This window comes from Mauremys mutica, chromosome 17 (assembly GCF_020497125.1).
Source record: "Mauremys mutica isolate MM-2020 ecotype Southern chromosome 17, ASM2049712v1, whole genome shotgun sequence".
NCBI lineage: Eukaryota > Metazoa > Chordata > Testudines > Geoemydidae > Mauremys > Mauremys mutica.
Genome location: NC_059088.1, coordinates 16,364,945 through 16,476,797, shown reverse-complemented (window position 1 = coordinate 16,476,797; position 111,853 = coordinate 16,364,945). Strand labels below are relative to the sequence as shown.

General features: G+C 48.8%; 2 protein-coding genes across 2 annotated transcripts; both read left to right on the top strand.

The window, feature by feature from the left end:
• The first annotated feature begins 558 nt into the window (after positions 1–558).
• Positions 559–30,575, top strand: LOC123351482 (IgGFc-binding protein-like). The gene is made up of 4 exons (XM_044990868.1): positions 559–574; positions 20,294–20,350; positions 29,900–30,499; positions 30,562–30,575. Exons 2-4 carry the CDS (start codon positions 20,296–20,298, stop codon positions 30,573–30,575), a joined length of 669 nt encoding a protein of 222 aa, XP_044846803.1. The 5' UTR covers positions 559–574; positions 20,294–20,295.
• Positions 30,576–30,629: 54 nt separating this feature from the next.
• Positions 30,630–109,648, top strand: LOC123351481 (IgGFc-binding protein-like). Its single transcript, XM_044990867.1, has 30 exons — positions 30,630–31,165; positions 37,036–38,307; positions 40,529–40,869; positions 47,084–47,657; positions 48,336–48,913; positions 49,483–50,053; positions 50,729–51,324; positions 56,653–57,226; positions 57,483–57,676; positions 59,335–59,476; positions 60,204–60,544; positions 62,301–62,874; positions 65,401–65,978; positions 66,447–67,017; positions 67,651–68,246; positions 73,558–74,128; positions 74,382–74,575; positions 75,174–75,315; positions 76,996–77,330; positions 82,316–82,889; positions 83,355–83,932; positions 88,079–88,649; positions 90,281–90,876; positions 94,127–94,700; positions 94,954–95,147; positions 95,710–95,851; positions 97,499–97,833; positions 106,430–107,003; positions 107,480–108,057; positions 109,619–109,648. The coding sequence occupies exons 1-30, from the start codon at positions 30,871–30,873 to the stop codon at positions 109,646–109,648; spliced, it is 13,785 nt and encodes a 4,594-aa protein (XP_044846802.1). The 5' UTR covers positions 30,630–30,870.
• Positions 109,649–111,853: the final 2,205 nt, after the last annotated feature.

The following is a 111,853-nucleotide window of genomic DNA, read 5'->3' as shown; positions in this document are numbered from 1 at the left end:
GATAAAAGCACAAATTCTCTTGGTGGAAGGTTGCAACATATCACACCTTTCTCTCTTAGAATTCAGAATGAAGCAGAGGCGATATCAGAGAGAGAAAAAACAGGCTGTTACCTAAAGCAGTGAGGCCCAGTTCCCCACATCTTCCTATAAGCTGTCTGTGCGGAGACTGATTGCTGCTCCCAGCCACTTCAGAGCCCCATACCCTGCAAGTGGTACCAGAATGGGAGTTTGCAGTCCCAGCACTGTCCTCCACCCGCACACTGACGAATGGATGTTGCCCAATAGGACCTTTCCCACAACCTTCGAGATAAGAGTTGATACCAGTGATAACACTGCGGAGTTTTGAGATATTGATTCTACCTGTCACATTGTTTGGATCTTGGATGTTAGGAGCTCAAACTTTGGTCAGTGGGAGTTTTGCCAGTGAGTTCTGTGGAACTGGGGCTTGCCAGTTGCTTGCTGTATAAAGAGAAGAGGTAGAGACAGTGAAAGACAGAGAGAGGGAGATGCAGCGGACATATCTCTCTCTTGCTGCTTCTCAGAGATAAGGCAGCAGCACTGAGGGGGGCTGAAGGTAAGAGATTTTGGGCTGTTCTCTATGTTTCAATAGCTGCTGCTTATTTAAAGGCCAGAGGAATGTAGGAATTGCTGCACTGGATCAGAATCATGGTCCATCTTCTGCCCCAATGAACAAATGCACCTCTACCCCGATATAACGCTGTCCTCGGGAGCCAAAAAATCTTACCACGTTATAGGTGAAACTGAATTATATTGAACTTGCTTTGATTCACCAGAGTGCACAGCCCCCCCCGCCCTGAGCTCTGCTTTACCGTGTTATATCCTAATTCATGTCATATGGGGTGGCGTTATATCGGGGTAGAGGTGTATGCCATAACTGGCCTGTGGGGGAAATTTCATCCTAGCCCCAGTTAGAGAGTAGCTCCCCAATGCTCTGACCAATAAGGTGCTGATATCCTTTATTTAATTTTGATCCTAACTAGTCTGACTGTGGAAGATCTTGTTGCTATCCAGTACTACTCAATACTTTCCCTTTGTGATCTTTCTGTCTTAGGTATGTATGTAGCCCCTGTTACTACAGTATTGGAGCACCTCACAATGTAGTTATTCTCACGACACACCTGGGAGGTGGGAAACTGGTATTAGCCCCATTTTACAGACACCAAACTGCAAGCCAGAGAGATTAAGCAGCTGGGCGGTGTGATTCCCAGCTTGGGGTGACACACCCGCCCTCACTGTGCTCAGTATGCTAAAAGTAGCGTTGTGGTGGTGGCCTAGCTGCCCATGTCCAATCCTGCCCAACTCCCTGGGTCAGTACTCTGGCAGCTAGCCCGTTCCAGTGGCCACCGTGGCCACGCTGCTATTTTAGCAGAGCTAGCATGTGTACATCTGTCAGCTGCTGTGTGGACATATCCTAAGTGACTTGCCCCAGGTCATAGAGGAAGACTGTGGCAGGGCAGGTACATGAGTCTATTAAAACCCAGGCTAATACCCTAAGCACTGGAGCATCCTTCCTCTCAATAAACATGAAAAAAATGTATTTATTTGTATCACTTGTCAGTCTGTTGCTTTTTGATTTCAAGGGTGTCCCCTTGTTATACTGGAAGGGGGAATAAATGGGAGCTGCCAACAGATCCAGGCATTATTTTATAGTTTTGCTGAAAGCTAAGGGTCTCCCAGCATTTCCCCAAGTTTTCCTAGATGCATTGGCTGACACTCAGCTAGACAGAGGCAAGGTGGGTGAGGTGACATCTTTTATTGGACCAGCTTCTGTTCCTGGAAGGAACAAGCTTCACAGGAAAGGTAACCAGAGTATCCAAGCTAAATACAAGGAGGGAGAGACTGGTAAGCGTAAGGAGTTAACACATGTTGCAAGAAACCACTTGAAATCAAGTAGACAATTACCACCTGGCAGGCATTGGACAAAGGAGGGTTAGTAAGTTACAAATTATTGTAATGAGCCATAAAACCAGTGTCTCTGCTGAGTGCCTAGCTCAGTTATGGATTTAAATTCCCAGGCTCATTTTTTTGAAGACTTTGTGTAGGTTTGCTTTGAGGACAAGGTCTGAGAGCTCAGTTTGGAGAATTTTTTCTTGAACGGCCTCTTCTGGCCTTCAGACAACTTCCCAGCCTTGTCAAGCTCATCATCAGAAGCAAACTTCCCACGGAGCTGCACACGCCAAGGGTGGCCAGTCCATATAGGAGAACTAGGCGGTCACCTAGGGTGCCAAGTTAAACCGGGTGGCCAATTCAAGGAAAAAAATCAAATTAAAAAGAAAACAAAATGGAAAAAAAATGAAAAAGATTAAAAAAACCCAAATAAAATAACAAAGATGTCATTATTTCAATTCCTGTGTGACTACAGAGGGAATATGAATTATAATTAATTTCTCTACATTTCTGAGAATTTATTAATATGCCAAATCTTTTATTTACTGCAAAAATAAATAATATTTTGGCGGGTTTTCCCCCAATTTGCGACGTAGGGTCAAGATGACCCACTCCGCAATTTTGATAAGCAATAACTCAGCCACAATAAAACACATCCGCCAGCAGCAAAAGCTGCAATGCTAGTGACACCTAATGTACATCAAGGTTGCATAGCTGGAAATTCATGTAGAGCGGAAATATTATGAGTTGATACAAGTCAAATGGTCATTTTAACACAAGTCACGGGTAGATAGTTAAGAATCGAGAGAATACTGTGGAAAATTCTGGTGCCAAAGAATAAAGAATAATGTCTTTCAGCGTTATAAATCCAAAATGTGAGTATCTTTAAGCATTATTAAACCTTAGCGTTATTATCAGGCTGCATAATTATGAACTTTTAAACTGGTTCACGTGTAATAAATAAGGTCCATAAAAGAAAAGTAACAGCATTAACGCTTAATAGACTATGAAAGTGATGACATCATACTCTAAGCAGGTACTTTTCAAACAACCGGTGTCGGGTTATAACATAGAAAAAGATGATTTTGTTTCCGTGTAAACGCTGTAACTAACTGTTTTAATAGGTAAGTGACTGTATGTTACCAATCACTGAACCTTTAAGCAGTGAAAAGACGTGTTGGGATGGCTGCAATGTGGTTTAAATCGCCAACCATGGGGTGTGTCAGCCATCCTTAACGCTATAATGCTTGCAGTTGGGAGCACAGTACATAACAATATTAAAATGCCCCATGTCAGAAAGAGGAAAAAGAAAACCCTCAGGAGCTGAGTATTGTAAACAAAAGGCTGAGAAGGAAAAGGACCAAGCAAAACAGTAGGGATCCTTCCTGAAATATCTTCTCTTTAATCCAAATAAAGATGGAAGCAGTTCACAGCATCCAGATGAAGGAATTTTACTTGGAGAGGAGGTTACCTCACATCTGCATGGAAGCAGTTTGGAACATCTAGATAAAGGTATGTTACTTCAAGATGAGGGTAGCTCACATCCGCAAAAAATCAGTTTGGGAACACAAGATGATGGAAACTTACTTCTAGATGAAGGCAGCTCACAGCATCAGACTGATATGGAAGTGGAGAAAATTTATTCACCTTCAGAGAGACATGCAGAAATTGAAGTAAATGAAGTAACAGGAAGAAAGGATGAGGAAGTTACAAACAAGTAACAGTATGGGGACCCTGCTTCATGGCCCAGATGTGATGACAGTGTGCGGCAAATTCTCGTGGAACATGGACCCAAACAAGTTCAAGAATTTCCCTTCCCTGAGGATGGAAATAAAAGAAAATTCTCTGCTCAGCATTACAAGAGGAAACTCATTAATGGGGAAGAAATGTATCGAAACTGGTTACAATATTCAGTGTCGAAGGACTCTGTATTTTGCTTTTGCTACAAGTTGTTTAGAAATCAAGCAGTTGGTACATCACTTACTGAAAATGGTTTGAAGGACTGGAAAACATCTCTTCAATTCTCTCTTCACGTGAAAGAAATACAGAACATTTGGAATGTTTTCAAAATTGGAAAGAACTTGAATTACAGTTGAAAAAAGGAAAAACTATCCATCAAGAAAAGTGACGTGTGATCAAAGAAAAAGAAGAATATTGGCAACAAATATTAGCGCATCTGATTGCTTTAGTCAGAGTTCTCGGTGAGCAAAATTCGGCCACAGTAGAAATGAAATATTATACACTCCAGGTAATGGAAACTTTTTAAAAATTTTGAATACCTAGCTTTGTTTGATCCAGTCATGAAGGAGCATCTACAGAAAATAACTAATCATGAAACACAGGTTCATTACTTAGAAAAAATATGCAGAATGAACTGATTCAAATCCTAGCAAATGACATTAAAAAGAAAATTGTAGACACTGCCCATTCTGCAAAATACTTTTCAATAATACTGGACTGTACACCAGATGTGAATCATGTTGAACAAATGATGATGATCATTTGTTTTGTGGATAAGGAAAAGTCTGCAGATGAAGATAATGTCGAAGTGCTCATAAAGGAACATTTTTTGGGTTTTGTACCACTGAAGGAGACGACTGGAGCATTTATGACTGAAACTATTCTACAAGAGCTTGAAACAATGTCATTATCTGTTGAAAACTTAAGTGGCCAAGGCTATGATAATGGGAATAATATGAAGGGTAAAGACAATGGTGTGCAAAGAAGAATGATGGAAATCAATTCTAGGGCCTTTTTCATTCCTTGGAGTGCGCATTCACTGAATTTGGTTGTCAATGATGCTGCTAGATGCTGTTTGGAGGCAAGCAGTTTCTTTGACCTGGTGCAACGCGTTTATGTGTTTTTCTCAAGCTCAACATGCCGTTGGGAGATTCTGACTCACCATGTGAATTCTCTAACTGTGAAACCACTTAATCAGAGAAGATGGGAGAGTCGCACTGATGCTTTGAAGCCTCTTTGCTATGAACTTGGAAACATTTATGATGCCCTAATTGAAATTTCTGATGGTACTGGATCATCTGGCAATACGGCATGTTCAGATGCAGAAGCTCTTGCAAATGGCCTTTCCAAGTTCAAAATTGTGACTTCACTCATTTTGTGGTATAATATCTTTTTTGAGATTAACATCACTAGTAAGCAGCTTCAGGAAAAGAACTTGAACATACATTCTGCTAGTCAAAAACTGCAGCAAACTAAAAATATTCTGGAGGAATTCAGGAGTGATAAAGAGTTTGAAAGAACACTGGTAGATTCTCTCAAGTTCGCTGAAGAAATAGACTTTCCAACAGAACTTGAACCAGAGCCAGTTCACATTTGGCAAAAGAAACAGCAGTTTTCGTATGAAGGATGAAACACACCCATTCAGAACCCAAAACGAAGGTTCAAAGTGAATTGATACTGCTATTCACTCCGTTGATGAAAGATTTCAACAGATGCAGCAACTAGAGTCAATATTTAGCTTTCTATATGATATCCACAGCTAGCAAAAGAAAACAGCAAAACAGATAAGAGAATTTGTATGAAACTGGAGTCGACATTGACTCATGAAAATTCAAAAGACATCCATGCTACAGATTTGTGTAGTGAGTTTCAGGCTTTTTCAAGATGACTTAAGAAACATTCCACTCCTCAAGAAGTACTGAAGTTTGTTTGTGAAAATAAACTCACAGACAGTTTCCAAACATTTTTATAGCTCTACACATTCTTTTAACTTTGCCAGTTTCCATAGCTAGTGGGGAACGTAGCTTCTCAAAGTTAAAATTGATAAAAACATATCTGCATTCAACAATGGTGCAAGAGAGACTTGTTGGACTTTCCACAATGTCAATAGAGCATGAAATAGCTGGAAAACTGGATCTAAAAAAACTAGTGAGTGAACTTTCAAAACTTAAAGCAAGAAAAGTCATGTTTTGTAAATACAGGTTAAAGTTCATTGAAGAGTTTTCTTATTTCTTTCTATATTGGATGTGGTGGTAATGTCAGTTAAAGCAGGATACCGTAATGGATGATTTTGGATTTGTAATAATAAAAATTATAATTAACATTTTTAATGCATTTTTATTTGAAATCGGACTGATATATCATCTATCTGTCATGTACAAATCTATTCTGAAAATTTTGTGTCTCTATTTTATCTGATCTCAGAAACATTGGTTGGACAGACGGACGGATGGACAAACTGAATAATTAAGCCTCTGTTTAAAAAGAAAAAAAAACGCTTAAACATTAAAAGGAAAAAAGGGGCAAAATGTTTCCCAGTTTACCAGAAACCTCAGCCTAGACCTGCCCTTGGGGTTTGGGGGGCGCCGATTGCATGGTTCACCTAGGGCGCCAGTTGCTGGCAGCTAGTCTAGGGCCACCCCTGGGACACGCCAACTCAACGTGGCACCAAACCCTGCCAGAATAACAGATGCAAAACCTGCAGACCTATCTCCACTACTATAATGATCAATAGATCCCTGAAAATCCATGGATATCATAGAAGACTAAGTCATCCACTCCACCCCCTTGCTCAAAGCAGGACCAACACCAACTAAATCATCCCAGCCAGGGCTTTGTCAAGCCAGGCCTTAAAAACCTCTAAGGAAGGAGATTCCACCACCTCCCTAGGTAACCACCCTCCTAGTGAAATAATGTTTCCTAATAGACCTCTCCCACTGCAACTTGAGATCATTGTTGTTCTATCATCTGCCACCATTGAGAACAGCCGAGCTCCATCCTCTTTGGAACCCCCTTTCAGGTGGTTGAAAGCAGCTATCAAACCCCCCAGCCCCCCATTCTTCTCTTCTGCAGACTAAATAATCCCAGTTCCCTCAGCCTCTCCTCGTAAATCATGTGCTCCAGACCTCTAATCATGTTTGCTGCCCTCCGCTGGACTCTCCAATTTTCCACATCCTTCTTGTAGTGTGGAGCCCAAAACTGGACACAGTACTCCAGATGAGGCCTCACCAATGCAGAATAGAAGGAAATGCTCACGTCCCTCAATCTGCTGGCAATGCCCCTACTTATACAACCCAATATGCCATTGGCCTTACTGGCAACAAGGGCACACTGATGATTCATATCTAACTTTTCATCCACTGTAATCCCCAGGTCCTTTTCTGCACAACTGCTGCTTAGCCAGTCGGTCCCCAGTCTGTAGCGGTGCATGGGATTCTTCCATCCAAAGTGCAGGACTCTGCACTTGTCCTTCTTGAACCTCATCAGATTTCTTTTGGTCCAATCCTCTAATTTGTCTAGGTCACTCTGGAACTATCCCTACCCTCTGGCATATCTACCTTTCCCCCAAACTTAGTGTCATCTGTGAACTTGTTGAGGGTGCAATTCATCCCATCTTCCAGATCATTGATAAAAATGTTGAACAAAACCGGACCCAGGACCAACCCTTTGGGCACTCCGCTTGATACTGGCTGCCAACTAGCCATCGAGCCATTGATCACTACCCGTTGAGCCCGACAATCTAGCCAGCTTTCTATCCACCTTATAGTCCATTCTTCCAATCCCTATGTTTTTAACTTGCTGGCAAGAGTACTGTGGGAGACCATATCAAAAGCTTTGCTAAAGTCAAGATATATAACATCCATCACTTTCCCCATATCAACAGAAGCAGTTATCTCATCATAGAAGGCAATTAGGTTGGTCAGGCATGACTTGCCCTTGGTGAATCCATGTTGACTGTTCCTGATCATCTTCCTCTCCTCCAAGTGCTTCAAAATGAATTCCTTGAGGACCTGTTCCATAATTTTGCCAGGGACTGAAGTGAAGCTGATCGGTATGTAGTTCCCTAGGTTCTCTTTTTTCCCTTTTTAAAATATGGGCACTATATTTACCTTTTTCAGTAGTCCGGGACCTATGAATTTTCAAAGATAATGGCCAATGGCTCTGCATTCACATTAGCCAACTCCCTCAGCATCCTTGGATGCATTAGATCTGGACCCATGGACTTGTGCATGTCCAGCTTTTCTAAATGGTCCTTAATCTGTTTTTTCACCACTGAGGGCTGCTCACCTCCTCCCCATATTGTTATGCCCAGTGCAGCAGTCTGGGAACTGACCTTGTTTGTGAAGACCGAGGCAAAAAAAGCATTGAGTACATTAGCTTTTTCCACAACCTCTTTCACTAGGTTGCCTCCCCCATTCAGTAAGGGACTGACACTTTCCATGACCACCTTCTTGTTGCTATTCTCAACCACTTAAAGGAGGGGAAAGTGATCAGGAACAGTCAGCATGGATTCACCAAGGGCAAGTCATGCCTGACTAACCTAATTGCCTTCTATGATGAGATAACCGGCTCTGTGGATGAGGGGAAAGCAGTGGATGTGCTATTTCTGGACTTTAGCAAAGCTTTTGATAGTCTCCCACAGTATTCTTGCCAGCAAGTTAAAGAAGTCTGGGCTGGATGAATGGAGGGTAAGGTGGATAGAAAACTGGCTAGATGGTCAGGATCAACGGGTAGTGATCAATGGTTCCATGTCTAGTTGGCAGCCGGTATCAAGTGGAGTGCCCCAAGGATCGGTGCTGGGGCCGGTTTTGTTCAATATCTTCATTATCGATCTGGAGGATGGTGTGGACTGCACCCTTAGCAAGTTTGCAGATGACACTAAACTGGGAGGAGTGGTTGATACACTGGAGGGTAGGGATAGGATACAGAGGGACTTAGACAAATTAGAGGATTGGGCCAAAAGAAATATGATGAGGTTCAACAAGGACAAGTGCAGAGTCCTGCACTTAGGATGGAAGAATCCCATGCACTGCTACAGACTAGGGACCAAATGGCTTGGCAGCAGTTCTGCAGAAAAGGACCTAGGGGTTACAGTGGACAAAAAGCTGAATATGAGTCAACAGTGTGCCCTTGTTGCCAAGAAGGCTAATGGCATTTTGGGTTGTATAAGTAGGGGCATTTCCAGCAGATCGAGGGATGTGATCATTCCCCTCTATTCAGCACTGGTGAGGCCTCATTTGGAGTACTGTGTCCAGTTTTGGGCCCCACACTACAAGAAGGATGTGGATAAATTGGAAAGAGTCCAGCGGAGGGCAACAAAAATGATTAGGGGGCTGGAGCACATGACTTATGAGGAGAGGCTGAGGGAACTGGGATTGTTTAGTCTGCAGAAGAGAAGAATGAGGGGGGATTTGATAGCTGCTTTCAACTACCTGAAAGGGGGTTCCAAAGAGGATGGATCTAGACTGTTCTGAGTGGTAGAAGATGACAGAACAAGGAGTAATGGTCTCAAGTTGCAGAGGGGGAGGTTTAGTTTGGACATTAGGAAAAACTTTTTCACTAGTAGGGTGGTGAAGAACTGGAATGAGTTACCTAGGGAGGTGGTGGAATCTCCTTCCTTAGAGGTTTTTAAGGTTACGCTTGACAAAGCCCTGGCTGGGATGATTTAGTTGGGTTTGGTCTTGGTTTGAGCAGGGAGTTGGACTAGATGACCTCGTGAGGTCCCTTCCAACCCTGAGATTCTATGATTCTAACATACCTGTAGAAAAAGACGTTTACTCACCTTTGTAACTGTTGTTCTTCGAGATGTGTTGCTCATATCCATTCCAATAGGTGTGCTCGCACCGCATGCACGTTCGTCGGAAGATTTTTACCCTAGCAACACTCGGTGGGTCGGCTGGGCGCCCCCTGGAGTGGCGCCGCTATGGCGCCAAATATATACCCCTGCCGACCCATCCAACCCTCAGTTCCTTCTTGCCGGCTACTCCGACAGTGGGGAAGAAGGCGGGTTTGGAATGGATATGAGCAACACATCTCGAAGAACAGTTACAAAGGTGAGTAACTGTCTTTTCTTCTTTGAGTGCTTGCTCATATCGATTCCAATAGGTGATTTCCAAGCCTTACGTAGGCGGTGGGGTCGGAGTGAGATGTTGCAGAATGCAAAACTGCTGAGCCAAAGGCTGCATCATCTCTGGACTGTTGGATCAGTGCATAATGTGAGGCAAAGGTGTGGACCGAGGACCAGGTAGCTGCACGACATATCTCCTGGAAGGGTACATGAGCCAGCAAGGTAGCAGAAGAAGCCTGAGCCCTGGTGGACTGTGCAGTGAGGTGGCTCGATGGAACATGGGCCAAGTCACAGGAGGTGCGGATGCACGACGTCACCCAAGATGAAATCCTCTGGGAGGAGACAGGTAGGCCCTTCGTTCGGTCTGCCAGTACGATGAAGAGTTGGGGCATTACGAAAGGGCTTTGTCCACTCGATATAAAATGCGAGCGCCCTACGTACGTCTAGGGAGGGCAATTGTTGCTCCCTTCGCGATAAGTGTGGCTTCGGAAAGACGACCGGAAGGACGATATCCTGGTTGATATGAAAGGCCGACACCACCTTAGGGAGAAAGGCCGGATGTGGTCACAACTGCACCTTGTCCTTGTGAAACACAGTATACGGTGGGTCCACTGTGAGAGCCTGAAGCTCGGAGACTCGTCTGGCCGATGCAATGGCTACAAGGAAAACTGTCTTCCAGGACAGGTATAGCAGCGAGCAGGTTGCCAGTGGCTCGAATGGGGCAGTCATAAGTCTGGTTAGAACCAGGTTGAAGACCCAGGTTTGGGAAGGGGCGGCGAACTTGGGGGTATAAGCGCTCCAAGCCCTTGAGGAACCTAGAAACCATAGGATGCGAGAATACGGAGCGGCCACTCTCCCCTGGGTGAAAGGTAGAGATGGCTGCCAAGTGTACCCTCAATGATGACACCGCCAGGCCCTGCTGTTTGAGAGACCAGAGGTCGTCCAAGATGGAATGGATCGGGACCTCGGTGGCAGTAACATTGTGCGTTTCGCACCAGCAGGAGAAACGCTTCCACTTGGCCAGATATGTTAACCGAGTGGAAGGTTTCCTGCCACCTAGGAGAACCTGTAGTACCGAGGCAGAGCAACGTAACTCGGATCGGTTTAGCCACGCAGCAGCCATGCTGTGAGGTGCAGGGATTGCAGGTCTGGGTGGTGAAGTCTGCTGTGATCCTGTGTTATGAGGTCTGGGCAAAGAGGCAGGGGAATCGGGTTGGCTATCGACAGGTCTAGCAACATGGTGTACCAGTGCTGCCTGGGCCATGCTGGAGTGATCATGATCAGGTGCGCTCTGTCCCTGCGGAGTTTTAGCAGGACCCTGTGAACCAGCGGGGACGGTGGAAAAGCGTACAGCAGATGGCTCATCCACAGCATCAGAAAAGCATCCAAGATTGAGCCCGGGGAGAGGCCTTGGAATGAGCAGAACGTCTGGCACTTCCTGTTCTCGTGAGAAGCGAAGAGTTCTATGCGGGGAAAGCCCCACTTCCAGAAAACGGAATGGATAATGTCCAGACGAATCGACCACTCGTGAGACAGGAAGGATCTGCTGAGGCGATCTGCCAGAGTGTTCTGGACCCCTGGGAGAAAGGACGGTACCAGGTCTATCAATTGGACCATGCAGAAGTCCCAGAGCTGGATAGCTTCCTGCAAAGAGGGGAGGACCGTGCTTCTCCCTGCTTGTTTATGTAATACATGGCCGTTGTGTTGTCTGTGAACACTGAGACACAACAGCCTTGTAGGTGCTGCTGAAACACCTGGCACACAAGGCAGACTGCTCTCAGCTCTCGGACATTGATGTGCAAGGCCAGCTCTTGAGCTGACCAAAGGCCCTGAATGCAAAACTGACCAAGGTGAGCACCCCAGCCGAGAGATGAGGCGTCTGTCGTGAGGGACACCGAGGGGTGAGGTGGATGGAACAGCATCCCTGCACACACCAGGGAGGGCGTCGACCACCCGTCGAGGGAGCCTAGGATGCTCGGGGGGATCGAGACGATCATGTCTATGCTCTCTCTGCCCGGGTGGTACACCGAGGTGAGCCACGATTGGAGTGGACGGAGGCGAAGCCTGGCATGTTTGGTTACGAACGTGCAGACAGCCATGTGACCCAGGAGACCTAGGCAAGTGCGAGCCAAAGTTGTCGGGAAGGTCCATAGACCTTGTATAATTGTTACCATCACCTGAAACCGAGGCTGAGGTAAGCAGGCTCTGGCGAGATTGGAGTCCAGGGTGGCCTCAATGAATTCTATTCTCTGTGTGGGAATCAGAGTGGATTTCTCTATATTGATCATCAGGCCTAGATGCAGGAATAGGTCCTTGATGATGACCACATGACTGGTAACTTGGGCCTTGGAGGTCCCTCGAATGAGCCAATCGTCTAGATATGGAAAAACGTGTATCCGACGGCGGCGGAGGGAGGCGGCGACTACAGCCATGCACTTTGAATGCTCTTGGGGCTCTAGAGAGGCTAAACGGAAGGACCATAAACTGGAAATGATGACGGTTGGCCACAAACCGGAGGTACCTTCTGTGTGGAGGATAAATGGCGACGTGAAAATACGCGCCCTTCATATCGAGGGCGGCATACCAGTCTCCGGGATCCAAGGATGGGATGACGGTCCCCATGGATACCATGCGGAACTTCAGCTTTATCATGAACTTGTTGAGTTCCCGCAGGTCTAGGATAGGTCTGAGACCTCCCTTCGCCTTGGGGATTAGGAAATAGTGGGAGTAGAACCACTTGCCCCTTTCGTCCTTTGGTACCTCCTCTATAGCTCCGATGGTGAGGAGCGTCCGCACCTCTTGCAAGAGGAATTGCTCGTGAGAGGGGTCCCTAAAGAGGGACAAGGATGGAGGGTGGGAGGTGGGGGACGAAATAAACTGTAGGCGGTACCCAAGTTCCACTGTGCGTAGGACCCAATGATCTGATGTTAGATGGGACCACGCAGGGAGGAAAAAGGAGAGGCGGTTGTAAAAGGGAGGGAACGGATCCTGGGTAATAACTGGTACGCTGTCCTCGGGCGTGCTTTCAAAAGTTAGGCTTTGGCCCCATTGGTAGTTTAGAAGGACCCTGATTTTGGCCCCCTTGGGGTCCTGACTGACGCCTACGACCGCCTCGGCCACGCCTGCTGGCAAAGTCCTGTCTTTGTCTAGGCGCAGGGTAAGGGCGGTGAGGCTGGGGACAGAAAGGTCGGCGCTGAGTCACCGGTGTGTGCATGCCGAGAGAGCGCATAGTGATCCTGCTGTCCTTTAGGCTTTGCAGCCTAGGGTCAGTTTTTTCGGAGAACAGACCATTGCCATCAAAGGGCAAGTCCTGTATAGTATGCTGCAGCTCCGGGGGAAGGCTCGACACCTGGAGCCATGAAATGCGCCTCATGGCAACACCCGAGGCCAGAGTCCTGGCAGCGGAGTCAGCTGCATCCAACGAGGCCTGGAGGGAAGTTCTCGCCACTTTCTTCCCTTCTTCCAGGAGGGCAGCAAACTCTTGATGGGAGTCCTGAGGAACCGACTCCATAAATTTGCCCACCGCCGCCCAGGTGTTGCAATTGTAGCGGCTAAGCAGGGCTTGCTGGTTTCCTACATGGAGTTGCAGGGCCCCTGCCGAGTACACCTTACAGTCCAGTAAGTCCATTCGCCTAGCCTCCTTCGATTTAGGGGCTGGTGCCTGCTGGCCATGGCGTTCCCTCTCATTGACGGACTGGACGACCAGGGAGCAGGGGGGAAGATGTACATATAGGTACTCGAACCCCCTGGAGGGTACCATGTACTTGCGTTCGACTCCCCTGCCCGCGGGTGGGATAGTGGCTGGAGACTGCCAGATGGTATCCACATTGGCCTGGATCGTCCGAATTAATGGTAGGGCCACTCTAGTGGGGGCGTCAGCCGACAGAATGTCTACGACCGGATCCTCTATCTCCGAGACTTCCTCCACTTGGAGGTTCATATTGAGTGCCACCCGTCTCAGGAGGTCCTGATGGGCCCTCAAGTCGATTGGAGGAGGGCCCGAGGAGTACGTTCCTGCCACCGCCTCATCTGGGGAGGAGGAAGAAGAAAGGTCCTGTGTGGGCTCGCGCTCCTGGACGACCTCCTGTTCTGGTGGGATCTAGGAGTCCGGTGGCTGAACCGGGGCTTGCTCCGTACCGGTCGGAGGGGGACGGCTAACTGTCGCCTCTGGCACCCAGTGCTCTGACGGAACAGAGCGAGATGGGATCACAGGTACGCCTTTGGCCTGGTGGTAACCCAAGTTGTCCAGAATGACCACTGATGGGGGCCAGGATCCTGGGCCTGGGGCTCCTGGAAGACTCTGGTGGGCACATCCGAATCACAGTCCTGCGCGTATGAACTGCCCGCACGGGACGACACTGATGCATGTCTGGATGGCCATGGAGGAGCTGAAAAGCCCTGGGCAGAGTCTCCCTCTCTAGCTGACGTCGCTCGACGCGGCACCGGGGATCAGTACCGGGAGGCATACTGGTACCAGGAGCGAGAACGGGACCTGCGACCGGAGTGGTGCCGGGAGGTCGACCAAGATCTCGAGGCTCGACGTCAGGAGTGGCTACGGGAGTCACGGTGCCTGGAGCTGGAGCAGTGCCGAGTGTACCGAGCCGACGAATGGGACGCTGACCAGTGCCGCGAGTACGACCGGTACCGAAATGGAGAACGGTGCCGGGACTGCGAGCAGCGTCGGGACCTGGATTGGCGACGGGACCGAGAACATCTGTGGGACCGCGATCGTGAACAGTGCCACTCTGCGGTGCCGACGGAGGGTGGTCTGATCAAGGCAGGCTTGCCGATCGACTATATAACCCGCACCGGCAGTGCTGGGGGTTGAGGCAGCGCAGACGCTGTCATTGCAATCAACTCCCTCGCCGTGGAAAATGTCTCCGGCATGGAGGGAATAGTGAGCTCAACCATGGCTCCCACCGGGGAGCTTTCAGGCACCGGACTCGACGGCTCTTGCGTGGCCGGAATCGACGGTGCTGATATTGTCGGTGCCATGGCAGGTATCAGACGCAGCAGGAGTCTTGTGCTTCTTCACCCTCGGGGAGAGGGATTGGTGCCGAGCGGCCTTGGCGGTACCGGCGCGATCCGGTGCCGAGGGAGCGCCTCTTGAAGACTGTCCAGCGCTCGGTGCCGAGGGCGGAGGAGTAAGAGCTGCCTCCATCAGGAGCTGCTTGAGATGAAAGTCCTGCTCCTTTTTTGTTCTCGGCTTAAAGGCCTTACAAACACGGCACTTATCTGTTAGGTGAGATTCCCCGAGGCACTTAAGACAGGAGTCGTGGGGAATCTCTTGTTGGCATCGGCTTGTGTCAGGCCGAGCACGGTTTGAAACTAGGTGAACCGGGTGCGGGGAAGGGGATAATCCCCGAACCCCTCTGAACTATATACACTAACTATACTACAAACGAATAAAGTTCACTACAACTATATAAATCTGATCTATATATACAAGAATTAACGAGAGAACGACGAGTAGCTAGGGAAGTGGAGGTCAGCTAAGCTGCGCTCCACTGTTTCAACGACCGACACGGACGGTAAGAAGGAACTGAGGGGCGGATGGGTCGGCAGGGGTATATATCCGCAGCCATAGCAGCGCCATTCCAGGGGGCGCCCAGCCGACCCACCGAGTGTTGCTAGGGTAAAAATCTTCCGACGAACGTGCACGCGGCGCGCGCACACCTATTGGAATCGATATGAGCAAGCACTCGAAGAAGAACCCTTCTTGTTACATAGAATCATAGAATATCAGGGTTGGAAGGGACCTCAGGAGGTCATCTAGCCCAACCTCCTGCTCAAAGCAGGACCAATCCCCAACTAAATCAGCCCAGCCAGGGCTTTATCAAGCCTGACCTTAAAAACTCTAAGGAAGGAGATTCCACCACCTCCCTAGGTAACCCATTCCAGTGCTTCACCACCATCCTAGTGAAATAGTATTTCCTAATATCCAACCTAAACCTCCCTCACTGCAACTTGAGACCATTACTCCTTGTTCTGTCATCTGCTACCACTGAGAACAGTCTAGATCCATCCTCTTTGGAACCCCCTTTCAGGTAGTTGAAAGCAGCTATCAAATCCCGCCGCCCCCGCTTCTTCTCTTCTGCTGACTAAATAATTCCAGTTCCCTCAGCCTCTCCTCATAAATCATGTGCTCCAGACCTCTAATCATTTTTGTTGCCCTCCGCTGGACTCTCCAATTTTCCACATCCTTCTTGTAGTGTGGGGCCCAAAACTGGACACAGTACTCCAGATGAGGCCTCACCAATGCAGAATAGAGAGGAATGATCACATCTCAATCTTCTGGCAATGCCCCTACTTATACAGCCCAAAATGCTGTTAGCCTTCTTGGCAACAAGGGCACACTGTTGACTCATATCCAACTTCTCATCCACCGTAACCCCTAGGTCCTATTCTGCAGAACTGCTGCCTAGCCATTTGGTCCCTAGTCTGTAGCAGTGCATGGGATTCTTCCGTCCTAAGTGCAGGACTCTGCACTTGTCCTTGTTGAACCTCGTCAGATTTCTTTTGGCCCAATCCTCTGTAATTTGTCTAGGTCCCTCTGTATCCTATCCCTACCCTCCAGCGTATCTACCACGCCTCTCAATTTAGTGTCATCTTCAAACTTGCTGAGGGTGCAGTCCATGCCATCCTTCAGATCATTAATGAAGATATTGAACAAAACTGGCACCATAACCGACCCTTGGGGCACTCTGCTTGATACCAACTGCCAACTAGACATGGAACCATTGATCACTACCCGTTGAGCCCGATGATCTAGCCAGCTTTCTACCCACCTTATAGTCCATTCATCCAGCCCATTCTTCTTTAACTTGCTGGCAAGAATACTGTGGGAGACCATATAAAAAACTTTGCTAAAGTCAAGGAATAACATGTCCACTACTTTCCCCTCATCCACAGATCCAGTTATCTCATCGTCTTATCCTTCATTTCCCTTGCTAGCTGCAAGTGGAATTGTGCCTTGGCCTTCCTGATTACACCCCTGCATGTTCTAGCCATATTTTTATACTCCACCCTAGTCATCTGTCCAAATTTCCACTTCTTGTAAGCTTCCTTTTTGAGTTTAAGCTCACCGAAGATTTCACTGTTGAGCCAAGCTGGTCGCCTGCCATATTTGCTATTCTTTCTGCACTTTGGGATGGTTTGTTCCTGTTCCCTCAATAAGGCTTCTTTAAAATACAGCCAGCTCTCCTGGACTCCTTTCCCCCTCATATTAGCTTCCCAGGGGATCCTGCCCATCAGTTCCCTAAGGGAGTCTAAGTCTGCTTTTCTGAAGTCCAGGGTCCATATTTTGCTACTCTCCTTTCTTCCTTTTGTGAGGATCCTGAACTCAACCATCTCATGGTCACTGCTGCCTAGATTGTCACTTACTTCTACTTCCTGTACCAATTCTTCCAAGTTTGTAAGTAGCAGGTCAAGAGGAGCATGGTCCCTAGTCAGTTGCTCCAGCACTTGTACCAGGTAGTTGTCCCCAACACTTTCCAAAACCTTCTTGGATTGTTTGTGCACTGCTGTATTGCTCTCCCTGCAGATGTCAAGGTGATTGAAGTCCCCCATTAGTACCAGGGCCTGTGATCTGGAAACATCAGTTAGTTGTCCAAAGAAAGCCTCGGCTACCACATCCTTCTTATCCAGTGGTCTATAGCACACGCCCACCATGACATCACCCTTGTTGCTCTTGCCTCTAAACTTAACCCAAAGACTCTCAACAGGCTTTTCTCCAGTTTCAAACTGGAGCTCTGAGCAATCATACTGCTCTCTTCTATACAGTGCAACTCCTCCACATTTACTCCCATACTGTCCTTCCTGAACAGTTTATACCCATCCATTACAGTGCTCCAGTGATGTGAACTGCCCCACCAAGTTTCTGTTATTCCAATCACATCATAGTTCTTTGATTGTGCCAGGACTTCCAATTCTTCCTGCTTGTTTCCCAGGCTTCTTGCGTTCATGTACATGCACCTAAGAGATAACTAGCTGATTGCTCTACTTTCTTCGTATGAATCAGGAGGCTTCCCGTCTTGTACCCTCCTCCTTGTGTTTCCTCCTGGTATCCCACTCCCCCTCTTACCTCTGGGTTTAGGTCACCATCCCCCGGTGAACCTAGTTTTAAGCCCTCCTCACTAGGTTAGCCAGCCTGCCTCCGAAGATGCTCTTCCCTCTCTTTGTTACGTGGATGCCTTCTCTTCCTAGCAATCCTTCTCCTGGAACAACATCCCATGGTTGAAGAATCCAAAGCCCTCTCTCTGACACCACCTGCGTAACCATGCATTCACCTGCACAATTTGACGGTCCCTACCTGGGCCTTTTCCTTCAACAGGGAGGATGGACGAGAACACAACTTGCACCTCAAACTCATATATCCTTCTTCCCAGAGCCACGTAGTCTGCAGTGGATGTGGAGAGCCATGGACCATTTTTGTGGATAGTGGATCAGATGCATATACCACCATGCAGGGCTCTACTCACCAGCAGTGCCTGGCCCATGGCATCCAGCTCAAGCAGCCCGGGGGGCGCAGTACGCTCGGGGCCAGCAGCAGCAGCAGCCAGTGGCTGGGGCTGGGCGGTAGGTCGGAGTTGGGGCTGTTCAGCACCCGCTTGCCGCACCGCTTCCTGTCCAGCAGCTCGGGCCCTCAGGCAGCACCAGCATCCCCACCATGGCCCGGCCAGCAGCACTGGCCGCATTCCCAGTCCTGGGTCTGGCCCACCGGCTCCTGGGCAGTAGGGCTCACCCCCAGCCACGGGGACTGCTGCTGCGTATATTATTATTATTATTGCTGTGCGCCGTCACTTGCGAGCCCCTGGGAGCAGCATGTGATGCAACGCCCCTTCCCTCAAGTTCCCCCTCTGCGCCGCCCCTTCTCCTTGAGTCTCTGCCCCTGCAGTGCCCCTTACCCCTAATCCCTACCCTTGCGCTGCCTCTTCCCTGCAAGACCCCCCACTCGCTCCCTTCCCTCCTGAGACGGTTTGCTGTTGCAGGTGACCTTGCGGATACAGGTAAAAGACGGCTAGCAGATCGCGGTCAGATTGTGGATTGAGTCTGGTGGATGGAAATCGGATGTGGATCCTCATTTTTGTATCCGTGCAGGCCTCTAATGATCAATACCCCACACAACACACTTTTCAATTTTCGTGGATCCTACACATGCCTATCACAACCTGTGGTGTACCCAGAGGTGGATTAAAATGTATTGGGGCCCTGGGCACAAAGAACATTTGGGCCCCCCAACCCCACACCATGAGGTCTCACCCCTTGCCCTCCCTTACCCTCCCCCCCCAAAGCCCCACACCCTGCCCTGGCCAGAAGCTGGGCCACTCTGGAGAGTCCTGGACCCTCCATTTTCCCTTGGAGGCACACTCTGGTGGGCAGGGACATGGGCTGGGGGCTACTCCTGGGCACCCGTCCCCCACCCAAGGCAGATGGTGGGTCCAGGGCTCCCCACAGCTGCTGGGCTCCCTGGGTGGCTCTTACTACAGCCTAGAGTGACTATGCATCCGGTTTTGGCTGGGACAGTCCCCTTTTCAAGCCCTTCCCCAGATGTCCTGACTTTTTTTTGGCAAAACTGGGCATTTGTCCCATTTGCTCTTGCCAATTGATCATCAGCTGGCAAGAGCAAATGGGACAAATGCCCAGTTTTGCCAAAAGGGTGCTGGTGGGGTTAGCGGGGTTGGGGGTCCGGGGCTGGGGTGAGCAGGTGGGCCTTGGTCAGTCCCGCGTGGGGGTAGAGGGGGGCTTGGGCCAGCTCTGCATGGGGGAGGGAAGAAGGGCTCAGGCCAGCTCTGCATGGTGGGGGAGAGGGACTCGGGCCAGCTCCATGGGGCAGGGGGAAAGAGGGGCTCAGACCTGCTCTATGGTGGGGAAGAGGGGCTCGGGCCAGCTCCATGGTGGGGAGGGAAGAGGGGCTCGGGCCAGTGGCTTGCCCAGCTCCATGTAGGGGGACGGTGGGGGAAGATAGTCACTGGGCTCCAGCTTTCAGACTGGCCAAGGGGGCAGGGCCTCATGGGAAGAGGATTTGCAGGGCTGCAGGGCCCTGGGGGGAAAGGAAGAGCAGGGGGTGGAGCCCTGGAGGAAGAGGAGGATCAGGGATGCAGGGCCCCAGGGGGAAAGGAGGCGGAAGGGGTGGAGCCCCCTAATCATAGTATGGGATTGTTATAAGCACCTTGACGCTAAAGTACTTGTAGATGTATCTTAATATTCAGTAAAGGTGCAAACAAGTTTGTAATGACCTAATAAAACAGTTATAAGAATTTTATGAATATCTGTTTGTACCTCAATATTGAGGTCTCTCCTCTATACCACTAACCTACACTATTGCTGCTGGTTAAAATTATTTTTAAATTCCAAATGTTTATGTATTTCATGGGTTTTTTCCAACCAATTTCAATTATTAGAATGTTATAGTTATGAACGAGCCGGTGAAAGATTTACTCACTCAGAGAGTCACTATGCTGCACTCTTTGTATACAATGCACAGGCCTGGAAGCTTCTGTTCACATTTTACAAAGGTACACAAAATGTAGCTGTGTTCTTAAATTAATTTCAGATGTATTTTTGTTCTGTTTTTAGCCATGGGGTTCGCAAATATCATCCTGCACCTCTGGGCCTGGATATTCATGCTATGGAGTGAGTATTCAACAATATCACAGACATTTGTATGTCTTTCCATATAAACTATCTCTGCGTGAAGTTCAGCCTTTTCATGTCAGTTATTCCTCCTGAGTTTTGTGATGAAGCAGGTGGAACTAGCAATGAACCCAAAACTTCAAGCAAAGCTCACCCAGAGCCATAGATTTTGCCTTGTCTCTTTCCACATGATATCACAAATTGGCTAAAAACTCATAGAAATTCATCACAGATATGACTAGACATAAGAACAGCCATGCTGGGTTAGATGAATGGTCCCTCTAGCCCAGTATCCTCTCTTTTGACAGTAGCCAGTGCCAGATGCTTCAGAGGGAGTAAACAGAACAGGGCAATTTACTGAGTGATCCATCCCCTGTCCTTCAATCCCAGCTTCTGGCAGTCAGAGGTTTAGGGACACCCAGAGCACAGGGTTGCGTTCCCTGACCATCTTGGCCAGTAGGCATTGAGGGACCTATCCTCCATGAACTTATTGAGTTCTTTATTGAACCCTGTTATACTTTTGGCCTTCACAACATCCCCTGGCAACAAGTTCCACAGGTTGACTGTGCATTGTGTGAAAAAGTACTTCCTTATGTCTGTCTTAAACCCACTGCCTATTCATTTCATTGGGTCGCTTCTGTTTTGTGTATTTTATAAAGGGGTCAATAACACTTCCTCTTTCACCTTCTCCTTCCATTCATGATTTTATAGACCTCTATCATATCACCCTTCTCTGTACTTTTACCAATTCTCATATACCATTTTTGGAATGGGATGACCAGAACTGCACACAGTATGCAAGGTGTGGGCATACCAGGGCTTTATATAGTGGCATTATGTTATTTTTGGTCTTACTATCTATCCCTTTCCTAATGGCTCCTAACCTTCTGTTAGATTTTTTGTCTGCTGCTGCACATTGACTAGATGTTTTCAGAGAATTATTTCCAATGACTCCAGGATCTCTTTCTTGAGTGGTAACAGCTAATTTAGCTAATGTTGAACAGCACAATACAGAGCCTTAGGGAACCCCGCTATTCACCTCTCTCCACTATAAAAACTGTTTTTTCCTACCCTTTGTTTTCTATCTTTTAACCAGTTACTGATCCATGAGAGAACTTTCCCTCTTATCGCATGACTGCTGACTTTGCTTAAGAGCTTTTCATGAGAGAACTTGTCAAAGACTTTCTGAATGTCCAAGTACACTATATCCACTGGATTAGCCTTGTCCACATGTTTGTTGACCCCCTCAAAGAATTTTAATAGATTGATGAGGCATGATTTCCTTTGTAAAAAGCTGTGTCACTCTTCCCCAACATACAATGTTCATCGATGTAGCTGATAATTCTGTTCTTTACTATCGTTTCAACCAATTTTCCCAGTACTGAAGCTAGGCTTACCAAGCTGTAATTGCCAGGGCTGTCTTTGGAGCCTTTTAAAAAAATTGGCATCACATTGGCTATCTGCCAGTAATCTTGTACAGAGGCTGATTTAAGCTATAGGTTACATACAACAGTTAGTAGTTCTGCAGTTTCATATTTAAGTTCTTTCAGAACTCTTAGATGATACCATCTGGTCCTGGTGACTTATTATTCTTTGATTTATCAATTTGTTCCAAAGCCTCTGTAACCCACACACCTCCTGTGTGTGGCGTTATGTCCCATCTACTGGCACTGAGACTACTTAGAGATTAATGAGTCCACTCTACAGCCTGAGCTAAGAGCCGGATGGCTTTTAGCTCATGCAGTAGAGGCTCGTGTCTTTATCTCCAGAGATCCTAGGTTCAATCCCACCCACCGATAACCAGGGTCTGTCAACGTTACACCTTCTCTAGTGACACCTCAATCTTGGAGAGTTCCTCAGATTTGTCACCTAAAAAGAATGGCTCATGTGTGGGAATCTCACCAACCCTCTGCAGTGAAGACTGATGTAAATAATTCATTTAGCTTTTCTACAATAGCCTGGTCTTCCTTGAGTGCTCCTTTAGCACCTTAATCGTTCACTGATTGTTTGGCAGGCTTCATGCTTCTGATGTACTTAAACATTTTTTGCTGCTAGTTTTTGTCGTGTGCTAGCTGTTCTTCAAATTCTTTTTTGGCCTAATTATACTTTTACACTTGACTTGCCAGAGTCTATGCTCTTTTCTATTTTCCTCAGTAGGATTCAACTTCCAATTTTTAAAGGATCTCTTTTTATCTCTAACTACCTCTTTCACTCTGCTGTATAGCCATCGTGGCATTTTTGGTCCTCTTACTGTTTTTTTATTAGGGGTATAAATATAGTTTTTGCCTCTATAATGGCATTTTTAAAAAGTTTTCATGAAGCTTGCAGGCATTTCACTACTGTGATGGTTCCTTTTAATTTCATTTTAACTAACCTCCTCATTTTTATATTGTTCCTCTTTTTGAAGTTAAATGCTAGCGTGGTGGGTTTCTTAGGTATTTTACCCCCCAGAAGGATGTTAATTTAATTTAGTTACTGTTGCTATTAACAAGCAGTTCAGGTACAGTTACCTTTTGGATCAGATCCTATGCACCACTTAGGACTAAATCAAGAATTGCCTCTCCCCTTGTGGAGTGGTCATTAATGGTGTCTAGACATTTTATTTCTACTTCCTGTCCTGAGGTGATATGTACCCAGTCAATATGGGGAGAGTTGAAATCCCCCATTTTTATTTGTTTTTCTGTTTTTGTAGCTTCTCTAATCTCCCTGAGTATTTCACCGTCGCCAGGTGGTTGGTAGTGTATTCTTACTCCTATTATTCAAGCATGGAATTTCTCTCCATAGAGATTCTGTGATACTGTCTGATTTATTTAAGATTTTTACTCTATTTGACTCTGTGCTTTCTTTCACATATAGTGCCACTCCCCCACCAGCTTGACCTACTCTGCCCTGCCTATATATTTTGTACCCTAGTAAAACTGCATCCTCTTGAGTATCATCATTCCATCATGTTTCTGTGATGCTTATTATATCAACATCCTCATTTAATACCACAGACAAAATCACTCATCTTACTATTTAGACTTCTGGCATTTGTATATAAGCACTTGTAAAATTTGTCAATGTTTAGTTGCCTGCCAGTATGTGATGTAATTGAATAGAACTCTTTTGTTTGACTCTCTCTCTTCAGTTCCTGCCTGTCCTTTACCAACATCTATCCTCTCCTCTTTATTAGGATATAGAGAATCCCTGTTAATAGTTCCTCTCCTAAGGGATGTCTCTGTCCAAACTGTGCGCTCTTCAGTACCCATCGGCTTTCCCCCACCCCTTAGTTTAAAAACTCCTCTGATCTTTTTAATTTCGCATGCCAGCAATCTGGTTCCATTTTGGTTTAAACAGTGCCCATCCTTCCTGATTAGGCTCCCTCGTTCCCAATAAACCAAAATCCCTCCTCCCTACACTGTCTCAGCCAAGAATTGAGACCCTGCAGTTCTGCCTGTCTAACTGTCCCTGCATGTGGAACTGGAAACATATCAGAGAATGCTATTATGGAAGTCACGAATTTAAATCTCTTTCATAGAAGCCCAAATTTGGCCTCTAGGATGTCTCTCCTACCTTTCTCTATTGGAGATATTTGCTGCTAGTGTAACACCAACAGACCCCAGTGGTCGGTGGGCAGGATCGAACCAGGGACCTCTGGAGCTTAGTGCTTGAGCCTCTACAGCATGAGCTAAAAATCAACTGGTTGTTAGCTAAGGCTGTAGAGCAAATTCATTCTCTCTCTCTAAGTGGTCTCAGTACCACTAGATGGAACAGAACACCCCACCCTGGAGGTGAGTGGGTTATATATTTCCCCTAGCTGAGGAAGTGAGTCCTGAGCTTCAGAGACTTCCCAGTTGAAATCTTGGATGAGCCCTCACTTGTAATGCTGATAGATCTGGTTGTTGGTGGGTGAGATTAACCTGGGGACATCTAGAGCTTAGTGCATGAGCCTCGACAGCAGGGGCGGGCAAACTACAGCCTGCAGGCCACATCCAGCCCACAAGCCATTTTAAGCCAGACTGTGAGCTCCCGCTGAGAAGCGGGCTCCGGCGCTCCAGCATGGGCACTCCACCACACGGCTCGGGCCCGCTCCGGTGCTCCAGCTGGGGGGCCAGGTTGGGGGCCTCACCACATGGCTCCTGGAAGCAGCCGCATGGCCCCACTCTGGTGCTCTAGCAGGATCGGGGGCTGCTCCACGCGTAGGAGCCAGAGAAGGGACATGCCCCTGCTTCTGGGAGCTGCTTGAGGTAAGCACCGCTCAGAGCCTGCACTCCAAGCCTTTCCCCATGCCCCAACCCCCTGCCCTGATCCCCCTCCTGCTCGCCAAACTGAACCCCAAACTCCTCATCCCCAGCCCCACCCCAGAGCCTGCATCCTCAGCCGGAACCTGCACCCCTGATCTCCCTCCTGCCCTCTGAACCCCTTAGTCCCACTCCAGAGCACCCTCCTACACCCCAAACTCCTCATCCCCAGCCTACCCCAGAGCCTGCACCCCCAACCAGAGCCTTCACTCCCTCCCACACCCCAACTCTAATTGTTAGCATTCATGGCCCACCATACAATTTCTATTCCCCGATGTGGCCCTCAGGCCAAAATGTTTGTCCAGCCCTGCTCTATAGCATGAGCTAAAAGCCAACTGGCTGTTAGCTAAGGTTGTAGAGCAGTGTCTGTCTGTCTGTCTCTCTCTCTCTCTGCCACTAGATGGGATAGAACACCACACCCAGGTGGTGTGTGAGTTACACTAGCAGTCCCAGATCGGCTACATGCCATTATAGGCTCATAGACTTTAAGGTCAGAAGGGACCATTATGATCATCTAGTCTGACCTCCTGCACAATGCAGGCCACACAGTCTCACCCATCCACTTCTATAACAAACCCCTAACCTATGTCTGAGTTATTGAAGTCCTCAAATTGTGGTTTGAAGACCTCAAGCTGCAGAGAATCCTCCAGCATGCTGCAGAGGAAGGCGAAAAACCTCCAGGGCCTCTGTCAATCTGCCCTGAAGGAAAATTCCTTCCCGACCTCAAATATGACGATCAGTTAAACCCTGAGCCTGTGGGCAAGACTCACCAGCCAGCACCCAGGAAAGAATTCTCTGTAGTAACTCAGATCCCATCTCATCTAACATCCCATCACAGACCACTGGGCATACTTACCTGCTGATAATCAAAGATCAATTGCCAAATTAATTGCCAAAATTAGGCTACCCCATCATACCATCCCCTCCATAAACTTATCAAGCTTAGTCTTAAAGCCAGATATGTCTTTTGCCCCCACTACTCCCCTTGGAAGGCTGTTCCAGAACTTCACTTCTCTAATGGTTAGAAACCTTCATCTAATTTCAAGTCTAAACTTCCTAGTGTCCACTTTATATCCATTTGTTCTTGTGTCCACATTGGTACTAAGCTTAAATAATTCCTCTCCCTCCCTGATATTAATCCCTCTGATATATTTATAAAGAGCAATCATATCCCCCCTCAGCCTTCTTTTGGTTAGGCTAAACAAGCCAAGCTCTTTGAGTCTCCTTTCATAAGACAGGTTTTCCATTCCTCGGATCATCCTAGCAGCACGTCTCTGAACCTGTTCCAGTTTGAATTCATCCTTCTTAAACATGGGAGACCAGAACTGCACACAGTATTCCAGATGAGGTCTCACCAGTGCCTTGTATAATGGTACTAATACCTCCTTATCTTTGCTGGAAAGATATCCTGATGCATCCTAAAACTTCATTAGCTTTTTTCACATCACATTGGCGGCTCATAGTCATCCTGTGATCAACCAATACTCCAAGGTCCTTCTCCTCTGTTACTTCCAACTGATGTGTCCCCAGTTTATAACTAAAATTCTTGTCATTAATCCCTAAATGCATGACCTTGCACTTTTCACTATTAAATTTCCTCCTATTACTATTACTCCAGTTTACAAGGTCATCCAGATCTTCCTGTAGGATATCCCGGTCCTTCTCTGTGTTACCAATACCTCCCAGCTTTGTGTCATCCGCAAACTTTATTAGCACATTCCCGCTTTTTGTGCCAAGGTCAGTAATAAAAAGGTTAAATAAGATTGGCCCCAAAACTGATCCCTGAGGAACTCCACTAGTAACCTCCTTCCAGCCTGACAGTTCACCTTTCAGTACAACCCGTTGTAGTCTCCCCTTTAACCAGTTCCTTATCCACCTTTCCATTTTCATATTGATCCCCATTGTAGGCAGACCCATCATACAATCCCCTCCATAAACTTATCAAATTCAGTCTTGAAGCCAGTTAGGTGTTTTGCCCCCACTGCTCCCCTTGGAAGCTCTCAAAACTCCCATTTGCTGCTCCTGCTTACTAATTCTAGTCCACTGACTCTGTGCTTTAGCAATAGTCTGAGAACATCCTGCTTTGAAAGCCCTCTAGTGGTGGTCCTCATTATAATGCTTCTTAGCACAGGAAATCACCAGTTGGACTGCATTGCCCAGAATTCAGAACGGGATGCTGGGTGCATCTGTGTTTGAAGAGATGGGGAGGAGAAGAGGTTGAAAGCAAGAGACCTCTAGGCCTCTGTGCAAAATAATAAGTCTTGATGTGTGCACCACACACCATAAGTCCAGTGTCCTTGCCAATTTCTCTCTCTCTGGATATATAAAGAAACCCCCTTTCTCTGACATAAGAATGGCCATAGTGGGTCAGACCAAAGGTCCATTTAGCCCAGTATGCGGTCTTCTGACAGTGGCCAATGCCAGGTGCTTCCAAGGGAATGAACAGAATAGGTAATCATCAAGTGATCTATCCCCATTTCATCTGCCTGTGCCACTGACCTAGTGGGTGACCTTGGCCAAGGCAATGCCTCAGTTTCCCTCTCCATACAGGGAGATGCTAATACTTCTGTGTGTCACAGGAAGGGGATGGCATCTTGATGAATGAATGTTTGTAAAGTCCTTTGAGATCCTCAGAGAGAAGCTGCTAGAGAAGGAGCAAGTTTATTCTCAGAGCTATGCTGGAACCAGAACAGTCAAAGCTGGATATAAACTGTCTCAAGGCTTTGGGAGTGTATGTGTTGAGGGAAGGGTTGGTTTGGGTCCTTCTGTTATTAAAATTTAATGAATGCTTGAGTGAGTGTGGAATTGCATGAATGTGTTGACAGTGACGGAGGGCAGGGAGGCAGAGTGGGAAGACTGTTAAAGAGTTTGGTTGATGCTCTGTTTCGTTGAAGGAAATGGTGTGAAGTCCATAAGGGGCTGTAGGACACAGACAAGTGTGGGGAGAAGGTGGAAAGTTCAAGGGGGTAGAAATAGACATGAGAGTCATCAACACAGCAGGGACAGGAAAGACCCTGGGAGCAGAGGGTATCACCCAAGGGTGTGCCTGTTTTCTCAGACACCATGGCAGTGCTCTGAGGCCTTGGTGACAGGCATTCATATAGTCACCTTGACCCAGATTTGTAAAGGTATTTAGGTGTCACTGCACTCAGCATTGCAACACCTAACTTTTTTAGGAGTCTAAATCTCATTTTCCAAAGCGATGTAGGCACTGAGGGGGGCCAAAATCCCATTGACAGTTGATGGGTTCCTAAGTCCTTAGATCTCTAGGCAATGCTTAAGTTTCTCCTGTAAAAACCTGGGCCCTAGAGAGCAGAGGGGGGAAATGAAGGTGACCAAAGACACACCTCTGGGGAGCAGCAACAGAGAAGTGGAGGGAAGTGGTAAATAATCCATTGAAGATAGTGCCTGATGGAGTGACCCACAAGGGAGGAAACAAGAAAAGGGCAAAATGAGAATGAGAAGGTCTCAGGAAGAAGTATGTGGGAGAACATGTCCATTGTTGTCAGCTGCTGATTAAAGAACTGCTGTGTACATTTCCTTTTGTTACACATAGAGGGGATTTGACCTAATCCTTTCAAGGCAGACTTAGACTAGCCTTGCTAATGAGAGAAGGAAGAGTGACTGTAGATGATTTGATGGAGGACAAAACTTGTGAAAGAGGCAAAATTGAGAAAACAGGGACAGTGACTCTGCTGGGGGTGGGGGTAAAATGGGACCCAGTTGGGGCCACCACTCCGCACAGCACCCCCTGGACCCAGAACTGTGCAGAAGAGAAACCCCCTCCCATTCTGGGGGCAGTAGATGGTGCCTCCTTTCCCCCTTGCCTGAATTTCCAGAGATTCCAGCTGGTAGAAGCAGCTGCAGAACTAGACAAAGGAAGAACCTTGGGCCAGAAGCTTTGCAGGTGGTCTGGGCTCTGTTCCCAGAGTTGTCACTGACTGTCTGAGTGATCATAGATAGATACTGAGGTCAACATTTCAGGGGCTAATAGAATGGGATACTGGGCCTCTCGCTTCTAGGGTGCTGGTTCTAACTTGGCCCCAGATTGGGTAGTGGGATTGGCTGGCTCAGGGAATGGCATATAGGGACTTTCACCTCGAGGGCAACGTTTTCAGTCTGGCCCCAGGTTCAGGGGATTGGCTGGCGCAGAGACAGGACAAAGGGCCTTTCACCTTGGGCACCATTTCAAATCTAGCCTCTTGTGTGTGTAGGGGGCTGACTGGCTCAGAGGGGGTAGGAAAATGGGACTTTAACAGCAGCCACATATGCAGGTATTTGATGGAGGAGATCAAACCTTAGACCTTCAGCTAGGGTAGCTACTGAGCATCTCCAGAATAACAAACATTCTGGTACTTCCAGGAATGACATGGGCCTGCTGCCATGACCTGTCATGCACAGTGCATGCAAGGTCACGCTGGCAGGGATGGACTGGTGTGCTCTTCAAAATGGCATCCCCAGTCTGTGATACTAGACAAAACCATACCTGGTTTTACCTCAGTACCGGACAGAGGACAAGCCCCAGAAACAGAACTGTCTGGCTTAAAACCAGACAAATGGCCTGCTTACCTTCAGTACCAAGAGCACAGGCCTGTACCACTTGAACTCCTTTAGCTGTGAGACAGTAACAGGTCCTGTAGCCTCTGACACTAGAGAGAGTCATGAGCATGCATGTTAGGTAAGTCTTATTCTACTCAACTTTGTGAGACATTGGAAATTTGTGAACATTCTTATGAATGTGAGGCGGTCGTCTGAATACTCAGGAAAAGGAACAATTTTAATGGACTGAGTAGGGCAGAGAGAATGTGATACTTTTAGTCATGGAAATATCCAAGAGTCAGATTGTTTCATTTTCAATCCACTCTAGCCCCTATCAACATGCCCATGCAGAAGAGTATTTGACAGGTTTCTTAAGACCCAGCTACTGAAATCAATGAATTATAGGAGAATCTCAGCTTCCATTTAAAAAAAAAGTGGTTGTGAATAAAACATTGGAAAAAGTGTGACCTCAAGTTCAGAAAACAGGAGGCAGAGAAACAGAGCACTAAAATTATTTAAAACAAACCAACTAAGGATTTGAAGCCAATCTCATGATTTTTTGGAAGGTGACTCATGATTTCTTCATGTTTGGGGCTGGAATACTGCCGTAATAAAGTCTCCATAATAAAATTAATACTGAATAAGAACAGGGTGTCTCATAAGGTAGGAATGGACAGAATTGGGGCAGGGTTTTATGCCTATCTCCTCTGTCTTTCTGTCTCTACAGGTGTTGCTAATATCTCCATCGCAGTGTCACCTGTAGAAATTCCAGATTCCTCTTGCTCAGGCCCCCAAGGGACAGAATTTATCACAGTCTTCATGCAGAATCACTTACCAAGTTATGGTGGTAAAGACTTCAGGTTGTTCATCACTGGCTACACCCCGGGGACGTTAGTCACCATTTCCGTGAACAAAGCAGGTATTAGGTTCAATGTCAGGGCAAATCTGGGAGAGACAACATGGATACAAATCCCAGAATTCGTGGGGCTGGCAGGAAGCAAAATATTTGACCACACGGTCATCATCCGTGCTGACCATGAGATCTCCATCCTCGCTCTGAACTATAAAACATATACAGCTGATACCACTGTAGTGTACCCTGTGGAGAAGCTCGGGACAGAGTACTATGTGGTGACTCCAGTGGGGAATCCAGATGGTCTTGATAAGCAATTTGCTGTAGTAGCCTGGAAGGATCCCACCATTGTAGAAGTTTACCTCAAAGGGGCTGTAACTTTCCAAGGAGAAACCTACAGAGCAGGAACAAAACTGGTCATCTCACTTGGAGCTTACCAGGCCGTCCAGCTGCAAAGCCGTGATGACTTATCCGGCACCAGGATCGTGTCCCAGAATCCCGTGGCCGTCTATAGCGGACACGTATGTGTTGCAAAGCACACCAAATGTGACCATGTGAGTGAGCAGCTCCTGCCGGTGTCTGTCTGGGGCACCACATTCATTGTACCGCCCTTATCCTTCCAGCCCAATTTTGACCTGGTGTATGTGGCTGCTTCCCAACACACTCGCATTGATTATCAGTCTGGGAAGGTGAGAGCCACAAGGAACCTGGTTGCTGGGCAGGTTGTGACATTAGAAATCAAATTCCCTAATCCCTTGTACATCTCTGCTAGTGCTGGGATCCAAGTCGCCTTCTTCTGCACTGGTGGGAGCAAAGAGAAAATCGTGTACGATCCCTTTTTCCTGATGATCCCAGATGTCTCTGGCTACTGCCAGACCTATAACATCCATGGACAGGACCTGTTTGAGAACTATGCTATGATTGTAGCCAAGACGTCCGAGACTGCTGATGTTACTATTGATGCGGAACCACTACAGTTTACTGGGTGGAGGCCTATTCCAGGCACAGCATATTCTTGGACTACATACAAGTTGGGAAGTGGGTTTAAAAATCACACCATAGAGAACCCCAGCTCCCCATTTGGTGTCCTGAGTGTTGGGATTAAAGAGAAGGCTGGCTATGGATCAACAGCTATTGGTGGTAAGTACAATATATTTGATAGTTTCTCTCACCCTCCCAGCCTGCCTTCCACCATCTTTCCCTGTTCCCTTCCTTCCCAACCCCTCCATTGGGCAACACTCCTCTCAGAGTCAAAGGATAGAACCCAGGATACCTGCCTCTCAGTCATAGAATATTAGGGTTGGAAGAGGCCTCAGGAAGCCATCTAGTCTAATCCCCTGCTCAAAGCAGGACCAATCCCCAACTAAATCATCTCAGCCAGGGCTTTGTCAAGCCTAACCTTAAAACCCCTAAGGAAGGAGATTTCACCACCTCCCTAAGTAACCCATTTCAGTGCTTCACCACCCTCCTAGTGAAATAGTGTTTCCTAATATCCAACCTAGACCTCCCTCACTGCAACTTGAGACCATTGCTTCTTGATCTGTTATCTGCTACCACTGAGAACAGCCAAGCTCCATCCTCTATGGAACCCCCCCTCCAGGTAGTTGAAGGCTTCTATCAAATCCCCCCCCTTCTCTTCTGCAGACTAAATAACCCCAGTTCCCTCAGCCTCTCCTCGTAAATCATGTACCTCAAGCCCCTAATCATTCTCATTGCCCTCCGCTGGATTCTCTCCAAATTGTCCATATTCCTTCTGTAGTGGAGGGACCAAAAATGGACACAATACTCCAGGTGTGGCCTCACCAGTGTCAAATAGAGGGGAATAATCACTTCCCTTGATCTGCTGGCAATGCTCCTACTAATACAGTCAGCTCATGCTCTGAGCACTAGATGACTGAAAAATAGGTAGTTACCAAATATACCAAATATACATTTGGTAACTGAAATATGATTTTTGTCCTCTGCTTCAGGAGTATTTTGAACCTGCAGGGGGTGTCTGGTAAACAAATCCCCTGTGAAGCAGGCAGGAACTGGTCCCCCTTTTCTGCCATAGAGATACATCAATAAGAATCACAAATGAGAATCATTAAAAGGATATGGACCAAACCACACAGACAGTAGCCCCAACCATTCACCTAGATTGCCCAAACTGGTTGTACCACTTCATACTGGTATAGCTAAAGAAACTCAGTCTCCCTAGTGTGGATACAGTTACGTCAGTATCAAGGTGCTTCTCCCAGTTTCTTGTCAGGGAAAGGGAATAAGTGCATAAGCTTGTCTACGGGCTAGTCTACACTTACCTGCCGGGTCGACGCGATGAGTTCGACTTCTCGGAGTTCGAACTATCGCGTCTAATCTGGACGCGATAGTTCGAACTCCGGAAGCGCCGCGGTCGACACCGGCACTCCACCACTGCAAACGGCGGTGGCAGAGTCGACCTTGGAGCCGCGGACTTCGATTCCACGGCGTCTGGACGGGTGAGTAGTTCGAACTAGGGTACTTCGAATTCAGCTACACTATTCACGTAGCTGAATTTGCGTATCCTAGTTCGACCCCACTTCTTAGTGTAGACCAGCCCTTACAGCACCTTGACTAGTATAGTTATGTTGGAAGAGACCACTAGTGGTAAAGCAGAAGAAAGAGATCTGCTTTACATTTTTCTGAACAACATTAGCTATTGTGACAAAGTTCCTCCTCTACCTTAGTGGGTCCTGCACTTATTGGCAGATTTGCTCACCTCAGTGATCTTCCCCACAGTCTGGGTCAACTCTTCCTGTGTCTGATCAGGAGTTGGGAGGTTTGGGGGGAACCCGGGCCCGCCCTCTACTCCAGGTTCCAGCCCAGGGCCCTGTGGATCGCAGCTGTCTAGAGTGCCTCCTGTAACAGCTGCATGACAGCTACAACTCCCGGGGCTACTTCCCCATGGCCTCCTCCAAACACCTTCTTTATCCTCACCACAGGACCTTCCTCCTGGTGTCTGATAACGCTTGTACTCCTTAGTCCTCCAGCAGCATAGCCTCTCCCTCTCCCTCTCCTTCTCACTCTCAGCTCCTTGTGCCTCTTGCTCCCAGCTCCTCACATGCACTTCCTCTCCTCTGGCTCCTCCTTGCCTGACTGGAGTGAGCTCCTTTTTAAACCCAGGTGCCCTGATTAGCCTGCCTTGATTGGCTGCAGGTGTTCTAATCAGCCTGGCTGCCTTAATTGGTTCTAGCAGGTTCCTGATTACTCTAGTGCAGCCCCTGCTCTGGTCACTCAGGGAACAGAAACCTACTCAGCCAGTGACAAGTATATTTGCCCTCTACCAGACTCCTGTACCTCACTGGTTTGGGTCTGTCGCACTATACAAACAGAAGCACTCCTCTGTTGGCATAGTTTTAAGTCTACACTAGGTGTTTTGTTAAAATAGGTCAGCTAAGTGGTGTGATTTTTTTTCACATTTCTAACTGACAGCTATGCTGGCAAAACTTTGTAGTGTAGACGAGGAGTAAGACACCTTCACGTTGAAAGAACTGTGTCCACATTAGGGGTTGGTATTACTAATTTGGCATAACAGCCCTAACCAACAGTTATATCAGTACAAAATCTGTGTGTAGACCAGGGCTTGGATGAAGAGTGGTCAAAACATTCATCATCAAAACATTCAACGAAGGGGGCAGAATTCATAGAATATCAGGGTTGGAAGGGACCTAGTCACCTATTCCAACCCCCTGCTCAAAGCAGGACCAATCCCCAACTAAATCATCCCAGCCAGGGCTTTGACAAGCCTAACCTTAAAAACCCCTAAGGAAGGAGATTTCACCACCTCCCTAGGTAACCAATTTCAGTGCTTCACCACCCTCCTAGTGAAAAAGTTTTTCCTAATATCCAACCTAAACCTCCCCCACTGCAACTTGAGACCATTACTCCTTGTTCTGTCATCTGCTACCACTGAGAACAGTCTAGATCCCTCCTCCTTATAACCCCCTTTCAGGTAGTTGAAAGCAGCTATCAAATCCCCCCTCATTCTTCTCTTCTGCAGACTAAACAATCCCAGTTCCCTCAGCCTCTCCTCATAAATTATGTGCTCCAGCTCCCTATTAATTTTTGTTGCCCTCCGCTGGTCTCTTTCCAATTTTTCCACATCTTTCTGCGGCCCAAAACTGGACACAGTACTCCAGATGAGGCCTCTGCAATGCTGAATGGAGGGGAATGATCACATCCCTTGATCTGCTGGCAATTCCCCTACTTATACAGCCCAAAATGATGTTAGCCTTCTTGGCAACAAGGGCACACCGTTGACTCATATCCAGCTTCTCGTCCACTGTAACCCCTAGGTCCTTTTCTGCAGAACTGCCATTCAGTCCCTACTCTGTAACAGTGCATGGGATTCTTCCATCCTAAGTGCAGGACTGTGCACTTGTCCTTGTTGAACCTCATCAGATTTCTTTTGGCCCAATTCTCTATAATTTGTCTAGGTCCCTCTGTATCCTATCCCTACCCTCTGGCGTATGTACCACTCCTCCCAGTTTAGTGTCATCTGCAAAGGGCATACACACAAACGTATGCAGAAAGGGGAATCTGACTCAGCCACACGATGCAGGAATTATTGGGTGGACATCTCTGGCCTGTTGTATGCAGCTATTTCTATACAGGAAAGGGAATAAGCTATACTGGTTTGAAGCAACTTTTTACAGCTATAACAGTGACACACAAAGGGCTGTACTAGTATAAGTATCTGGCCAAAAATAAGCTTTACTATTATATTATAACCTGAGGTTTGAATACAAACCAACAAAGTTATACCGGTATAACTCCCTGAATAGACACTCTTAGGCAAGATCCACACTAGGAGCACTTTGCTGGTATAGCTGTACCAGTATGCTGTACTAGCGAAGAACTCCTAGGAGGGACCTGGATTATACCAACAAAACAGGGCTTTTGCCAATATAGCTTGTTACAGACTAGCCCTTGGGCTACTGGACAACAAATGCTTTTTCGGTGCAGTTATGCCAGTACAGCCATATTGGCAAACCCCCTAGTAGTGATGCTGCTTATATTGGCAAGAGGAGTTCTTTTGTTGATTTAGTTAAACCACCTTCCTGAGCAACATAAACTATTCAGGCAAAAGGAATCTTGCCAGTACAAAGTGTGTCTACACCGGGGTTTTTGCTGGCATAGCTGGATCAATTAAGTGTGTGATTTTTGTACACTTCGAGCTGATACACTTATGCCAGCAAAACTCTACACTTTAAACTCTGATCTCCACACTACACTCAGCGATGTCTACACTTAAAACACTACAGTGGCACAGTGTAGATCAACAGCAATGGGAGGGGCTCTCCCACTGTTGTCCACCTAGCGCTGTCTACACAGGGACTTAAGTATGTTGCTCAGGGGTGTGGATTTTTCATACCCCTGAGAGACATAACTGGGTCAATCTAATTTTCTAGTGTAGACCAACCATAGTAATATAAATCTGGTCCAAGTGAAATAACCTGTACCAGCAAAAGTGCAGTTTTGTTGGCATAAATTGTATCTACACTAGAGGCTTTTGCTGGCATAGCTATATTCATCAAGTGTGACACCTCTTCCTACTCCTGACTAACAGAGCTACGCAGGCTGAAATCTGTAGTGGCCTTATAGAGCGCCCTTTTTTGGATTAACTAATGTCGCTTGGGAAGGGGTGTAAATGAAACTGAAAGATACTTATTCTGGGATACAGGTGTCCACACTGGCACGTTTTACAATATAGTTACACAGGTATTTTACTGATCCAACTGGTAAAACTTTCTCATGTTGACAGGGCCTTAGGCCCTGACAGGCACTCACCAGCAGCGGCGGGAAGCGGAGCAACGTGGCCCCAGCCTGCTCCACTCCACCAGCTCCCAGCCATGGCGCTCCGCTTCCTGCCGCTGGTGAGTGCGGGGAGGTTGGGGAAAGGATGCCCTCCGCACTCACCTGTGGTGGGAAGCGGAGTGATGCAGCCCCAGCCCACTCCGCTTTCCTTGCCTTGACCAGCTTTGTTGCTGGGGGTGGGGGGGGCTTGGGGAAAAGGTCCCCCACTCACCTGCGGCAGGAAGTGGACTGCCGTGGCTGGGAGCTGGCAGAGTGGAGTGGGCTGGGGCCAGGCTGCTCCACTTCCACCGCTGCCAGTGAGTGCGAGGGGGGGGATCCCTTCCCCAAACCCCCACCCCCAAGCAACATGGCTGGGGCCAGGGCGAGGGAAGCAGACCGGGCTTTTCCCGGCCCCCCACTAATTCCCCAGGCCACTCTGGGACTGCGGGGCCTCCAAAAGTGGCCCCCCCAGCTCCTGCCTCCCAGACTGTGGGGGGGGGAAGCCCCTGACCACCCCCGAGACTCTCTGAGCCTTATCCAACCCCTCAGCCTCGGCCCCAGCCCGGCACCCTTAACACGCTGCTCAGAGCGGCGTGTCAGAGCTTTACCGCATTGTATCCAAACCCGCGTTATATCGGGGTAGAGGTGCATAAGTATAACTGGTTCCATACATATAACTATTTGTATAAAATCACCCCCCTAAGGAAAATAGTTATACTGGGACAACCACTGTGCGTAGACTAGGGTGAAGTTTGGCTGCCCAGGAAGATCAGTTGAGGTTGGGGAAAAGCACTTCTCAGGAGAAATGCAGATGGACCCTGAGACAAAAATGGTCTATGCTAGAGAGTCAGGCCAGTTTAACTATGTGAGTCAGGGAGTGAAAAATCCTCACCCCTGAGTCTGATAGGAAAGCTGACCTAAGTCCCCAGGTAGACAGCGCTAGGTCTCATATTCGTCTGGAGGGTGAATATGAGAGACGAGAGAAAGAGATGAGGTACAGCTGGCCTTGTAAAACGTACCAATGACATTCACTCCCAGAGCCAGGGTTAGAAGCCAGGAGCCCTGATTCCCATTCCCATGTCTGTGCTCCTTGTTATCAGTCCTAGGAAGGCTGGCACCAAACGACAAGAGCAGGCCTCATAAAATGTTGGTGTCCTGGTTTGTGATGCTCTTTTGTATTTGTCTCCTCTATCTAGGCATTTCTGGTGCTGCCCCTACTGTTCAACCTCCAGATCTTCCCAGTACCTCTTGCTCAGGCCCCCAAGGGACAGAATTTATCACAGTCTTCATGCAGAATCACTTACCAAGTTATGGCAGTAAAGACTTCAAGTTGTTCATCACTGGCTACATCCCTGGGACGTTCGTCACCATCTCAGTAAATAAAACAGATTTTTTTACTACGGTCACTGCAAATCCAGAACAGACAGTATCTGTGATGATCCCAGCGTTTGTGGAGCTGGCAGGAAGCAACATATTTGATCACACGGTCATCATCCGTGCTGATCATGAGATTTCCATCCTTGCTCTGAACTACAAGGCCTATACGGCGGACACCACTGTAGTGTATCCTGTGGAGAAGCTCGGGACAGAGTACTATGTGGTGACTCCAGTGGGGAATCCAGATGGTCTCAATAAGCAATTTGCTGTAGTAGCCTGGAAGGATCCCACCATTGTTGACGTTTACCTCAAAGGGGCTGTTACTTTCCAAAGAAAAGCCTACAGAGCAGGGACAAAACTGGTCATCTCACTTGGAGCTTACCAGGCTGTCCAGCTGCAAAGCCATGATGACTTATCCGGCACCAGGATCGTGTCCCAGAATCCTGTGGCCGTCTATAGTGGACATGTATGTGTTGCAAAGCACACCAAATGTGACTACGTGAGTGAGCAGCTCCTGCCGGTGTCTGACTGGGGCACCACATTCATTGTACCTCCTTTATCCTTCCAGCCCAAATTTGACCTGGTGTATGTGGCTGCTTCCCAACACACTCGCATTGATTATCAGTCTGGGAGGGCGAGAGCCACAAGGAACCTGGTTGCTGGGCAGGTTGTGACATTTGAAATCAAATTCCCTAATCCCTTGTACATCTCTGCTAGTGCTGGGATCCAAGTCGTCTTCTTCTGTGCCGGTGGAAGCAAAGGGAAAATAGCATATGATCCCTTCCTGCTGATGATCCCAGATGTCTCTGGCTATTGCCAGATCTATAACATCCATGGACAGGACCAGTATGATAACTACGCAATTATAACAGCCAAAACATCAGAATCTGGTGGCATCACTATTGATAAGGAACCCTTGGGAGTCATTGCATGGAGGCCAATTCCAGGCACAGGGTTCTCTTGGGCTGAATACAACCTTGGCAAAGGGTTTAAGAGAGAAACTATGGAGCACCCCACATCTCCTTTTGGACTTCTGAGCATTGGGATTGCATCCAAATCTGGGTATGGCTCAGCAGCTATCGGTGCAAGCAGTGAGTAAAGTAGTTTTAGTTATGTCTTTCCCACTTCTCACTCTCTCGCCACCTTTATTTAGCCTTGAACTCCGACCCATAATATTACAGAATTTCAGCTTGAAAGATGAAAAAACTTGTTGGGTCAGAGTCTCTGCCCTGTTGAGCTTCAGTTGTGAATAGCAGAACAGGGTGACAGCTTTAAGGGAGCTGATCACACTCCGGGTTCTTCTCCCTGGGTGTAGCCTGGGGGCTGCTCTAAATTGAGCTCACCGACTGTTGTCTCCTATGGGTCATAAGTCAGCTGAGCATTGTCAGAGCCCATCACATCCCAGCCACTCTCCTTGCCTGCTTTGTGCTGCCCATGACATGCTCCTCTCTGCTCCACCCCCTGCACGGAGTGTTGCGGGGACAGAGATTTAGGAACTTGTTCTGCTGGCTGTACACCTGCTATTGTCCCACCCATGTCAGTGATTTCCCAGCAGGGGACTAGTCAGAAGTTTCTGTTTCCTTTGTGCCACCCATGAGGGTGGGTCTAGATAATACTTAGTCCTATCTTGAGTGCAGGGGACTGGACTAGAAGACCTCTCAAGGTCCCTTCCTGTCCTACAAGTCTATGACTGGTGCAAAGGGCATATGTATGGTACTACATAGATGTTTGTGTGTTGATAGATTAATATAGAGGGTGTGGTAGGTGATAAATGGATAGACAGATATAAAGGGAGTTGGTAGATAAATGTTGTGACAAATCTCCAAGCCTGTATTGGTTGATCCAATACTTCCAGGTGGATTCAGTGGCCTCAGAAGCTCGCTAAGGCCCTCAATATGACCTCCCTTTCTCAGTACAGTGGCAAATATCACAGCTTATGGAGCTACTTTCATCACAGGCCAGTATGGGAGGTGGGAAGGTGGAATACCCACGGTCTCCGTTGCTCCTTGGAGCTCAGTAGGTGCAGTTTGTCCTCCTGCCTGGACCAAAGTCTGCTTCCCCTCTCAAGGGGATCTCTGTAGCACATGGGGGAAAGGGGGGAACCTGGGCCCACCCTCTACTCCAGGTTCCAGCCCAGGGACCCTAATGGTAGCAGCTGTTGGTGGCTTTCCCTTCAGTACTGACATTGCTTTGATTCCCTGGGCCACTTCCCTGTAGTCCCCTTTTCCTAGCTTCACCTTTACCTCAGGATTCAGCAATGCTTCCTCTCCTTCAGCTTATTTCACCTGGGCTTCTCTCAAGAGAATAGAAAGGAGAGCTCTTAAGCAGTGTGAGTGGGACCTTAATTGGTTCCAGCTGTCTCCATTAGCCTAATGGCCTTAACTGCCCCTTTGCCAGTTAATTGAGGTCAGGTGCTGACATTAGCCTAAAGACCTTAACTGGTTAAATTGGCATCCCTCCAGTGTCTTGATTGGCCTGGAGTAGCCTTTGTTTGGCTATCCAGGGAACAGCTACCTGCTCATTCTGAGGCTGATATACCTGCCTTCCACTATTCTCTTGTATCCTTCTGGTCTGAGTCCGTCACAAAGGACAGATACAGAGAGGGTGACAGAAAGATATAGTAAGTGATGTTGGGGGGATAGCTGGACAGATAGCTATAGAGGGGATGCTAGATATTTAGATCGATAGTTGTGGGAGGATAGATAGATGTGTGGGTGGGGAATAGATACATAGATGTAGAGGGGGGAAGTGGGGATAGGTAGTATAGAGGTGAGTGTGGGGGATAGATAGATTGCATCTTCACTCCACAACTACCCCTCTTACCCTCTTCATCTCAGCCCTGTTCCCCTCTTCACTTTTCATACAGCTGATCCCTCCTAAGTAAAACCACTCAAATAAAATAATTAATAAAATAATAAAAATTATGGCCCTGACATGCTGACTGTTATCATGTTATTCACTCTGCTTGTACATTACCCCTCATTCCCCACCCAGTGTCTGTCTTGTCTATTTCAATTGTAAGCCCTTTGGGGCAGGGACCATCTGCTGCTCTGGGTTTGTGCAGTATCTAGCACAGTGGGGTCCCATTCTCAGTTGGGCCTTAGGCACTACCCTAATAACCATCATTCATTTAAAAAAAAAAAGGGAAGGTAAGAATGATCAATCATCTTGTCCATTTCACAGACAGGCTGTGGGATTCTGTTGAGACTCAGTTTAATTCATATTTTTTCCACCCTCCCTCAGTCCTTCTCTGCTTTTAAATATAACTGATTAGTATGTTGTTGCTTGTCTTTGAATTGTCTTTCTGGCTAGATATTCCGACGCCATCCTGCAGTGTGGTCCTCTGCAAGGAAGGAACAGTTTGTCAGATGATAGATGGGCAGCCAGAGTGTTTGCCAGTTTCTGCGGCCACGTGCTGGGCTGGGGGTTACTTGCATTACCACACCTTCGACGGCCGACTGTATGACATCCATGGCGCCTGCACCTACACCGTGGCCAAGACCTGTGGGTGTGACTGCGACCCGCACTCCTTTGACATCACGGCTGAGAATGGGAACAGGGGGAACACCCAGATCTCATACATTGGGTCGCTGAGCATCCAGGTGGATGGCGTTACCATCACAGTGGCCAGGGCAGAGGTCGGCTTTGTGAGGGTGAGTGCTGGGCTCCACCCCGCTGCTATGCACAATTGCCCAGTGTGGTGTTAGCGGGTGCTGTGTGGCACAGAGTGACTGGGGGAAGGGGTCAGTCGGGGCGCTGTCCCCTCAGAGTTGCACTGACCCCAATTCCTCAGCATAGTACCACAAGGTGCTGCGCTGAGGGGAGAGGAGTGGGTGACTTGGTGTGGGGAGGTGTCTTCTCTGTCACAAGCACATGGGATCTGCTGTACTACGCCAGATAAACTGTAGACCTGAGGACTTTGGGCATTATGTCTCCCTTGGCGCGTCATGCAGGAGCAGGGCCAGTACCCCAGCAATTGTGGGCAAATCCCAGCTCCGCTGAGTCCATCCTTCCACAAGTTCCCTGGTAATTTCTAATGTAACAGGGATCCCTCTGAGGCCCCACCTGAGGAGCATCCTCACTCCTGGATCCAGGAGGATGTTGCCTCAGCTGTAAGATACGGGGAAACTAAGGCACATCTAGGCAGGTCGGGGCTCTGCTTTACAGATCCTGCTCTAACCGAGGTGCCTCAGGGGCCTCAGAACATTCTAGACATCTCCTTGAGACCTCTTGTCCCTCAAGTGCTGCTCCTAATGGCTCCAAATGACGTGACCCCCTCCCCCACAGGAGCCGTTCCCCAATGGCTTTAACTGACGTGGCCCCCTTCCCCACAGGAGCCACTTCCTAACGGCTCCAACCGACACGGCCCCTCCCCCACAGGAACCGCGCCCCAATAGCTCTAACCAGCGCGGCCCCTCTCCCACAGGAGCTGATCCCTGTGGCTCTAGCTGACACAGGCCCAGCATTGCCAGTCTTGTGGTTTTTTCACAAGTGCCGGGGTTTGGCCGGGGGTTGGGGCTCGTCTGGTGATGGTGTGAGACGCTCCAGCCCCCTGGCGAAGTCCAGCCCCGCTGGGAGCCAGCAAAGTCGCTCCTCACCGCTCACCGCTCTGATTCGGGGGAGCAAAGAGCCCAGCTGCCCAGGGTGGGTCTGCTCCCTCCCTTCCCCTGTCCCATCAGCAACGGGACAGGACAGCTCCTATGCTCCTCCCCAGCATCCCAGGAGGAGCAGAGGAGGGGCTGGGAGGAGGAGGGGGGAGCTGAATTGTGCAGGCAGGAGTCTGGGACTGATGAGGTGCGGGCGGGGGCTGGGCAGGGCCGGCTCTACCATTTTTGCCACCCCAAGCAAAAAATAAAAAAGCCGCTTCGGCTGCTGCCCGAACTGCCAAAGCAAAAAAGCTCAGACTCTGCCGCCCCAAGAATGGCCGGAATGCCTCCCCTTAGCATGTGCTGCCCCAGGCACGTGCTTCCTCCGCTGGTGCTTGGAGTCCGCCGTGGGGCTGGGGCTGAACTGAGGGGGGACTGGTGGGGCTGAACTTGGGTGGGTGGGATAGCTCAGTGGCTTGAGCATTGGCCTGCTAAACCCAGAGTTGTGAGCTCAGTCCTTGAGGGGGCCACTTAGGGATCTGGGGCAAAATCAGTACTTGGTCCTGCTAGTGACGGAAGGGGCCTGGACTCAATGACCTTTCAGGGTCCCTTCCAGTTCTATGCGATGGGTATGTCTCCATATATTTAAACTTAGGGGAGCTGTACTGCTGGGGTGGAGAATGGGGAGCTGAACTGGGGGTGTTGGACTGATGGGGATGTGGGGCAGGGGGGCTGGATCAATGGAGGGTTGGCAATGGGGAGGTTACTGAGGTGGCTGAACTGATGGGATAGGGAATGGGTGCAGAGAGAACAGAAGGGAGGAACTGGGGGACAGGATTAATTACTGCACAGGGGACAGGCAAACATGGGGGTGTCAGATCCTGCAACAGAGACCAAAATCCCCTTCCCCTATAAATGTAGGGAAGTGGGCAACATGAATTGTCACAGACAGGGAGAGTTCTAACATCAAAAGACAGGACAAAAATCACAGTGTAGTCCTTTTAAAAAAAGCTCTTTATTTCTTGGGGCCAATCTCATGAGTTTTAGGGTCTGACTCATGATTTTTGAACTCATAAGAACATAAGAACGGCTGTACCAGGTCAGACCAAAGGTCCATCTAGCTCAGTATCTGTCTACCAACAGTGGCCAATACCAGGTGCCCCAGAGATAGTGAACCTAACAGGCAATGATCAAGTGATCTCTCTCCTGCCATCCATCTCCATCCTCTGACAAACAGAATGCTAGGGACACCATTCCTTACCCATCCTGGCTAATAGCCATTTATGGACTTAACCACCATGAATTTATCCAGTTCTCTTTTAAATGCTGTTATAGTTCTAGCCTTTGCAACCTCCTCAGGTAAGGAGTTCCACAAGTTGACTGTGCGCTGCGTGAAAAACTTTTATTTGCTTTAACCCTGCTGCCCATTAATTTCATTTGATGACCCCTAGTTCTTGTATTATGAGAATAAGTAAATAACTTTTCCTTATCCACTTTCTCCACAACATTCATGATTTTATATACCTCTATCATATCCCCCCTTAGTCTCCTCTTTTCCAAGCTGAAGAGTTCTAGCCTCTTTAATCTTTCCTCATATGGGACTCTCTCCAAACCCCTAATCATTTTAGTTGCCCTTTTCTGAACCTTTTCTAGTGCCAGTATATCTTTTTTGAGGTGAGGAGATCACATCTATACACAGTATTTGAGATGTGGGCGTACCGTGGATTTATATAAGGGCAATAATATATTCTCAGTCTTATTCTCTATCCCCTTTTTAATGATTCCTAACATCCTGTTTGCTTTTTTGACCGCCTCTGCACACTGCGTGGACATCTTCAGAGAACTATCCACGATGACTCCAAGATCTTTTTCTGACTTGTTGTAGCTAAATTAGCCTCCATCATATTGTATGTATAGTTGGGGTTATTTTTTTCCAGTGTGCATTACTTTACATTTATCCACATTAAATTTCATTTGCCATTTTGTTGCCCAGTCATTTAGTTTTGTGAGATCTTTTTGAAGTTCTTCACAGTCTGCTTTGGTCTTAACTATCTTGAGCAGTTTAGTATCATCTGCAAACCTTGCCACCTCACTGTTTACCCCTTTCTCCAGATCATTTATGAATAAATTGAATAGGACTGGTCCTAAGACTGACCCTTGGGGAACACCACTAGTTACCCGTCTCCATTCTGAGAATTTACCATTAATTCCTACCCTTTGTTCTCTGTCTTTTAACCAGTTCTCAATCCATGAAAGGACCTTCCCTTTTATCCCATGACAGCTTAATTTATGTAACAGCCTTTGATGAGGGACCTTGTCAAAAGCTTTCTGGAAATCTAAGTACACTATGTCCACTGGATCCCCCTTGTCCACATGTTTGTTGACCCCTTCAAAGAACTCTAATATATTAGAAAGACACGATTTCCCTTTACAGAAACCATGTTGACTATTGCTCAACAGTTTATGTTTTTCTATGTGTCTGACAATTTTATTCTTAACTATTGTTTCGACTAATTTACCCAGTACTGACGTTAGACTTACCGATCTGTAATTGCCGGGATCACCTCTAGAGCCCTTTTTAAATATTGGTTTTACATTTGCTAACTTCCAGTCATTGGGTACCGAAGCCGATTTAAAGGACAGGTTACAAACCTTAGTTAATAGTTCTGCAACTTCACATTTGAGTTCTTTCAGAACTCTTGGGTGAATGCCATCTGGTCACGGTGACTTGTTACTGTTAAGTTTATCAATTAATTCCAAAACCTCCTCTAGTGACACTTAATCTGTGACAGTTCCTCAGATCTGTCACCTACAAAAGCCAGCTCAGGTTTGGGAATCTCCCTAACATCCTCAGCCGTGAAGACTGAAGCAAAGAATCCATTTAGTTTCTCCGCAATGACTTTATCGTCTTTAAGCGCTTCTTTTGTATCTCGATCGTCAAGGGGCCCCACTGGTTGTTTAGCAGGCTTCCTGCTTCTGATGTACTTAAAAAACATTTTGTTATTACCTTTGGAGTTTTTGGCTAGCCGTTCTTCAAACTCCTCTTTGGCTTTTCTTATTACACTCTTGCACTTAAGTTGGCAATGTTTATGCTCCTTTCTATTTGCCTCACTAGGATTTGACTTCCACTTTTTAAAGGAAGTATTTTTATCTCTCACTGCTTCTTTTACATGGTTGTTAAGCCACGGTGGCTCTTTTTTAGTTCTTTTACTGTGTTTCTTAATGTGTGGTATACATTTAAGTTGGGCCTCTATTATGGTGCCTTTAAAAAGCGCCCATGCAGCTTGCAGGGATTTCACTTTAGTCACTGTACCTTTTAACTTCTGTTTAACTAACCCCTTCATTTTTGCATAGTTCCCCCTTTTGAAATTAAATGCCACAGTGTTGGGCTGTTGAGATGTTCTTCCTACCACAGGGATGTTGAATGCTATTGTATTATGGTCACTATTTCCAAGCGGTCCTGCTATAGTTACCTCTTGGACCAGCTCCTGCGCTCCACTCAGGATTAAATCTAGAGTTGCCTCTCCCCTTGTGGGTTCCCGTACCAGCTGCTCCATGAAGCAGTCATTTAAAGTATCGAGAAATTTTATCTCTGCATGTCGTCCTGAAGTGAAATGTTCCCAGTCAATATGGGGATAATTGAAATCCCCCACTATTATTGGGTTCTTAATCTTGATAGCCTCTCTAATTTCCCTTAGGATTTCATCATCACTATTACTGTCCTGGTCAGGTGGTCAAGAATAGATCCCTAATGTTATATTTTTTTTAGAGCATGAAATTTCTATCCATATAGATTCTATGGAACATATGGATTTGCTTAAGATTTTTACTTCATTTGAATCTACATTTTCTTTCACATATAGTGCCACTCTCCCCCCTGCATGACCTGTTCTGTCCTTCCGGTATATTTTGTACCCCGGAATGATTGTGTCCCATTGATTGCTCTCAGTCCACCAGGTTTCCGTGATGCCTATTATATCAATATCCTCCTTTATCACAAGGCACTCTAGTTCACCCATCTTATTATTTAGACTTCTGGCATTTGTGTACAAGCACTTTAAAAACTTGTCCCTGTTTATTTGTCTGCCCTTTTCTGATGTGTCAGATCCTTTTTTATGTGAATGTTTATCATGTGATCTGGCCCTTACATTATGCTCTTCCATCCTCTGCTCCTGGCTATAACCTGGAGATTCTCTATCATTAGACTCTCCCCTAAGAGAAGTCTATGTCCGATCCACATGCTCCTCTGCAGCAGTCGGCTTTCCCCCATCTCCTAGTTTAAAAACTGCGCTACAACCTTTTTAATGTTTAGTGCCAGCAGTCTGGTTCCACTTTGGTTTAGGTGGAGCCCATCTCTCCTGTATAGGCTCCCCAATCCCAGAAGTTTCCCCAGTTCCTAATGAATGTAAACCTCTCCTCTCTACACCATCGTCTCATCCACGCATTGAGACTCTGAAGCTCTGCCTGCCTACCTGGCCCTGCACGTGGAACTGGGAGCATTTCTGAGAATGCCACCATAGAGGTCCTGGATTTCAGTCTCTTCCCTAGCAGCCTAAATTTGGCTTCCAGGACATCTCTCCTACCCTTCCCTATGTCATTGGTACCTACATGTACCACGACCACCGGCTCCTCCCCAGCACTACACATAAGTCTGTCTAGATGCCTCGAGAGATCCGCAACCTTCGCACCAGGAAGGCAATCTCTTGAGATTGGCAATACCGTAGACCCTTCCCCCACAGGGGTGGCTCCCTAACAGCTCTAACCAGAGCCGTCCTACACCCCCATGGTTGGCCTCACCAATTCCTAGTCTTAGTCCTTTTGAAATCCCAATGAAATAGTTTTTCTTCTGTATTTTCAAGTTTGTCACAGTCAAAAGGCTTTGAAGAGATGGTCCAATTTCAATGATGTTCTGATGGAAACCATGCAGATTCCAAAACCCATCTGATTTTCTCCCAGCTTGCTGACCTGGCTCTTTGGAATCTTGCCAGGACTGCCCCAGAGCTGGGTCTCCATTTACCTTCAGAGAAAATTTTGCAATTGATTAGATTTATTCTAAATTGGGACAGAACCAATTTTCAAAATATTGAAATCCTCCACCATAAAAAATTACTTTTCTCCATGACATGATGCTATAAACTATTTCTGGCTCCGATTTGGGAGCAGATTCACTGAAAAATTTGAGTGGGGACCATTGCTAAACTGAGCAGAGGTCAGAATGAAATGTAAATGACAGACTAGTGCCATCGATTGTGACCTTTGCCCTTTCTTTCTCACCACGAAGGTGAATAACACCAGGGCCCACTTACCCATCTACCTCAACAACGGGGCCCTTCGGATCTATCAGAGCGGCACCTCCCTCGTCCTCCGCACCAACTTCAACCTCAAAGTGTCCTATGACTGGAACAACCACCTGAGGGTCACTGTCCCTAATGACTTCTCCGACAGCCTGTGCGGCCTGTGCGGCAACTATAATGGGGACCATTCTGATGACTTCTGGACCCCAGCCGAGGATCAGGAGCCCAGTATCATTCTGCAGGAGCAAACCTGGGCAGTGGAAGATGAGGATCAGTTTTGCTGGCACGATTGCACTGGAGGTTGCAGACCCTGTGCCGCCAGCATAGCCAGAAAGTACAAGGAGGAAGCCTCGTGCGGCCTGATAACCAAGGTCTCAGTTGGACCCTTCAGCCAGTGCCACAGCAAGGTGGATCCTACAGTCTACTTGGACAACTGCGTATACGATCTGTGCCACAACGACGGCCACCGGAAGGCCCTGTGTGAGGCCCTGAAGGCCTACGCGGATTCCTGCCAGCTGGAGGGGGTCAGGATTGGGGAATGGAGGCAGCTGGCCAGATGTCGTGAGTACAGATTTGAATGCCAACATTATATAAACGGGTCTGGGGATCAGCACTCCTGCATTCTATTCTATTCTCCTTAGGAGGGAGTGTGGCCTAGTGCTTTGAGCAGTGGTTGGGATATGAGGATTCTTGATTGTACTGTACCTACAGTATCTCTGCCTATCTGTCTATGGTATTTCTAAGGTGGCTCTCACTGTGAATATATAATATCTGCCGATGACACATGGGAGTCTGAGATAAGATGATGCCAATTTTTAAGTCAATCATCCCTTCATGGGCCTGATCCTTTAAGGTGCCAGGCACCTCCTGCAGTGTGATGAGCATCATTGACTGTTCTTGAAGTGAGTGGGATTGGAGAGCTCTCTGCAGGGGCGGCTGTAGGTATTTTGCCACCCAAAGCACGGCAGGCAGGCTGCCTTCGGCGGCTTCCCTACAGGAGTTCCCGGTCCCGCGGATTCGGCGGCAGCCTTTGGGAGGTCTGCCAAAGCCGTGGGACAAGCGGACCGGCAGAGCGCCCCCCTGTGGCTTGCTGCCTCAGGCACGCGCTTGGCATGCTGGTGCCTGGAGCTGCCCCTGGCTCTCTGTGCCTCATTAGATACGTCCCTTTCTCTATATTTTAAATACTGCTTTTTCATGGAAAGAACTTGCTGCTAAATCTGTGGGTCCTTCACTCCCCAGCCATGGAGTGCCCCCTGGAGAACAGCCAGTACCAACTCTGTGGAACAGCCTGCCCAGCCACGTGTGTGGACCAGTCAGCCCCCAGCAGCTGCCAAGACCCCTGCGTGGAAAGCTGCCAGTGCAAGGATGGTTTTGTGCTGAGCCAGGGCAAATGCATACCCAAGAGCAGCTGTGGGTGCCTATTTGAGGGGCGCCCCTTTGCCCCCAATGAGAACTTCTGGGTCGACGAGGCATGTGGAACATGGTGCATATGCAACGCAGCCACTAGACAAGTTGAATGTGTGGCTGCTAAATGCAAACATTCAGAGAGGTGTGGGCTAGTGAATGGCATAAGGGGCTGTTACCCCTCCAGCTACGCCACCTGCTCTGTGACAAGGAATCTGCACTATGCCACCTTTAATGGACAGAGATACAACTTCCAAGGCACCTGCCACTACCAGCTAACTGCCCTGTGCAAGAAGGGAGAGGGACTGGTGGACTTTGAAGTCTATTTCCAGGAGAATAGTACTGCTCCTGTACAGATCAAGGTTTATGACACTGACATCAGGGTCAGCTATCAATTCCCTGGCAAAATCATGGTGAGTTTCAGAAACCACATCTAGTCACTAAAACATTTCTGGATAATTTAGTTGGGGATTGGTCCTGCTTTGAGTAGTGGGTTGGACTAGATACCTCCTGAGGTCCCTTCCAACCCTGATATTCTATGAATCTATGATCAGAAGTCGGTTGTAGAAAGAGCATAGAAGGATTTTAAAATACAGGTCAAATATTAACTGGATTCTGATGTGAATGGGCACCCAGTGGAGAAGCTTGAGGGTTGGGGTGATGTGGTTACACGTTGTCTGTGTGAGAAGGTGTCAATAGCATCCAGCATATGTGGGAACCTCGGGAGCTGGGGCTCAGGTAGCACACAGAGAAGGGAACTACAATAGCCAATTCCAGAGGAAATGAAAGTCTGGTTGGAGGATCCTTCCTAGTCTGGAGAGCAGGGATTCAGGCAGGCTGTAGAGGAGAGAGCAGGCCAGATGGGACAAAGATTTCAAGAGGTAGATTATTATTATAACCATGGGCCAGAGCCCTGTGCTGGGGCGAGAAGTTCCACCACAGGCGAGTGATTGTTCATATCCCATGTGTCTTGCTTTTACAGGTGAACCGTTTCCTCCTTACCCTTCCATTCAACCTCAATGATAAGAAAATCACTGTGTATAGAAAGGGCTTGGCCACAGTGATTCAGACAGACTTTGGCCTCAGCATTACCTATACCAGGTGGTCAGGACGCACCACGGTCACTCTGCCAGTCACCTACATAGGAGCCGTGTGTGGTCTGTGTGGCAATTTTAACGTGGACAGGAAAGACGACATGCTTATGAGGGATGGCACGCTGGCACCAAACCCTATCAGCTTTGGCCAGAGCTGGAAGGTGGGCGACCTCTCGGGATGCTCTGCAGTAACGATACCACCTTGTGCAAGTCTAGAAGCTATTGAAAAACAACAACGAGGTAGCAGAGAGCAGTGTGGGCTCATCCTATATAGGAGTGGTCCTTTCAGAGGATGTCACAGCAAAGTTGACCCCCGTGGATACTTCATAGACTGTGTGTACGGCTATTGCGTCCTCAGTGGGAGGGAGAGTAACGTCTGCCAGGCCGTTGCTGGCTATGCTGAGGCATGTCAGGACGCTGGAGCTATGGTGCAACCCTGGAGGACTACGAAATTCTGCTGTGAGTCTTCCGTGTTCACTACTGATTGTCCCATGGGGATTGTTAATTCTTGTTAGCTGGTAAATCTTGATCTAAACACTAGCTTATCCTGTTCTGCAGAACATTTTTCAAGGATGTTCACTCTCCAAAGGATGGGTACAACACAGGTAGTGGCCATTGGAGCTGTCCCCTTTACATGCGCCATCAGTGTGGTGTACCTTGGACCAGAGAAATACTATCTAGCGATGTAGTGTACTTCATGGCCCACCTAGTCCAGGGCTTCCCTGCTGAGACTGGGACATAATCAGAGCCTGGACTGGGTGGCTTGGAATTGTGACGTTTTTCCATTAGGAACTGGGCTGGGAACCCACCAACTCATCCCACACAAGCCATCAGTTGGGAATGAATTTTAACCACTACTGAACCAGATTCAAAACAAAAAAATGAGTAGTGAAACCATGAATCCAAGACCCAAACTGGAACCTTAAGGCTTTGTAGAGAGATTGTCTGTATCCATCATCTGGTCTCTCTGAGGCAGCCAGTCCTTCAGACCTGGTGGCTGGACTACAGATGGTCCTTCAACTATTTAACTACACCAAGGGAATAGAATATTAGGAGTTGGAACAAAATTGCATCTTCTGGTGATGGTTCATTGCGCACATTGCTATGTGAGCTAACTCTTTGTTCTAATTACAGCTCTGTCCTGTCCCACGAACAGTCACTATGAATTCTGCAGCAAGAGCTGCGATTTGACATGCAGCAACCTCTATGCTCCGGTGCAATGCACGACCCGGTGTAAGGAAGGCTGCGTGTGTGACGAAGGCTTTGCTCTCAGTGGTGACCTCTGTGTCCCCTTTTCCCAGTGCGGATGCCTCCACAGAGGACTTTACTACCAGGCCGGGGAGACCTTCCACCCAAGTGGTTCATGCGAGGAACAGTGTGTGTGTCAGGCTGGCGGGGAGGTTGTGTGTAAGGCATTCTCCTGCGGTGCTGGTGAGCAATGCAGGGTGGTGGACGGCATCCAGAAATGTCACCCATTTGGATCTGCGACCTGTTCTGCCTCTGGCCATCCCCACTACCTCTCTTTCGACGGGGTCCCCTTTGACTTCCAAGGCACCTGCACCTACATCCTGGCCAAGACCTGCACCGATGCCAATCACCTTACACCATTCACTATCAGCGTAGAGAAAGAATCCTGGGGCAGCGGGAACGTCTCCATGGCCAATCTGGTGTCCATTCAGGTGTATGGGATCACACTCACCCTGCTGCAGAACAAACAGGGGCTTATCATGGTAAGGCCTTCTCCAGATCCTGCCCTCTGCCTCATGGGGATAAGGCCAAATGGCTAGTGTTGACATAATTGACTTTGCCTCCGGGACAGTATGGTGGTCAGAGTCAATTCAGCTACCCTTGTCTTCAGGACTAGAAGACCTGATGGTAAGGGTCGATACGGATGCCCTCTCTCTCAGGATTGGCCAGCCCAATGGCCAGAGTCAGAAAGGTGCTCTCACTTGCGGGGCAATAAAGCCTTGTGGCCAGAGTCAATAGGATTGTCCTTACCCAAAGGATGGTAAGGCCTTGTGGCCAGAGCCAATGGGGTTGCCCTTATCCACAGCACAGTAAGGACTAGTGGCCAGAGCCTATGGGCAACCATCTGGAGGGGAAGGTGCCAGGGTGCGGGGACTCAGGCCCACCCTGCTCCACCGGATTCTGACACAGGGCCCTAACAGGGCCACTGAGTCAGTGGGACTCCAACTGAAACATGCCAGCTTCCCACAGGACTACAGCTAGTCCCCGCTGGGATACTTCCTTCAATGTCTCTCGGAGCAGTAGTCAGGGCTTCTTAGCACATGCAGTTCCCAGTGAATCCGATCCCTCTTGGGTGTTTGTAGGTATCCAGGCATCTGTCTGGGTCTTGGCACCTCTGGCTTCCATGGTCAGGGGCTCCAGCTGCTCCCAGACTGGAGCCTGAGAGGTGTGTCCTTCCTCCTCGGCAATGAGCCCAGACTGATCTGCTCCCTTTTATACTAGCGCTGCACTTGTAGCATGCCCTGTAGGGACGTGGGGGCATGGTTTCTTTAGCCCACAATGAGGAATTAACCCTTCTCCGTCCAGTGCATGATGAGTGCACCCCATCACACAATGTCATAGAAATGCACTTTGTGCCTTGCACTTTGAGCAGAAGGTTGTGGCATCTGTGATGGTCCTTAATTCCTGTGGGTGTTCATTCTACAGGCTTTGGCTGGCCTCCAGGAAAGCTCTGTTTTGTATAGATAAGCCTTACTCTTAATCATAGAAGTGTTGGACTGGAAGAGACCTCAGTAGGCATGCAGCATAGTTATTACGTAGTCCTGCACTAAGATCGGACTATGTAATAACTAGACCATTCCTGACAAGTGTTTGTCTAACCTGTTCTTAAAAACCTCCAGTGTTGGAGATTTCATTACCTCCCTAGGCAATATATTCCAATGCTTAACCACCCTGAGAGCTAGGGTTTTTCTTAATGTCCAACCTAAACCTCCCTTGCTGCAATTTAAGCCCATTGCTTCTTGTCCTGTCCTCAGACATTAAAGAGAACAATTTTCACCCACCTCCTTGTAACAGCCTTTTATGTACTTGAAAACTATTATCATGTCCCCTCTCAGTCTTCTTTTCTCCAGACTAAACAAACCCAATTTTTTCAATCTTTCCTCATAGATCATGTTTTCTAGACCTTTATTCATTGTTGTTGCTCTCCTCTGGGCTTTATCCAGTTATCCACATCTTTCTTTAAATGTGCCCTCCCCCCAAACTGGACACAATATGCCACTTGAGACCTTATCAGTATGGAATAGAGCGTAAGAATTAATTCTCATGTCTTGCTTACAACACTTCTGCTAACACACCCCAGAATGATGTTCGCTTTTTTTGCAACACTGTTAAATGCATATTTAGCACCATAGTCCCCAGATCCCTTCCCACAGTACTCCTTCCTAGGCAGTCATTTCCCATTTGCAGAAAGTGAAAGTCCAGTTGTGCCAGAGGAGCAAAGCTGTTGATCACAGACGTCATCCTGAGCTTTTATCAATCATTAACATACCCTCTACTTCAAGGATCAGCAACACTTGAGTATGATTTTAGATAATGGTAGGGACTTGACCACCCTGGCTTGTTCCAAATACCCACATCTCCTTGAATTAAAGGCATCTCAGAGGAAATGACTATCTGTATAAGATAAAGGCCAACTGGACCCTGAAAATGCTAACCGTCAACATAAATGACTCTGTCACCAAGAATAAATTTGATAACCTTTATGGCCGCTGAGAGTTTCTATTGATGGCATTAACCTTGTCACAGATGTCATGATTGCTGGGCAGTGTCACAGGGTGCTCTACTCACTGTAGGTGGTGCCTCCTTCTGACTGTCCTGGGGATTAGCTCTCTTCCAGATCTAATGCCTTCCCCTTTGGTCTCTCTCTCTCCCCATTGTCCTCTCTCTCACTCTGGGACCCCTCTCTGGCTCCAGGAGCTGCAACTTCCTCTTTGTGACTCATCCTCTGGCCAGTTCACTATGTGGTTGCCCCTTCCAGGGTATAGGGTCTCTCTGAACCCCCTGTCCAGGCAATGCCACTCTGTCAGTGGCTGGTAGGAGAACCTGGGCCTGCCCACTACTCTGGGTTCTGGACCAGGGACTCTACAACATGCAGCCATAGTCTAATTAGTCCCCAGCCTTGCTGCTGTCTCCCTGGGCTGCTTCCTCCTCTGCCTCCCACAAGCTTTCTTCTCCATCCTTCTCTCTTCTGGGTATGCTCTTCCCTCAGGGCCAGGCTTCCGGGGTCCGACTCCTTCCCTACGTTCCCTCCTTCCCTCTCTAATACACAGACGGTGGCTGCAGACTTTCTCGCTACCACCCTTTCTGTTGCCAGCTTCCTGGCTTTATACTAGCCCAGGTCACACCCACTCAGTTGAACTTCTTCCTCCAATCAGAGGTTGCTCCTCCAGCCTAATCCCCTCACGTGTGGCCTATCACACTAATTGGTTCCTTACTCAGCTTCCTTTGCCCTTTTGAGGCTGGTGTGTTGAGAGCACCCGATCACAGGCAGGCTATGGTGATGTTGGCAAAGGTTATGCTCAAGCCTTGAGGAGCTTTGGAACAAGGGTCTTCATCATGGAAATTGATCCAATCAATTACATAGTATCTCCCCTTGTTGGAAGGCAATTGAGCATATTGACGGTAAGGACTGAAACCTTGAATGGGATTTGATGTTCTGTGGGGGCCAATGTAGGGAGCGGAGGAGAGGTGTGATGTGTTCACAGTGGACAGTGCTTCTGAGGAGATAAACTCCAGCATTCTGCACCAGCTGGAGTAAGAGCTGAAGGCTCTTTTCACAGGTATATCACTTGTTGCAGTCCAGCCAAGCGGCGACAAAGGCATAAATAACTGAAGCCAGGTTATCCTCTGCCAGGATGGGATGGAATTTCACAGCCAGCTGGTACTCCAGGTGAATTCTGCAGTGTAGTGGCTCAGTGTGGGTGTCCTCCTCAGGAGGCTACCCAGCCTCACTACATTAACTGATATGTCGGCTGCTGTGGGGAACGAAGCGGCCTCCGCGCATACCTGGGGCCCAGGCCTGTGCTCAGGCTGGATGAGAAACAGTCAGTCAGTTAGCCCAGGCCCTGGATCAAGGCGGGGCAGAAAAGAGTCTGAGGCTCAGGCTTCTGGTCTGAGGAAGGGGAGACTGCCACCCCCCAGGTTGGGGTGGCGGGTGGGACACAGGCCCACCTGCTCCACTGTGTCCCGGCCCAGGGCCCTGACAGTGACAAAGCGCTTTGTCACTGGGTCAGCAGGGATCCACACCGCAACACGCTGACTCACCCTCTGTCAGCATTGTGGCTAGACAGGGGTCTGCTACCCCTGGGCCGCTTCCATACTCCCTTTCTTGGTATATCCTGTTGCTGTGAGGAGGGGTCATGGTTGACAGCAGCAAGCAAGCATTCTGGGTGGTCCAGGCCAGTTGTCTGCTTCCTCCGGGTCTGAATCAGCTTGCAGCCCTGGTGGCCCAGGCCAGTCTTCTGCTCCCTCAACACCCTCCACTGCTTACCAGCTCGGGAGGCCACAGGAGGCGTCTGATCTCTCTGGTGGTTGCCTCCCTACTAAGCTTTCTGGGCCACCTTTTATACTTCCTGCTCCTCCCACACACTTCCTAGGGGAGGAGCAACTAGGCCCTGGTTCTGCCCACCAGGGCTCAGTGGGGGGTCCTCCCAATCCTGGTCCTTGGGAGGCCAGCCCGCCTCACTACATGTGCCAAAAAATTAAAAATTCTGAACACAATATTTTATAATCCTGCAAAATTCTGCATATTTATTTGTCAAAATAACACTATATAATCATGCCAGATTCAATTATTTTGGAAATTTATTTCAAAATACCTGTCAGCAAGTATGTCTGTAACAATACAGACCTACACAAAAATTCCACCAGGAGTACAGAGTTAAAGAAGCCCCTATGACAATTCAGTATCCTGTTTCTCTGCTCCCTCCCCTCCCCCAGAGCCCAGCCACAGCCCAGATACCCACACCTCTTCCCCCAGACCCCCACTGTGGGGTTCCCCCCAAGCCAGACACCCGCACCTCCTACCCCTCAGAGCCCAGTGATCCAGAGGGAGAAACAGCCTGATGCTGAGTTCCGGACTTGTATGGAGTTTCTGCACACCTCCTTCCTTAAGGCCATGCTGAGAACTGGGAAGCCTCCAGCTCCTTCCCCCTCCTCCTGGTCTTCTGTTTGTGAGCTGGGCTCTGCTGGGTCCAGTGGTGGCCAGCAGCTCTGCAGCCCATTTCGGGGGAAGGAAGGAAATTCTGTGCACACAACATTAATTTCTGCACAAACTCTACATTGCGCATGGCACAGAATTTCCCCAGCAATAAACTGGAGATGGTAGAAAGCATTACTCATGGGTGTTACTATGTGAGAGCTTCTGTTAGGCAAGCTGAGCATCCTGCAGCTCAGATGCATCTTCTCTGCCTCTCTTCTTGATTCATACCCCATCTTTATTAATATTCATTATTTGGGAAACCCCTCTACATACCTTATATTTTGCAAACATGGGATGAAATTCCTTTCTATGGGAACTCAGTTGGCCTCTCTGTTGAAGAATCTGTGCCATGATCAATTCCCCGGAGAAGCCTGTAGTTTACCTTGGAACAAATAGAACTTGACACATAGGGAATTGGTCAGACAGCAGAGGGAGGGAACTGGTCAATGGAGAAGGATTCATGAGAAAAGTGGGGTTTAGGAGAGAGGGGGAGATGGAAAAGAAGTGGGAAACTATTTTGAGTGCAGGGTTGTCATGATAAGGAGGTGTGGGCCAAACATGGGTGGAGGAGATAGGGATGGAAAAGAGAGAGGATCAGGAGGGAGGCAGGTGGGTGGATGGGGAGATGAGAGAAGAGACGTAGGCCAGGGTAACAATGTCAAGAGCTTGGAAGATGAGGATAAGTCATTCCAAAGTGAAATCTGGAGTCATGGGTCATTCTGGGTTTACTCCATGGTGTGAGCGAGAGCAGAATCTGAAAACGTGTTGTCCCCACCCCTGTCCAGTGTCCACTCCCACTTCTCACAGGGGAATGCTCTGTCTTGGACAGGTGGATGGGGTGTTCCACAACCTCCCGGTGATCACGGCCAACAGACGGCTCCAAGCATATCAGCATGATACTAACATCCTGGTGCAAACTGACTTTGGCCTCATTGTGAGTTATGACCTGGTATACCAGGCCAGAGTCACCGTTCCACAGCGATACCAGGGCCACACATGTGGCCTGTGCGGGAACTACAGTGGATGGCAGGACAGCAAGTTCCTGCTCCCCAATGGCAGGACAGCCTTTGATGTGGCAGCATTTGGCTCTGCTTGGGAAGTCCAGGTCCCAGGAGCATTATGTGTAGACAGATGTGCTGGGAACAGCTGTCCAGTTTGTGAGGAGAGGAAGAAGGACGTCTTCAAACAGCGCCACTACTGCGGGTTGCTCACAGCCCCTGACAGCCCCTTCACTGCCTGCCACGGCACGGTCAGCCCCAGCGTGTATTTCAGCAACTGCCTGTATGATCTTTGCCTGGGAAAGGGGGACTTCCAGGCCCTGTGCCAGAGCATCCACAGCTACGTGACGGCCTGCCAAGAGGCCAAGGTCACCATCCTGCCCTGGAGGAGTGCCTCCTTCTGCCGTAAGTCTGTGATACTGATGGAGCTCAGGTAGCCAAGGTGCACTGGGTGTGGGACAAAAGGGGAGAGGGAGACAGCATTTATGGGAACAAAATTCCAGACTTCTGGGATTCTTCATAGATTCTTCTTAGTGTGAACCAACAACCTCAGGTGTCCTTGTCCCCTCCTTCCTGTGCTGTTCTCCTCTCCTTTATGTCTCTCTCCTTCTAGCCCGTGGTATGAGATCTGCCCAGCCAATAATTCTTCTCTCCATTTAAGCTGTGAGCTGCCCTGCCAACAGCCACTATGAGGTCTGTGCTGACCTGTGCACTGTCACCTGCGCTGGAAACATCGTAGACTGCCCGGAGACCTGTGCCGAAGGCTGCCAGTGTGACGAGGGCTTCTTCTTTGACGGCCAGGGCTGTGTGACTCAGGAGAGCTGTGGATGCTTCCAACAGGGGAGATACTACAAGGTACAGCTGCAAGTGGTCTGGGTCTGATTTAATTTTTGCTTTATACACATCTTAAAACCTACACTAGTCAGGGAAAGAGTTTGCTATAATGGATCAGAGCACTGGCCCATCCAACCTGGCATGCCAGCTCTGCTAGTACTCAATGCCCAAAGTTCCAAAAAAGGCAAGAAGATTAAATGCACTTTGCTTGTTATGGAGAAACTGAGGCACAGAGAGGGGTACACAGTGAGTCAGGAGCAGATGGCAGAATAGAATCTAGGGGTTGTTCCTGGTTGTCAGACCAGCACTTAACCCATTAGAATAATAGAATCATAGGGCTGGAAGAGACCCCGAGAGATCATCTAGTCCAGTCCCCTGCACTCATGGCAGGACTAAGTATTATCTAGACCATCCCTGACAGGTGTTTGTCTAACCTGTTCTTAAAAATCTCCAATGATGGAGATTCCACAACTTCCCTAGGCAATTTATTCCAATGCTTAACCACCCTGACAGGAAGTTTTTCTTAATATTCAACCTAAAACTCCATTGCTGCAATTGAAGCCCATTGCTTCTTGTCCTATCCTCAGAGGTTAAGAAGAACACGTTTTCTCCCTCCTGCTTGTAACAACCATTTATGTATTTGAAAACTTTTATCATGTTGCCTCTCAGGCTTCTCTTCTCCAGACTAAACAAACCCATTTTTTCAATCTTTTCTTATAAGTTATGTTTTCTAGACCTTGAATCATTTTTGTTGCCCTTCTCTGGACTTTCTCCAGTTTCACCACATCTTTCCTGAAATGTGGCACCCAGAACTGGACAAAATACTCCAACTGAGTCCTAATCAGTGCAGACTAGAGCAGGAGAATTACTTTTTGTGCCTTGCTTACAAAACTCCTGCTAACGCATCCTAGAATGGTGTTAACTTATTTTGCAACAGGGTTACACTGTTGACTCATATTTAGCTTGTGGTCCACTATGACCCCCAGATCCTTTTCCATAGTACTCCTTCCTAGGCAGTCATTTCCCATTTTGTATGTGTGCAGTTGATTGTTCCTTCTTAAGTGGAGTACTTTGCATTTATCCTTATTGAATTTCATTCGCTTTACCTTAGACCATTTCTCCAGTTTGTCCAGATCATTTTGAATTATAATCCTATCCTCTGAAGCACTTGCAACTCCTTCCAGGTTGGTATCGTCTGCAAACATTACAGGTGTACTCTCTATGCCATTATCTAAATAATTGATGAAGATATTGAACAGGACTGGACCCAGAACTGATCCCTGCGGGACACCACTCATTATGCCTTTCCAGTATGACTGTGAACCATGGGTAACTACGCTCTGGGAATGGTTTTCCAACCAGTTATGCACCCAGCTTATCATAGCTCCATCTAGGTTGTATTTCCCTAGTTTGTCTATTTGAAAGTCATGTGAGACAGTATCAAAAGCCTTACTAAAGTCAAGATATATCACATCTACTGCTTCCCCGCTACCCATGAGGCTTGTACCCTATCAAAGAAAGCTATCAGACAACCTTTAGATAGAGAAATAATGTTATGACACAATATGCACATTCACACACCTCACCACACAGCTTTGGGTTTAGCACTGCCAGAAATATTATAAATAATTGTTTCCAGTTCCATTGCAATATTTCCCCTTTTCCAAACGTCCCCTTAGCCCAGTGAGGTGGTCCTGATGAACAAGTGCCAGCGAAGCTGCTCCTGCATTCCCACCCACGGGGTGACCTGCAAAGCCCACAGCTGCTCCAGAGGAGAAACCTGCCAGATCAGAGACGGCATTATGGCCTGCATCAGCCAAGGTAAAGGACAGTCACTGATTGCAACATGCCTGAGAGGTTATTGCACAAACAGTGAGTAAAGTAGTTGTGATTATGTCTCCTCACCCTTTTCACTTTCTCTTCCCCTTTATTTAGCCATGAACCCTGAGCCATAATATTATAGAATTTCAATTTGAAAGATGAAAAGCCTTGTTGGGTCAGAGTGTCTGCAGCATCCTGCTTCTGGCATGCGCAGCGGAGTAGGGTGGGCAGCTGTCAGGGAGCTTATTAAAACCTGGGGGCTGCTCAAAATGGAACCTATTGGCTGTAGCCCCATACGGGCCATCAGTCAGCTGGGCACTGTCAGAGCCCATCGCATCCCAGCCACTCTCCTTTGCCTGCTCAATGCTGCCCACAACATGCCCCTCTGGGCTGCACCACCTCTGCTGGGTATTGCGGGGAAGGGGACACAGGAGACCACTTTGATGGCTCTATGCCAGGAAAGGTCTCACCCAGGCAGGGATTTCCCCAGCAAGGGACTTGTGAGAGTTTTTTGAAGGGTGCATGGGAGTAGATACATAGAGTGTATGGGGATATATAGATCCATCGATCATTCGGTCCATTTCACAAACAGGCTATATTAAGAAGTAGGATCCCAAGAACACTAAATATCATCCTGGCTTTCACAGCCCCTTCAGCTCCCTTTCTGCTCTAATATATAACTGATTAGTCTGGTGTTTCTTGTCTTTCTATTGTCTTCCCCCACTAGATATTCCAAAGCCATCCTGCAGTGTGGTTCGCTGCAGGGAAGGAACTATTTGCAAGATGATAAATGGGCAGCCAGAGTGTGTGCCAGTCTCTCGGGGCACGTGCTGGGCTGGGGGATACTTGCATTACCACACCTTCGATGGACGGGCATATGATTTCCATGGCACCTGCAACTACATGGTGGCCAAGACCTGCAGGGATGACTCCGTCCTGCCCTCCTTCCATGTCATGGCCAAGAACGAGAACAGTGGGAACACACAGGTTGTCTACATTTGGTCAGTGACTGTCCAGGTGGATGGAGTCACCATCACAGCAACCAGGGCTGAGGTCGCCTTTGTGTGGGTGAGTGCTGGGCGCGCACATCCACCCTGCTCCTATGCCCACCCTGTAGGCTTTGCTAAATAGAGGGCAGGAAACTGCACCCCCGACCTCCACGTAGAATTGCAAGCTAGACAACGTCTGGCATGGTCAGTACCTTGAAAAAAATACCCCAAGGTGTTGCAGTGGGTATTATCATTGATTTAGTAGGTGCTCTGCCACTGTATCTGTGCTGTGCCCCCTGCACCAGCACTTTGATAGGGGGCGCTGTACTATTTAGATGTGTAGGTGTCTCAGTAGCAGGACCTTTCTCCCGAGTTAGTATTAAGCCCAATGCCCAGCAGGACACTGGTGAGAGGTCTGTGGTAGGGAGCGGTCTGGGTACCAAGTACAGAGCACTCTCCCCTTGCAGTTAGTGCTGACCCCAATGCCTATCATGGCGCTAGCGAGTGCTGAGTGGCAGGGAGTGGTGTCGGGGGTGCTGTCCCATCAGAATTGCACTGATCCTAATCTGGCACCAGAGGGTGCTGTGCTGAGGGGAGCAGGTTGTGTGGCTCAGTGTGGGGAGCTGTCAGCTCTGTCACAAGCACATAGGATAAAATGTAGATCGGAGCATTCAGTCATGACATATCCCATAGCATGTCGTGCAGGAGCAGGGGAAATCCCAGCTCCACTGAGTCCATCTTTCTGCAAATTCCCCAGCAGTTTCTAATCATAGAATATCAGGGTTGGAAGGGACCTCAGGTCCAACCCCCTTCTCAAAGCAGGACCAATCCCCAGACAAATCTTTACCCCCAGTTTCCTAAATGGCCCCCTCAAGGATTGAACTCACAACTTTGGGTTTAACAGGCCAATGCTCAAACCACTGAGCTATTCCTCCGCCTAAAGGCATACAATAAGGCACCACTGGGAGATGAACCCAAGATCTCCTGTTTACTAGACAAGTGCTTTAGCCAGCTAAGCCATGGTGCCTTCCCCAAGTAACAAGGATTCCTCTGAGATCCCCCCTGAGGAGAATTCCCACTCTTGGATCCAGGAGGACACTGCCTGAGCTCTAAGATATGGGGAAACTCTGAGGCACATCTAGGCAGCTCAGGGCCTTTGTACTACAGAGCCATCTCCAACCTGAGGTACCTCAGGAGCCCCAGGACATTGTAGTCAGCTCCTTGAGACCTGTCACCCCTCAAGTGATGCTGCTAACAGCTCTCACCAACACAGCCTCCTCTCCCAGTGGAGCCGCTCCCTAACAGCTCTAACCAGTGCAGTCCCTGTCATTTACAGCAGCTCCCAGCAATTCTTATCGCCAGCCCTTTCATCTACAATGGGCAATACGGAAATCACGGGTCCACTATTGGAATTGATTGGAAAAAATCCAGTAAATAGCAATGGAACCAACTCATAATTTTCAATGAATCTGGACCCAAATCTGAACCAATAATAAATTATAGCTTCATACTAGATAGAGCTGACTGGAGAAAGTTAATTCCATTTTGGAGAGGATTTCAATTATTTGAAAATTAATTCATTCCAATATGGAATGAAAACCAAAAATTACTAAATTTTCTGGGAAGGGGAATGGAGTCCTGAGTCCAGGTCCATCTTTGAAATCTGCTTGGTTTCCATCAAAACATCATTGAAAAGGAACCATCTCCTGAAAACTTTTAGATTTTGAAGAATAGGCAAACACTAGTGAAAAATTATATCTGACAAGAGGTCACTTTGTAAATGAAAGACCTATGCACTCACTTGTGACCTTTGCCCTTTCTTTCTCACCATGAAGGTGAATAACACCAGGGCCCACTTACCCATCTCCCTGAACAACGGGGCCCTTCGGCTCTATCAGAGCGGCACCTCCCTCGTCCTCCGCACCAACTTCAACCTCAGGGTGTACTATGACTGGAACAACCACCTGAGGGTCACCGTCCCTAATGACTTCTCCAACAGCCTGTGCGGCCTGTGTGGCAACTATAATGGGGACCCCACCGATGACTTCCAGACCCCAGATGGGGACCAGGCTCCCAGTGTCACCGCCCTGGGGAAAAGCTGGGCAGTGGAAGATGAGGATTATTTTTGCTGGCACGATTGCATTGGAGGTTGCAGGCTCTGTGCCGCCAGCATAGCCAGAAAGTACAAGGAGGAGGCCTCATGCGGCCTGATAACCAAGGTCTCAGATGGGCCCTTCAGACAGTGCCACATCAAGGTGGATCCTACAGTCTACTTGGACAACTGCGTTTATGATCTGTGCCACAACGACGGCTACCGGAAGGCCCTGTGTGAGGCCCTGAAGGCCTACGCGGACGCCTGCCAGCTGGAGGGGGTCAGGGTTGGGGAATGGAGGCAGCTGGCCAGATGCCGTGAGTACAGATTTGTATGCCAAGGTCTACGGTCTGCTCTGCTGGTTAGACCGGGGAGCCTGGGGCTCAGCACTCTTGAGTTCTAGCCCCGGTTTTGGGAGTAGGGTTGCCAACTTTCTAATCACAGAAAACCAAACACCCTTGCCCCACCCCTGCCCAGCCCCTTCTCTGAGTCCCCACCCCTACTCACTCCATTCCCCCCTCCCAACGTCACTCGCTCTCCCCCCCAACCCTTGCTCACTTGCTCGCCATGGGGCAGGGGGTTGGAGTGCAGGAGTGGGAGGGGGTAAGGGCCCTGGGCTGGGGTAAGGATACCGGGCTGGGGCCAGAAATTAAGTTTTCAGGGTGTGGGTGGGGGCTCTGGGCTGGTGAGAGGGTTGTAGTGCAGAAGAGTGTGAGGGCTCCAGCTGGGGGTGCGGGCTCTGGGCTGGAGCCTGAGATGAGGGGTTTGGGGTGCACGAGGGGGCTCTGGGCTGGGACTGAGAGGTTCAGAGTGCAGGAGGGGGCTCTGGGCTTGAGCAAGGAGTGTAGGAGTGGGATGGGGTGCAGGGTGTGGGTTCTGGGAGGGAGTCTGGGTGCTGGAGGGGGCTCAGGACTGGGGCAGGGGGTTGGGACATGGGAGGAGATGAGGGGTGCGGGCTCTGGGTGGTGCTTACCTCAGGCAGCTCCTGGGAAGCAGCGATATGTCCCTCCTGCTTGGAGTTGGGCATGGGGCTTTGTGCCTCTGCTCCTGTCTCTAGGCACCGCCCCCACATCGCTCAATGTCTGTTCCTGGCCAATGGGAACTGTGGAGCCAGCCCTTGGGTTGGGGGCATTGCACGGAGCCCCCGTGGCTGCCCCAGAGCCAGAGGGACATGCTGCTGCTTCCCAGGAGCTGCATGGAGGTGGGTAGAGAGCCTGCCTGCCCTGCTGCACCACCAACCAGAATTTTAATGGCTTGGTCAGTGGTGCTGACCAGAGCGCCAGGGTCCCTTTTTTGACCGGGTGTTCTGGTTGAAAACTGGACACCCAGAAGCCCTATTTAGAAGGGATAGTGATCAAGTGATTTGGGACTGAGCAGTGACTGGGAAATCAGAACTCCTGGATTCTATTGTACATACAGTACTTGTCTGTCCATGGTAATGCTAAGGTGCCCGTGTAGTTTTGTAGTCTAGATTTGCCCTAAGTTATGTGATGTACAGACACAGCAATAATTGAATCGGTTTTACATGTCCACACTCTGCTCCTTGTGTTGGCAGTGCACGTCCTCACCAGGAGGTCTTGCACCAATTTAACTGTGAGTGTGTGTGGGGCATTGTGGGATGGCTTCTGAAAGGCAGAAACAGTCAATATAATCAATGCTCTGTCTACACAGACACTGCATCAACCTAACTACATCGACCTAAGTGCTATGCCTTTCCCGGAGGTGGAGTTATTAAATCAGTGTAGTGGCGAGTTACAGAGGTGGGAGCTATATTTTAGTGTAGACTCCTACAGAATTAGGTTGACATAAGCTGTCCTACATCAATCTAACTCTGTAGTGTAGACCAGATCTCCGTCTGAGCTCTTTGGTCAGACTCCAGGTGAGAGTCCCAACTCCTGCCAGCAGCCAACCCTTATTTGCCCACATCACATTTCCCAGTCCTTTGTTCTCGAGCTGGGAGATTTTTGCTCCATGTCCTTGCTGAGGAAATCCATCCACCTTGGAGTCGTTTATTACTAGGTGTCCATGTCCTTGTGACTGCATTTGTCATTATCTTCTGGATTCTCCACTGATATGGGGTCCCTCTCGGCCAGTCCTTTTTAGTGACCCATCCAGCTGAGACAGCTAGGTGACATTCATACCGATGTTTCTTAGGCCATGTCTACACTAGCAAGCTTAGAGCGGCACAGCTGTATTGATACACCTATGTTGCTGTAAGATCACTCATGTAGCCGCATTATGCCGATGGGAGAGAGCTCTCCCATCGACATAACAAAACCAGCTCAACAAGCAGCGGTAACTTTGTCGGCAGGAGAGCATCATCCGCCCCAACATAGCGTTCTGCACACAAGTGCTTATGTCAGCAAAACTTATGTCGGTCAGGGGTGTGTTTTTTCACACCCGAGTCACAAAAGTGTTGCTGACATAAGTGCTCATGTGGACATGGCCTTAGCTTGCCCTGGGAGCAAACAATCATTTTGGACACACTGGGTAACAAAGGTACAATGGGAAAACTGAGGTACACGTAGAGGTTATAAAAATAGTACGTACATTCCTCCCTTCATCACAGCCTGTCACTTTGAGTATCTAACGTCCACTGATAACACATGGATGGCTGAGGTAAAATGATGCCAGTTTTTAAGTCACTCTTCCAACTGTGGCCCTGATCCTGTAAGGTGCTAAGCACCTTCTGCCACATAATGAGCACCCTTGGCCAATGTTGAGGTCACTGGGATACAAGGGCTCTCAGAGCCCCGCAAGATACGTCCCTTTCTGTCTATTTTAAATACTGCTTTTACTTGGAGAGAACTGGCTGCTAAATCTGTGGATCCTTCACTCCCCAGCCATGGAGTGCCCCCTGGAGAACAGCCAGTACCAGCTCTGTGGAACAGCCTGCCCAGCCACGTGTGTGGACCAGTCAGCCCCCAGCAGCTGCCAAGACCCCTGCGTGGAAAGCTGCCAGTGCAAGGATGGTTTTGTGCTGAGCCAGGGCAAATGCATACCCAAGAGCGGCTGTGGGTGCCAGTTTGAAGGGCGCCCCTATTCCCCCAATGAGAGCTTCTGGGTCGACAAGGCATGTGGGACACGGTGCATGTGCAACGCAGCCACCAGACAAGTCGATTGCATGGCTGCTACATGCAAACACTCAGAGAGGTGCAGGCTAGTGAACGGCGTACAGGGCTGTTACCCCTCCAGCTACACCACCTGCTCTGTGACAAGGAATCTGCACTATGCCACCTTTGATGGACAAAGATATGACTTCCAAGGCACCTGCCGCTACCAGCTCACGGGTCTGTGCAAGAAGGCAGAGGGACTGGCGGACTTTGAGGTGTACTTCCAGGAAAGCAATACCGCTCCTGTGCAAATCAAGGTCTATGAGACCGACATCAGGGTCAGCAATCAATTCCCTGGGAAAATCATGGTGAGTTTCAGAAATCACATCTAGTCTCTAAAATATTTTTGGACAGTCGCCTGTAAAATCAGAAGTTGGTTGCAGAAAGTGCACGGAAGGATTTTAAAAAAACAGGTCAAATATTAATTGGATTCTGATGTGAATGGGGAACCATTGGAGAAACTTAAGGGTTGGAGTGATGTGGTTACACGTTGTCTGTGTGAGAAGGTGTCAATAGTATCCAGCATATGTAGGAACTTGGAGAGCTGGGGCTCAGAGAGGAGGGAACAGCAATAGCCAGTGTCAGAAAAAAGGAAAGTCTGGTTGGAGGATCCTCTCCAGTCTGGGGAGCTGGACTCGGGCAGGCCGTAAAGGAGGGAGCAGGTCAGCCTGGAAGAAGTTTTCAGCAGCAGTAGATGGGCCAGAGCTCTGTGCTGGAGCCAGAGGTTCCACCACGAGTGAGCGATGTTTCATATCCCATGTGTCTTGCTTTTACAGGTGAACAGTTTCCTGATTACTCTTCCCTTCAACCTCGATGATAAGAAAATCACTGTATATAGAAAGGGCTGGGCCACAGTGATCCAGACAGACTTTGGTCTCACCGTTACCTATTCTGGGTGGTCAGGACGCACCACGGTCACTCTGCCAGTCACCTACGCAGGAGCCGTGTGTGGTCTGTGTGGCAATTTTAACAGTGACAGTGAGGATGACATGCTCATGAGGGATGGCACCCTGGCACCAAACCCCATCAGCTTTGGCCAGAGCTGGAAGATGGGCGACCTCCCGGGATGCTCTGCAGTAATGATACCACCATGTGCAAGTGTAGAGGCTATTGAAAAAGAACAACGAGGTAGCAGAGGGCAGTGTGGGCTCATCCTATACAAGAGTGGCCCTTTCAGAGGATGTCACAGCAAAGTGGACCCCGATGGATACTTCGTAGACTGCGTGTACGGGTATTGCGTCCTCAGTGGGCGGGAGAGTTACATCTGCCAGGCCGTTGCTGGCTATGCTGAGGCATGTCAGGAAGCTGGAGCTATGGTGCGTCCCTGGAGGACCACAAAATTCTGCTGTGAGTCCCCTGTGTTCAGCACTGCCTGCCCCTTCGGGATCATTAATTCTTCTTGACTGGTAGATGTGGATCTAAAACACTGCAGAACATTTTTAACAGACAAAGGTCTCTCTCAACAGGCTGGGTTCAGCACTCATAGTGGCCTTGACAGCTGCATCCTGGGCAAGGGAAACACTGCTAGGAATGTAGTTTGCTCTCCATGGCCAGTCCAATCCTTGCCTTCCCTTCTGAGACTGGGACATAATCAGAGCTGAAACTCAGGATGGCTACTAATTGGGATGTTTGTTCATTAGGAACTGGGCTGGGAACCCACCAGCTCATCCCACACAAGCCATCAGTTGGGAATGAATTTTAACTGGTACTGACCAGGATTCAAAACAAAAAGCCAGTAGTGAAACAATAAACCGAATTAGAAGCCATCATAGGAGAGAGATTTCTGTATCCCATCTCCTGGCCTCTGTGAGGCAACCAATTCAACAGACCTGGGACCCCATTACAGATGGTGCCTTTTATTAATTAACTAAACCAGGGAAATAGAAAAGTAGGAGCCTGAATGAAATTGCATGTTCTGTGATGGTTCATTGCACACATTGCTAACACACTATGTGAGCTAACTCTTTATTCTAATTACAGCTCCGTCCTGTCCCCCAAACAGTCACTACGAATTCTGCAGCACCAGCTGCGATCTGACATGCAGCAACCTCTATGCCCCGGTGCAATGCATGACCCGGTGTAAGGAAGGCTGCGTGTGTGACGAGGACTTTGTTCTCAGTGGTGACCACTGCGTCCCCATTTCCCAGTGCGGATGCCTCCACAGGGGAATTTACTACCAGGCTGCAGAGATCTTCCACCCAAGCGGTTCATGCGAGGAGCAGTGCGTGTGTCAGGCTGGTGGGGAAGTTGTGTGTAAGGCATTCTCCTGCGGCGCTGGTGAGCAATGCGGGGTGGTGGACGGCATCCAGAAATGTCACCCATTTGGATCTGCGACCTGTTCTGCCACTGGCCATCCCCACTACCTCTCTTTCGACGGGGTCCCCTTTGACTTCCAAGGCACCTGCACCTACATCCTGGCCAAGACCTGCACCGATGTCCGTGACCTTACACCATTCACTATCAGCGTAGAGAAAGAAGATTGGGGCACCAGGAACATGTCCGTGGCCAAGCTGGTGTCCATTCAGGTGTATGGGATCACACTCACCCTGCTGCAAAACAAACAGGGGCTCGTCATGGTAAGTTCTCCACATTCTCATGGACAGAGATTTTATTCTATTCTACACAGGTTTGTTTGCAGTTTGGCCAACTCCTTAATGTCCGCTCATGGCAAAGGTTGTGCTGCAGGTGGTCTGCCTCAGCTTCCCCTCTTGGACTCCTCAGTAGCTCACAAGACAAATTGAATAACAACTGGCCTCCTTAGGGTCTGGATTATTAAATTAGCAAACATACAAAATAAAATTTTCAAGTCCATCCATTTTTCTCCATACCAGGTCACTCCGAGGTCTTTCCTGTCTGTATTCGTGCTCCCCAAATTTCAAGTTTCCCTGCTGGAGTCTATTCACTCCCATCAGCCTCTTGATTCTCTTCTGTTCTCCCTGAGAACTCTCTCTGCAGGGCCAGCCTCCCATCTTCCTCCTCCCGCTGCTCTTATAGGGGAATCAGGTGATTCCTGCTCAGGTGTGCCTCCTTAGTAATCAGGGTTGGCTGGCCTACTGGCCTTAAAGGACAAGCCACCCTCTTACAAATTCTTATACCATGCACATCCATGTAGTATTTGAGCACCTTCCAACAACACACTAAGTAACTTGACCAACTCTCTCATCCTATCCCCAGGAGGAGATGTGCGTGCAGGGGAGGGTTTTGTATTGGATTTACTTTTAAAAGATATAAATGTGCACACACATTGCCGTGTGTGTGTGTGTGTGTGTGTGTGTTAGAGACAACAGGTCAGAGAAATGCACCTTGTACTTGGGGAGGAAGTGGTGAGGTTTGTCAGGGTCCTTTGTTCCTGAGGGAGTTCATTCCCCAGCCTCGAACTGCTCACCAGTAAAGCTCCATCTCCTGCACAGGCAAACTTTATCCTTATTGTTCCAGAAGAACGAAGTTGTCAGCTACGATCTTCATTCTTGAGGTTTAATTGATCTTTTAAAAGGAGACCGGTGGCACCTTTAAGACTAACAGATTTATTTGGGCATAAGCTTTTGTGGGTAAAAACCCACTTCTTCAGATGCATGGAGTGAAAATTACGGATGCAGGCATTATTATACTGACACATGAAGAGAAGGGAGTTACCTCACAAATGGAGAACCAGTTTTGGCAGGGCCAATACAGTCTGGGTGGCTGTAGTTCACTCCCAATAACTGATGAGGAGGTGTCAATTCCAGGAGAGGTAAAGTTGCTTTTGTAGTGAGCCAGCCACTCCCAGTCCCTATTCAAGCCCAAATTAATGGTGTTAAATTTGCAAATGAATTTTAGGTCTGCAGTTTCTCTTTGAAGTCTGTTTCTGAAGTTTTTTTGTTCAAGTATGGCTACTTTTAAATCTGTTATAGAATGTTCAGGAAGATTGAAGTGTTCTCCTACTGGCTTTTGTATGTTACCATTCCTGATATCCGATTTGTGTCCATTTATTCTTTACGTAGAGAATGTCCGGTTTGGCCAATGTACATGGCAGAGAGGGGCATTGCTGGCACATGATGGCATATATCACATTAGTAGATGTGCAGGTGAATGAGTCCCTGATGGTGTGGCTGATGTGGTTGGGTCCTCTGATGGTGTCGCTAGAGTAGATATGGGGACAGAGTAGGCAGCAAGGTTTGTTACAGGGATTGGTTCCTTGGCTAGTGTTTCTGTGGTGTGGTGTGTAGTTGCTGGTGAGTATTTGCTTCAGGTTGGGGGGCTGTCAGTAAGCGAGGACTGGCCTGCCTCCCAAGGTCTGTGAGAGTGAGGGATCATTTTCCAGGATAGGCTGTAGATCGTTGATGATGTGCTGGAGAGTTTTTAGCTGGGAGCTGTATGTGATGGCCAGTGGTGTTCTGTTATTTTCCTTGTTGGTCCTGTCCTGTAGTAGGTGACTTCTGGGTACCTGTCTCGCTCTTTCAATCTGTTTCCTCACTTCCCCAGGTGAGTATTGTAGTTTTAAGAATGCTTGATAAAGATGTTGTAGGCATTTGTCTCTGTCTGAAGGATTGGAGAAAATTCAGTTGTATCTTAGGGGTTTGCTGTAGACAGTGGATCGTGTGATGCGTCCTGGATGGAAGCTGGAGGCATGTAGCAGTCAGTCGGTTTCCGGTATAGGGTGGTGTTTATGTGACCATCACTTATTTGCACTGTAGTGTCCAGGAAGTGGATCTCTTGTGTGGACTGGTCCAGGCTGAGGTTGATGGGGTGGAAATTGTTGAAATCCAGGTGGAATTCTTCAAGGTCCTCCTTCCCGTGGGTCTATATGATGAAGATGTCATTGTAGCGCAAGTGGAGGAGGGGCACTAGAGGACGAGAGCTGAGGAAGCGTTATTCTAAGTGAGCCATAAAAATGTTGGCATACTGTGGGGCCATGCGGATACCCATACCAGTGCTGCTGACTTGAAGGTATAAGTTTTCCCCAAATCTGAAATGGTTGTGGGTGAGGACAGAGTCACAAAACTCAACCACTTGGGGTATGTCTACACTATGGGATTATTCCGATTTTACAGAAACTGATTTTTGGAAACAGATTGTATAAAGTCGAGTGCACGCGGCCACACTAAGCACAGTAATTCGGCGGTGTGCATCCATGTACCGAGGCTAGCGTCGATTCCCAGAGCATTGCACTGTCGGTAGCTATCCCATAGCTATCCCATAGTTCCTGCAGTCTCCCTCGCCCATTGCAATTCTGGATTGAGATACCAGCACATGATGGGGCAAAAACAGTGTCGCGGGTGATTCTGAGTAAATGTCATCAGACAATCCTCCCTCCGTGAAAGCAACGGCAGACAATCATTTCGCGCCCTTTTCCCTTGATTGCCTGGGCAGACGCCATAGCATGGCAACTATGGAGCCTGTTCAGCCTTTTTTCACTGTCACCCTATGTCTACTGGATGTTGCTAACAGACATGGTACTGCAGTGCTACACAGCAGCATCTCCTTGCCTTTTGCAAGTTAGCAAAGACGGTTACCAGCTCTACTGTACCATCTGTTGCCTTGCAAGTTGACAATGATGGTTACCAGTCATACTGTACCATCTGCTGCTGTCATGGGTGCTCCTGGCTGGACTCAGTGAGGTCAGCCGGGGGCTCATGGACAAAAATGGGAATGACTCCCCAGGTCATTCTCTTCTTTAAGTTTTGTCTAAAGGGAGAGTCAGTCCTGCCTAGACTATCAGGCAAGCCTACTAAAGAACCAGAGAGGCAAACAGCTGCTCTGAGTCGGAGCCCCAAACATCCCGCAGAAATGATGAGCTGCATGCCATTCTAGGGGGTGCCCCTGCAACAACCCCACCCATTGCTTCCTTCTTCCCACACCCTTCCTGGGCTACCGTGGCAGTTATCCCCCCATTTGTGTGATGAAATAATAAAGAATGCATGAATAAGAAACAACACTGACTTTATTGCCTCTGCAAGCAGAGATTAAAGGGGGGAGGGCAGCCTCCAGCTGCTATGATATTCCAGGCAGGAGTGAATCCCCAGGAGACAAAACTTAAAGAAGAGAATGACCAGGAGCTATTCCCGTTTTTGCCCAGGCACCCCCGGCCGACCTCACCGAGGCCAGCCAGGAGCACTCCCGGGACGACGATGATGGATATCAGTCATACTGCACCGTCTGCCGTCCACAAGACAAGGGAAGGGAAGGGAAGGGGATGCTGCTGTGTAGCGCTACAGCACTGTGTCTGCCAGCAGCATCCAGTAGACATACGGTGACATTGAAAAAAGGCGAGAAACTATTTTTTTCCCTTTGATTTCATAGAGGAAGGGGGCGGGGGGCTGACGACATATAACCTGAACCACCCGCGACAATGTTTTTGACCCTTCAGGCTTTGGGAGCTCAGCCAAGAATTCAAATGGTTTTCAGAGAGTGCGGAAACTGTAGGATAGCTACAGTCATCAGTCGCCCCTCCCTCCATGAGCATCCGTTTCATTCTTTGGCTTTCTGGTACGCTTGTCTCAGCTCCTTAAGTTTCACGCAGCACTGTGTCGAGTCCCTGTTGTGGCCTCTGTCCATCATAGCCTTGGAGATTTTTTTCAAATGTTTTGCCATTTTGTCTATTGGAACAGAGTTCTGATAGAACAGATTCATCTCCCCATATAGAGATCAGATTCAGTACCTACCGTACGGTCCATGCTGGAGCTCTTTTTTGATTTTGGGACTGCATGGTCACCTGTGCTGATCAGTGCTCCATGCCAGGAAAACAGGAAATGAAATTCAAAAGTTTGCGTGGCTTTTCCTGTCTACCTGGCCAGTGCATCTGAGTTCAGATTGCTGTCCAGAACAGTCACAATGGTGCACTGTGGGATAGCTGCTGGAGGCCAATACCGTCGAATTGCGGCCACACTAACCCTAATACGAAATGGCAATATCGATTTCACCGCTACTCCCCTTGTCGGGGAGTACAGATATGGATATTAAGAGCCCTTTATATCGAAATAAAGGGCTTCGTTGTGTGGATGGGTGCAGCATTAATTCGGTTTAACGCTGCTAAATTCGAAATAAACGCGTAGTGTAGACCAGGCGTTGGTGTGCTGTGGCCTCATCAGGGATACTGTTCTTGACAGCTTCTAGTCCATTCTCATGTGGAATATTGGTGTAAAGAGCATCTATGTCCATGGTGGCCAGGATGTTTTCAGGAAGATCACCAGCGCATGATAATTTCCTCAGGAAGTCGGTGGTGTCTCGAAGATAGCTAGGAGTGATGGCAGCGTAGGCTCTGAGGAGAGAGTCCAAATAGCCAGACAATCCTGCTGTAAGAGTGCCAATGCCTGAGATGATGGGGCGTCCAGGGTTTCCAGGTGTATGGATCTTGTGTAGCAGATAGCATACCCCTGGTTGGGGCTCTGAGGGTGTGTCCAAGTAGATTTGTTTCTGAGCTATAGCAGGGAGTTTCTTGGGCGGATGGTGTAGTTTCTTTTGGCACTCTTCAGTGGGATCAGAGGATAGTGGCCTGTAGAATGTGGGACAAATACAAGATGTGGTAAATTGGTCGAGGTAGGAGAAGGCGGCACGGGGTGAAGGAATGAGGTGTCACCAGGGAAGTGGGTGTTTAGGAGAGTAGGGGAGATAGACAAGAAGTAGGAGAGTGTTCTGTGACAGGAGCTCGCATGAAAATGAGGTGCAAGCCAACCATAGTTGGAAAAAATAGGGATGGTAAAGAGAGAACCGGGAGGGAGATGTGGTGAAGGGGGGAGGAGAGAAGAGATGTGGACTAGGGCGACAATGTGAAGACCTTGGAAAGTGAGGACAAGTCATCCCAAAGTGAAATCTGGAGTTAAACTGATTTAGGCTGTGTGTCAGTGAGAGCAGAATCTTGTCTGTGTCCCTGCTCCCCCATGCTCACAGGGAATGTTCTCTCTCTTCCAGGTGAATGGGGTGTCCCACAACCTCCCAGTGATCGTGGCTGATGGGCGACTTAGAGCGTATCAACATGGCACAAACATTCTTGTGCAAACCAGCTTCGGCCTCACTGTGAGCTACGACCTGGTTTACCAGGCCAGGGTCACTATCCCAGAGAGCTACGAGGGCCAGACGTGCGGCCTGTGCGGGAACTACAACGGACAGGAAGATGAAGAGTTCCTGCTCCCTGATGGCAGCACAGCCCCTCATGCAGCAGCATTTGGCTCTGCTTGGGAAGTCCAGATCCCAGGAGCATCCTGCACAGACAGATGTGCTGGAAACAGCTGTCCAGTTTGCGAAGAGAAGAAGGAGGTCTTCAAAGGGCGCAACTCCTGTGGGCTGCTCAAAGACCCCGATGGCCCCTTCGCGGCCTGCCACGGCACGGTTAGCCCCAGCGTGTATCAGAACAACTGCATGTATGATCTGTGCCTGGGCAATGGGGATGCACAGGTTCTGTGCCAGAGCATCCACAGCTACATGACAGCCTGCCAAGAGGCCAGGGTCCCCATCCTGCCCTGGAGGAGCGCATCCTTCTGTGGTAAGTGTGCTGATAGTGTAAGAGCTCTGGGATGCCCTGGGGAAGGGAGGGGGTCAGTGTTACTGGGCATCTTGTTCCACGCCCCTGGGTTTCTTCTGGAACTCTTCTGGGTGGGAACCAATAATCTCATGTTTCCTTCTAAAGGTGCCCTGTTCCTCGCCTCCCTCTTCTGCTCTCCTCTCCTTCATGTCTGTCCCTCTATACCGTAGTGTGAGATCTTTCCAGCCATACAGTATTTCTCTCTCTATTTAAGCTGTGAGCTGCCCAGTCAACAGCCATTATGAGGTCTGCGCTGACCTCTGCACCACCACCTGCACTGGAGATATCATGGACTGCCCAGAGACCTGTGCTGAAGGCTGCCAGTGTGACGATGGCTTCTTCTTCGATGGCCAGGGCTGTGTGACTCTAGAAAGCTGTGGGTGCTTCGAGCGTGGGAGATATTACAAGGTACCGCCCCCTCCTAGAGATTCTGGGTCTGATCTAATTTTTGATCTGTCCACATCTTAATCCCTACACTGGTCAAGAATATAGGGTTTGCTATACTGGATCAGAGCATTGGTCCGTCCGGGATGGCTTCCCTCTCTGCTAGCATCTAATGCTCAAAATGCCAAAAAAAGGCCGGAAGATTTAATGCCCTGTGCCTGTTGTGGGGAAACTGAAGCACAGATAGGCACAGTGACTTGCTCAAGGCCATCTAGTGAGTGAGTAGCAGATGGGAGGTTAAAATCTAGGAATTGTTCTTGGCCTTAATCCCAGTCCTCAGCCCATTAGACAGCCTTTCTCTCTAAAGGCAAGAGGAAATAATATTATGACACAATGCATACATTTATAGATAAATAGATTCTAAGGCCAGAAGACTCCATTGCGATCATCTAGTCTGCCCTCCTGCATAACCCAGGCCAGAGAGCTGCCCCAATATCATTCTGAGAGCACATCTGTTAGAAAACCACATCCACAGCTCATGGTTTAGCGCTGTCAAAAATTATTTTAAATAATTGTTTCCAGTTATATTCTGTTATTTCCTGTTTTCTAAATGTTCCATCAGCCCAATGAGACGGTCCTGATGAACGAGTGTCATCAAAGCTGCACCTGCGTTCCTGCTCGAGGGGTGACTTGTAAAGCCCACAGCTGCTCCCGAGAAGAAATCTGCCAGATTAGAGATGGCGTTAGGGCCTGCATCAGCAAAGGTACAGGACAGTCATTGTTTGAAACATGTCCTGAAGGGTTATTGTACAGGCAGCAAGTAAGCAGCTGTGGTTATGTTTCCTCACCTTTCTCACTCTCTCTCCCCCTTCATTTAGCCTGGAACTCTGACCTCAAATAGTATAAAATTTCAACTGGAAAGATGGGAAGACTTGTTGGGTCTCTCCAGCAGAATCGGGTGGGCAACTGTCAGGGAGCTGAGCACATTCCGTGATTCTCTCCGTGGGCACAGCCTGGGGGCTGCTATAAACAGAACAGCCTGGGTACATACAGTCCCGTAGGGACCATCAGTCAGCTGGGCAGTGTCAGAGCCCATCACCTCTCAGCCACTCTCCTTGTCTGCTCCATGCTGGATGTCTGCTTGGGCGTAATATTTGAGGAGCCCAAGCCCAAGAAGGTCAGGTCATTTTCTGACCCAGCCTGACACTTCCAATGAAACTGAATGAGCGCCATGGCCACCTCCCACCCATGGGGTTGGCATGGCGGTGGCTATGTACCCTGTTCCTGCCATCCGCCATCCCTGGCTGCTGTGCGTGCGCTCTGGGGCTGCTCCCTCACTCCACAGTATGCATAAGGCAGCCAGGTGGCAGTGCTAGTAGGAGCTGGGCATGCAGCCACCTCCAGGCTGGCCCCACAGGTAGGGTGGCCAACTCCCTCATTTGTGAAAACTGGACACTGAGCGCCGGAACCTCCCCTGCTCCCTGCTCCAGCTCTTCCCCTAAGGCCCTGCCCCTTGCTCCACCTCTTTCCCTCAAGGCCCTGTCCCCTGATCCTCTTTCCCCACCCACTGTCGCTCACTGCTCTCTCCACCCCACTTCCCCCCGACAGCTGAGCAGGGCTCTAGGGGGGGAGGGGTGACTGGGGCAGGACGCTGGAGAGAGAGCAGGGCTCTGGGGGTGAGGGGGTGACTGGGGCAGGATGGGGAAGGAGAGCCATGCTCGGGGCAGGATCGGGAGCTGCTGGTTCGCTGGTACCTTTCTCCGCCGGAGCTGTGGCTGAGTGCTTCTCCAGGCTCCAGCAGCAGCTTCTGCTCTCCCCCTCCCCTGGGTGGCAGAGGCAGGTTACTGCAGGTAACTGGACTTTTAGTGTCCGGTCAGCAGTGATGACCGGACAGGGCCAGGTTCCCTTTTCGACCAGACTTTCTGGTAGAAAACCGGACACCTAGCAACCCTACCCACAGGCAGAAGGAGAACAGCTGACTTGACCCAATCCCAAGAGGGTCCCGTTGATTTCCTACTCAACCTGACCCGGACATGACACTTGTAGTCAGCTCCCATGAGGTTTGGGTTGCATTTCAGGGCTCTGCTCCATACTCCCTGTCACATGGCCCTCTGTGTTCACCACCTACACTAGAGGCTGTGGGGAGGGTGACATAGGAGCTGGCTCTGCTGGCTCAAAGACTGCTATGGTCTCACCCTGCAGAGAGATTTCCCAGCAGAGGACTTGTGGGAGGTTTGGGAACTGTACAAAGGAAATGTGTATGGGGATTAGATAGATAGATCGATCGATCATTTGGTCCACTTCACAAACAGGCTATATTAAGAAGGATTCCAACGACATTAAATTTCATCCCAATTTTCACACCACTCTCAGCCCCCTCTCTGCTCTCATGTATAACTGATTTGTCTGGTGTCTCTTGTATTTCTATTGTCTTTCCCCACTAGTTATTCCATCCTGCAATGTGGTTCGCTGCAGGGAAGGAACTATTTGCAAGATGATAAATGGGCAGCCAGAGTGTGTGCCAGTCTCTCAGGCCACATGCTGGGCTGGGGGTTACTTGCATTACCACACCTTCGATGGACGGGTGTATGATTTCCACGGCACCTGCAACTACACGGTGGCCAAGACCTGTAGAGATGACTCCGTCCTGCCCTCCTTCCATATCATGGCCAAGATCGAGAACAGTGGTAACACACAGGTTGTCTACATTTGGTCGGTAACTGTCCAGGTGGATGGAGTCACCGTCACAGCAGCCAGGGCTGAGGTCGGCTTTGTGGGGGTAAGTGCTGGGCGTGGTCAGTACTTAGAGAGGATACCTTGAGAACATTTACCCAAGGTGTTGCAGGGGTAGAATTGTTTAAGTAGTAGAGGGTGCTCTCCTCCTGAATTGGTGCTGTCCCTGAAGCCACGGCAATGTACTAGGGGGTGCTGTACTATGTTCAGATGTAGGGGTATCCCAGTAGGGCGCACTCTCTCCTTGGAGTCAGTGCTGACCCCAATTTGCATCATGGCAATACCAGGTGCTGTGTGTCATAGAATGGTGCAGGTGGCCAGCAGGGGGCGCTGACCCACTTCTGAAGCAGTGTGCTTGGGGCTAATGTCAGCAACTGGGACATGGGCTGTCAGACCTACTGCCTGGAGCAGTGGCAGTCAAGGCTAGTAGCCAGATCTGGAGTCAGGAACCAGGAGTCAGAGACAAGGGTCAAAACAACCCCCCCGGGAATTGCGTCACTCACCAATGGCTCTAACTGACACAGCCCCTTCCCCCTCAGGAGCTGCTCCCTAATGGCTCTATCCAACATGGGCCCCTCCCCCTCAGGAGCCGCTCCCGAACGGCTCTAACCAACACAGCCCTCCCCCTTGGGAGCCGCTCCCGAATGGCTCTATCCAATGCAGCCCTCCCCCTTGGGAGCCGCTCCCGAACGGCTCTATCCAACGCAGCCCTCCCCCTCGGGAGCCACTCTCTAATGGCTCTAACCAATGCGGCCCTCCCCGGAGCTGATCCCGAACGGCTCTATCCGATGCGGGCCCCTCTCCCGCAGGAGCCACTCTCCAATGGCTTTAACTGATGAGGCCCCCTCCCCGGAGCTGCTCCCTAGTGACTATAACCGACACAGCCCTCAACCCCACAGGTGCTGCTCCCTAACAGCTCTAACGGACACACTAGGGTTGCCAGGCGTCTGGTTTTCAATTTGAAAATCTAGTCGAAAATGGACCCTGGCGGCTCTGGTCAGCACAGCTGCTAAAAGTCCAGTTGGCCACAGAGGGGCAGGCAGGCACCATGCCCAGCTCAGCACAACTCCCGGAAAGCAGACGGCATGTGTCTCTGTCTCCTACGCAGAGGGGCAGCAAGGGGGACTCCATGCACTGCCCTCACGTGTAGGTGCCGCCTCGAGCACCGACTCTCCAGCTGCCATTGGCCAGGAACTGTGGCCAATGGAAGCTGCGAAGGCAGGGCCTGTGGGTGGGAACAGTGCACAGAGCCCCCTGGCCTGCAGACGGGGGCAGCACATGGAGCTCCATGACAGGCCTGCACCCCACAACCCCTCCTGCATCACAACCCCCTGCCCCAGCCTGGAGTCCCCTCCCACACCCTGAACTCCTCATTTCTGGCCTCAGCCCAGAGCCCCTACCTTCTCCCACACTCCAACTCCCTGCCCAAGCCCGGAGCCTCCTACCACACTCCAAACCCCTTGGCCCCACACCCCAACCCAGAGCTCCCTCCCGCACCCCAAACCCCTCATCCCTGGCCCCACTCCAGAATCCGTACTGCCAGATGGAGCCCTCACGCTCTCCTGCATGCCTGCTCCAGCCCAGAGCCCCCTCCCACACTCCGAACCCCTGCGCCTCAGCCCGGAGCCCACTCCTGCATCCCAAATCCCTCATCTCCAGTGTTACATTCTATAACTTGGGGGAGCATGCTGTAACCCCCATATTCCTCATTTTCATATAATTGTGATCTTACATATAAAGCATGCCTAGTAGGGTATCAGACGAAAGGTCATGATCTTCTGAAAGTCACTTCTCTATCCATATATGTGTATCATTAATGCGTATGAAGTTATGAGAATTGTGTTGTATGGTGGTCACTAAAACATGCTGTAAGTTGGGCAATCAGCCAGATATTAGCTCCCCAGAGGCAACAGCAAGGAAAATAACCAATGCCTGGGCAGGGTGTCAAACAACCCAGCAACAGACATTGTCCAGCAAGGGAGCTACAATGCAATGACTCACCTGCATGAGGCCACACCAGGGAAATTGCTTGGAGAGACTCAGCAATGCTCTCCAGACATGCCTGGCCTTGTGCTCCCCAAGCACATGGACTGAGGGTATAAAACAGACAGAGTGGACACAGACGGGGCCCTTTTCCTGCCCCCACCTTCCCTACAAGCAACTAAGACACAGAAGAATACAAGACTGCAGCAGAGGAGATAGGCCCAGGTTTAAGGAACAAACCTGTATATTAACGACTGCAGTACCCAGTGGGGTGAGAAAAATGGCTTCATCTAGATGCTGCCCAGTCTAATAGGGTTGAGAGTTTAGACTGCGTGCTTATATTTTATTTTATTTTGGTAACTAACTCTGACTTTTTGCCTATCACTTAATATCACTTAAAATCTACCATTGTAGTTAATAAATCTGTTTGTTTACTCTACCTGAAGCAGTGTGTTTGGGTTGAAGCGTGTCAGAGATTCCCCTTAGGATAACAAGCCTGGGACATATCAGTTTCTTTGTTAAATTGATGAATTCATATAAGCTTGTAGTATCCACCGGACATAACTGGACACTGAAAGATGGAGGTTCCTAGGGTTGTGTCTGGGACCGGAGATATTGGCTAGTGTCATTCGGTTGCACAGTCCAAGGAGTTGCTTACATGCCAGAGGCTGTGTGTGAACAGCCCAGGAGTGGGGGTTCTCACAGCAGAGCAGAATAAGCCTGGCTCCCAGAGTCAAGGATTGGAGTGACCTAGCAGATAACCAGTTCGCATAACACCAGGGGAATGTCACACCCGGACCCACCCCAGAGCCCGCATCCCCAGCCACAGCCTTCACCCCCTCCTGCACCCCAACACCCTGCCCCAGCCCAATGAAAATGAGTCAGTGAGTAAGGATGGGAGAGAGCAAGCGACAGAGGGAGGGAGGATGGAGGGAATGGAGGTGGGGCCTCTGAGTGGGGCGGGGCCTCAGAGCAGGGAGCAGAGCAAGGGTGTTGAGTTTTCTGCAGTTAGAAAGTTGGCAACCAAAGATATGGCCCCCTCCCCTGCAGGAGCCACTTCCTAATGACTCTAGGTAACAGCTCCCTCCCTGTAGCCACTTCCTAATGGCGCTAACTGATGAGGCCCCATCGCCCTCAAAATTCCAACCTTTGAACTGTTTACAGTGTCGTGGTCGCCATGCTGGTCCCAGGGCGTTAGAGAGACAAGGTGGGAGAGGTAATGTCTCTTATTGGACCAACTTCTGTTGGTGAAAGGGACAAGTCTTCCAGCTACCCAGAGCCCTTCTTCAGATCTGGGAAGGGTACTCAGGGCTGGTTTATGCTAGAGAATTAGATTGACCCAGATGTGTCGCTCAGGGGCACATAGGCACCAAATTTTGGTTCGGGGGGGGCTCCAACTGCTGTACACCTCTTCCCCCAAACCCCTACCCCCTCTGCAACCCTTTCCAACCCCTCTCCTCCCCCTCCCCCCCCTCCAGCACCTCCTGCACACCGTGGAACAGCTGATCTCGGTGGGCAAGAGACCCTGGGAAGGAGGGGGAGGAGCTGATACACAGGGCTGCCAGTGGGTGCTCAGCACCCACTATTTGTTTTTCATGTGTGCTCCAGCCCCAGAGCACCCACGGAGTCGGCGCCTGTTCAGGGGTGTGAAAAATCCACACTCCAGCAATGTAGCTAAGCCATCGTAAGGGCTTGTCTACACTTACAGAGCTGCACCAGTGCAGCTGCACAGCTGTAGCTCCTAGTGAAGATGCTACCTAAGCCAACAGGACAGGTTCTCTTGTTGGCGTAGGTACTCCGCCCAGTCTGCACTACAGTGCTAAGTCAATGTAAAGCAGTTGACCTCGACCTAACTATGTAAGTGTCTACACCAGAGGTAGGCAATCTATGGAACGGGTGCCGAAGGTGGCACGCGAGCTGATTTTCAGTGGCACTCACACTGCCTGGGTCCTGGCCACCAGTCTGGGGGGCTTTGCATTTTAATTTAATTTTAAATGAAGCTTCTTAAACATTTTAAAAGCCTTATTTACTTTACATACAATAACAGTTTAGTTACATATTATACACTTCTAGAAAGAGACTTTCTAAAAACGTTAAAATGTATTACTGGCACGTGAAACCTTAAGCTAGAGTGAATAAATGAAGATTCGGCACACCACTTCTGAAAGGTTGCTGACCCCTGGTCTACACTAAAATTTCGCTCCTGCCGAAATAACTGTCCCTGCTACATCGACTTAATAACTCCACCTCCATGAAAGGTGTAGAGTCAATGTCAATGTAGTTAGGTCGATGCCATATCAATGTAGGTACTGCATTGATTACATGGACTGTTACTGGCTTTGAGAAGCCATCCCACAATGCTCCACACTGACAGTCCTGGTGAAGACGCACATCGCACAGACACAAGAAGCAAAGAGTAGACATGCACAAGCGATGGTGGCTTTATGCTGATGTAAATCAGGTCAACTTAATTTTGTAGTGTAGCCATGCCCTGACAGGTGGTACCTCTGTCAATAGGAGATGCCCTCCTGTCAACATAGCACTACCTGCTCCGGGGGATAGGTCAGTAACTGTGTTGCTCAGGGGTGTGGATTTTCCACAGCTGCAGCTTTCCAAATGTAGAGGAGCCCTCAGAGTGTCATAGCTAAATACAAGGTGGAACAGATTGTTTAACATAAGTAGTTAAACCCACTGACGTCACAGGACAAAAAGGGTGGGTTATTGGGTTACAGATTGCTGTAATAATCTATAACGCCAGTGTCTTTATTAAAACCAAGATATTTACTGTGCAGGAAAGTTAAGAATTTAGGATCCCAGTTTCGACTTTTGAAAGTGTGGTTCCATTATTAAACAACTTTCAAAACATTGAAATCCTCCAAAAAGAATTACATTTCTCCACCCAGCTCCATTAATATGAGATTTTAAAGAAATTCTGGTTCGGATTTCGGCCCAGGTTGCACCCCTTGCTAATCTGAGTAGGGGCCACTTTGGAAATGACAGACTAGTGCACTCGATTGTGACCTTTGCCCTTTCTTTCTCACTGTGAAGGTGAATAACACCAGGGCCCACTTACCCATCTCCCTGAACAAAGGGGCCCTTCGGATCTATCAGAGCGGCACCTCCCTCGTCCTCCGCACCGACTTCAACCTCAGTGTGTACTATGACTGGAACAACCACCTGAGGGTCACTGTCCCCAGGATCTTCTCCGACAGCCTGTGTGGCCTGTGCGGCAACTATAACGGGGACCCCTCTGATGACTTCCAGACTCCGGATGGGGACCTTGCTCCCAGTGTCACCGCCCTGGGGAAAAGCTGGGCACTGGAAGATGAGGATCAGTTTTGCTGGCACGATTGCATTGGAGGTTGTAGGCCCTGTGCTTCCAGCATAGCCAGAAAGTACAAGGAGGAGGCTTCGTGCGGCCTGATAACCAAGGTTTCAGATGGGCCCTTCAGTCAGTGCCACAGCAAGGTGGATCCTACAGTCTACTTGGACAACTGCGTGTATGATCTGTGCCACAATGAGGGCTACAGAAAGGTCCTGTGTGAGGCCCTGAAGGCCTATGCAGATGCCTGCCAGCTGGAGGGGGTCAGGATTGGGGAATGGAGGCAGCTGGCCAGATGCCGTGAGTACAGATTTGTATGCCAAGGTCCTATGGTCTCCTGGTTAGACCGGGGAGCCTGGGGCTCAGCACTCTTGAGTTCTAGCCCTGGTTTTGGGCAAGGGCGTGATCGAGTGGTTTGGGATTGAGCAGTGATTGGGAAATCAGGACTCCTGGGTTCTATTGTACCCACAGTATTTATCTGTCTGTGGAATTGCTAAGGTGCCTGTCACTGTGAGTATGTAACGCCCACTGATAACATATGGATAGTTGGGGTAAAATGATGCCAGTTTTTAAGTTACTCTTCCTACCCTGGACCTGATCCTGATCACCTCCTGCAGTGTGCAGAGCACCCTCACCTCCTGTTCAGGTCACTGGGATTCGAGGGCTCTCAGAGCCCCACAAGATACATCCCCCTGTGTCTATTTTAAATACTGCTTTTGCTTGGAAAGAACATGCTGCTAAATCTGTGGGTCCTTCACTCCCCAGCCATGGAGTGCCCCCTGGAGAACAGCCAGTACCAGCTCTGTGGAACAGCCTGCCCAGCCACGTGTGTGGACCAGTCAGCCCCCAGCAGCTGTCAAGACCCCTGTGTGGAAAGCTGCCAGTGCAAGGATGGTTTTGTGCTGAGCCAGGGCAAATGCATACCCATGGGTGACTGTGGATGTCTGTTTGAGGGGCGTCCCTATGCCCCCAATGAGAGTTTCTGGGTCGATGAGGCATGTGGGACACGGTGCATATGCAATGCAACCACTAGACAAGTCGAATGCGTGGCCGCCACGTGCAAACACTTGGAGAGGTGCAGGCTAGTGAATAGCGTACGGGGCTGTTACTCCTCCAGCTACGCCACCTGCTCTGTGACAAGCAATCTGCACTATTCCACCTTTGATGGACAGAGATACGACTTCCAAGGCACCTGCCTCTACCAGCTCACGGCTCTGTGCAAGAAGGCGGAGGGACTGGTGGACTTTGAAGTCTACTTCCAGGAGAACAATACCGCTCCTGTACAGATCAAGGTGTATCAGACCAACCTTAGGGTCAGCAATCAATTCTCTGGGAAAGTCCTGGTGAGTTTCTCAAATTGTCTCTAATCTCTCCAAAACTTTTGGGGAAAGTCACCTGTGTGATCCAGAAAACTTGCAGACAGTGCATGGAAGGATTTTGAAATATAGGGTGAATTGTAAGCACATTCTTCTATAAACATGGAGCCAATGGAGATATTTAAGGATTGGGGTGATGTCGTTACACTTCGGATATGTGAGAAGGTGTCTGAATCATAGAATCGTAGGGCTGGAAAGTACCTTGAGAGGTCATCTAGTCAAGTCCCCTGCACTCATAGCAGGATTAAGCATTATCAAGACCATCCCTGACAGGTATTTGTATAACCTGCTCTTAAAAATATCCAGTAATGGATAGTACACAACCTCCCTGGGCAATTTATTCAAGTGATTAACAACCCTGCGAGCTAGGAAGTTTTTCTTAATGTCCAACCTAAACCTTTAATTTAAGCCCATTGCTTTTTCTCCTATCCTCAGAGGTTAAGGAGAACAGTTTTTCACCCTCCTCCTTGTAACAACCTTTTATGTATTTGAACAACAAGGAGTCTGGTGGCACCTTAATGAGTAGCAGATTTATTTGGGCATAAGCTTTTGTGGGTAAAAAACCCACTTGTTCAGATGCATGGAGTGAAAGTTACAGATGCAGGCATTATATAATGACACATGAAGAGAAGGGAGAATCTCACAAGAGGAGAACCAGTGTTGACAGGGCCAATTTGATCAGGGTGGATGTAGTCCACTCCCAATAATAGATGAGGAGGTGTCAATTCCAGGGGAGGCAAAGCTGCATTTGTAATGAGCCAGCCACTCCCAGTCCCTATTCAAGCCCAAATTAATGGTGTTAAATCTGCAAATGAATTTTAGTTTTAGTTAGTTTTATTTCTCCTGTTTCTCTTTGAAGTCTGTTTCTGAAGTTTTTTTGTTCATCAATAGTTACTTTTAAATCTGTTATAGAATGTCCAGGGAGATTGAAGTGTTCAGCTGAGTTCTAATCAGCGCAGAGTAGAGCAGAAGAATTACTTCGTGTGCCTTGTTTACAACACTCCTGCTAATACATCCCAGAATGATGTTTGCTTTTTCTGCAACACTGTTACACTGTTCAATCATATTTAGTTTGTGATCCATTATGACCCCCAAATCCCTTTCTGCAGTACTCCTTCCTAGGCAGTCATTTCCCATTTGTATGTGAGCAACTCACTGTTGTTTCCTCAGTGGAGTACTTTGCATTTGTTACTCCTGGGGAAATATCTGTCTCGCATAATTTTGTATTTTCCCACATAAACATTTTGCCTAAGAAGTTCTGCAGTTCTGCCTTTTGCCCATCCGAGGCCGCTGTGGCACCAAAACAAATGTATTTTCTGTGGGAAAATACTAAATTCTATGCCCAGTGATGCAGAATTCCCCCATGAGCAGCACTTTGCCCATGGAGCCAGTTTAGGACAGAGTGGGCACACAGGGCTGCTGGGGGAGGGGTGTCTCACACAGAATTACTTGTGGGGGGACAGCCTGAAGCATGGGCTCAGGAGCTAGTTGGGTGACAGTGTTGAGCCTGGGGATTGATGCAGAGACCCGTGGGGATGAGGGGTGTAGGGACAGGGGCAGATGTGCCTGACTGAATGGCAGAGGCTTGGGGTCATCCAAGGTTTTCATGGGGAGGCTTCCCAACACCCTAACAATCCCACCCACTGCCCCCGCCAAAGAAAAACCTCCCACCCACAGCCAACACTCTCCAGGTTCACTCCTAGGCTCCTTCTCTCTCCCTGAGGTCCTCCGTTACCCCTGACTCCCCAAGCCTTTGCTCTGCTTCTGACAGGTGCAGGAAATTTATTTAAATTACAATACAGAACTGTGTTACACAAAGTTCTGTATGAATATGCCTAGTAAGGAATCTATTTGTCAAAAATAACTTTACCAGAATCTTTTTTTTTTTGGTCTGTATTTTTACAGACATTCTGACAGATATTTTGAAAAATTACCTAAATAATTGAAACTGGCATGATTATATTGTGTTATTTTGACAAATAAGGTATGCAGAATTTGCAGAATTTTCAAACATTGTGTGCAGAATTTTTAATTTTGGGGGGAAGAATTCCCCCAGGAGTAATTTTCCCTTATTGAATTTCATCCTATTTACTTTAAACCATTTCTTCAGTTTGTCCAGATCATTTTGAATTTTAATGCTATTCTCCAAAGTACTTTCAATCCCTCCAAATTTGGTATTGTCCACAAACTTTATAAGTGTACTCTCTATTCCATTATCTAAATCATTGATGAAGATATTGAATAAAACCAGACCCCAAACTGATCCTTGCAGGATCCCCCTTGATATGCCCTTCCAGTTTGACTGTGATCCACTAATAACTATTCTTTGGGAACGATTTTCCAGCCAGTTATGCACCCACCTTATAGTAGCTCCGTCTAGATTGTATTTCCCTAGTTTGTATATGAGAAGGTCATGTGAGACAGTATTAAAAGCCTTACTAAATTCAAGGTATACCACATCTATTGCTTCCCTCTCATCCACTGTGACAAAGTTCCTTCTCTACCTTGGTGGGTCCTGTGCTTATTGGCGGATTTGCTCACCTCACAGATTCACCCTGTGGGTCGGGAAACAGCCCAGAGACCTTCCCCTCTGGTAGAAGCCACAGTCCAGGTCAATTCCTCCTGTGTTTGATCAGGAGTTGGGAGTGTCGGGAGAACCCGGGCCTGCCCTCTACTCCGAGTTCCAGCCCAGGGCCCTGTGTATTGCAGCTGTCTAGAGTGCCTCCTGTAACAGCTACATGACAGCTACAACTCCCTGGGCTACTTCCCCATGGCCTCCTCCCAACACCTTCTTTGTCCTCACCACCAGACCTTCCTCCTGATGTCTGATAACGCTTGTACTTCTCAGTCCTCCAGCAGTATGGCTACTCACTCTCAGCTTCTTGCACGCCTCTTGCTCCCAGTTCCTCGCACGCATTTCCTCTCGTATCAGAGGGGCTTTAATTAGAGTCAGGTGCTTAACAGTCTCACCTGACTCTTAGCAGCTTAATTGGAGTCAGGTGTTCTCATTAGCCTGGAGCAGCCCCTGCTCTGGTCACTCAGGGAACAGAAAACTGCTTATCCAGTGGCCAGTATATCTCCCTTCTACCACTCTGCTGTCTCAACTGGCCTGGGTCTATCACAACACAAGTAGAGTGTCCACAAGTGTCCACACTTTCACAGTGTGCTCTCATCCCCAATGGGGCACCTCCTTGTGGCTGCAGTTTGGAATTAGCTCTGCCTTTCTGAAGCCCCTTCCTGCGAGTGCTCACTCTATGACACTCTCTCTACCGGAACTTGATGGCTCCCTCCTTGTGGCTTGGCCTCCGGAAAGGTCACTGTAGTTTCTCCTTTCTGGGAGGTTTGTGTACTAAGTGTCACCAACTGTCCCAGGCAGTCTTCCAATTCACTGCCCCTCAATGGTACCACATCCCCAGTGGCTGGTAGGGGAACATGGGCTCACCCTCGTCTTTGGGTTCCAGCCCAGGGACCCTAAAACCAGCAACTAAGGTCTGTCCTGTCCCATGCCTTGTTTCTGTTTCCTTGGATTACTTCCTATGTTGCCTCTATCAGTCTCCTTCTCCGCCCTTCTCCGGGTACACCCTTCCCTCCTAGCCAAGCCTCCCCTCTCCCTAGCCTCAGAGAGTAACTGCAGACACCTCCTCCCTGCAGCCCCCTTCTGCCATCAGCTACATTGCTTTATACCAGCCCAACCTGTTCCTGTTCAGGTGAGCTTCATCCTTTAATTAGTTCTCATTGGTCCCTGGCTCCTCCTCCAGGTGCATCTTAGGTGGTTAATTGGCCCATCTAGCCACCTTAACCCTTTCAGGGGCAGGTATGGGGTGAGCACTCCCTCACAGTGTCAATAGCATCCAGCAGAGGTGGGATCCTGGAGAGCTGGGGCTCAAGTAAGACAGAGAGGAGGGACCTGCAATAGCTAATGCCAGGGGAAATTCAAGTCTGGTTAGAGCTGGGATTCAGGCAAGCTGTAGGGAAGGAAGCAGGCCAGAGTTGATGATTATTGGAACAGAAGTGGCTTATTTATTGTAATCATAGACCAGAGCTCTGTGCTGGGGTGAGAGGTTCCACCACAGGTGAGCGATGTTTCATATCCCATGTGTCTTGCTTTAACAGGTGAACAGTTTCCTGATGAATCTTCCCTTCAACCTCATCGATAAGAAAATCACTGTGTATAGAAATGGCTGGGCCACAGTGATCCAGGCAGACTTTGGCCTCACTGTTACCTTTGCCGGGTGGTCAGGACGCACCACGGTCACTCTGCCAGTCACCTACGCGGGAGCCGTGTGTGGTCTGTGTGGCAACTTCAACAGTGACGGGGAGGATGACATGCTCATGAGGGATGGCATGCTGGCACCAAGCCCAGTCAGCTTTGGCCAGAGCTGGAAGGTGGGCAACATCCCGGGATGCTCTGCAGTAATGATACCACCATGCGCAAGTGTAGAGGCTATTGAAAAACAACAACGAGGTAGCAGAGGGCAGTGTGGGATCATCCTCCACAAGAGTGGCCCCTTCACTGGATGTCACAGCAAAGTGGACCCGCATGGATACTTCGTTGACTGTGTACACGGCTATTGCGTCCTCAGTGGGAGGGAGAATAACGTCTGCCAGGCGGTTGCTGGCTATGCTGAGGCATGTCAGGAAGCTGGAGCTATGGTGCATCCTTGGAGGACTACGAAATTCTGCTGTGAGTCCCCCGTGTTCACCACTGCCTGCCCCATGGGGATCACTCTTCCATGTTGGCTGGTAGATGTTGGTTTAAATGCTGAGCTCATCAAGTGATGTAGAATATTTCTTAATTAACAAAGGAGCCCAAAGTATGGGTACAGCACAGGCACCTCCCTAGGTAACCCATTCTAGTGCTTTACCACCCTCCTAGTGAAATAGTGTTTCTAATATCCAAACTAGACCTCCCCCACTGCAACTTGAGACCATTGCTCCTTGTTCTGTCATTTGCCACCACTGAGAACAGCTGAGCTCCATCCTTTTTTAAACCCCATTTCAGGCAGTTGAAGACTGCTATCAAATCCCACCTCTCTTCTCTTCTGCATACTAAACAAGTCCAGTTCCCTCAGCTTCTCCTCATAAGTCATGTGCCCCAGCTCCCTAATCATTTTCGTTCCACTGGACTCTCTCCAATTTGTCCACATCTTTTCTGTTTTGGGAGGATCAAAACTGGACACAATACTTGAGATGTGGCTTCACCGGTACCGAATCGAGGCGACTAATGACTTCCCTCGATCTGCTGGCAATACTCCTACTAATACAGCCCAATATGCCCTTATCCTTCTTGGCAACAAGGGCACACTACTGTCTCATATTCAGCTTTTCATCCACTGTAATTCACACATCCTTTTCTGTAGCCAGTCAGTCCCCAGCCTGTAGCAGTGCATGGGATTCTTCTGTCCTAAGTGCAGGACTCTGCATTTGTCCTTGTTGAACCTCATCAGTTTTCTTTTGGCCCAATCCTCTATAATTTGTCTAGGTCCCCCTGTATCCTATCCCTACCCTCCAGCGTATCTACCACTCCCCCCAGTTTAGTGTCATCTGTGAACTTGCTGAAGGTGCAATCTATCCCATCATCCAGATCATTAATAAAGATGTTGAATAAAACTGGCTCCAGGACCAACCCCTGGGACACTCCGCTTGATACCAGCTGCCAACTAAACATCAAGCCGTTGATCACTACCTGTTGAGCCTGACAATCTAGCCAGCTTTCTATCCACTTTAGAGTCCATTCATCCAATCCATACTTTTTTGAACTCCCTGGCAAGAATACTGTGGGAGATGGTATCAAAAGCTTTGCTAAAGATGTAGTGGTGCCCTTCATGGCCCATCTTGTCCTCGGCTTATCTGCTGAGACTGGACATAATCAGAGCTGGGAGTCAGTGGAGTCTTAGTAATTGAGATGTCTGTCCACTAGGAACTGGTCTGGGAACCCACCAACTCATTTCCCATAACTCATCATCTGGGAATGAGTTTTAGGCACTACTGACCTGGACTCAAATCAAAGAGCTAGTGGTGAAAAGCTCTGCAGAACTATTCCAGGTCCATGGGTCCTCCAGTCTTTAAACCTTGACCTTGCTCCAAATTGGAAGCCTAGCCTTAGGAAAGAGATTGCCTGTATCCCATTGCCTGTTTTTTTTGGAGCAACCAGATAACGAGACCTGGAACTGGATTACAGATGGTGCCTTTTATTAATTAACCAAACCAAGGAAATAGAAAAGTAGGAGCTTGAATGAAATTGCATGTTCTGTGATGGTTCATTGCACACATTGCTAATGCACTACATGAGCTAACTATTTGTTCTAATTACAGCTCCGTCCTGTCCCCTAAACAGTCACTATGAATTCTGCAGCACCAGCTGCGATCTGACGTGCAGCCACCTCTATGCCCCGGTGCAATGCACAACCCGGTGTAAGGAAGGCTGCGTGTGTGACGAGGGCTTTGTTCTCAGTGGTGACCACTGCGTCCCCATTTCCCAGTGCGGATGCCTCCAGAGAGGACTTTACTACCAGGCCGGGGAGACCTTCCATCCGAGTGGTTCATGCAAGGAGCAGTGTGTGTGTCAGGCTGGTGGGGAAGTTGTGTGTAAGGCATTCTCCTGCGGCACTGGTGAGCAATGCGGGGTGGTGGACGGAATCCAGAAATGCCACCCATTTGGATCTGCGACCTGTTCTGCCTCTGGCCATCCCCACTACCTCTCTTTCGATGGGGTCCCCTTTGACTTCCAAGGCACCTGCACCTACATCCTGGCCAAGACCTGCACCGATGTCCGTGACCTTACCCCATTCACTATCAGCGTAGAGAACGAAGATTGGGGCACCGGCAACATGTCCGTGGCCAAGCTGGTGTCCATTCAGGTGTATGGGATCACACTCACCCTGCTGCAAAACAAACACGGGCTCATCATGGTAAGTTCTTCACATTCTCATGAACAGAGATTTTATTCTAGTCTACACAGGTTTGTTTGTAGTTTGGCCAACTCCCTAATGCCCCCTCATGGCAAAACTTGTGCTGCAGGTGGTCTGCCTCAGCTTCCCCTCTTGGGCTCCTCAATAGCTCACAAGACAAATTGAATAACAGCTGGCCTCCTTAGGGTCTGGATTATTAAATTAGCAAACATACAAAATAAAGTTTTCAAGTCCATCCATTTTTCTCCATACCAGGTCACTGCAAGGTCTTTCCTGTCTGTAGTCGTGCTCCCCAAATTTTAAGTTTCCCTGCTGGAGTCTATTCACTCTCATCAGCCTCTTGATTCTCTTCTGTTCTCCCTGAGAACTCTCTCTGCAGGGCCAGCCTCCCATCTTCCTCCTCCCGCTGCTCTTATAGGGGAATCAGGTGGTTCCTGCTCAGGTGTGCCTCCTTAGTAATCAGGGTTGGCTGGCCTACTGGCCTTAAAGGACAAGCCACCCTCTTACAAATTCTTATACCATGCACATCCATGTAGTATTTGAGCACCTTCCAGGAACACACTAAGTAACTTGACCAACTCTCTCATCCTATCCCCAGGAGGAGATATACGCGCAGGGGAGGGTTTTGTATTGGGTTTACTTTTAAAAGATATAAATGTGCACACACATTGCCTTGTGTGTGTGTGTGTGTGTGTGTGTGTGTTAGAGACAACAGGTCAGAGAAACGCACCTTGCACTTGGGGATGAAGTGGTAAGGTTTGTCAGGGTCCTTTGTTCCTGAGGGAGTTCATTCCCCAGTCTCGAACTGCTCACCAGTAAAGCTCCGTCTCCTGCACAGGCAAACTTTACCCTTATTGTTCCAAAAGAACGAAGTTGTCAGCTACCATCTTCATCCTGGAGGTTTAATTGATCTTTTAAAAGGAGTCTGGTGGCACCTTAAAGACTAACAGATTTATTTGGCCATAAGCTTTTGTGGGTAAAAACCCACTTCTTCAGATGCATGGAGTGAAAATTACAGATGCAGGCATTATTATACCAACACATGAAGAGAAAGGAGTTACCTCACAAGTGGACAACCAGTGTTGGCAGGGCCGATACAGTCCGGTTGCCTGTAGTTCACTCCCAATAACTGATGAGGAGGTGTCAATTCCAGGAGAGGTAAAGTTGCTTTTGTCCCTATTATCCCAGTCCCTATTGAAGCCCAAATTAATGGTGTTAAATTTGCAAATGAATTTTAGTTCTGCAGTTTCTCTTTGAAGTCTGTTTCTGAAGTTTTTTTGTTCAAGTATGGCTACTTTTAAATCTGTTATAGAATGTTCAGGAAGATTGAAGTGTTCTCCTACTGGCTTTTGTATGTTACCGTTCCTGATGTCCGATTTGTGTCCATTTATTCTTTACGTAGAGACTGTCCGGTTTGGCCAATGTACATGGCAGAGGGGCATTGCTGGCACATGATGGCATATATCACATTAGTAGACGGGCAGGTGAATGAGTCCCTGATGATGTGGCTGATGTGGTTGGGTCCTCTGATGGTGTCGCTAGAGTAGATATGGGGACAGAGTAGGCAACAAGGTTTGTTACAAGGATTGGTTCCAGGGCTAGTGTTTCTGTGGTGTGGTGTGTAGTTGCTAGTGAGTATTTGCTTCAGGTTGGGAGGCTGTCCCTAAGCAAAGACTGGCCTGCCTCCTAAGGTCTGTGAGAGTGAGGGATAATTTTCCAGCATAGGCTGTAGATCGTTGATGATGTGCTGGAGAGTTTTTAGCTGGGAGCTGTATGTGATGACCAGTGGTGTTCTGTTGTTTTCCTTGTTGGTCCTGTCCTGTAGTAGGTGACTTCTGGGTACCCGTCTCACTCTGTCAATCTGTTTCCTCACTTCCCCAGGTGAGTATTGTAGTTTTAAGAATGCTTGATAGAGATGTTGTAGGTATTTGTCTCTGTCTGCAGGATTGGAGCAAATTCAGTTGTATCTTAGGGCTTGGCTGTAGACAATGGATCGTGTGATGTGTCCTGGATGGAAGCTGGAGGCATGTAGCAGTCAGTCGGTTTCCGGTATAGGGTGGTGTTTATGTGACCATCACTTATTTGCACTGTAGTGTCCAGGAAGTGGATCTCTTGTGTGGACTGGTCCAGGCTGAGGTTGATGGGGTGGAAATTGTTGAAATCCAGGTGGAATTCTTCAAGGTCCTCCTTCCCGTGGGTCTATATGATGAAGATGTCATCAATGTAGCGCAAGTGGAGCAGGGGCACTAGGGGATGAGATCTGAGGAAGCGTTGTTCTAAGTCAGTCATAAAAATGTTGGCATACTGTGGGGCCATTTGGGTACCCATACCAGTACCGCTGACTTGAAGGTATAAGTTTTCCCCAAATCTGAAATGGTTGTGGGTGAGAACAGAGTCACAAAACTCAGCCACTTGGTGTGTCATGGCCTCATCAGGGATACTGTTCTTGACAGCTTCTAGTCCATTCTCATGTGGAATATTGGTGTAAAGAGCATCTACACCCATGGTGGCCAGGATGGTGTTTTCAGGAAAATCACCAGTGCATGATAGTTTCCTCTGGAAGTCGGTGGTGTCTCTAAGAGAGCTAGGAGTGCTGGTTGTGTAGGGTCTGAGGAGAGAGTCCAAATATCCAGATAATCCTGCTGTAAGAGTGCCAATGCCTGAGATGATGGGGTGTCCAGGGGTTCCAGGTGTATGGATCTTGGGTAGCAGATAGAATACCCCTGGTTGAGGCTCTGGGGGTGTGTCTGAGTAGATTAGTTCCTGAGCTATAGCACGGAGTTTCTTGGGCGGATGGTGTAGTTTCTTTTGGCACTCTTCAGTGGGATCGGAGGATAGTGACCAGTATAATGTGGACAAATACAAGATGTGGTAAATTGGTCGAGGTAGGAGAAGGCGGCACGGGGTGAAGGAATGAGGTGTCACCAGGGAAGTGGGTGTTTAGGAGAGAAGGGGAGATAGACAAGAAGTAGGAGAGTGTTCTGTGGGCAGGAGCTCACATGAAAATGAGGTGCAAGCCAACCGTGTTTGGAGAAAATAGGGATGGTAAAGAGAGAACCAGGAGGGAGATGTGGTGAAGGGGAGAGGAGAGAAGAGATGTGGACTAGGGAGACTATGTGAAGACCTTGGAAAGTGAGGACAAGTCATCCCAAAGTGAAATCCGGAGTCATTCTGATTTATGCCGTGTGTCAGTAATCTTGTCTGTGGCCCTGCTCCCCCATGCTCACAGGGAATGTTCTCTCTCTTCCAGGTGAATGGTGTGTCCCACAACCTCCCAGTGATCGTGGCTGATGGGCGACTTAGAGCGTATCAACATGGCACAAACATTCTGGTGCAAACCAGCTTCGGTCTTACTGTGAGCTACGACCTGGTTTACCAGGCCAGGGTCACCATCCCAGAGAGCTACGAGGGCCAGACGTGCGGCCTGTGCGGGAACTACAACGGACAGGAAGATGAGGAGTTCCTGCTCCCTGATGGCAGCACAGCCTCTGATGTAGCAGCATTTGGCTCTGCTTGGGAAGTCCAGATCCCAGGAGCATCCTGCACAGACAGATGTGCTGGAAACAGCTGTCCAGTTTGCGAAGAGAAGAAGAAGGAGGTCTTCAAAGGGCGCAACTCCTGTGGGCTGCTCACAGACCCCAACGGCCCCTTCGCAGCCTGCCACGGCACGGTTAGCCCCAGCGTGTATCAGAACAACTGCATGTATGATCTGTGCCTGGGCAATGGAGATGCACAGGTTCTGTGCCAGAGCATCCACAGCTACGTGACAGCCTGCCAAGAGGCTAAGGTCTTCATCCAGCCCTGGAGGAGTGCCTCCTTCTGTGGTAAGTGTGCTGATAGTGTAAGAGCTCTAGGACGCCCTGGGGAAGGGAGGGGGTCAGTGTCACTGGGCATCTTGTTCCAGGCCCCTGGGTTTCTTCTGGAACTGTTCTGGGTGGGAACCAATAATCTCATGTTTCCTTCTAAAGGTGCCCTGTTCCTCTCCACCCTGGCCTGCTCTCCTCTCCTCCATGTCTGTCCCTCTACGCCGTGGTGTTAGATCTTTCCAGCCATCCATTATTTCTCTCTCTACTTAAGCTGTGAGCTGCCCAGTCAACAGCCATTATGAGGTCTGCGCCGACCTCTGCACCACCACCTGCACTGGAGACATCATGGACTGCCCGGACACCTGTGCTGAAGGCTGCCAGTGTGACGAGGGCTTCTTCTTCGATGGCCAGGGCTGTGTGACTCTAGAAAGCTGTGGGTGCTTTGAGCGTGGGAGATATTACAAGGTACCACCCCCTGCTAGAGCTTCTGGGTCTGATCTAATTTTTGCCCTGTCCATATCTTAATCCCTACACTGGTCAAGAATATAAGGTTTGCTATACTGGATCAGAGCATTGGTCCATCAAGGCTAGCTTCCCTCTCTGTTAGTATCTAATGCTCAAAATGCCAAAAAAGGCCAAAAGATGTTATGACGTGTGCCTGTTGTGTGGAAACTGAGGAACAGGTTGGAGCAGTGACTTGCTCAAGGCTACCTAGTGAGTGAGTAGCCTTAATCCCAGTCCTCAGTCCATTAGACAGCCTTTCTCTCTAAAGGCAAGAGGAAATAATATTATGACACAATGGACATTTTTATAGATACATAGATTCTAAGGCCAGAAGGCTCCATTGTGATCATCTAGTCTGCCCTCCTGCATAACCCAGGCCAGAGAGCTGCCCCAATATCATTCCGAGAGGACATCTGTTAGAAAAACACAGCCACAGCTCTGGGTTTAGCGCTGTCAAAAATTATTTTAAATAATCGTTTCCAGTTACATTATGTTATCTCCTGTTTTCCAAACGTTTCATCAGCCCAATGAGACGGTCCTGATGAACGAGTGTCAGCAAAGCTGCACCTGCGTTCCTGCTCGAGGGGTGACTTGTAAAGCCCACAGCTGCTCCCACGAAGAAATCTGCCAGATTAGAGATGGCCTCAGGGCCTGCATCAGCAAAGGTACAGGACAGTCATTGTTTGAAACATGCCCTGAAGGGTTATTGTACAGGCAGCAAGTAAGCAGCTGTGGTTATGTTTCCTCACATTTCTCACGCTCTCTCCTCCTTCATTTAGCCTCGAACTCTGACTTGTAATAGTACAAAATTTCGACTGGAAAGATGGGAAGACTTGTTGGGTCTCTCCAGCAGAGTCGGGTGGGCAACTGTCAGGGAGCTGAGCACATTCCGTGATTCTCTCCATGGGCGCTGCCTGGGGGCTGCTATAAACAGAACACCCTGGCTACATGCAGTCCCATAGGGACCATCAGTCAGCTAGGCAGTGTCAGAGTCCATCACCTCTCAGCCACTCTCCTTGCCTGCTCCATGCTAGAGGTCTGCTTGGGCCTAATTTTTGAGGAGCCCAAGCCCGAGAAGGTCAGGTCATTTTCTGACCCAGCCTGACACTTCCCATGAAACTGAATGAGCGCCATGGCCACCTCCCACCCATTGGGTTGACATGGCGGTGGCTATGTACCCTGTTCCTGCCATCTGCCATCCCTGGATGCAGTGTCTGCACTCTGGGGCAGGTCCCTTACTCCACAGTATGCATAAGGCAGCCAGGTGGCAGTGCTAGTAGGAGCTGGGCATGCAGCCACCTCCAGGCTGGCCCCACAGGTAGGGTGGCCAACTCCCTCATTTGTGAAAACTGGACACTGAGCGCTGGAACCTCCCCTGCTCCCTGCTCCAGCTCTTCCCCCAAGGCCCTGTCCCCTGATCCTCTTCCCTCACCCACTGTCGCTCACTGCTCTCTCCACCCCACTTCCCCCTGACAGCTGAGCAGGGCTCTAGGGGTGGAGGGGTGACTGGGGCAGGACGTTGGAGAGAGAGCAGGGCTCTGGGGGTGAGGGGGTGACTGGGGCAGGATGGGGAAGGAGAGCCATGCTCGGGGCAGGATCGGAAGCTGCTGGTTCGCTGGTACCTTGCTCCGCCGGAGCTGTGGCTGAGTGCTTCTCCAGGCTCCAGCAGCAGCTTCTGCTCTCCCCCTCCCCTGGGTGGCAGAGGCAGGTTACTGCAGGTAACTGGACTTTTAGTGTCCGGTCAGCAGTGATAACCGGACAGGGCCAGGTTCCCTTTTTGACTAGACTTTCTGGTCGAAAACCGGACACCTAGCAACCCTACCCACAGGCAGAAGGAGAACAGCTGACTTGACCCAATCCCAAGAGGGTCCCGTTCATTTCCTACTCAACCTGACCTGGACATGACACTTGTAGTCAGCTCCCATGAGGTTTGGGTTGCATTTCAGGGCTCTGCTCCATACTCCCTGTCACATGGCCCTCTGTGTTCACCACCTACACTAGAGGCTGTGGGGAGGGTGACATAGGAGCTGGCTCTGCTGGCTCAAAGACTGCTATGGTCTCACCCTGCAGAGAGATTTCCCAGCAGAGGACTTGTGGGAGGTTTGGGAACTGTACAAGGAAAATATGTATGAGGATGTGATAGATAGATCGATCGATCCTTTGGTCCATTTCACAAACAGGCTATATTAAGAAAGATTCCAATGACATTAAATTTCATCCCAATTTTCACACCACCCTCAGCCCCCTCTCTGCTCTCATGTATAACTGATTTGTCTGGTGTTTCTTGTCTTTCTATTGTCTTTCGCCACTAGTTATTCCATCCTGCAGTGTGGTTCGCTGCAGAGAAGGAACTATTTGCAAGATGATAAATGGGCAGCCAGAGTGTGTGCCAGTCTCTCAGGCCACGTGCTGGGCTGGGGGTTACTTGCATTACCACACCTTCGATGGACGGGTGTATGATTTCCACGGCACCTGCAACTACACGGTGTCCAAGAGCTGCAGGGATGACTCCGTCCTGCCCTCCTTCCATGTCATGGCCAAGATCGAGAACAGTGGGAACACACAGGTCTTCTACATTGGGTCGGTAACTGTCCAGGTGGATGGAGTCACCGTCACAGCAGCCAAGGCTGAGGTTGGCTTTGTGGGGGTAAGTGTTAGGCGTAATCAGAATGTAGATAGGATACCTTGAAAACATTTACCCACGGTGTTGCAGGGGGTAGAATTGTTTACGTACTATAGGGTGTGACGGGTTACATCACAAAAATCCCCTGGGAGCTGCCACCTGATATGCCAGGACTTCTACCCCTGCTTTCCCTGCCAGCTCAGGACCCCAGCACCCTGTCTTGCTGAGCCAGACATTCCCATCTGCTTCAACACAGACCCAGAGTCTGAATTACTCGCCCCAAAGCTGCAGACTTAACTCACAGAAATGTTCCTGTCTTTAACACTCAGATGCCCAACTCCCATTGGGGTCTAAACCCAAATAAATCTGTTTTACTCTGTATAAAGCTTATACAGGGTAAACTCATAAATTGTTTGTCCTCTATAACACTGATAGAGAGATATGCACAGTTGTTTGCTCCCCCAGGTATTAATACATACTCTGAGTTTAATTAATAAGTAAAAAGTGATTTTATTAAATACAGAAAGTAGGATTTAAGTGGTTCCAAGTAGTAACAGACAGAACAAAGTAAATCACCAAGTAAAATCAAATCAAATGCACAAATCTATGTCTAATCAAACTAGATATAGATAATCTCACCTTCAGAGATGCTTCAGTAAGTTTTTTCTTCAGACTGGACACCTTCCAGGCCTGGGCACAATTCTTTCCCCTGGTACAGCTCTTGTTCCAGCTCAGGTGGTCGCTAGGGGATTCTTCATGATGGCTCCTCTCCCCGCTTTGTTCTCTTCAACCCCTTTATATATCTTTTGCATAAGGTAGGAATCCTTTGTCCCTCTCTGGGTTCCCACCCCCTCCTTCTCAATGGAAAGACACCAGGTTAAAGATGGATTCCAGTTCAGGTGACATGATCACATGTCACTGCAAGACTTCATTGCCCATTTGCCAGCCCGCACCTATACAGCCATCTGCAGCCAATTGTCCTAGCTAATGGGAGTCATCAAGATTCCAAACCACCATTCATGGCCCACACTTTGCATAATGACAATAGACCCTCAGAGTTATATTCTGTATTCCTAGCTTCAGATACAAGAGTGGTACATGTATACAAATAGGATGACCACACTCAGTATATTATAAGATTTGTAATGATACCTTACAAGAGACCTTTTGCATGAAGCATATTCCAGTTACATTATATTCACTAATTAGCATATTTTTATAAAATCATATAGAGTGCAACGTCACAGAGGGTGCTCTCCTCTTGAATTGGTGCTGTCCCTGAAGCCACGGCACTGTACTGGGGGGTGCTGTACTATGTTCAAATGTAGAGGTATCCCAGTAGGGTGCACTCACCCCTTGGAGTCAGTGCTGACCCCAATTCCCATCATGGCAATACCGGGTGCTGTGTGTCGTAGAATGGTGCAGGTGGCCAGCAGGGGGCGCTGACCCAATTCTGAAGCACTGTGCTTGGGGCTAATGTCAGCAACTGGGACGTGGGCAGTCAGACCTACTGGCTGGAGCAGTGCATCACTCGCCAATGGCTCCAGTGGGGTGAGAAAAACTGCTTCATCTAGATGCAGCACAATCTAATAGGGTTGAGATTTTAGACTGCGTGCTTATATTTTATTTTAATTTGGTAACCATTCTGACTTTTTGCCTATCACTTAATATCACTTAAAATCTACCTTTGTAGTTAATAGATTTGTTTGTTTATTCTACCTGAAGCAGTGGGTTGGTTTGATGCATGTCAGAGACTCCCCTTGGGATAACAAGCCTGGAACATATCAATTTATTTGTTAAATTGATGAACTCATATAAGCTTGCAGCATCCAGCGGGCATAACTGGACACTGCAAGACAGAGGTTCCTAGGGTGCTGTCTGGGACCGGAGATATTGGCTAGAGTCATTCGGTTGCACAATCATAGAATCATAGACTTTAAGGTCAGAAGGGACCATTATTGATCATCTAGTCTGACCTCTTGCACAACGCAGGCCATAGAATCTCACCCACCCACTCCTGTATCAAACCTGTCTCTGACCCATTGAAGCCCTCAAATCATGGTTTAAAGACTTCAAGGTACAGAGAATCTTCCAGGAAGTGATCCATGCCCCATGCTGCAGAGGAAGGCGAAAAAAACCAAGGGCCTCTGCCAATCTGCCCTGGAGGAAAATTCCTTCCTGACCCCAAATATGGCGATCAGCTAAACTCTGAGCATATGGGCAAGACTCACCAGCCAGCACCCAGAAAGAATTCTCTGTAGTAACTCAGATCCCATCCCATCTAACATCCCATCGCAGACCACTGGGCATATTTACTGCTAATAGTCAAAGACCAATTAATTGCCAAAATGAGGCTATCCCATCATACCATCCCCTCCATAAACTTATGAAGCTTAGTCTTGAAGCCCCCACTACTCATGTTGGAAGGCTATTCCAGAACTTCACTCAGGGCCAGCTCCAGGCACCAGCCGACCAAGCATGTGCTTGGGGCGGCACCTTGGGGCGGGGTGGCGCTGGAGGGTTTTTTTTGTTTGTTTGTTTTTGTTTCGGCCGGGCGGCGCTTGGGGGGGGGCTTGAGTGGTGTGGCGCTTGGAGGGGGCGGGGGCTTGGGCGGCGTGGCACTCGGGAGGCGCGGGGGGCTTGGGCGGCGTGGCGCTCGGGGGGGCGGGGGCCTTGGGCGGCGCGGCGCTCAGGGGATGCAGGGGGCTTGGGCGGCATGGCACTCGGGGGGGGCGGGGGACTTGGGCGGCGCGGCGCTCGGGGGGGGCGGGGGGCTTGGGCGGCGTGGCGCTCAGGGGATGCAGGGGGCTTGGGCGGCGTGGCACTCGGGAGGTGCGGAGGGCTTGGACGGTGTGGCACTCGGAGGGTTGGGGGGCTTGGGCGGCGCGGCGCTCAGGGGACGCGGGGGGCTTGGGCGGCGCGGCACTCAAGGGGTGGGGGGCTTGGGCGTCGTGGCACTTGGGGGGGTGTTACGGCAGGGCGGCGCTCTTTTTTTTGCTTGGGGCGGCAAAAAAGTTAGAGCCAGCCCTGGTGTGTGTGTGTGTGTGTGTGTGTGTGAGAGAGAGAGAGAAAGAGAGAGAGATTACGTCTGCAAGTGTGTCCTGTGTGTGGCTGTATGTGAGAATGTCTGTGTGCATGTTACCAGTCTGAAAGTGTCTGACCTGAACAACAGTGAAAATCACATTGGAATGACTGAGTTACCATATTGTCTCCCCAGGGAATGCTTCTCCATCTGCTAGTGTTGTGGGATCAATGGTTCCATGTCTAGTTGGCAGCCGGTATCAAGTGGAGTGCCCCAAGGGTCGGTGCTGGGGCCGGTTTTGTTCAATATCTTCATTAACGATCTGGAGGATGGTGTGGACTGCACCCTTAGCAAGTTTGCAGATGACACTAAACTGGGAGGAGTGGTTGATACGCTGGAGGGTAGGGATAGGATACAGAGGGACCTAGACAAATTAGAGGATTGGGCCAAAAGAAATATGATGAGGTTCAACAAGGACAAGTGCAGAGTCCTGCATTTAGGACGGAAGAATCCCATGCACTGCTATAGACTAGGGACCGAATGGCTGGGCAGCAGTTCTGCAGAAAGGGACCTAGGGGTTACAGTGGACGAAAAGCTGAATATGAGTCAACAGTGTGCCCTTGTTGCCAAGAAGGCTAATGACATTTTGGGTTGTATAAGTAGGGGCATTTCCAGCAGATCGAGGGATGTGATCATTCCCCTCTATTCAGCACTGGTGAGGCCTCATTTGGAGTACTATGTCCAGTTTTGGGCCCCACACTACAAGAAGGATGTGGGTAAATTGGAGAGAGTCCAGCGGAGGGCAACAAAAATGATTAGGGGGCTGGAGCACATGACTTATGAGGAGAGGCTGAGGGAACTGGGATTGTTTAGTCTGCAGAAGAGAAGAATGAGGGGGAATTTGATAGCTGCTTTCAGCTACCTGAAAGGGGGTTCCAAAGAGGATGGATCTAGACTCTTCTCAGTGGTAGAAGATGACAGAACAAGGAGCAATGGTCTCAAGTTGCAGAGGGGGAGGTTTAGGTTGGACATTAGGAAAAACTTTTTCACTAGTAGGGTGGTGAAGCACTGGAATGGGTTACCTAGGGAGGTGGTGGAATCTCCTTCCTTAGAGGTTTTTAAGGTCAGGCTTGACAAAGCCCTGGCTGGGATGATTTAGTTGGGTTTGGTCCTGCTTTGAGCAGGGGGTTGGACTAGATGACCTCCTGAGGTCCCTTCCAACCCTGAGATTCTATGATTCTATGATTCTATGACAAGGAAGCTATTTTTGATACAAAACCACCCGATCCAGGCAATTGGGGAAGGCGAAAATGTTTATAATTTTCCAGGTGTTTCTTCAAGGTTCTTCCTTAAATTACTGACTTCTCTCCCCTTTATTCTGTTCACATCACTTCCATTCCAGTGTGTTCTCTTCTGTTCCGTTTTATTCTTATTGTCTCTCGCCGACTCTGTTCTACTTTCCTTTCTTCTCTTCTGTGCTCATATCCTCTGTTCTAGTCTAACTTCTGCTTGTCTCCTCTCTTGGGTCCGTGTGTCCTGCCCCCACCCAGGGTTTTGTGACGGGCTGCCTGTGCTCACCTAGCACTGTGCTGCAGGGCACACAGATACACAGCAGAGTCTTCCAGGCAGCTGCTGTTCAGGTACAAGAAGCTGCTTTTGGTCTTGGTGTCCAGGCTGATGGTGAAATTGTCTTGGGTGTCTCTGCCACTAGAGGACAGGGAGGCCACGAACCACGGATGGCCCCCCTGGGGCTAGCGGTACCAATGTATCCTGGACTCGGTGCCCACGTAGGAGCAGTTGAGCTAGATGGATTCTCCCTCATGGGCAGCAGCCTGGGACCGCTCCTGGGTCACCATGTATTGGGCCAACGCATCTGGGGGGAGGAGGTTGGTTTTAGTCCAGTTTTCTTGCTCAGCAGTGACAGGAAAATACATGCATCTCTGTATAGACAAAGGAGAAAACAAGCAAACGAAAATCCTCCCTTTCCTCTTGCTGTCTGTCCATCCGTCCACACTTCCCACTGCGCTGCCTGCCTGTCCATCTCCCCCTCCTTCCCTCTTCGCTGTCTGTCCATCTGTCCATCCTTCTCTTTGCACTGTCCTACCATCCACCTTCCCTCTACGCTGTCTGCCTGTCCATCCATCTACCCTTCCCCCTGCGCTGTCTCTCCATCTGTCTCTCTCTCTCTCTGCACCATCTGTCCATCCTGTCCTCTGCGCTGTCCATCTGTCTACCCACAGGCGCCCATCCCCGTGGTATCGGAGCACCTTTCTTTCAGAAAAGCCATTCCCCAACAGCCTGGAAATCTCAATCCATGGCACCCTGCTCAGAGCAGAGCCTTGAATACCTGGATCCAGGGTCAGCTCCAGGCCCCAGCTGATAAAGCACCTTGGGGTGGGGTGGTTCTCATTTTTTTTTTTTGGTTTGGCGGGGCGGCACTGGAGGGTTATTTTTGTTTGTTTGTTTTTGTTTCAGATGGGCGGCGTTCGGGGGGGTGTTTCGGCGGCGCGGCGCTCGGAGGGGAGAGGGGATTGGGTGGCGCGGCGCTTGGAGGGGGCGGGGGGCTTGGGCAGCGTGGGGCTCGGGGGGGTTGGGGCTTGGGCCGCGCAGCACTTGGGGGGGGGTGTTATGGCGGGGGGGTGCTATTTTTTTTTGGTTGGGGCGGCAAAAAATTTAGAGCCGGCCCTGACTTCACTCCTCTGATGGTTAGAAACCTTCATCTAATTTCAAGTCTAAACTTCCCGATGGCCAGTTTATATCCATTTGTTCTTGTGTCCACATTGGTACTGAGCTTAAATAATTCCTCTCCCTCCCTGGTGTTTATTCCTCTGATATATTTATAGAGAGCAATATTTTCTCCCCTCAGCCTTCTTTGGGTTAGGCTAAACAAGCCAAGCTCTTTGAGTCTCTTTTCATAAGACAGGTTTTCCATTCCTCAGATCATCCTAGCAGCCCTTCGCTGTACCTGTTCCATTTTGAATTCATCCTTCTCAAACATGGGAGACCAGAACTGCACATAGTATTCCAGTTGAGGTCTCACCAGTGTCTTGTATAACACTACTAACACCTCCTTATCTCTACTGGAAATACCTCGCCTGATGCATCTCAAGACCTCATTAACCTTTTTAGTGGCCATATCACATTGGAAGCTCATAGACATCCTGTGATCAACCAATGCTCCAAGTTCCTTCTCCTCCTCTGTTACTTCCAACTGATGCGTCCCCAGCTTATAACAGTAATTCTTGTTATTAATCCCTAAATGCATGATCTTGCACTTTTCACTATTAAATTTCATCCTATTACTATTACTCCAGTTTACAAGGTTATCCAGATCTTCCTGTATGATATCCCGGTCCTTCTCTGTGTTAGCAATACCTCCCAGCTTTGTGTCATCCACAAACTTTATTAGCACATTTCCACTTTTTGTGCCAAAGTCAGTAATAAAAAGATTAAATAAGATTGGTCCCAAAACTGATCCCTGAGGAACTCCACTAGTAAACTCCTTCCAGCCTGACAGTTCACCTTTCAGTATGACCCGTTGTAATCTCCCCTTTAACCAGTTCCTTATCCACCTTTCAATTTTCATATTGATCCCCATCTTTTCCAATTTAATTAATAATTCCCCATGTGGAACCATATCAAATGCCTTATTGAAATTGAGGTAAATTAGATCCACTGCATTTCCTTTGTCTAAAAAATCTGTTACCTTCTCAAAGAAGGAGATCAGGTTGGTTTGTCACGATCTACCTTTTGTAAAACCCTGTTGTATTTTGTCCCAATGACCATTGACCTCAATGTCCTTAACTACGTTCTCCTTCAAAATTTTTTCCAAGACCTTGCATACTACAGATGTCAAACTAACAGGCATGTAGTTGCCCGGATTACATTTTTCCTTTCTTAAAGATAGGAACTGTGTTAGCAATTCTCCAGTCATACGGTACAACCACTGAGTTTACAGATTCATTAAAAATTCTTGTGTATGGGCTTGCAATTTCATGTTCCAGTTCCCTTAATATTCATGGATGAAGATTATCTGGGGCCCCCGATTTAGCCCCATTAAGCTGTTCGAGTTTGGCTTCTACCTTGGATGTGGTAATATCTACTTCCATATCCTTATTCCCATTTGCCATCCTACCATTATCCCTAAACTCCTTATTAGCCTCATTAATCCAAGGAGCAGATTACATGCCAGAGATCATGTGTGAACAGCCCGGAGTGAACAGCAGAGCAGGATAAGGCTGGCTCCCAGAGTCAAGGATTGGAGTAACCTAGCAGATCACCAGTCCGTATAACACCAGGGGAATGTCACACCCGGACCTACCCCAGAGCCCGCATCCCCAGCCACAGCCTTCACCCTCTCCTGCACCCCAACACCCTGCCCCAGCCCAATGAAAATGAGCAAGTGAGCAAGGATGGGAGAGAGCAATTGACAGAGGGAGGGAGGATGGAGTGGATGGAGGTGGTGCCTCTGAGGGGGGCGGGGCCTCAGAGCAGGGAGCAGAGCAAGGGCGTTGAGTTTTCTGCAGTTAGAAAGTTGGCAACCCGAGATGTGGCCCCCTCCCCTGCAGGAGCCACTTCCTAATGGCTCTAGGTGACAGCTCCTTCCCTGTAGCCACTTCCTAATGGCACTAACTGATGCAGCCTCATTGCCATCAAAATTCCAACCTTTGAACTGTTTACAGTGTCGTGGTCGCCATGCTGGTCCCAGACAAGGTGGGAGACGTAATGTTTCTTATTGGACCAACTTCTGTTGGTGAAAGGGACAAGTCTTCCAGCTACCCAGAGCCCTTCTTCAGCTCTGGGAAGGGTACTCAGGACTGGTCTATGCTAGAGAATTAGATTGACCCAGATGTGTCACTCAGGGGCACATAGGCACCAATTTTTGGTTCCAGGGGGAGCTCCAACTGCTGTACACCTCTTCCCCCAAACCCCTACCCCCTCTGCAACCCTTTCCACCCCCGCTCCTCCCCCTCCTCCACACGGTGGAACAGCTGATCTCGGTGGGCAGGAGACACTGGGAAGGAGGGGAAGCAGCTGATACACAGGGCTGCCAGTGGGTGCTCTGCACCCACTATGTGTTTTTCATGTGTGTTCCAGCCCCAGAGCACCCATGGGATAGGTCAGTATAACTGTGTTGCTCACGGGTGTGGATTTTCACAGCTGCAGCTGCAGCTTTCCAGAGTGTCCTAGCTAAATACAAGGTGGAACAGATTGTTTAACATAAGTAGTTAAACCCATTAACATCATAGGACACAAAGGGTGGGTTCTTGGGTTACAGATTGCTGTAATGATCTATAACACCAATGTCTTTATTAAAACCATGTTTTTTACTGTACAGGAAAGTTAAGAATTAGGATCCCAGTCTCGACATTTGAAAGTGTGTTTCCATTATTGAACAACTTTCAAAACATTGTAATCCTCCACAAAGAATTACATTTCTCCACCCAGCTCTATTTAATATGATGTTTTAAAGTAATTCTGGTTCAGATTTGGGAATCCTTAGATTCACTGAGAGATTTGGGTCCAGGTTGCACCCCTTGCTAATGACAGACTAGTGCACTTAATTGTGACCTTTGTCCTTTCTTTCTCACTGTGAAGGTGAATAACACCAGGGCCCACTTACCCATCTCTCTGAACAACGGGGCCCTTCGGCTCTATCAGAGCAGCACCTCCCTCATCCTCCGCACGAATTTCAACCTCAGCGTGTATTATGACTGGAACAACCGCCTCAGGGTCACTGTCCCCAGGGTCTTCTCCAACAACCTGTGCGGCCTGTGCGGCAACTATAACGGGGACCCCTCCGATGACTTCCGGATCCCGGATGGGGACCTGGCTCCCAGTGTTGCTGCCCTGGGGAAAAGCTGGGCAGTGGAAGATGAGGATCAGTTTTGCTGGCACGATTGCATTGGAGGTTGCAGGCCCTGTGACCCCAGCATAGCCAGAAAGTACAAGGAGGAGGCCTCATGCGGCCTGATAACCAAGGTCTCAGATGGGCCCTTCAGTCAGTGCCACACCAAGGTGGATCCTACAGTCTACTTGGACAACTGCGTGTACGATCTGTGCCACAACGATGGCTACCGGAAGGCCCTGTGTGAGGCCCTGAAGGCCTACGCGGACGCCTGCCAGCTGGAGGGGGTCAGGATTGGGGAATGGAGGCAGCTGGCCAGATGCCGTGAGTACAGATTTGTATGCCAAGGTCTATGGTCTGCTGGTTAGATCGGGGAGCCTGGGGCTCAGCACTCTTGAGTTCTAGCCCTGGTTTTGGGAGAGGGCGTGATCGAGTGGTTTGCGATTATTGAGTAGTGATTGGGAAATCAGGACTCCTGGGTTCTATTGTACCCACAGTATTTGTCTGTCTGTGGTATTGCTAAGGTGCCTGTCACTTTGAGTATGTAACATCCATCGATAACACATGGATGGTTGGGGTAAAATGATTGCAGTTTTTAAGTTACCCTTTTTACCATGGACCTGATCTTGTAAAGTGCTAATCACCTCCTGCAGTGTGCAGAGCACCCTCACCTCCTGTTCAGGTCACTGGATTCGAGGCCTCTCGGAGTCCCACAAGATACATCCCCCTGTGTCTATTTTAAATACTGCTTTTGCTTGGAGAGAAATTGCTGCTAAATCTGTGGGTCCTTCACTCCCCAGCCATGGAGTGCCCCCTGGAGAACAGCCAGTACCAGCTCTGTGGAACAGCCTGCCCAGCCACGTGTGTGGACCAGTCAGCCCCCAGCAGCTGCCAAGACCCCTGCGTGGAAAGCTGTCAGTGCAAGGATGGTTTTGTGCTGAGCCAGGGCAAATGCATACCCAAGAGCAGCTGTGGGTGCCTATTTGAGGGGCGCCCTTATGCTCCCAATGAGAGTTTCTGGGTCGATGAGGCATGTGGGACACGGTGCATATGCAATGCAACCACTAGACAAGTCGAATGTGTGGCTGCTATGTGCAAATACTCAGAGAGGTGCGGGCTAGTGAATGGCGTACGGGGCTGTTACCCCTCCAGCTATGCCACCTGTTCTGTGACAAGGAATCTGCACTATGCCACCTTTGATGGACAGAGATACAACTTTCAAGGCACCTGCCTCTACCAGCTCACGGCTCTGTGCAAGAAGGCAGAGGGACTGGTGGACTTTGAAGTCTACTTCCAGGAGAACAGTACCACTCCTCTACAGATCAAGGTGTATCAGACCAACCTCAGGGTCAGCAATCAATTCCCTGGGAAAGTCCTGGTGAGTTTCTCAAATTGTCTCTAATCTCTCTAAAATTTTTGTGGAAAGTCACCTGTGTGATCCAGAAAAGTTGGAGACAATGCATGGAAGGATTTTGAAATATAGGGTGAATTGTAAGCACATTCTTCTATAAACCGGGATCCAATGGAGATATTTAAGGATTGGGGTGATGTGGTTACACTTCAGATATGTGAGAAGGTGTCTGAATCATAGAATCATAGGGCTGGAAAGTACCTCGAGAGGTCGTCTAGTCAAGTCCCCAGCAATCATGACAGGATTAAGTATTATCTAGACCATCCTTGACAGGTGTTTGTCTAACCTCCTCTTAAAAATCTCCATTGATGGATATTCCACAACCTCTCTGGGCAATTTATTCAAGTGATTAAAAACCCTGAGAGCTAGGAAGTTTTTCTTAATGTCCAAGCTAAACCTCGCTTGCTACAATTTAAGCCCATTGCTTTTCCTCCTATCCTCAGAGTTTAAGGAGAACAGTTTTTCACCCTCCTCCTTGTAACAACCTTTTATGTATTTGAACAAGGAGTCCGGTGGCACCTTAAAGTGTAGCAGATTTATTTGGGCATAAGCTTTTGTGGGTAAAACACCCACTTGTTCAGATGCATGGAGTGAAAGTTACAGATGCAGGCATTATATAATGACACATGAAGAGAAGGGAGAATCTCACAAGAGGAGAACCAGTATTGGCAGGGCCAGTTCAATCAGGGTGGATGTGGTGCAGTCCCAATAATAGATGAGGAGGTGTCAATTCCATGAGAGGCAAAGCTGCTTTTGTAATGAACCGGCCACTCCCAGTCCCTATTCAAGCCCAAATTAATGGTGTTAAATTTGCAAATGAATTTTAGTTCTGCTGTTTCTCTTTGAAGTCTGTTTCTGAAGTTTTTTTGTTCAAGAATAGTTACTTTTAAATCTGTTATACAATGTCCAGGGAGATTGAAGTGTTCGGCTGAGTCCTAATCAGCGCAGAATAGAGCAGAAGAATTACTTCGTGTGCCTTGCTTACAACACTCCTGCTAATACATCCCAGAATGATGTTTGCTTTTTCTGCAACACTGTTACACTGTTCAATCATATTTAGTTTGTGATCCATTATGACCCCCAAATCCCTTTCTGCAGTACTCCTTCCTAGGCAGTAATTTCCCATTTCTATGTGAGCAACTCACTGTTGTTTCCTAAGTGGAGTACTTTGCATTAGTTACTTCTGGGGAAATATCTGTCTTGCATAATTTTGTTTCAGAGTAGTAGCCATGTTAGTCTGTATCCACAAAAAGAACAGGAGTATGTGGGGCACCTTAGAGGCTAACAAATTTATTTGAGCAAAAGCTTTCGTGGGCTACAGCTCACTTCATCGGATGCATAGGGACAGGCAGGGCCAGTGCAACCACTAGGCGAACTAGGTAGTGGCCTAGGATGGCAAGTGATTGGGGGCACCCAGGGGTCTCCTTAGGTGTAGGCAGCTGTGTAGGGCACCTAAAATTTGGGGCACCACTGGGTCTTAGTGTCCACCCAACTGGTTTTCCTCTTCCTGTTCTGACCCTTCCTGCAGGCTCTGAGTCTTCCTGGGAAGAGGATCTAGTAGTTAAAAGAGAAAAAGTCTCCAGCCTGCCAGACCTATTAGCACAACACTGAAAGGGGTAAAGAGCCATTCAAGGGGTAATGAAGACATTTCACAGGCATTTGCCAACCCCCAGGTATCTACTGTCAGTTTCTGAATGTACTGACAAAAACAGTTGTGCATGAGTGTAATACTAAGAGGTGAAAACGTTATCTAAAAGTTTACTCAGCAGTCTACAGGACCTTAGTTTAAAATTTACTTTAAAAATATTTCATTAGTGAGTTGGTGAAGATAATAAAAGCACATCTCTAAAAAATCCTTGCATAGATTTTTAGATACACAATCATCTTTAGCCTTAAATGCTTGGATCTTCAGACATATGGGTTTTTAAATAAATTCTTCAAAAGATCACCCTTATTTAAAATACAAATTTTAATTACGATAGTAAAAAAAACTTACTTCCAAAGTCTTCCTATCCTTTCTGTCCATCCATTTCTCCCCTCCCCCAACTGAAGGAAGCTACAGCCCTTTGCTTCCAGATAGCAGGACAAAGAGTTTCCCTTTATTTACTTCTGACTATCTGATGAACTAGTTTTAAGCAAAATCAGAACCTTAGTAAGATATAAATCCTTTGTTATGCCTAAAATCTTTGGAAACATATTTTTTAAAGTTGGTGAAATTTCATAAACATGTGTATTGTTATGGAGATCACACACAGTAAATTAGTGTTCCCTTTTTCTAACAGCAATGAACATTGTTATGAACACACTAAGCCTCTGTGACTGATTAATTTAAAATAATGTCTGTTTCAGTGAGTTAAATATGTAGTAATCTGGAATGAGTACATTTAAGAGTACATTTAAAACATAAAATTAGCTTAGAAATACTGATTAAGAAAATATAAAACAGAGAAGAGCTGCATCATGTATTCCATAAAATGTAATGGTGTATTCAGCAAAACAGCTGACTCACCCTTACTACAAAGTTTTTGCAAATTAATGTCTGACTTCCGGGCATATCGAAAAACCTGTGACTGACATTTTTTATTCCCAAGTTTAGTGCTTTTAATTAAGTACCTTCTTCATGTCCATTCTGCATGAGGGAGAGAGTACAGGGGTCTCTGTGGGGAAACTGTGACTCTCCGCCACTGTGAGGCAGGCCGGGCATCTTGTTATTCTTTTTGCCTTGTCCCTCCGCCCCTGCCCTCGCCGGGCTGCAAGCTCAGGCTGCCATCGGGCACAAGGGCACCAGTTTAATAATACTGCACAGGGCCCCATAAATCCTAAGGACGGCGCTGGGGGCACCAAAAAGCGATGCCCTGACCCGGCAGGGAGGAGCCGCCTTCCGGAGGCACCAGAGAGCCAGAGTGTCCTGCTTGCGGCAGCGGCGAGCCCCAGCTAGGGAGGAGGCAGCGCGGCGCAGGGTGGCAGGAGCCCTACAAAGGCGGCGTTGCTGCTAGCGGGGAGCAGCCGCACCCCCCCATCCATCCTGCCCAGGCTGCGGCCTGGCACCCCCCCAGGGGGCTCCTGCAGGATGCAGCAGATGCATGCAGGCAGAGGCCCCCATGCACTCCCCCAGCTCCTCCCTCGCCACACTTGGGCTCTGTGGCTCCTGGGTATGTGAGCCGCCGCCGGGGTGTGGGGCCCTGGAGGGGCAGTGGCGGGAGGGGCAGTGGTGGCAGCTCACACTCCCGGGAGCTGCAGAGCCTGAGCATGGCGACGGGGGAGCTGGGAAGGGTGCACGGGGGCCTCTGCCTGCATGCATCTGCTGCAGGAGCCCCCAGGAGCCCCCGGAAGGCGGCTCCTCCCTGCCGAGCTGCTGCAGTGGCCCTAGCCCAGCAAAGCCAGTGAGTGGACTTGGGGCGGGGGCCACCAGGGTGGGGTGGGGAGGGCTCACGGGGGGGGGCTGTGCACCCTCTAGGGGAGTTCAGGGGGCAGGAAGGGGGGAGCCTGGTCTGGGGAGCAGCCTCTGGGCACAGTTTATAAAGGCTCTTTGGGATTTGCCCTTCAATGAACTGACGGGGTGCGGGGGTGGCAAGGTGGAAGTTTCGCCTAGAGTGCAAAATATCCTTGCACCGGCCCTGGGGACAGGGGCAGATGTGCCTGACTGAATGGCAGAGGCTTGGGGTCATCCAGGGTCTTCATGGGGGACGCTTTCCAACACCCTAACAATCCCATCCCCCCCCAAAGAAAAACCTCCCACTCACACCCAATGCTCTCCCAGTTC

Coding starts and splice junctions, on each gene's coding strand:
- LOC123351482 (XM_044990868.1), top strand. CDS start 20,296: ATGGGGTTCGCAAATATCATCCTGCACCTCTGGGCCTGGATATTCATG. Junction 20,351..29,899: donor CTGGATATTCATGCTATGGA/GTGAGTATTCAA, acceptor CTGTCTCTACAG/GTGTTGCTAATATCTCCATC.
- LOC123351481 (XM_044990867.1), top strand. CDS start 30,871: ATGATCCCAGATGTCTCTGGCTACTGCCAGACCTATAACATCCATGGA. Junction 59,477..60,203: donor TATGGCCTGCATCAGCCAAG/GTAAAGGACAGT, acceptor TTCCCCCACTAG/ATATTCCAAAGCCATCCTGC. Junction 108,058..109,618: donor AATTCCCTGGGAAAGTCCTG/GTGAGTTTCTCA, acceptor CCCTTCCTGCAG/GCTCTGAGTCTTCCTGGGAA.